General features: G+C 38.0%; 2 protein-coding genes across 2 annotated transcripts; one reads left to right on the top strand and one right to left on the bottom strand.

Moving 5' to 3' along the window:
* Positions 1-34,846: 34,846 nt before the first annotated feature.
* LOC145770963 (uncharacterized) lies at positions 34,847-42,908 on the top strand. Its single transcript, XM_082582704.1, has 2 exons — positions 34,847-35,529; positions 41,747-42,908. The coding sequence occupies exons 1-2, from the start codon at positions 34,847-34,849 to the stop codon at positions 42,906-42,908; spliced, it is 1,845 nt and encodes a 614-aa protein (XP_082438830.1).
* A 31,150-nt stretch (positions 42,909-74,058) lies between these two features.
* LOC145770962 (rho GTPase-activating protein 15-like) lies at positions 74,059-138,818 on the bottom strand. The gene is made up of 14 exons (XM_082582702.1): positions 138,693-138,818; positions 137,640-137,723; positions 136,835-136,918; positions 136,123-136,185; positions 117,543-117,683; positions 111,290-111,391; positions 108,682-108,780; positions 106,884-106,998; positions 103,853-103,960; positions 99,944-100,042; positions 93,255-93,332; positions 92,751-92,885; positions 83,126-83,231; positions 74,059-74,333 (listed from the first exon to the last, which is right to left on the bottom strand). The coding sequence occupies exons 1-14, from the start codon at positions 138,816-138,818 to the stop codon at positions 74,135-74,137; spliced, it is 1,539 nt and encodes a 512-aa protein (XP_082438828.1). The 3' UTR covers positions 74,059-74,134.
* Between the last annotated feature and the right edge of the window lie 5,361 nt (positions 138,819-144,179).

Here is a 144,179-nt window from a genome sequence, read left to right as displayed (position 1 = left end):
AGGTATTTGAATTTTTGGACCTGTTTAAGAATTGTTCCATTAACTGATAAATTACAAATAGTTTCGACTGCTTTTTTCTTTGTTATGACCATTGTTTCTGTTTTCTTTTTATTTAATTCCATGCCAAATATCTTGCTTTTCGTACACTTCGTACACACAATATCTACAGCAGTGACGATCGGTGAGGGAAAGCAATAAGGAAAGCAGTGCTTACCTGAGCGAAAACTATGCAAAATATAATGACTGAATTCTAGTTTTAACTTCTTATTATTTTTATCACGTCTATTTTAACTTGAAAACTACTGTATTCGTGACTAGAATTACTCGTAACGCTTGTGAGTAGCCTAGTCTAAGTCCTCACCAAACCGCATGTCTTGCCTATAAATGCCAATTAACGCAAACGCGTCTGTCAGAAACAGCCACTGAAGCTCCAGGGAAGCAAGTATCAAAGTTGTTTTCCCAGGTTCAAAAATGTCAAAAAACGCCTTCGTTTTATCCAACCCCACTCGTTTTGCAAAACGTCACCAGCTGCTTAGCCAATCAGATGTGTTATGGTTATGGTATGGTAAAGTTGCTTACCCAGTGATGTCAATGCGTACATTTGCTAGAGCGGCTAGACTAACTTGTCAGAATGGTCTCTCGTCACGGTACATAGCACAGCATCATAATGCCAAAAAGCTTGTTGCTGTTTTTTGATGTCTCCTCGCCATGTACTTTAGCCTACTAGCTTTCATAATCATGCCTTTGCCCTTTTTATAGCATTGATATAACGTTACTTTGCCAATGAACGTTCAGGTGCGGATACAATGTTTAGTTCGTATCAGCTTCTGTACGCAGGAGGCAAACTTATCCAGCTTTTTGTAAAAATTGCTTGCAGTTGTAATGTTTAGGCCTAAGTGTTAGTTTTTGTAGTGTAGGCCTAACTGAATATCTGAGAATGAACATTAATGACGAATTAATCATTTAGACAACTATTATTCCGTGTCTAACACAGGATTTTGGTCCTGCAACGTTAAAATTAAGATTGTTCATGACTTCTAAACATGAAATGGATGTATGATCACGACATAGACGAAGCACAATTTGACAGATTTTTATTTTTGATTTGGTTTGGAAATGCTCTCAGAGCGCACCAAATTGGAAGTGTTTTTCAAAAATTTTTGGGAGAGGCCCCCCAGACCCCCCGCTGGAAGTGTTGTCTTCGGCTACACGCCTTCGGGCTTCGCCCGACGGTTACGCCCTTCGTGCCTATACTACCTTGCTGCAGCATATTTCCAAGTTGCTTTCCCAACGGTTTAAGCCACCGAACGTCACTGATCTACAGTAAGATGTTTTGCAGTTTTACGTCCGAGTCGGCTATCAAAACGGTGTCGCCAGCATATCGTATGTGGTTAATGTTGTTTCCTCCATTTAACTACAAACAATTTATAGTAACGTAGCGACTGCTGCATGGTTGAGTGGTGAACCCGTTTGCGCTACGTTCGCAAAGGACGTCGGTTCGACACCGCTCCAGAGTTTGCGGCTGTGTCTCGGCAAAGACACTTAATGGCATGCAAAATAAAGATAGCAGCTGACTCGACAACTAGGCTATATATCTCTTCGTTGCTTCATGTGTTGCATTTGTGATCGCAGTGAAAGCTACGTAATACTCTATATGTTGTTGCAATGAGAGCAAAAAAACGTGATTAGGGGCTAGCCTATTAATGAACTTCATGTCAACTTTACTGGGTGGCTTATATGAAACTGGGTAGGCTAAACAAACAAGTAATTATTGAAATGCTTCTGTGGTCGGAAAAAAAATTAAAACGTAGCTTCGATTTCATATCTAAAGTAATCACCAAACTTCTGCGGAAATCGAGTTTTTATTGGATGAGTTTGGGCAAATGCGAAGTGTGTGCCCATACGTCTTCATCGATAGGTAGACCCGTTGGGCAATTGAGCCAAACAGCGGCCAAAACAAGGTAGGCCTATAAGTTTATACTAACAATAAATGTTTGTCAGCAGCTGATTGTAGCAAGAATTGACAGCAATAGACACCGGTGTTTTGCGGTCTGTAACTCGTGCGAGCTTTACATATGTCATTTCTACGTTCTATAATAAGCACTGAAAAAAATGGAGACCTCATAATTGTATCGGAGCCCCAACTGACGAATTTAGGCTACGGCCCTGATTGAATGGAAGTCCAGCTTATTAGCCTACTTCAGTTGGTTCATATTCAGTGCAAGTAGGCCATAAGTGATAGGCTGCATTGCTTTCACAAGTAAAGAAGCAAAAAAGGCTACAAACTGAATCCCAGTTAGCCAATTTATTGTAGCAAATAAGACAGTAATTCTCACTTATTATTATAAAAACATAGTAGCTAAAGCAGAAAAAAGTTTCAAGTCTATCAGAATTGCAGACCAACAGCGTTTTGGTTAGCCATTAATAACCAACAGTTCCTTCAAGCGCAGTAACTTCATAGCTTCTGCGCAGTTACTAGAGCCCATTAAATTGGCTTATTATTGTATCACTTGGCTTGTTTTTCATATAAAAGTAACTTCAATAAAATTTAACAGTCAGATCCTTGTTTTTTAACGTTGATTCCATGTTTTTACGAAGATTCCACTAACTACTCAACAAGTTATTAAGTATTCACAAGCAATTTGGTGCTTGCCAATGAAGCAGCCAGCGTGATTGTTTTTAATGTTACGCTTCATTGCACAGAGGAAGAGCTGCAGGAAAGGTCTATAGATAACAGCTCGATAAGATCGAATTGCATAGTTTAAAAACAATACATACGGCTTTTGTATTGTTTTTTTTTTTTTCTTTTTTTTTTTGATGATGCAATTAATTAGGCTTACCATATTTTTGTGACTTCAGAACGGGACGCTTCCAAAGACCAAGACCACTTAGCTGTGATTTTTTAACTTTACATTTTCCGATATTATTAGGCTACATAGGCCTATATTTAAAGCCATCCCGGCTGTCTTGATTGACCGTATTGTCATCGAGAGTTCATGCGCATGTTCTCTGTCTAAATATCGGTTTCAGTTCGAAAAATAGAAAGGAATTGACGTTAACGATACAAAATTCAAATTTAGATTTTTTTCTGTAAAGCAAAAGGAAAAAAGAATAATAAAATAGCCTGCGGTTTTCAAGTCGATAAGTAGGCTAACTATCAATTGCACTGAATTTACCCAACACTGCGTACAAGTATTTGCGAATTTACTTAATTCGCCCAATCATACTTTTTTGTAGATAACACCTTCTTCAAAAAAACATTATTCAATTTTACATTCTCGTAAAAGTCAGAGCAGGACCAATCAGTATTGATTTTACATGTGATAACGGCTTTCACGTTCTGCTCCATCAGCATCCTGCTTCTGCTTTTAGACCACATGCTCGACAGTCTACAATCTACATGATGGAAAAAATTCTTTCAACGGGTGCGGATGTTCCGGGTAAACAAAATATGAACTCTACCAGCTTTTGAAAGTTTGAAACGCGTATGCATTTTTTTTAAATTCTTTAAACATCTCGACCCACTTTTGTTCCAAAGATGCATTTTGCCAGCTCTCTTCCTTACAACGTTCAGACATGTGCCGTTTCGCTAATACTTGTTCATCGAAAAGAGAGTCGCTGTTGATTATCTGCTTCCCAAACATCATGTTGATCTTTTCCGCATACTCACACACTTGCACCCAGGATATTTCTTTGTTTAGGTCGATCCAAAGATGAGGAAGCACATCTTTATAACGACCATCATAAAGATCCAGATACGATAAGCATTTATCGTAAAAATATCTTGCTTCTTTGTAAAACAATTTTACGTTTACTTCGTCTGCTTCTTCTAGCTTGCATAAGAGAGTCAATGCTGCAGATGGGATGAAGTTGTTTTCTTTCTTTTCAACTAAGTTTAGCTTTAGCTTTGACAGAACATATGCCACATCTACGGCACTAGCGTTTTCCTTTTCTAACTTGAGAATAGTTGAAGTATTTCAACTGCCCATGAACAAATTTCAAATAGAGCTCTTTTGTTGGTTCTTCGAAGCATTTTTTGATGAGAGTAGGACAACCTTCTTGGGAGTTAAAGTAACTTTTCAATCCCTCAAACATTTCAAGTATTCTTTGCAAAGCTGGTAGCAAAGAGAGAAATCTTGTATTGCCATGTTGCAAGATACGCTGATACTCAATATCTTCAAAGTCGCAAAAATTTTTCAGCTCAGTAACTCGAACGGTGCAAATATGAAAAAAATTATAGATTTTCACTACAAGACTTTCGACACATACAAAGGGAGAGTATCCACAGCATGTTGGAGGCAGTTGTGAACAATATGAGCTGCACATCCGATCCCTGTCAGATCTCTTTCGATTTTTTTCTTTCACTTTGAAGAAAACATTATTTTGCCCTTTTGCCTTTGCATTATTTTGCCCATTATTTGCCAAAAATCACGCATTCACCTTCAGCAAGTAGGCTACCGGTAGCCTACGCTAAACAGCAACAACAGTAACAAGAACATGCTAATTGGTAATGTTCGCGTATTATGCTTGCTGGCTGAACGCACAAGCGGGACGTTTGGCTGACCGGTCGGGACGCCGGGACAAGACGTTAAAAAGCGGGACTGTCCCGCCTAAAACGGGACGTATGGTAAGCCTACAATTAATTGTATCAAGCTGTTATCAAGCGTCTGATGAAGCATCTGTTTACAATATTCTAGAATTATCTCTCTCCCATGCTATTTTAGAATTTGATGTGAGAAAATGGTTGTGGATATAATAATTTCTAAATAGAATTCAAGAGGCTTTTAATCAAATTCCATTTGACTTCTAAAGACTAAAGTGCTCTTAAAAGCTTTTAAATCCACAACAGCAATAAAACATATTTAATTATTTAAAAAGGTGTTATTGGTTTGCAGAGGTATCTTTTAGAGATTCATAAATTAGTTATGCTGTTCAAACTTTTTAGGCTATATTTTCAATAAATATATGTCATACTTAGAATTTTTATCTACTAACACTTGTCAAGGAAAAATATATTAGACAAAATTTGGACAAACTGTCTGACTTTAAAAATATCTAGCGTACTGATGTTGGATTCTGTGACTATTCTTCGTTCAAGCTGGTTTATGTTGCAATGACTGCTTTGGCAAATGGAAGCAACTGAGTCCATCTTGAAACTTGACAAGATTGAAAGAGAAAATATCTTTCAATATCTATTATTGTGCTCAACTTTCCGGGCCAATCATTGCACATCTCAGAAATCGTCTTCTGTGGTTACACGGTAAGCAGTAGTTGAAAACGAATTGGACAGTTTTAAGCAAGTTTCGTTAGAATTCACAAAATTCACAGTTTCCCATTTGTTGATAGCGATAAGATATATGGATATCAATTATAACGTTTCTTAATAAAAGTCAGTTTTAAATTTTTTGTGCTAAGGTTCTGACATAAAAAATAAATGCTTGAATCAAATCATTAACATTATGACATGTAAAGTTTTAGTGACACAACATTGGCAAGCTCTTATATAGGATTCTAGATCTTTCCGTGTCTCCAACTCAAAGAAATGTGTTGGCTAATCGAGGAAACAAGACGAGTCTCTGTATTGAGGTTGAGGAATGAAAGGTTTTACAGAGAGATGATCGTGATTTTGAAAACGTGTAGCCTGTTAGAGAATGAGAAGGTTAGTTCAGCTTAGCACATCTGCCAAGAGTTTGAGCGCACCAGCAACATGAAATTGTTTTTTTAACCACTTCAGCACGGGTGACGTACTTGTACGCAAAGAAAAAGTGTTGCTGGAAGACGGCAGACGTATTTACGCATTTTGGTACATGACTAAAAAGACGGATAGCAGATATATACGTCTTTCGAAAATTCAAATGTTTAAATTATTTTTGGAAACACTATGTCTTGTTCTTTAGGGGAAACACCGGAAAATGTTAAACTTAATCCCGTCTGAGTGACGCCGACATCGCTGTCGGTAAAAAATTCCGTCCGCAAGTGGAAGCACGAATGTGTCCAATGCAAATGTTACCTCCTATTTTGAGACATTTCTTCAAAAGTTCAACATCTGAGCCGAAATTCCAAGCTGAATATAACTTTGTGACGGCAATAATAAGCCAGTTTTCATCAATGTAACTTTTTACCATTAAGCGGTAACTTTTTACCATTATTAGAAACGGGTGAATAAAAATCACTATTGACATCAAAAATGAAAAGCACAGTGCGGCTTAGGGTGGCTCATTTTCCTTGATGTTCTTTAAAATTTTTGTCAGTTTGGAATAATGTTCCATTTTGCTCACTGATATTTGCAAACCAAAAATTTTTGTTGGGTTTTGACCTTTGACCCTGGTTCACCTAAGGAGAAATTCTGAATGTTTCCAAAAATTAGTAAATTTTGAAGTAGTTTAGCAGTATCTGAAGAGGGGATTTCTCAAAATTTGACCACGTGATTTTGATGTCACTTCCCTTGTTAACTACCACGTGGAACATCTTCACCCTGCTCCGAGTCTGAGAGTCACTAATGGTGCATGCTTTTAGTGTCATTTTAGTTGATTTTACAGCCTTTTCGCGGTCAGTGAATCTATAATCACAGACCAACAAAAAATTTTGGGCACAAAGGAGAAAGTCATTTTATAGTATTTCAGGGCCCCTGATTCCGAAAATGCACTTAGGTTTTTCGAATTGGCTCTAGTTTTCGAGATATTCGACAATGAAAATATTTTTGAAATCGTCATTCAAAAGATCTCAATTAGCAAATTACTTATTTTCAGCCCTGTTTAACATTATGATGTCATAATTGCACTTGTCTAGTTCAATTGGTTGATATTGTACGAAAGTTCAAAACGCAAGCAAGAGTTGAAATGAAATGTCATTACGTAAAGGAGACATGAATACTCAATGAAAACAGTTGTAAATCAGTAGGCCTACATCACAAGAAAAATAGCCTGAAAGTCATGTGTTTATGAATGCAGCCTTATATTGAAAAGGTAGGCCTACTGAAATGGATACTTGTACAAATGAAATTTTATTCTAAGCCTTTGGTAAGGCCAAGTCTTTGCTGCAAGAAGTTTTTTTTTTCTGGTCTATAGGCTAAAACAGGGGTGACGAACCTTTTTGCGGTCGCGGGCCACTTTGTCAATTACACATGAGTTGCCGGGCCACACAACTTTTTAATCGTAACCTAGGCTATTATGAAATCTTTTAGGAACGACTCAAGATATTATTCATGAAAAGTAACAAACGGCAGATGAAAGCAATAAAATCCACACAGTTGAAATCATCTTACGCAAAATCGAAACGTACAACAGTAAAAAATAAAAACAAATCAACTTGAGCAAAAAAGATAGAGCAACAGTACTTGCACTGATAATGAAGACAGTTTAATTTTCGAAGCGTTTGCTTTCATATGAGTATGATTTCTTCTTTTTTTGACTCTATCCTTTTTGCTCAAGTTCACTAAATGTTTCGACCAGTATGCTTTGAAACAACAAATGAGTTAATGAAATCTCTTTTTCAAACAACGACCAAAAGCACGTGCGAATCATATAGCTGAAGTTATCTAATGCAGCATTGAAGCATAAAATATTAAAAAATAACATTGAAGCATTGAATTTTTTTGCTTAGTGGGATTTTTGGAAAGTTTTTTGCTTGACTAAGCGTTCAATATTAGGTCGAACAGACGATGTGGCAACTCTCAACTGCATACTAAGATTTTCATCTGTCAGCCTCGACCTGTAACGACTTCAAGAACGAATTCAATAAAATAACAAAGGAAAGGTGTACCAGTGAAGGCATAAAATAGCTTTGAGATGTCTTTTGTCTTTAATGCATGAGCGATTGTCAAATTGTTTTGTGGGCCGCACAAAATTCTTTGACGGGCCGCGGCCCGCAGGTTCGTCACCTCTTGGCTAATAAATGGCATATAGGCTAATAAAATATGCCTTTGACAAGTAGGATGCTGTACAAACAACCCAGATATATTTTACTGCATGAGGCAACGCAGAGGAGCAACGCATTCTGCGATAGATACAGCGCTATATAAAAACAAGCATTATTATTACTTTGACATGAAGCTGGGTGATCAAGATAAGTCTTGGATTCTACAATCTACATTTTGTATCCTCAGGCTTACTTCACATCATATTTTGATTGTTACTAGGCCAGTAAACGTTAAATAGCTGTTTGGTTGGGTTGTAATCAACGTGATTGGTTCCAAATAGCATTATACAACTCAGAAATGTGCCTGGGATTACTTCCAATTTTGTCTATGTAGTAAACGAGACGACGTTAAATCTATAGGGGCTCTCAAAATTGCAAAAAAATATTTTTGCTGTATCTCAAAAACTAGAGCCAATTCCAAAAAAAAAACTTAGTGTATTTTCAGAATCAGGGACCTCGAAATACCTTAAAATGACTCTCACATGTCGTGCCTTTAAATGATTTTTTTTTTGTTGGCCTGTGATAATCGATAAACATCATCAAATGATCCAAGAAACTGAATTCAGTAGATTATTACTACGGTGAACGGTACACAAAGAAAATCATGTCTGAAATGTGGTAGAATTCGACATTTTGAGAGTAATACACGTGTCAGTGTTCATGGAGTTGTTAATTAAACCATTTTTCTTGCCACAAGTTTGTGTTACTGCCTCTTATTGTGTCCATTAGGATGCTAGAATGCATTAGAAGATAGCGAGTGAGCAGTTTCAGGGATATGTGAAAACTCGATATTTTGAAAAATTCAAACCAGGTGAACCAGGATCAAACGTTAATATTTTTTTGTGAAATTTGGTGTAGGAAATACATTTACCAAAAGGAGCAATATTACAAACTGACGAAAGATTTAATAGAAAAAAATTTTTTTTCGAGATTTTGAGCCAGCCTAGACTGCGGCTGCCTTTAACGGTTTGGCTAACCAGTAGCTTCTACAAATCCGATCAAATCCTAGTGAAGCAATCTCACAGCTGCAGATTTTTGCTAGCAGGCAGCATGTTTGCATGAGCAATACCATCATTTGATGATAGCTGTACGTCTCTACATCAACATTAGACATGCCTCTGTTACTGGTATCAAGTTGATGCAAGTTTGAGAATTGGAAAAATTCTCGTCTAGCTAAATTCTCGTCTAGCTAAATTCTCGTCTAGTTAAATTCTCGTCTAGCTAAACAACACGAGCTGATTACTGGATCCAGAGAGTGCCGATTTCACCTTGATTAGATTTACTTCGTTGCCCTGAAGGGATAAATTCAATTCATTAAATTTGGAAAACATGTCTGACAAGTAGGCGATATCATTTCTTACAACCAGGATGTCATTCGCAGGGCCATGTTCACAACTCTGTAGAAATTCCAGGACAGCTTCAAACAGCGAATGAAATCGTGCAAGGCAATTTCCTTTGGAAAGCCATCGTCGTACTTCGGTGTGGAGTATAGTAAGCGCTCAAAAGATCGGATTTGCGTACTCGCAGTGCTTCAAAGTAAGTCATGCGTTACGACCTCAACAAACTTGTAAGGCACTGCGAAGCGACGTTGCCAACATAATTGCCGCAATATCTGCCACAAAGCTCTTATAGTCACCGTCTTTTTTGTATTTCTTTGAAGCGAAACATGGCAAAAAATGCTTTGCAATCCTCTTCTTGTAACTGTCCCGATTTACTCTCAGCGCCCCCAATCGCCCACTTTATAGCCATCGCCCCTTCATGGTCCTAAACACCTCCAGGGGAGCGCTGGTGCCCACTTTAGGAACCACTGAACTAGATCATCTTCAGTTAAGCTTGTTCAATAGAACAGCGGTTCTCAACCAGGGATTCGCGCAGCATTTTCAGAGGGTGCGTGACAGTTTCCGAGATTGCAGCATGATTGATAAATTTGGACTTTTAAAAATTGGTTGTGCTTTATTTGTGTATCGCTGTGGTTCTCAATTTGTGCTTCGTTGGAAATTTTAAAGGGTGTCGCACAAGGTTCGGTTTCGTTGCTAAATAAATTTGATATAAAAGTGTCTTTATATAGTGTCTTTATATATGGGTAAAGGTAAAAGTGAGTCCCATACATGAATCCAAGCATCGGGGGATGAGAAGGTAAGGTTCTCATTATATTAAGCCTTCGGCACTAATGAGAGTAGGGTGGCTAGTTCCTTTCTCTAGGCCGCCTTTCCTTCAGCAACTACGCCCACCCAATTTATTACACCTTGGGTAGATGTGAGCGGTGTTTTTCAACAACCAGCTTAAGTCGGGAGTCGAACCAGGATTGCAAAGCGAGCGCCTTATCTACTGCACCATCCCACCGCGCAGCGGGCATATAAGGGTATATATGCTTTGCTTAAGGTATGCTAAGTATATATACCCTTATGCTAAGGTATGCTATATGCTAAGCCAGTGATTCTCAAACAGTGTGCCGCGGCACACTAGTGTGCCGCCACAGATTCTCAAGTGTGCCGCGAATCTTTTTGAAATTTTGGAAAAGAACTATGTGAATATTTAAAATAAGCCATTCAGACAAGCATGCGACTTAAAAGCGCTTTAACTCCTTCAATAGATGATAAATAAGCACATGTGACGATGAAACCAATTATGGCATTGCCGATACAGCAGGGTAATTGCCACGTCACTATTGGGCTGCTATATTAGCTATTGCTATTGCTAACATTACTTCCCACCATTTGGAAGCAATGAATCAAGCAATCTTTCTGCAGAAGAAGAACAGCTCATTGATTTACGAAACAACCCATTTTTTTAAACGCTGTTTCCACAAAAAAGCTTGGATGCGTTTTGGCTGTCTGCTTCCAAATTCTATTTCGTGATCCGTGCAAAAGCAATCAAAATTATATTGCCATTTGCATCTTCATGGCTATGAAAACATGGCTTTTCTGTTTTGACTGAAATTAAAAGCTGTAAACGAGAGAGACTGCTTGAAATTGACGATGAAATTCGGGTATATGTTTGTCAACAATGCAACCTCGTTTCAGTCAAAGCTTATATTGGTATAAACAAGCACATCCATCGCATTGACACGTGAAAATAATTTTTTAGCAACTTTTCTTCTTTTGTAAGTGTGCCAAATGCGTTTTACATTTATTCTAGTGTGCCACAAGCTGAAAAAGTTTGAGAACCACTGTGCTAAGCATATACGGGTATATATGCTTAATTTACAGTAACTGTTTGGAAACAGCAGATTGTTAATCAACGCTCAATTTAAAAATACCATAGAAATATTGAAGTGCCATAGAAAATAATAATTATAGAAATATTGAGTGCCTCGCTCTCGAGTTCAGCAAAATCTTCTCAGTATGTCGTTAGCCTACTTGTTTCAAAAATAAATTTGTTTGTATTTTCAACACTATTTTTCAGTATGATGTCATAACTGCATTTGTCTAGTTCATGTGGTTGAGATTGTAGGAAGGATCAAAACACAAAGTGAGGATTAAAACGAACTGTGATTAACGAAAGGAAAGTGTAAAACCTCAATAAAAATGATTGCTTAAAATTGATACTTTTACTAATGAAATTTTATTCTAAGCCTTTGGTTATGCCTATCTTTCCAATAAGGCATTTTTTTAGTTACAGGCGTTTCCAACCAGGAACACCGCGGCACCCTGGAGTGCCAATTACAAAGGTGCCGAGAGGCATTTTTAATAATAATTTTCAATTTGTCTTCAAATGGGTGGCTAGGATCACTGTTATTGATAAAATTCTCATGTACGATTGTTTTTCTTCCATCATTTAAGACAGGGGTTCCCAACCTTTTTACACCGTGGCCCCCTTTGAAAGTTTTGAAAAATCAATGGCCCCCTATTTTTTTCAACCCTTTGAAAAAATTAAGAAACGTCATTTTAATTAAAGAACTTGTTTATACAGTAACCGGTAAAGATGTGGCACGAAACAGCTTAATGCTTAATCCGTTTTCGGGATTTTGCTCCATTTCAGTACCACAAACTTGTTGTTTCTGGTAGAACACAAGGGTCGACTTGCCTTCGCTGAGCAAACCCAACATCGGGAGCTCCCACTCTCGCATGTGAGGCATGTAAGTCAGGAGGACTAGTCACCATCCCCCGCACTGGTGACCCTCAACGTTCAGAACACCGCAGGGCACTCTACCTTTCCGTGTTTCGGGCAAACCCAGCCCTCAGACACTGGTGGCAGGGAACAGCTTAATCCGCTTTCGGGATTTTGCTCTATCGGTACCATAAACCTAAGTTGCTTCTGGTGGAAGACAAGGGTCGGAGTGCCTTCGCTGAGCAAACCCAACATCGGGAGCTACCACTCTCGCACGTAAGGCAACATCGACTAACGGGTGTGAGAACTAGCGACCCTCCCCCAGTCCCCCGCAAAGACCATTTCATGAAGATTTGGGCAAAATGTACTAGTATTTTTATTAAATTTTAATTTATTTCTTTTGTTATATAGTGTTGGAGTGGACTTAGAGATGATAAATTAAAAAAATTATTATATTTCAAACTTTTCCATGGCCCCCTTGAAAAAGGTTCATGGCCCACTAAGGCGCCATGGCCCCCAGGTTTTGGAACCACTGATTTAAGGGCACGTTTCGGTTATACCTTATAAAATGTTTCGTTGTCACAAATTCTAAGCGTGGAACTCTTTTATTGTTGTGGCTTTGAGATGTCACAGTCAATGTCTGTTACAAGTTGTGCTGCATGTCGATTGCATTTCAGTAGATGAATGTTACGCATGGAAAGGTTTGTACCCATTTTGTCTGCAAAGAACAGTGGTATTAATTAAGTTTCACACTGACTCCGAAATAAACAAACTTCACTTTTTTTTTCAAAATGTGGTTTCATAGTGACATTTAATCTACAAGTAAAATTGAAGTGTTGTCAATAATAATGTTAAGATTTGTTTACTATTGCTTTCCAACTGCTAGGGTCTTTTAGTAACAGGGTTCATTCCACGGTTGACGACTGGGACAAATTCGTTACAGTTGTCCTGCCACTCCCCAAAAACAAATAATTTGACTGTGCCTAATAAAAATCAATTTCTACATAGAAATAGACATAGAAAATTGCAACTGCGACTATTTTTGCAAGCAAATTATAACGTCGGCAATCGGCATTAAGCGGATGCTCAACACCAATTTTTTTCTCTCTTGCAAAACAGCGTACCTTAAGAATGGGTACTAAAAGAAACTGCCTCACGTAACTAAAACTACACTTGTTAAAAATCAGAAGGTCAGAATATTGTAGCCCAAACACTCGAAAGAATATTCGTTGTGGTGTTATTCTAGAACATTTGACAACCACTAACTTTGGTGTTATCCTCGTACTATTATTTCAATTTGTGCTCAGCATAGCTGTAGGAAATGGTGGTGCAGAGTGGGGGGAGTCGCCCTCCCGCTACGAAAAAAACAGCAACATTAATTTCCAGTTATTTGGGCAAATTATTGTGTTTTTAAAAGTATATTTGCAAAGACAAAATCTGGGAACATTTATGGCAAACAGCTATGGCAATCAGCTACGTGAAACTTTGTTTGCATTGACCCTTAATTGTTGTTTAAAACAAAAAAGTATTTGACAAAAGTGTTTTTACATTGAGTGAAACCGATGTAAGGGGCGTCCGTACAATTTCAACCAACTTAAATTTTTAACTACATACAAGAACCCACCCTACTACGCATTATGTTATAACTGCAAACGACACTCAGTAATGAAAAAGCACAAACTCAACAAGTGATACAAAGAATGATTGCAAGTATAACACGGCGAAAAACACATCACATGAGGCGTATAATACCGTGACCCGACAGTTTATCGAAAGACAATTTATCGAACGACAGTTTATCGAAAGACAGTTTATCGAACGACAATTCATCGAAACGACAGTTTATCGAAACGACAGTTCATCGAAACGACAGTTCATCGAACGACAATTCATCGAAGGAGCTAGAGGCTAGGAGTTAGGGGCTAGAGGTTAAGGGTTAGAATTAGGGGTTAGTGGTTGGGAGTTGGAGCTTAAGGGTTAGGGGTAGGGGTTAAGGGTAGGGGTTAAGGGTAGGGGTTAAGGGTAGGGGTTAAGGGTAGGGTTAGGGATTGGGGGTTAAGGGGTAGGGTTAGTGGTTAGGAGTTATAGTGGTTATAGGAGTTAGGGGTTGGGGGTTAAGGGTTAGGGTTAGGGGTAGGGGTAGGGGTAGGAGTAGGGGTTAGGGGTTAGGGGTTAGTGGTTAGTGGTTAGGGGTTGGGGGTTAGGGGTTAGGGTTAGGTTTTAGGTTAGGGGTTAGGTTTTCGATTAACTGTCGTTCCAGGCCCCTAGCCAGCAGGGAGCCAGGGAGGCCTCGCCCCCCCCTAAAAACAAATTCGCCCCCCCCTGGCAAAATCCAAACATTCAAGAGCAACAGCTACATTTATAATGATTTTGCCCATTTAAATTTTTTCGGCCCCCCTTAAAAAAAAGTTGGCCCCCCTTGCTCTGTGGTCTGGCTACGGCCCTGTGTCGTTCGATAAATTGTCGTTCGATAAACTGTCGTTCGATAAACTGTCGTTTCGATAAACTGTCGTTTCGATAAACTGTCGTTCGATGAATTGTCGTTCGATAAACTGTCGTTTCGATAAACTGTAGTTCGATAAACTGTCGTTCGATAAACTGTCGTTCGATAAACTGTCGTAGTACTGTATTGCTAATTTGCATTCATCAAATGCTGGCATTTGCACAACAATCTAACCTCTTAGTGTAATTTATTAAGTTAAGAATCGATTTCGCTATAGTAATAGCATCTTCAGCTAGCACATGTAAAAAAAGAAGAAAATTTGAAAAATACGTAAAACGAACAAATAAAGCAAACTCCGATGTTATCAACACGCATAAAAATTATATTTTAAATAGATGGTTACATAATATTAAAATCAAAACCTGCAAGCCTAAATCTTAACTGGTGTTCTCCCACGATTTCCAACAATATTCTGGTACAAAATTCAAGAAATACATTAACCTGATCATCCGTCTAGTAAATTACAACAGTTTAAGAAGGCGAATACAAAGAAAAACGCAATTTAGTTTCAGTCCATTGCCGTAAGTTTATATCGATAAAGCGTCAATAAAGAATAAGTGTAAATGGGCATCCATCTAGTAAATTACAACAGTTCAACAAGACGAATACAAAGAAAAACGCAATTTAATTTCAGTCCATTGCCATAAGCTTACATAGACAAAGCGTCAAAAAAGAATACGTTTAAATGGGCATAGTTGAAGAATCTACACCACAGGGGTCGGAGGTTGCTGATGACATGGGATTTAAGTGGTTGGTCGAATCAGTTTCTATATGTTTATGGTGGCTTTGATTGTATGTAACCATTTATCTTCAGCGATGTCTAAATAATGTTTGCTGGGTTGTTCGGCGAAAGTAACGACAAAGCAGTCTGCCAGAGTTGGTACTGTATAATACAAGGATGTGACATCAATCAGAACACGCCCAAAAAGAAAAACTAGCCACAAGAAAATAATTGCCTGTCTAAAGACGGGTTATTAGTCTATTACACTTGATTCTTAGGACTTCCATATCAGCTCAGTGGCCACGTGGTTATCGTCTTCGGCTGTGATGCTGGCAGATCTGAGATCAATTCCATGTCGGGTCAAACTGAAAACTTTAAAAGCGGTACCGCTTGTATTCTTTCTTGCAAACGCAGTAAAATAAATCCGGTTATAAGGTGATGATATCGTAAACCTGATATAAAAAAATGTACCCTGTCGCTAAAAAACTTCAGAAGCTGTAGAGCGACAATAACATTACATTAGGGCTTCCATGATCTTTGTCAGGTATTCCGATTTGCTTCGAGAGATGACTTTAAATTAGTCGATTGAAACATTTTAAGTGCACGTTACACAAGAGCACTCTTGATAGTTAAATTTGTGTTTAGGTGCTTCCCAGCCTTCGTCAACATATGTCTGGTTGCCATACCACACTGTATGTTATACAACCACGCAAACAACTAAACTTATATTGTAGCCTACTTATATTGGTAACATTCGAAGAAAGAGAAAATACAGTAGGCGACATCAGTTGTAAATAATGGTACACTTTGAACGTTTATATACGTCATGAACGTCACACAAAAATAAAATTATTTTTTTATAAGCTAAGCTAGATTTTTGCAAACCTTCTTAAATATTTTCTTAAAAACTGACATACATTGGTATGCCAAACAGATATTTGTTGACAAGAGCCGGGGAGTACTTAAACTCAAACTTAACAACCAAAAGTGCAATTAAAGAGCACAAAACTTTTGTCTATGCTGGACTAGTTGAATCATTTTCACGAAAACCATGTTGAGCTAGAGTTATAATACTATATTTGTCAACAAAATTCATCATCCGTTTATATAACATTTTTTTGAAAAAGTTGCCAATAAATAAATTGGTCGCAAATCTGTAAATTGTAAACGTGAATTAACTTTTGATACAAATATTATTAGATGCTTTTTAAGTACACCAGGAAAGATTTATTGCGATGCACATTTATTTAGTAGCATACTTCTGTAAAACGAGGGCATATAACTACCTTAGCCATTTTGTTAAATTTGCAAGGTATTTCAAAAATGCCTAAAGCTTTATTTGCTCTGAGGTTCATTATAACAGCAGATACTTGTGATTAATGAAGAATATTTGCTGTTGAACTTGAGTGATTCAAAATTTGCGTTGAAATTTGAAATTTTAGCAGCCATTAAAACAGCAACGTTTGTGAAGTAATTACTTAATAAATTCAACAGAATCTTTTTTATATCTTGTATCATTTATAGTCATAGTTGAAGGGAGTTTTTTATTATGAAATATAAAAAAAACATGAAAAAGGCTACAAGTTGTTCAGTAAAACTTGCAAAAAACACTTCTTCAAAAATCAAGAGCTATAGAAGCGACATCCACTACCAGACTTTATGTCCAATATCATTACTATTTTTATTTTTTTGCATTTCTTGCTTCTGCATTTGTACTTTTTTCTGTTCTTCTTTCTTCTTCCTCTTTATTGTATCAATTTGCTATTTAAAAACGCAATACCTGCTTTCATATAACTGATTGAATAAGAGATTGCAGACTCGACGACCTCCTATATGCCTTTTTAGGGCTACGGTCTTTCGCACTTTCTCATGGGATGCATACTTTACGTTTTTGTTTTATGTACGTTTTGTTTTGCATCCGAACAAAAATGAATGACCATCATTCCATTATTTGTTTATTTTTTCCTTTATCATCTCATAAATGATCTTTCATGTTTTCTTGGAATCACTTTTTGGTTCTTGAAACCTTTTTTATAGTGTCGATTTTTCCATGATTGCTTCAAAATGATTCAGCTTATTGCAATATGTTTTGTATTTCCTCTTTGCTGATTTATTTTTGTTTTTATCCAATACCGGTATCTAAATAGTCTGTTTTTAATTTTAACAGATTCATAAATGCCTTTTGTTATCCATGGTTTGTTCGAGGGCTTAATTTCAGTTCTCGGCATGTTTCTAAGTGGCGCAGGTTTATCTAGTGTTTCTTGGAATCGCATAATCAAGGAGTGCCTCAAATTGTCTGCATCACCAAAATCAGTATTTGTTTCATTCAAATTAGATTCTAGATCGCAGAATGTACGGTAGGTGTTAGTTATGTACGCCTGAAAAAAAAGACTTTATTAATTTTTATTAATGTGCTTAGTGCTCTTTTGAAGAAAAGATTCAACAAGATGTGCAAAAATCTTGCTTAACTAATGAAAAATATTTTTTTGTGTGACATTCATGACGTATATAAATCGTCTAAAGTGCACCATTATTTACAACTGAGGTCGCCTACTTTATTTGCTCTTTCTTCGAATGTTACTTATAAGTTTATAGGCAAATCGAAATATGATACAAAGATAATGGAAACCTTAAGAATCAAGCGTAACAATTCGTCTTTAGACTGGCAATTATTTGTCTGTGATTCGTTCTTCTTTTGTGTATGTTCTGAATGGTGTCACAAAACAGAAAATTTTGGACAGCAAACATCTTTAATGGACAAAATTAAATTACGAACAGCTCATGATTGAGAACAATGGTGCATTGTTTCCAACCCTCAATATGAGGAAGAAGCTTATAGTGATGATGATGAGATACACAGAGTCATCAATAAATTAACGTTATAACTTGTATTTAACAAATGGTAGACAATTTTTTAGTAATAAACATATAATATCATATAATATCAGGAAACAAAAATTCAGGAAGCGTTGTTAATCAAACGCTACAATCCAAATCTAAACAAACAATTATTTGCCAGTGGCGCCTCCATTCTCCTCAATATTTATTAGCCTAGTTGTATCACGTACTCCGTGGTGCAAATTCGTTTGTAACTTAATCATGCAGTTGCCTTTTCTTAATGTAATTTTCGTCTGTCTGTATGTTTTCCACTCCAGTGCTTTTAATCGTGCGTGTTTCTCGATGCTTTTAGTTAGTTACGGTAGTCACTGTCAAGAAGTGAAATTGATTGTAGTTTATAATTATTTACAGATTCCTGATGAGGACTTAAGTTAAGTCGAAAACGTTTGATATGTTGAACTATTTGTAAATATGTAATATACTGTTGTAATGCTCAACCCTGTGTTATTGTTGTGTCTTGCCTGTCTTTGGTATAAAAAAGCAAACTCTCTCCCGAAACTAAATAAATAAATATTTAGGAAAAACAAGCTTTACTCAATGTGTCCGCCATTTGCGTCGATAACAAGACGAAGACGCTTCAAAAATGACCTGTAAAAGTTGCGTATAACTCTTTGAGGAATTTTGTCTCATTTTTTATGCAGATTAGCCTTTAGCGCTTCCAAACTTTGGTGGTGTTTGGTCGAAACCTTGTTCTCCAGGCAAAACCAGATGCCAAAGTCTAGGAGGTTCAGGTCTGGGGATGAAGGAGGCCATTCTTCCTTGGAAATGAAGAGCGGCACATTGGCTGAAAGCCAGTTGTGCATTCTCTTAGCTCCATGTGAAGGGGCAAAATCTTGTTGGAATGACCAATTACGTTTTATGAAGAATTTCTTTGCCCAAGGCAACAATGAATCCTCAAAAATATCATTTCGGTAGTTTTTTTGATTCAATTTCATTCCTTGGTCCGCAAAAATCAATGGACTTCTTCCTGATTCGTTGACTGCGGCCCACACCATCACTGATGCCGCCTCTTGTCTCCAAGTGACTACCCGGGGTTCCATGTCACAATCTCTTGAACAAACACGATCATTCTGATTGTTAAAATCATGCTTGACATCAAATTTCTTCTCATCGCTGAACACAAGGTTTGGCAGAGTGTTTCCTTCTTCAATGCGTGAGAGCAGAATTTTGGCTCTGGAGAGACGTTTTCCAATGGTATTGGCGTTTAGCAGCTGTTTCTTCATGTGTTTGCATGGATTCATCTTCAAGTTCTTCTTGTTTGTCGTATTCAGGCTTACACCTGGTGTTTGAAGATTTAAATTAAGTGGACTCTCAAGGAAGCCAATCTTCGGAAGGCAAGGAAGTGAATCTTCGTCTCCACCTTCAGGCATGCCTTTAAGTGTCCTGCCAAAGACACAGCCGCATGCTCTTGAGCGGTGTCGAACCCTTTCGATTGCAGTTCCAGGGATCCCACCACTCGGCTATGCAGTAAGGTGGGCCGTTTTTGACTTTTTTTCGAAATTCAAAAACACCTAGTCATAAAAAGTCGCACATGCATGAAAAAATTACGTGTGCAAAATTTCATCAGTTTGGGGGTGCATCTTCTGCCCCCGCAGGGGGTCAAACTTTTAATTTTTTGAAAAAAAAGAGGAAATTTCACTTTCCGTTTTGACATAATTTTTTTTATAATTTTTCTACTGGCTAGTTATAAATTGTAAGTGAGATGTACCCAGAACTTTCCTATGTAAAGGCATGTTCGAAGCTTAAGGTTTACTGCCCCCGCATCGACGACCAAACTGCTGAATTTTCACCAATTTGAAATGCTATTTTGTCATTGCTCAAAAAACAAACTTGTCGCAAAAGGGCGAGATGGTGTTAACGCTGTACGCTCATTTATGTTCTGTCCACTAACTTTGTAGGATGATACGAACTGACAAACTATAAGAAGTAGTCTTGCTTAAATTAAAAGCAATAGTAGCCTACGTTTGATCAGTTGCAGCTATAAAACGCAACCTATAATTTACTTCAGAATAAAAGCAATATGATCTGCAGGTTCCGTAAATGGAATGTACTGTACAGTTCCACGTGAATTGTTATGATCTTGTTTACACAAATTTGTCATTTACAAACCATTAAACGTTCACTTGATAGGCTACTACAGAACCACATACAAGAGTAGGCTAAACTTTGTTTGACAGCAATGTAACGATAAAAAAGAAGTTGTGTTAACAAAAAAAAAAACGAAATTGTGTCAAAAATACAACAAACAACAAGGTCTGTTAGCCAGTTCCCCAGATTATTGCTCAAATTTAGTTCTGGCTGAAGTCTAATGAATTATAAAATCTTGTTTCGACTGGAACCTAGAAATTTTTTTTTCCTTGATTGTAATATTGCTTTAATGTAGGCTACACATCTCTTTCAATGCTGTCCACCACATGTGATGAGCATCTGTTGTGTGTGGCAGAGAAAACGTAGACAACAACTGTTGTGAAGGCATCTTTGTTTTGATGCGCTCTTTTATCACATTGCTGTCAACACCACGCATCGCTGGGGGTTCCGTAACTGGAATATTTTGCCAGTCTATCATCTCAAAGTAACGTTCGGAACTGAACTGCAATATTGACAGGGTGAATTTTTGCTGACGAGTGCTGTGAGATGATAACATTCTTGAATTGAAAATTCTTCTCCATCCTAGTTCCCTTACATACTCTTTGGTATAACATATGATTGCAATCAAAATGTTTTCAGGATGGGCATAAAACGCATTCCTCTATATTACTTTATTGAGGATATTGCGAGCTTTATTCGAAAGCTTCTGAGCAGAGTGTAGAATTTTAAAGAAATGTTTTTGGCCATTTGTGAAATAGCTTTCCTTTATAATGGCAAACCATACTGGAATATAAACATTCATAATATAATCCACACGTTCCACCAATACAGCTGACGCGTTAGATGCAACATATAAACGTAGAATTCTATTGGCTGTGTTCAACCATCTTTAGTGGTTTACCATACCGGTACCTGGACTCCTATATGCGAACTGAATTGATATATCTTCACTTTTCACTGTTCTGTGCATGTGTAGAAGATATTTTTGGTCAGTGCTGAGGTTATTTTCATCAATTTCAATCTCTGGTGCCGGAACTGCTTTATATTTTACAACATCTAGTTGTGTGACAGTGGCTAGCTGCTTTATAATGGGCCCAGTGAAGCTATCAGGTCTGCTAGCATTGCCATATCTTTTATAAGATGCCTAAGAGGAAATTCATTACTATGGAGTAGGCATATTAACCAATGAAGTTGGAAATGATCTTCCAGGAGCTTTATCACGACGCCTTTTTGACCTGTGTTTATTGCGGTTCCATCGCATCCAATTGCCATTACATTATCGTAGCTAATTTTATTGGATCCAAGATATTCAAGAATCCCGGTAGTTATTGACACACTAGATCCGTTAATTGGCTGCAGTAAAATGACCAATGAAATGAGAACTTGGCTCCTCGAGTAAAGTAATGTGCTCTTCAACTGCGAAACGTTTTCGAAGTTACCCACCAATTTCATTTTGTTTGATGGTTTAATCTTTTCGGCCATCAAAATATATGCTATCCAAATTTATGCACATGATAGGCCTACTTTCTTTTCTCGCTCTTCTCATTTTGCTTTTATCTATGACTGATTGACAACTCCCGCATCTTGTAGAAATGATGAAGCGATAAGTGCTGCAGACCTATCTGAAATACCAGTACGATCGCATGATTCAGCAAATACTACTAAACTGGAAGTAACCTTGCTTTTTCTGGGGTTTTCCGAGGCAAAACTGGGTTGATAATCAAAATCTTCGCAGAGTTCTTCATTGGATGACAAAGTTTCTGAGCTTGAATAAGAAGTTGAAGGTGTTTTAACCATGGCGCTACTTGTGCCTGCTCCTGGGTCTTCAAGTAAAGAACGGAATTGTTCTGATCTTGCGAGTCTCCTCGGAAAACGTTTAAAATTAGATTGTGGCCGATTTATCATGTTTATCAATCACCATTATGCGAGTTGTTTTTTGATCAAGAAGGAACTGTTGTTCTGTAACAGGGACACGATTTCCCTGCGGGCAAGTAGCCTACATTGCAGAAAATTGGAACACTTAGGCTACAACAACCGATTTCAAATGTTTTTGCTTTGCAGATTCTTTCATTTGGTCCAAATTTTGCTAAAATTTAGGCACACCTCTAGAATTTGACTTCAAAAGGTTATTCATTTTTTTTGTAAATCTTTATTATAAATATGTACTGATGTTCGTGCCTTATTCGTATCGTTCTGCAAAGTTAGTGGACAGAACATAAATGAGCGTACAGCGTTAACACCATCTCGCCCTTTTGCGACAAGTTTGTTTATTGAGCAATGACAAAATAGCATCTCAAATTGGTAAAAATTCAACATTTTGGTCGTCGATGCGGGGGCAGTAAACTATAAGCTTCAAACATGCCTTTACATAGGAAAGTTCTGGGTACATCCCACTTACAATTTATAACTAGCCAGTAGAAAAGTTATAAAAAAAATTATGTTAAAACGGAAAGTGAAATTTCCTCTTTTTTTCAAAAAATTGAAAGTTTGACCCCCCTGCGGGGGCAGAAGATGCACCCCCAAACTGATGAAATTTTGCACACGTAATTCTTTCATGCATGTGCCACTTTGTATGACTAGCCGTTTTTGAATTTCGAAAAAAAGTCAAAAACGGCCCACCCTACTATGTAGCCGACTGCTATGCTTCTTGAGAACTGTGAACATGGTTCCATAGGCCAAGTGCGCCTCCTTTGCCAGTTTTTGAATTCCTTTGCTCTTGTCCCATTAATTATATTGATGACCCTGTAAAATAATTTCTGATGAGGACACAAGTACGTGCCGAAAACGTTCGAGTTTATTTTTTAGTTATGTTGTATTTTTTGTGTGTAATAATATGTTAAGCCTGGTATTGAAGTTACTTTGTTTTGTAAGATAAAGTTAAGGCTAAAAAGTTCGTCGTGGCAGGACGTAAAGAGAGCCACTAAATCACCACGAGATTGATACTTTTGCGCGAAAAACATGTTCGAACAGAAGCCTGTAAGGCGGCCATTGCATGGACGTTCCCATTTCTTCTTTTATTGCCCACTTCTTGTTTTAAGTGGTGATTTGCTTGAAACAATAGCTAAGGCGGGTATGGCCGAGAGTATGTTTAACAACTGCAGTGTTGTTTCTGAGCAAGGTTAAGCTTTTTTCTCTAATCCATCTCTTGTAATTAAAGATTTAGCTATCAAAAATGGTAGCTAAAATTTTGTCTTCTTGTCTTGATAAACATGGCATTTTGGCTCCGAGTTCAGGATTCCGTTCCACCGAAATAAGGATAAAATTCTAGGCAGTTCCTTTACTTAAGAACATAACTTTGTACTATGTAATAATATGAAAGGGATTCATATATTGATGGGTGTCACTCAGTACCAACCTAATGAGTTACGCTTGTTCATTAGTAGCTTTGATTTGCTTTGTATTTGTCTATGAGCCTCAGTAAACCAATTTATCTGTATAGAGTTTGTAGCCGACACATACTGTAGTAGGTCCGATACCATTGAAGCCGACAAGCACATAAACGCACATTCTATAATCTTCCTCTTGTATCCTCAGGTTTATTCAAATCGTATTTTTAGTGTTGCGAGGCCAGTAAACAATATGATTAAATAGCTGTTTGTTTGGTTGTATTCAACTTGATTGGTTCCAAATAGCCGTTGATATGACTCAGAAATATGCATGGGATTACTTCCAGTTGCAGGCTATCTATGTAATTAACGACACGATATTAAGTCCATCGATCTGGATAGTCGTAAGTGCAAAAACAATAATTTTTCTATATCTAAAAAAACTTTTTTAACAAGAGTCCAACTTTCAGCACCGTAGGTCGACCCTTTTAAATGTTGCTTGAAATATTTGTATTTTCATGCTTTTGTTATTTCGGATTTTCATATCAACTTGAATTTATTTGTTACTTCCAAAGCTTTTGGGTTTTGAGACTTCAAATCATTTCATATCAAATCAATCCAAGAGCTTATCGTATATCAAGTTTCGACTTGTTTTGATGTAAGTCATTATTATTCTTGGATGCAACCGGTAATCTCAAGTTGCACCAACAAAAATGAAGAAATTATGAAAAATAATGACCAAAATATCATAGTTCTCTTAGTAACAGGTTGATTTTTCCATTTTGATTTTTTTCTAAAAATACAATGCAGATGTCAGCGACGAACATAAAGAACGATTCCACCAGGACATCAAAACGTTAGAAGAACGTTACCAGGTTAATGTCGATTCTACTATAATGGCAGACTTTTGCTGATCTCTTTGCAGAGATACTAACGAAGACGGATCCGGATCTCAAAATGCAATAGCCGAATCGGATCAAGATCATAAAAAACTTAGTTCCGTACACATCTGATTGATACGTACTCTTCTGTCTTTTCCTTTTAAAATTGCGTCACAATAAAGTAAACGTCATGTTTTATCGTCTATGTTTTCTTGTTGCCAATTCCTGGCTGAGATGTTTGAATGTTTGGTATTGGCAAAACTCGCTCTTGTGTAATTTTGTGTAAAATTAGGCATTTGTTTTTTAGACTGAAAGCATCATTCTTAAGCATAAAGAGACTGAAATGTCGGGATGGACGACAAATGGCTCCTCGTGCCCCATCCTGTGAGTACCATCTGCCTTCAACCAGATGAGAAACGAAATTTGAGAACGAAATTGAGAACGAACAACAAAGAGCCTCCACCCGGACGGCACAGCTGCAAGGGGCAATTGATAAGTTCAGACGCCCCACCATTCTGCAGCTCGACATAGAAAGCTACACAATAAGCAAGACCAAAGTTGTGGAGCAGCTTGCCCATACCAACCGGGCACTCGTCATCCTCCTCCAGGAGACCCACTGCACTTCTGCAGATAGGCTGGCTATTCCCAATTACACGCTAGCCGGGTCTACCTTAAGCAGGAAGCACGGCATTGCCACGTTTGTGCATGAGAGCCTGAAGTGGACGTTTGTCGACCAATCTCCTACTGATGCCGAGATTGAGTGGGTGTGCATATGTATCTCAGACTACAACATCGTCAACATCTACAAGCCCCCACCCTCGCGAATGTTGCCATCATCCCTTCCAACGTTCCCCTCCCCCAGTCTCTACGCTGGCGACTTCAACTGCCAGCACATCGACTGGGGCTACAACAACACAAGCAGCGGTGGAGAATTGCTGGCTGACTGGGCCTCTACAAACCATCTTGCCCTCCTATTCAACCCAAAGGAACCAGCCAGTTTCCACTCCGGCCGCTGGGAAACAGGGACAAACTCTGATTTGGCCTTCGCGAGTGTCGACAGTTCTCTTCCAGACAGACGTGTGCTTGAGAAGTTCCAGCGGTCCCAACACCGGCCGTCCCTCATCATCGCCCCAAAACTTGTGGCTCCTGTCCCGAGTTCACCGGTGAAGCGATGGAACTTCAAAAAAGCCGATTGGAATCAATACAGCCTCCTGACCAATGAGTCTGCTGCAAAGTTACCATCACCTGAAACATGCAACGCAGACGAGGCATACCAGGACTTCTGCAATGCCATAATAACTGCGGCAAAAGCCACAATACCACGTGGCCATCGAACCAGTTATACACCATGCTGGGACTCTGAGTGTGAAGCTCTCTATCGCTCCTACTTAAGCGCCACAAGTGGCGCTGCTTCTAACACCGCCGCCACCAGACTATTTGAGCGGCTGGACACAAAGAAGCTTGAGCGATGGAACGAAGCTGTCCAAACCATCGACTTTTCACACTCAAGCCGCAAAGCATGGAGCATCGTCAACAACCTCACTGGGCGCTCAGCAAACTCCGCTCGTCAGTGCCCCGTTTCTGCTAATGCCATCGCTTCCCAGCTAGTGCAAAACGGGGTCTACAAGACAACGGACCGCAAGGCATCCCGTCTTGTTGCCAAGGAAGTATCTGCCCTCTGGCGAGTGGAAACACCACTAGAGGAAGCAATCTCTGGAGACTTCACCCCAGAGGAATTCGCCACCGCCCTCCGCCTAGTGAAACCACACAAGTCTCCAGGGCCCGATAAGATCTGCCCTGGGCTTGTGCTCCATGCTGGCCATGCCCTAAAGTCCTGGTTACGTAGATTCCTCTCTTCCTGCCTGCACCACCTCACAATACCAAAAATCTGGAGAAGAGCTTTAGTAGTTACGATCGCTAAGCCTCACAAGCCACCAGAGGACCCAAGGAGTTATCGTCCAATATCCCTACTCTGTGTTACTTTCAAGATCCTCGAAAGACTGATCTATGCCCGCGTCAACCCAATCATGGACCCGCTCCTTCCAAAAGAGCAAGCTGGGTTTCGGCGGGGAAAATCCACCGTACATCAGGTCACACTCTTAACCCAAGACATCGAGGATTGCTTTGAGGCAAAAAAGAAGGCCGGCGCTGTTTTTCTAAATCTTACAGCTGCCTATGACACCGTATGGCATCGCGGCCTTACTTACAAGCTGCTTCGCCTGCTTCCTGACCGACATATGGTTCATATGATTATGGAACTTGTCAGGAATCGAAGCTTTACCTTCACCACAGGTAGCTCACGGCGAAGCAGACTGAGGCGCCTGAAAAACGGCGTCCCACAGGGATCGGTCCTGGCTCCACTTCTTTTCAACATCTACACCCACGACCTGCCAACCACGGTCTCCGCAAAATATACTTATGCGGACGACCTGGCAATTATCCACTCCGCAAAGTCGTGGGAAAATTTAGAAGACACCTTGAGCCAGGACATGAAAACTCTCTCAGCCTATCTCCAGAACTGTCGACTGAAACTCAGCGAAACCAAAACTGTGGCAGCAGCTTTCCACCTCCATAATCGGTAAGCTGATCGTTAGCTACACGTTCAGAACAACGAAAAATCTCTGTCCTTCTGCCCCGAACCAAGATATCTTGGGGTGACACTGGAGTGGACAGATCGCTCACATACCGCCACCATTTGGTGTCACTGCGCAAGAAACTCACATCTCGCGCTGCGCTACTCAAGCGCCTGGCAGGCTCTAGCTGGGCGGCGAGGGCTGACACTTTGCGTATAGCAGCCTTAGCGCTTATCTACTCTTCAGCAGAGTACTGTGCATCTGTTTGGTGCCGCAGTTCTCACTGCCATAACATCGACACTGCCATAAACAGCGCCCTGCGCACAGTGACCGGATGCCTGCGTCCCACACCATTGGACAATCTCCCCATTCTCGCTGGCATCCAACCCGCTGAGCTTCATCGCGAAGAAGCCACTCTGTCCCGCAGTCGACGGGCACTGGAGCCTAACCATCTTCTCCACCACAAGAAATCTGCTCTCCCAAACGAGCACCCCCGTCGACTGAAATCAAGACACCCATTCGTGCCAGCCGCTCAACTTCTTATCAACGAATTTGATGTACAAGACATCTCTGCGGCTGCTTGGGCGGAACATAAATGGAGTTCTGAATGGAAGTCAACCGCCACCAGACTCTATTCGTTCATCCCCGACGCCGACACACGCCCCATCGGTCTAACACTACCAAGACAGGCATGGGTGCGCTTTAACCGCCTCCGTACGGGCGTCGGGATTTTCCGCTCAACCATGCACCAATAGGGAATGGCCTCTTCCTCCTCTTGTGAATGTGGTGCCGAGGAACAGACCGCAGACCACATCATCAATGACTGCTCCATCTTCAAGCCACCTAACGGAGTGGAAGGTCTGCGTGTCATGGATGATGAAACCAAAAACTGGCTGTTCTCTAGTAGCCTTCCAGTGTAGTCCGGGAACATAGTGAATCTGGGGTGGTAAAAGAATAGACCCTCGGTTCCAGACGCTCACACGACGACGACGAGACTGAAAGCAGCATTCTCAATATCGTGACGTCACACGCGTGCCAAAGGAGGGTTGTAACCCCCCCCCCTCCCCCCTTGGCTACGCCACTGCATGAATTCAATACAAAAACAACACTTTTTTAAATAGTAAAAGAATCAAAATTGTGTTAGAGTAATTCAACTCACATGTAACTTTGCTAGAATAATAACTAAACTGCTTGCTTTTAGTCCAGTCAAAATACGGTTTGACCCTGAACAAATTCCAAGAAAACGTTTTATGATTTTTTTACTACTACCATATGTGGGGAACAACATACTAAAAGTTTACTAAAAATTAATTACCACAAAGGTTCTAACTATGATGTCATAAGGCGATGACAGCCATCGCACTAAAAATAACCAATATTTCCTTATTTCAAAGCTGTAGCTGTAGGTTACAGAAGAGTTTGCATTTTTTATACTATATATTTTGATTTAACAATTTTTATACAAAGTTTTATACTAACTACGTGGACAGGCGAAGTCATGACGTCATCAATGACGTCATGGCATACATGTACATTTCTGAAATTATAGAATACACAGTGTATTTTAATCAGGGAGTCAAACCGTTTGATTTTTCCGGTTCGGGTCCGGTTTTGGTTCAAAGATTGTTTCAAAATTTGGTTCAGTTCCGGTTCAGGTTCGAAGAAACCTAAAACCGGTTTTATAAGTTCCGGTTCGGGTCCGATAAAATTAGGCCTAGGCCTACTATTGCCCAACTACTAACTAGCCCAATTGGGCGTGAAAACCGCAAGGTTGGCAACACTGATCTCAACACTGCTTTGCTCAATTAACTTGCCTTTGTTGTTTGTTGCGCAAGTTACAATCAAACTATATTTTCTATGATGTCACAGAACCGAAGTTGTTTACTTCAAAAAATTCCTCTCCAAAGCATCGATGATAGTGGATCGTGTGTTACGGAATAGGCTATAATTCATCCGTACAATGTGGCCTCCAAGATAACAACATGCTACGTACAACTTCACTTACCACAATGCGAACAATGACGTAATGCTGGAGTGAACCGCTTTTTTCAACCGGTTCGGGTTCGGTTAGGGTTTAAGCTAACTCAAATTTTCGGTTCAGTTCCGGTTAAGGTTCAGACAAAATCGCACCAAAACCGGTTTACAAAAATCCGGTTCGGGTTCGGTTCGACTTCCTGATTTTAATAGTCACTATTTTCATCATCAGACACTGCTTCCTCACTCATATTGTCACAATGCCCTTCTTGACATGGTCCGCATACCCGTAAACAGATAAGTCCGTGTCTTTTGCAAGTGCACCGAACTGTACTACAACCACGAGAACAATTGCAGTGAATTATTTTCAGAAGTGTTTCTGGCGCAGGTGAAATATCCATCATCACTGGAACTAGACTGTTGTTCTGCAATTCCCATCCCCATTCAGTAGTGTCCATGGCATCATCATTGTCCATCCAAAGCATTACTTGGAGGTAACTCCGAAGGGCATGACACTTGGTTGCAGAGAAGGTTGGTGGCAGTCGTTCAGGTGTAGCAAAGCTTTTGGCTGAACCAACTTTTTGGCAGAGACTAGAATACCTCATTGCAGACAGATTGTCTCCAGGTTTGCCCCCGAACAATGCCACCATCGCTTTACACCCAGCGTCTTCAATCTCAGCTATGTTTTTCTTAGGTGTGGAAAACATCGTAGCACAGCTATTTAAGACAGAGTCTCCGTTCAAAACTTTGTGTAGAGCGAGTTTTTTTCCGATTCCAAAAACCACGGAAGTGGTATCGCATCCCGTGAATGCATGCAGGAACAAAAGACTGCTGCAGACATCGTTTCCAAGCAACTTCTTCATAACCTTAATGTCGGATACTGTTGCAGGACTCCCTTTATCCGAGTAGAAATAAAGCTTGTCGCCATCGCTGGTTGACGCGTGATGAAGTAACAACACTAATAGATCTGTATCTTCGCCAAGGAGACTAGTACTTTTGTTGGATGACATTGACACTGCTGCCTTAACAATCTCCACATCTGCATCCCCCTCTGATTGTATTACGTGACAACCTCTGTCCTTCATGCGTTGTGAAATGAGATTGATAAGAGACTGTTTGTTCTCCACATTCGAAAGGAAATCCTTCTTTTTTCCGACAAATTTCGTTCCTTCAGCAATGTTCACTTTGTTACTTGTTCGATTTTTGCGCCATCTCTGATGGGTAATGTCCTTAGTGTTTGGTCCTCCAATGTAACCATCAAATAATATCGTAGCCTTGCTATATTGCTTTACAGTGAAAGATGCATAGTCGTCAGCGATTAAATAATATGTATTTTCTTCTGACCACTTCAGTCGATGGAGAAGAGAACCTCCGTCAAGAACATTATGTTCGACTTCTGGTACATCCTTGAGTATACTGCGTCATCTGAACTCTGTTCTTTTATAGCAGCCATCAGTTGTGCTTTGTTTGGTTTGCGTAAAAGATGTTTTGCCTCAAAGAGGGATGGTGGGTATGGTGAAAGTTCATAGGCCATCACCTCATCAAGGAAAAGATGAGCAGTTTGAAACACCACAAGAAACCTTTGGCACAAAAGAGCGGGGTCTATTGTTTATATAGCAACGTCAATTGCCACACTAGATGCCAGGGTGTTGGCTTTCATTGACCGCTTGTGGTTAACTGAAAGCAATGATTCACCCTCCATTGTTGCCACTATTTCTCTGCCAATGGTAAACAGGTTATGGACATTCACATCCTTATTTGCATTGACCCCGGTGATAATATTGCGAAGAGACACTTCATCAGAAAAAGGTGAAAAGGTCTCGAGTTTATCTGCAATTTTCTCCAGGTCTTCACGATCTCTTCTCGTCCTTGACGCTCTTGCCTCCTTGTGTTATTCACTAGCGACAAAGCTCTGGCGAGTGAAACCCTGCATTGTATCACTGTAGGAAGAGGACACTGGCACAAACAGAGTCCACAAGGCTCTCTGATGTTCGGACATTCCACTTCCTCTGGTGAGTCCTCCTGCAGTTTTTAGGGAGCGCATCAGAGCTTGCTCGATGACTAGGTCGCAACCCAAGCCTGCCCAGTACTGATCAGTACGCCTTACAACATGCAAGCCATTCATAAATCTATGGAGCACTGATGGCATATCATCTTCCAAAGTGGTCATTGACTGGAGGTAAAGGTAGGCGGACTTCACATAGTTCCCATGCCCAGCAGCTGCAAAATTGGGCAAACATTCGGCTACAGCATGAAGGTGCATCAGCCAGGATCCTGTACGATCGGCCTCGATAAGCTCCCTTGCAATTCCTACCATCTGTTGGTAATTCAGCCATACTTTACTGGTGCGAGAGTGAGCGGATAATCCATTTCGTTTGGTGGACAAGTGGACAATTTCACTAAGGCAGGTAGAAGTGATGACCGAATTCAAGTCACTGTCCCCTGTCAGTGTCCGAGCATACAACTGCTTAAGTTCTTGCAACAGGTCTGCAAAACCGGGATGGTCGCAAAGTACTTTGTCTGCAACTTGCTTTGTAAGACACTGATCAAGGAGGAGATGGCCACGAACTGCACGCTGAACTGCCTTTCCAGTCATGATGTGTTGCACAGCATTGTCACCGTAAATTGTTCCCAGGATCTCTTTGATTCCACTCCCATCCAACAACGTTCCTATGGCACCCATAAGATTCATCAATGTGTGGAAGCTCCCGAGCATCAGGACATCATCTTGAACCGGGCTGTCTTCAGGCACCTTGTGTTTCATTTTTGACGCTTTCCAGTAGAGTGGCTGATCGAATGTAACAACTGCAGCGGAGCGGTGTTTATCAGCAAGTTTACACAGATACTCTAGAGTGGAGAAGATGCATGACTTGTCTCCGGAATGCATGTCAATGATGGGCAGGAAGATTACCGAAGACGACCCCGGATGATCACAGTCTTTATGTAGCATGTGCATCATTCCATTCCAGCTCGGTGCAGGCTGTCTGAAGCGGAAAGACATCTCCCACAATACATCAACCCGATGGTCAATGGCGTCGAGAAATGGCAAGGGCTTGAATGTTATGTTTCGGCGAGTGTGTTTTGCGAAACGGCATTCCCTTACATCAACTCTGCTTTGTTCAACTATCTCCAAGTCCGCAGTCTTCCGTCTGAGAACAGTGCGACTGACCTTCCTTCCTGGAGTAACAGTAGCTACCATCCCCATGCCGTGGAAAGTCCCCTTCCCATCTAACGTGATGATATTATGATCGACGTTGTCCCAGTGAACAGCAGTGCCGTATCCAGTCTGTCTATGGTACCACCGAGTACATCCTGGCCAACAGAAGCGGCAGCGTTTTCCTCGAATCGCTGAACTTCCGAATACGATGAACAATATCCCATGGCTGAGAGACTGTCTACAAGAAATCGAGACCTGAAATGATGATGTAGCTGGATTGCTAACCCAAGCTGCAATGGAGCTACTACAGCCCTGGGACGTACTGCCTGAACAATTGATTGTCCAATGCTTACGACCTTTCTGTGAATGTCCTTTCCAACGAAGAGGTTTTCAAGCAAGCAACGCAAACTCAGGGGAGATCATCTAAGGCAGACTCACATTCAAGCGAAGAAGTCTTCGGATATTCATTGGTTGAAGATGGGATCTTAGACTTGATATCGCTCTTGATGAGTTTCGCCGCAGTCTCGATGATGGCTTTCTGCTGGGCTTCTTCATCCTTTTCCTTAATACTGAAATAGTGCCTCAGGATTTGTTCTTGTCTTTTTACGGAACGTTACAATGTTAGGCAACCCTTCACACTCTGCTATGAATAGCGAATCGCCATACTTCTCCTCCAGCTTATACTTCAGCCATTTATTACTATAGGTAGCACTGTCTCCTTCTACAAGATACTCCGTCATTTTCTTTGCAAGATCTTTGACAGTCAGTTGCTCTTCATCGTCATCCTTGAGAAAGGCACATTCTCAAGAACGCTTGCTCTTGGTCCATGTTCATCGGCCTCCCTACCTTCCGCGGTTTCTTTGTAGTAGATCCACCACCATGACGCATAGGAATTCCGTAATTTGTCCGAAAGTTAATGTCACATGAACGATGGTACAGACAGTCTGCAGCATGTAAGTCCTTCTCAAAGTACGCGATTCTCCCTTGAATGGTGATTGCCCAGTCATCATTACGCTGTTTGCAATGTGACAAGATGGACCTTACAAATCCATCCGTTTTAACAAAGCTATAGTCATCGAAATTAGCACTAGACCTTGTCTTCACCACTTCATGTCCACAGAAGAAACACTGCATCGTGCTATCATAGGATCCAGTAAAAACCGTGTACCTCTCTTGGCAGGTGAACGATGAACTGAAGTAGCTTTCTTATCCAAGTCTATTTGCTTCTTGTTTATGTACTTCATACGACATCTCTTGTGCACCACTGCTCCAGCAGCTACCACAGTGCTAACGCCCCTCTCAATACTGGCTTTATTGATCCCTTCAGCTCTTTTCGCACCAATCACCACTCTTTCTCCGTCATCTTCTACTTCATGGCTGCATAAGGGGCAAGTTTCTTGACTTTCCATCATTATTATATAAGTTTTCCTATATACATTTAAGTTATATACATTCTCAGCTCTGTAAGAAAAAAAAAATCAATTGGTAGAACCGACAGAAACATTACTGCAATCTATTTATTACAGTCATCAATGAAATCATACACAGAAAACTATACAAAATATGATAGACACTGAAAGGCGAGTCGCCCTTAACATTTTATAGCTTTGGTGGCCATATTCTTTGACGTCACACTTGGACCCTTTGTGGTAGCCCTATTTTGGTAAACTTTTAGTATGTTTTTCCCTACATGTTATACTACCAAAAAAACACAATAAAACGCTTTCTTGGAATTCTCATCGACGTGCCATCACGGCTTATGATGATATTCAAGTTAAAACATGACTGCTTTTTCTCAACGCAGTTAATTCCGTTTCATTTTAAACGTCTCATTTTAATTTTTTCAATACCGGTTATCTCCGCCATCAAATCTTTAATTTTATACATTGATTTAACTATTTCACATCGAAGAAATGAGATTATGATGTATTGCTGTATCGATTTGATGTGCACTGTATCTTTTGAACAATGACATAGCACTTTACGCTATGTTTCCGTTTGGCTGCAGTAAGATTGAGATTGATTGTCTTGTGCACACGAATATCAGCAGAACTAAAAATAAAGCTTGTTTTCTGCAGGCTTGAAAGTTATAGCTGGTTTGCTACCAAGAGCATTAACCAAAAGCTTGAAGAATATTGCAAATAAACATTTCCTTAATTCTATTAGATTCTATTTGAATTCAAGCTGAAGATGCTATTACTATAGCGAAATCGATTCTTAAAGAAATTACACTAAGAGGTTAGATTATTGTGCAAATGCCAGCATTTGATGAATGCAAAATAGAGTGCCATCTTAAAAGTAATATTCAAAATTAATATTAAGTATTATAGTATATTTCTCTATTATATCGCTATCGCTAGTATACTCACAAATCATCGTTTTGCGCTTACGTCAGTTGAAATCAACGTATGCTTTTGTGTGACCAGTGCAATCAATACTGTACCTGATGTTCTTCGGCTTAGGTTGCAAATATCAATGTTGTTGTCATGTTAAGCAGACGTTTTACAGGTTTATGCTCGAATAGCCTCAGGGTAGAAGCTTTTTGATCGTTTTCAATAGTTTAATTAAATGCAGTTGGCTCATGACTAAAATATAATTTTATTGTTTTGTAGACAAGTAATGTAAAGTTCTTATAAGATATTTTAAATGGAAATGACAAAATCTGCAAGAGAAAAGGTTGCTAAGTTAACCGCTTGAAGTTTTGATGAAAAAACTAATTGATTGCAAAAGAGGAGTTAGAATTAGGAACCGTTCAATAATGTTTAAGTGTATTCAAATTTGCTTATTGTTATCACTGTTGCAAGCATATGGATGTTCCCAAACTGTTCTACTGAAAAATCTTACCAGCAACCTGACAAGTGACGTCATACCACAAAGGCGCTGTGTATACGCTCCAGGTTTGGTGCCAGGAACTCAGGAAGATGTTTCAAAGTGTTGCGCAAAGTATTTTCGATATCATGCAACGTATTGGTACAACAATAACCGTTATTTAACTTCTCTTCTCAAAACACTCAAACAATGGAATTGCACTCAGTTTGAGAAACAGTGCAAAAAACGAAGCTTTTCGTTTACTGTGTTTGATGAGCTGATTTATGACAAATATTGTGATGCCGTGAAGCTAATTGCCAAGTGTGGAAAAGAAATTTTCCCCCGTGCTAGTTATTTAAGTCTAGAACGTGATTTGATGAACAATTCGAACACCCACAAATATGCTTTGAAAAGGTGGAAAAACGCAGTTATTTCAGCTAACTTCACCGTTCTTGATCAAATCAATGCACCGTGTGTGCAAGTTGCTATGTATGACAATGCACAAGGTGGTTATGGCAGCTATCATGAGATCACGGATATTGCAATCCCGTTCTGCGGTTTTGTGCACTGCGGTTACGCTGCAAATATCGTGACCAGTGAGCATATTTCCACTTGGAGCTGTATGCCTATCAAGTAAGTAGTAATGTGAATTTGGTAAAACTTTTAAAACATAGCTTATAAAAACAAAAAACACCGTATAAAATATTTTACTTCTCGATTACTTTGTTACATTTTTTGCTCATATAATAATATACAATTAAATTTACCTCTGAAAGTAATTTAGTCTTCCGTATAAAACATTTGTTGTGTGACATTAAAGTTTGCACATACATTGGTAACATTTTTCACATGCACCTGTTACGGTTAAATGGTGAACCTAGTCACAAACAACAACACAGCCTACCCTGAGAATAAAGTCAACTGTTAGAGTGACTTGCTTTTGTATGTTTGTGGTATAACCCGGTGAGGTCTCTCAAACCTCTGTTTTTATTAAAATTATTGAACAAAATATTCTTGACCGATTAAGGGTTAGTCATTTACAACAAACCAACAATTTATGATATTCCATTGATAAACAAAAACTTTATTTTTACTTAAAGTTTACCATTTTTCTTATTCAAATAGAACCTCATATAAATTGATGGCATTAATAAATTACCACACTCTTTTCAATGTTAAGAATATCCTACCATCAAAATATGTCAAACTGCCAATGTATTGTATCTTTGATCTGACTTAAAGTATTTTGAATTTTAAGCACCCTTTAGGTTAGGCTAATAGTTCTATAATTGTGTCACAGCTTTCATGAAGTAACCCAATAGTAAATCTTGCAGTAGCGGATTTAGTGGGGTTCCCAGGCACTCAGTCATTTCAACTTGATGCAAAAGTTTCGTTTTCAGTACCAGTTTGAAAGTAAGGACCTATAAAACAATTTTGGTCCGAGTGTCAAGCTGTCAGATGAAAAAAAACAAAATGGCCGCCAAAATCCAAGATGGCGGCCAATTTCCAGATTTTTTCACATTATGCTTGGTAACTTTTGTACTATTGAACCCAAAATGGTGATTGTGTTCTCTAAACTTAGGTTTGTATGTATGAGTAATTCGATAAAAATAAAATAAACATGATTGGAGCACAGAGTGGTGATTTTGGTGTCTATGTCAATGTTACGTTCATTGTTCGCGCCCTTATTACATCATTGTTTTTTAGTTTCGAAATCGGAAGTCGATGTCTAAGTAACTTCGAGTCATAGCAAGGAAAACAAATTATTTCCTTTGTTTCTAGCATTTAAAGAGAATGTCCCCACTGATTGATAATCCCTGCAGATAATTTGTGCCATAAACAGAGTTTTTTAGGCAACTGACCTCAACTGACTGGTTTGTTTTGATGCTAAACCAACTACATAATGCCCATTGCACTGTTGTTTGTGAACGCCGCTTCGTTTGGTCGTTTATTTAAGCGTTAGCAAAATCTTACATTTTGTCGACTCTGTTTCTTGACGTTGAACCAACGTCTGTTCTTTGCTCTAGACCAGAGGTCACCAAACTTTTTTCTCCGAGGGCCGGATTGCTGCGAGATTAACAGCTGCGGGCCGGATACAAATTGCGAAAAGATATACAGCTATTTAAAATCTCCATTGACTTGAATTGAGCACAATAAATAACAAAGTCAGCGGTGGAATAGCAAAGTTGTGATGAAAGTCGAAAGGTTGCTGAAAAAGTTATTCCCTGCTGTGATACACTACAGGGCATCGAGCTCTTGAAAAAACATTACATCTCCAAATTTGGCCTAGGCTGTCCCCATTTGTGGTGGCCTAACGTTAAACAGCAGCGTCAGTCCATTACAAAAAGTTTGGTAACTTTCTTCCTTAACAGTTGTAGTGCAGCTGTTTTTGCAGCACGTGGCGGGCCGGATGAAATCAGTTTGCGGGCCGGTTCCGGCCCGCGGGCCGTAGTTTGGTGACCTCTGCTCTAGACCACCACAATTACGCAAGGTGGATTCCAATCTTTATCCGAGACCTGAAAGGTCTTCCACTTAGCATCCAGGAAGAATTTAATATGGGACACTGGACAATAAATCAAAGCAATCACCGTTTCTCATCCTTACCTATCGATCAAGCACACGAGCAAGCCAACAAAAGGGTGAAAGGAGTTGGTGACATTATTGGTCTCACTGAGAATCGTGACATGTTGGAACGCTGGATATTGACTGGCCCAGAAATCAGCCGTGTCGTTGAGGAGTTCAGTGGTGTAAATGCTCACGACGACGATGATGAAGAAGAACTCCCTCATCATGAAGAAGGATGTACATCTTAGCACCGATTTCTGCGCCATGTTAAAGACCTGACGGAGGTGTTGCTGAGCAGTGAAAATCCTTTTGAGGAGTTCAGTGGAGACATGGTTACATTAGATGACAAGATGTGTGAGTCGGCGGTTGCTGCTGTATCTGTCCATAAAGTCGAGTCTTTGGGACAAGAGCAGTACAATAACTTCAGACAGAGACTCCAATGACACACCTTTTACAGCGCCGATCAAGCGCAACAAGTTAGTGTTCTTCCATGAGAAGAAAATACAAAAAAGTCAGCAATTAGGCTGAAAAGGAAGTACTTCAAACGTCACCCAGAGCTTTTTGGGCAAGCTTTTCTTGTATTAGACAGCCGTGGGGGGAACTTTGCAAGTAGCGCAATTTCTGTCGACGAGGAGTTACTTGCGCCAGATGTTTATGACTTCATTATTATTGACGGTGGAGTACTGACACACTCACTTCCTGGTACAACTGTCCAAGGCAAGACTTTTGATTCATACTTCGACAAGGTATTTTGCCCAAGAGTTCGCCATGACTTGAACTGATCGACAAGAGTAGACATTGTCTGGGACCAGTCCAGTATCGTGCACTGACGATCAAAGAAGGCACAAGGGAAAAACGAGGAACAGGCATCCGACAGCGCGTATCTGGTACTGCTAAAATCCCAGGAAATTGGCAGAAGTTTCTAGCGAATGTTGAACAAGAAGGAACTGTTCACATTCCTGTCGAAGATAACAGAAGAGTTCCCAAATGACAAGAATGTCTACATCACTGCAGGTGATCAAGTCCACCATGTTGGGAACGGTCCACCAATGAATCAATGCAACCATGAGGAAGCTGACACGCGTGTTTTAGAACATCTCCTCCACGCACTCCGATCTTTGTCAATTGGGATGGTGTATACTGGAGATACAGATGTTGTCGTAATCCTTCTGAGTAACTTTCATCGCATAAAGGCCCTGAACCCGACAGCAGAAATTTGGATCTCATTCAAAGCGGGAAAGAGAACCAAAGTGATCTCCCTGAATACTATTGCCATAAACCTAGGCACTACAATATGCAAAGCCATGGCCCTTTTCCATGCATTCACTGGATCAGACAGTACTTCTTCCTTTAGGTTCAAGGGTAAGCGATCCTGCTGCACGTTGATGCACGAAGTTCCGTCCCTCTTGGAGCAATTTGCAACTATTGCCGACACTCCATTCTAAACATCCCCAAGGTTGAAGGAGGTGGCAAAGAATTTTGTCTGTAGACTGTACTCAAATGAATCAAATGAGGACAATGATGTTGACCTCGTCCGAATGAAGTTGTTCTCACAGACAACTAGGGAGGTGGAGAGAATTCCCCCAACTAGTGATGCTTTGGATCAACATCTTAAAGAAGTGTCTTCCAAGCAAGCATCTGGGCAACAGCCTACATGTCCATGATGCCTGTCATGAACCCAAATGACCATGGGTGGAAGGAAGAGGACGGCAGCTGCTTCCCATTTGGACCATGCTGCCCCTCGCCAAGGATGTGTTCCATCTAGATGTGAAGTGCTCTTGCACAATTACCTGCTCTCGGTGCAAATGCGTAAAGACTAAGTTAAAACGCACACGCCAGTGCAAGTGCACATGCAAGAAATACCTGGACTACACAACAATTTTCAATATTGACAATTGACATGTATATAAAATCTACAATTATTTCAATATGGGCCTTCGTTAATTTGTCAGCCATTTTCTTATTGAATGTATTGCTTCGAAGAGTTTTTTCGAGCAATTTTGCAAGCCTTTTGTTATAATTGAGTTTGCTTTATGACCCTAAACCAGGGGTCGGCAACTTTTTGAACGCAGCCTGCCAGTTTTCGAATTATATGGCTATGTGCTAATGTTAATGACTTATTCGCGTGCCAAACATCTTTTTGGTGCGGACAGTTTTGCCCTAACTGCCCTAAACTATACGAGCTGAATCTGTAGCCTATTGATGTAGAAATTTGGCATTCTTGCGTGCCTTCGACTAACTGTGTGGTCAACTCTGCATTGCTTCGCTATTTCGCAGTCATTCGTACTTCTAACGCAGAACTAACAAGATTGTTACACATTTATTTGGAACTTTACTCAATATAAGAAAACATATTGCTCTAATCGTGCTTATTTTACTTTAACTGAATTACTCATACATACAAACCTAGGTTTCGAGACCAAAATCACCATTCTAGGTTCAATAGTATAAAAGTTACGAGGCATAATGTGAAAAAATCTGGAAATTGGCCGCCATCTTGGATTTTGGCGGCCATTTTGTTTTTTTTCATCTGACAGCTTGACACTCGAACCAAAATTGTTCCATAGGCCCTTACCTTCAAGTTGGTACTAAAAACAAAACTTTTGCATCAAGTTGAAATGAAATTGAAAAAATGCACAGGCATGGAACCCCACTAATTACGAAAAAGTTTTGGAAGCACTATTACTCTGAGCACTATTAAAAGCTATTCTGAAACTTTTTATCTAAAATCTATGTGTATATCTAAAATGTAAAATCTATATCCAAAATCTAAAAACTTCTGTCACAACTTTTGGTCTTTTAAGACAGCAGCTCTTTGATTAATGCTTAATTTTTACATGGAAACGTTAATCAGCATTCTGTTAGCATTCACAGTTTTGTTATGATTGTAATGACAACAAAATATTCATTGTTAAAGAAAAAGGGAGAAATTCTTTGTAAAGATCGTAAAAATTATATTTATGTTCAATAAAATTTAACAAAAAGTAATAAATCAGCATATAAACCACCGATTTTTGATCTTGTGTGCAGTTGCAGGCTATATAGCTACTTCACAAAATAACTTGGTCAATGCATTAATCGTCATAATAAGTGCATCGCGAGTTCAGTAAATTCTTCTGTGTTGCTTCGAAACTTATGAAGCATTTGTTTCTGTTAAGAGACGCGATATGTTAAAATTTTAGATAAATTTTGTAAAGGCTGGCAATGGTTTCGAGGACACCAAAAGGGGTAGGCAAAAAGGTGAGACCCACTGAATAGCCTAAGTAATTAACAGAGCACTAGACAAATAAGTTACTTAAGAAGCCGCCTTTGCGGGGACGAAGGCTTTATCAATAAATTATAGAAGTTTCCAAACCTGACTGATTTTGTTTACTTGTTCAATTAAGTTATTTTGAACAGTTTCAAAATTACAATGTTATGAAACTGCAAACATTAAACGAAGGAAATTAACCTTGAATTTGACGAAAATTAAACCATTTCCAATCTCCGTCACTACTGTAGTCCTACCATATTCTTATCACCCAAAAAGGCACAGGTTTCGTAAGCAAGTAAAGTGCAAGTGAATTTTTACGCTTAATGAACTTTTTACATATTGTATAGTTATATGCAGAAAAAATTACAGTTAAAAACAAAACAAGTTTCTTTGTCAGACTCACCCAGGATCCCTGGATTCAGCTTATAAGTATTCGAAAACCTTTTCGCAGTTTTGCAATGTTTGAAAATTCAGTCCGTTTTTCATGAGTCATCACTTTAGATAAAGCTAATGTACGCTATTAGGTTTAAGGCGCTTTTATACAAACTTGCACAAGCTTTGGTACAGACCGAACAGTTTAGCATCATTTTATTGTATTGGTCATGCTCACATTTTTCTCGACCAGATATTGCACACACATTCGTTATTTCAATTTGTTATTTTAAACCCATTTAAGGGTTGCTTCTTTGAACCTCCACATTTTTCTTTGTCCATGGTAGGCTACTGCACTGTATCTTAAAAGTTTTGCTTTGTCAGAAATATATTTCTCCCCAACATTTATTATTGCATCGCTGCTGTTAATTTGTATTTAACTTTATCAAGTAAGCCTACCGTACAAAGCATCTTACCTTGTAGGCCTATTGTTCCACAATGTAGAAATTGATTCTGCTAATAATAATGTTAAAAGACTTAATTTGCTCATTTTTTCTTTTGGTTAAGCTAATTTTCATTTACAACAGCTGAAATGGCTTGCTGCTCTGAACCAATAAGCTGCTATTGTACCAACCTAAAAATCTTCTTTTTGGTTTGCAGATGTCGAGTCAACAATATAATTGCAATGGTGGTAATAGGAATTCTTGCTGTTTTTGTCATTGTTGCAAATCTCACAGTGCTTTATGTTCTTGCATATTACCGTGATCTCAGAAACAGCCAAGCTTATTACAAAACATCGTTAGCTGTAGCTGATTTGCTAGTAGGCCTGATTGTTTTCCCCACATTTATCGTCAGTCAAAGTAAGAAGTTATTAACCCGGCATTCCCTAGGTGAAGTCGAATCAATCCCAGGCTATTTAGCAAATCAATCAGTATATGGGCTGTTTATCAATTCAACAGTTGATATTAAAGTACAAGGTACGCGTTTTCACAATATTATTTCTTCATCTTATTTGGCATTTGTTGGGTTTTTCACTACGGTGTCTTTAGTCGTTTCAATTTATACTCTAATGGCAGCAAGCTTTGATAGGCTTTGGGTTGTGTATCGGCCACTTTCATTTGACAAGGAGAAAGCTAAAAAAAATGCTAAGTATTGTTCGGTTTTATTATGGTGCTTGGCTGTTTTATTTGCATCTTTGCCATATTTTGTACCTGGTATGCATTATGGTCTTATAACGTCTGTCTTCGTGTCCTTCACTGGATCTGAAGCCATGATCTTGTATATCATTGCATTCTTAATTCCTTTAGTTACGGTGTGGTTCACAACTGTTGCTACTTACGCCATGTCAAGAAGCCAAGCTCGAAATCGAAGAAACCTAACCCAACAAAGCGAAAGTGCTAAGTTGAGACATCTTGAAATGAGGCTTGTGAAAACACTCTTTATCATGATACTGGCGTTTACATTGAGTGTTTTGCCAATTGTTTTAGTGATTGTAGTTTCACTCATCCATCCGAATGTGTATCCAGATAAGATCAACTACCTTAACTCTGACGCGCTAACAATATTGAAATCCATTGAGTACGTTTCTGTCGTCATTTTGATGAGCAACAGTTTGTGGAACTGTATAGTGTACAACTTGCGAAACAAGGAATTTAACGTTGCTAGCAGGCAGTCGTACAGAAAACTATTTCGGTCTGTGGGCCTTGGAATTTTAGTAAGTAAACAAAACAATATCAAAAAGTCGCAACAAAGTCGGACTACAGTGGTTTCTGGAAACACCAACAACTCAAGAACCCGTTCAACCAATACAACCAGCACGTAGTTTAATGACCAACGACCAACGGACTCTCAATGAACGTTCCTTGAAGAGCAGCATCTTGTGCGGAGAAAGAAAACGTCTATAACATTTGAAGTACAAAAGTTTACGTTATTGGTTTCAAAAACTAATTATGTTGTTTATTGAAGTGTTTTAGAATTTTTCTCAATAGTAGCTTATGTCAACATATTCACATTGAAATCATGTATAACGAACGATTTACGTGAATTTGGAATCGATGTAAATTTGAACGTTGCTTTACGAAATAACGCGACATCTGCATTACTGCGCCACGTTTGCTTCAACGCAGTATACATATCACTAAACTAAGCCGCTTATTGAATTGACTGAGGTGTGATTCGGATGTTCATTATAAACATTAGACAACGTTCGTTTGAATGTAAAACTTTGTGACATTGGCATGGGCGCCGATCGCTCTCTAAAATTGGTGCTGGGGACATTTACTAGAAAAGATAGGAAGGAGCGACGAGCGAAGTGAGATAGAAAGATCGGGGGTCTGTTCTGACAAACAAACAAATACAGTAGGTAGGCCTACTAGTCTAATGCGATATACTGTATATATATTTTTTAATTTTCAGTGTTAGCAGTGGACAGCAGACGTCCAAACACTCGGCAACGAGTCTCCGCCAAATTAAAAACGAAGTCTTTAGAATGGTCATGGAGGTTGATCAGATTCAAAACTTTGTTGTGCACATCGCAGATCATTGCATGATTTAGCCGTTTCTGTGTCATGGTAGGCTAGATCAGTGTTTCTCAACCTTTTGTGGTTTATGACCCCTTTTAGGTGTTTAATACAGCCTGCGACCCCTTTCCTGCTATGTTTTCTATAGATATATAAATTAGAACAAAAATAAATTTCAATAACATTTATTTCAAAGAACTGGCGAATGTCTCAACTTTTAATGCGACGGTTGACTCTGCAACTGCTTGGCCAACTTCGAAATTAGTGGTTGAGTGCTTGTATCGCCTATCTTATATCCTCTTCAACTTTCCTTCGATTTCTTGCCTTCGTTTTGACATGTACAAGAGCTGAAAACCCACTTTCGCAGAGGCGTGTTGTGGCAGATGGAAATAATAATCGAAAAGCTAGTTCATATAGTTGTGGGAATGATTTACGCATAGCACACCAGAACTGAGAGTGGCATTTCATGAAAAACCTCACATGCGGAAGAATCATTTTGAAGATCATAAAATTGGTCTTGTAATTCATCTGGAATATCAGCAACATCCAAAGCAGTAGAGAACGGATTTCGTACAAATGCGGAATCTCTTTCTTTGAGCTCAGAGAAATATCGTTCTACTTAAACAAACGATGATAAATTGACCTACAACAAAGTTACGCATTCTCTTTCGTAACAGTGCAACCAATTAGTAACTTGCTACGACATTACTGTACAGTTTATTAAAGTGATTGCTGCAAAGATTTTTTATTTTTCCGGAAATTTTTGCAATTTCGAAATTTTTTTATGAATATCTTTGCGACCCCCTTGAAATGATTCCCAGGTTGAGAAACGCTGCCCTAGATCATAACCAAGTTTTGACACGTAGCAAAGTTGAAGATAACCGTTCAGCTGAACACAAGCTGGCTGGTGAAATGAGCAAAAGTCGCACAAAAAGTTTCACTTGCGGAAACGTTTGCCGAACAGCGGATGGCATCTTCTTGAATGTCATTCGAAAATCTTCCACCAACTTTCCATTGTAGGCTGCTACTTTCGATAAAAGCATAGTTCTTGTGCAAGAGACTCTGTGTCAGAGAACTCAGGATAATGGTCTACCACATGTGATTGTAGCTTTCCACTAAAGAATGATTTTTGTAGAATTTAGTAGTGCTCAAAATCGGTCGACTTGAGATAGTCAGTAAGATTGTGCAGCTCGCTGTCAATGACTGCAAAATACTCTGACCGATATTTCGTCTCTGGTGTTTGAAGTTGAGGAGGTTGACCATGGCCATATATGTCCATGCTGCAGACGATTTGAAATCTTTTTGTGACGTGACAGTTTCAATGACTCAAGGTTGCCATCCTCCATTAGCCTCTCAGCATTTACAAAGACACGATGAAATTCTTCTTCACTGCCTATAGATGGCGGAGTTCAGCACTATAAAGTTCAGCACCTTCAAGCATACCAGCCACAGCCACCGTGCAACCTTGAAAGGCTTTGTTAAAACGTTTCAGACACTGAATGACAGACAATGCCGCTAATAACCCAAGCACACTCGAACCACAAGAAAAAGATTTCATAAGCCAATTAGCAGTTGTTGCTACATTTGAATCAAATTGACTTACGGCTGCTTCCAAGGCTTCCAATACTGACTTATTATATCGAGAACTGCTTTTACAGCAGCTGCACGTGTGAGCCATCTTGTTGGACAAATTGGTTTCAGTTTTGATGCAGTCTGAGGCAAAGACTCTTCAGAATAAATATTCAGGTACACATGCTTGAATTTCCCAGAAACCTATGATAGCTTTCCAAGTTTTTTTGTGGAACAAAGCATCTCGAAAAAACGGAGAGGCTACAACAGCTTTTGATACAATTAGATTAGTAATATGTGCCACCACAATTTAAAGTAATTGCAACACTCCTGCACTGTCTGGCCCTGGCCTGGCGTGCATAATCAAAACAAATACAATTTGCGAGTTGAACCAAGGTTTCCCCGCATAATAGGCTATAACATTTCCATTACGATCGGGGCTTCCTCGCGACATTCGGTTAATATTTTCCCTTTTACGTTATAAAAATAATGTAAAAAGAAGATGGGGACATGTAAAAAGATGGTGGGGACATGTAAAAAGAAGGTAGGGACATGTAAAAAGATGGTGGGGACATGTCCCCGCTGTCCTATAGGAATCGGCGACCATGGACGTTGGTACAAACGTGGTATTGCCCTTTATGGACTACTCGTGATTTTGGCGACACTTCAAACTTAGCCTACATTCATGTAATGATGGCTAGAACACGGTAGGCCTACAGTATTAGTAAGGAGGGGGTAATCGGCTTATTTTTCTAATCCATCTTTAGCCCTGGTTTTTGAATAGGCTACAAAAGGGCATTCTAAGACCTCTGGAAAGTTTTTTTTTTTAATTTCTGTCCAAAACCTCCCTCCTACATTGGAAATTACTTTGTGCATTTAATGTCCTAGTATTTTATGGACGTCAGTTTTTGTTTGTGGCATTTAAAGTTCAAATATCATTTGCTACTGTCAGTGGCTCCGAGAGGGGGGGAAATTGGGCCAATTTCCACCCTAGCAAAACATTGTAAAGGAAAAACGAGTAGTTTTTTGTTTTTGCACTTTTGAGGGGGGCCCATTTTTGGTACTAAAGTAAAAATGTACCAACTAAATAATCAACAAATTCTTAAATGAAGTGCGTAGTTCCAAGTATTTCTCAATCATTGTAAATGTCATTTTCGATGCTTTTCATCAAGAACAAATCATTTGCGTGTTAAGGTAGGCGATGTTGAACAGCTTCAAGACGTAAAATCCGAAGCTGAAATGATTTCTGTATTACTGAACGGTTTCGATTGTATTGATAGTGTCAACTTGAAAACTGGTGCTGTTTTAGCTAAGCGGGAACTATTTTTGCTTGACTACTGAACCTTAACTTCAAAATCTGCGTTGGCCAGGCATAGGATGTTGTATCCAACATAAGTTATCTGGGAAAGTTAAAGGTATCAGTCCAAGCACGATTAAAGAAAGTAAATCCTGTATATTTTTTGTTTATGGATCATCATCAGTCATCATCTCCGCGTACAGCAGACTGCGCATCAACATGAGTTATTTGCTTCCAAGAGTGGCGATTTTGAGCCAGCTCGCCCAGTGTCGCCAAGTTGAGTCTGGTCCATGATTGGATGTTGTCTTGCCATCGTTTTGATTGTCTGCCACGTTTTCTTTTTCCTTCTACTTTGCCTTCTGTGCAAACTTTGCTGATTCCGAATTGTGATCTTTTAGTGTGGCTGAACAGTTTTAAAACTTTTGATTTTATTAACTTTTTGCTGCAATTGGATGTAATGTTGTCGTAGTTAAAAGATCTTCTGTTTTCGTGTGGTCAAGTAGCCTTTTGTTGGTCATGCTTCTCATAATGTGATTTTGGAAGGTAGTGAGTTTTTTCTTTATTTGAGTTTTTTGTTTATGGATTAGGGTGATTCAAACGCCCCTTAAAATTTCAAAAACTGCGTGGGACTGCCACAAATTTTTTTATGGTGGAGGCTTGACCTGATATGTATTTTGCCATCAAAATTTTCAAGATTGATTAACTTTTCACACTTGCCCTTTTCGTTTTATCGTTTTCCAAAAATTGTGAAAAACAGTGAAAATACTGTCAATGTTTAAAGTAATATAAAATGAATTTTCTTTCAACCAAAGACTTGTTTTGCACTTTTAATTTCTCAGGAAAAATTTGCTTTACTAGAAACAATTATGTATATGTGCTCTAAATTTTTCAAAAAATTTGAATGAAAACCATAACTTTTTCATTTTTTTGTGATTTAAAAAAATAAAATTGAACCATAAATATCATGTTTAATGGAACATAATATTTTCAACTATCAACACTATGCATTTTTGAACACGAGGTGAGGAGAGGATTAGGTACGTAGTACCTACTCACAGTATATACACTATACAGACATAGTTCAGCCAAATCATACAGTGGTTTTAAATGCACAGTGCACAACACAATAAATGGTGGTTTATGAAGTTTCCATTCTATTCATGCATTTAATGTCCATGTTCTTTCTGATATTTGTTACCAATTGTCGATTTTCTTCAACTACTTGAAGAGAATTTTGGAAATTTTCTTCTTCCCGACAGGATGAAATAAAATCTGTTGCCAACTTCACCCCTTGTTCAGCGGCGTCATTAACAACCATGATATTGTTAGCTCGTTTCTGACAATCTTGGAATGATCTATGTTCCGGTCATTTGTCAGGATCCTCAGATAGAAAGGAAGTGTCTTGTACACCCAGAGCTTGGAAGAAAATCCATGAACCTTCACCAATAAGACAGGATACATCCGATACTGAGCTTGTGAGGGTATCTATCGAGGGGAACAGGGGCTTCCCATATCCCAGACCATGAGGTCTTACATTTTGTTGGTCATTTTTGACCAGAGACAACTTCTTGGTTACAATGACCTTTTCTTCTACTGTTATTTCTTGACTAAATAAAATGATTGGTGCAAATTCTGTTGTTAAGCTCCATAAGTGGCGTTTCAATGCATTCATCGCGGGCGTTGATGCCTTCGAATCAACTGAATCGTACATCTGAATGTCTTTGAAGAATTTCAAATCATTTATTGGAGCATCGATGGCACTTGGATACTTAAACCAATACTTTGCATAGACAAGCACTCCAAAATTTACAAATCGTTGTAACTTAATCATTCTTTTACTGGTAATTATTTTTTTGTTCAATTTGAGCACCTGGTCTTTTAATAAAACCATCTTAATTGCATATATCAGTTTTGCCATCCACCTAGCCTTGTGAATGGCACCTGGTCGTGGAAAGGTAAAGTTAACACTGTTTTCTCTTTCACTCAGATACAATTTGGTCAGTTGGATTAATTCATTGTAATCGTCACGAAGTAAATACTTCTTATCCAATGTTTCAAGATCGATGACTGTTGTTTCTTTTAATGTGTTAGCTGCATCATGAATGCAGATGTAGTCATCAATATTCATGGTGAATATTGGCACGGATTTGGATTCAATGAAATGCCAGGAATCTCGAAATTGGACACAAAGTAAACTATTCAGTAACAATAAGTGACTGTGAGACAGATAAAACTGTATTGTATGTTACTTGCATACAGTATTCTGACTTTTTGAAGCAATCTACCTTTACTGCAATTACATTCCACACTAACCCATATAGTGAATGATATTATGGGATTAAAATATTATACACCTGAGTAAAATGATATTAAAACCTGTTTATCACATAATAGAATTTGAGCAAAAGTGAGCATCAGGTCATTTTCAAATGTATTTTACCAAAAATTTACACAGGTTAAACATTTTCAATTGAGTGTTTGTATTTGATAACATTTTTCTGGATAACATAAAGCAAAATCCAGGCTTTTATCTTCACCAAGATTTTATTTCTGAGGCTAGAAACAAGGGGCGTTGAACGTTTTTTGCTTAAAAATATGAAAAAAAGTGAAAATAAGGGCAATTTCAAACACATTTTGCAAAAATATAAATAAGTCAAATATGTGCAATTTATTGTTTATATTTAAAATAACTTTTCTAGACAACATAAAGCCAAATCCAGACTTTTTTCTTCAACAAAATTGTATTTATAAACTTGTAAACTAGGCGAGATAATTGTTTTTTTTGCATTATGGAGCTCTTACTTCAATCGAAAAGAGCAAATGTGAAAATTTAATATTACTCAATAATTTTGATACCAATATTCATTTTAGAGTTAACCTCCATTGTAAAAAAATTTGTGACTATATTTAAAAGGGTCGGGGCGTTTGAATCACCCTATTATGGATGTTGTTGCATCTAGTTGGATTGGAATTCATAATGTTGCCTACAGACAGCGTTGTTCAAATGTCTGATCATTTTTGGAGTAATTGCTTATCTGTAAGCTTGTGGCATCTTTAAAGTTATAGCCCAGTCAGAGGAAAAATTTTAAAAAATCTGAAGAAAGCTGTCCTATCATCTTGCAAAGAACGTTGACTTCGAGAGGGTAATCAAGGCGTGGTGCAGTCAAACCCACAGCTCTACATTACCCTTTTGCAATTGAAGCTCTAAAGACGTTACTTAAATGCATCAAGTTGGAACCAACAAGAGCTTGATCGGAGCTGAGTCAAAGCTAAAGTAGCCTACAACGAGCAGTTTTAAATTTGTGACTGCTTTGCATTGTGTATTACGGGCCTAAACAAGATTCACTGATGAATTTAATGAAATTAAATGAAGATGTAATCTAAGTAAGAGAAAGCTGAGAAGAGTAGGCTACTACTCGCAAGCTAAAGTTGCAGTGGCAATTATAAACTTAAAAGTAAATGATTTTCTTTTCCTGAGGACAGAACGCTTTTATAACTCCACTTAACTAACTGAATCATTCGAAGGAAATGTATTCTACCGACTACCGTACATTGCAAAGGATTCGATAGTTGTTGGAATTGACAAATGTATCAACAAACTCAAACATATCGTCGATGAGTTTGAAATTCCATGAAAATTTCATCGTATGTCCGTTGTGCAGTTGCGGGCATGTGGGACAAATTTAAACCATTTGTAGGCTACTTTTGACAGAAAGCCACAGCAAACTTCAGCTGCAAACTAGAACGAACCACCCCATAATCTCTACACAAGGAATCATTGATTGCAACTTTCGAAAGGTTTTTCCAAATAGTTTTGTTATGATTTTTTTTGTGTTCCGGTAGCTACCTCCAACGGTTGTGCTTTGATAACGTGGTTTTAGCAATTACTGAAATTTGTAAATTGTTTGCGCTCCAGTAGGCCTATGACTCAAAACCGATTGAAAAGCCTAACTATGGCCTACATGTTGTGCATCAATTCAGACGTCGCAAAATTTTATCATTTGATGCTGTGATCCGTAACTTTGCATTGCAAAAAGTCCAGAAAGGGTTGATATACATTAGGGATGTCCAAAGCCTGGCCCGCGGGCCAACTGTGGCCCACAAGACGTTTTGTATGGCCGCGCCTGTTGTTGTACAATGTGTTATTTTTTGCCTGCAGACACACTAAAATCATATAAATTCAACTTGCAGTTTTCAGAAAAATTATTGTGGCTGTTGGCTCGCGAACACTTATTAACAAATCTGGCTCGCGTGGGAAAAAGTTCAGACACTCCTGAATTAAATGCTTGGTTGAACTTTTTCGTTGGTGTAGTTTCATGGTGTATGGTGTAGTTTATGGTGTATGGTGTAGTGTACGGTGTATGGTGTGGTTTCCATATCAAAAAAGCGATTTGTTATATCTACTGATGTGTAGGCTACATTGAAAATGAATGTGGACTGTGGAGCTATGCCGAAATAAACTTGATTGATTGATTGGTTGCCTGTAGGCCTATTGTGTGTTTACAAAGCTTTCTAGATAAAATAGTTAGCCTCAATGGCATTTTTGCTGCAAGTGTAATCCAGTGATTATTATGATTTCTACATTGAACGAAGTTCTTTTCATCCTGAGGAAAGTAGGCTACTTTCAGCTTAACACGAACATGCAAAGCAATATTTGCTAAAAAATATTATGGGGCCCATTTTTTGTATTGTTTCCCGACCAGTGCTGACTTCTCTCGGAGGCCCTGGCTACTGTACCAAAACACATTACATACCGTATGTTGAAAGGTTGCCACAATCATGTTTCTGCTTTTGATTTCATCGTGAAACACAATAGTTGTCATTTCACTTTGTGCGCATGCACAAAAGCGTGAAATTAATGCAAGCAGTTTGTATGAAGGTGGTTGTATTTGAGCGACCGTAAATTGATTAAAACCTATCTTCAAACACTAGGCTACTTCTCAAAAAACAAAGTCGCTATAACCTTGTTTTGTTATGGTAACTGATTTACACAAACTTAAAAGAAATAAAACGTCTTGATAAAACGTCTTTGGCTTCTTTGGCTGATAAAACGTCTTTGGCTTTTGTCTGCTAAAATTTACTTTACATTTTTGATTCAAGCCCTCATTTTGAGATTCTCTGCTCAATCCTTTCCATCTACCTGTCTATTTTGTCTGCTGGTTTCAGTTTAGGCCTAAGCACGTAGATTGGCTTGCCTTTGGTACGGTTTTGCTGCAGCAACCAATTGAAAGCCTCAAGCTGGCAACTGCTGCTCAAGATGGTGTTCAACAGCAAGTTGTTGTATTGCGTGGTTGTCGAAGCGAGATGGTTGTGGAGAAAGCTTTATCAAAAGGACAGTAACCAATACGCTAATCCTGAAGTAAATTTTCAGAAGGTCAGCTCAGTTCAGTTCAGTTTGTTTTATTTCTGACCATCACAACAAAAAACAATATATGCAAAACATAGCAGAGGTCTAGAAAAAGTAGAAGCGACCACCGCGGACGATGTAACGTGCATGATACCTACTAAAGTAGGACAATCAGTTTAAAATATGACACGCTTGCAACACCTTAGGTATTTTCTTAAATTCCCTTGCAACGCACGGTATTTTTAGGTTTGGTGGCCGTGCTTAATTTACTTTCGTGTACGTAACTTTAAATTTGCATCGCATGCACGTTTTAAACTTTTGTAGTTTTGCCACCTTTTCCTTTTGTTGGTTTTGTTCCCGTTCATTATTTGTAACTTTATCATTGCTGTTGTTTTCCGACAAAGAAAAATAAATTGAATTGAATTGAATTGCACTCCAGGCAAGAAAAGACAACATTAATGAGTGAACTGTTTTTTCTTGAAACCTACCGTGTTTTCCCGATTACTTTTTGACCCACAAGAAAAATAACATGGAGAGCTTTAACACCCCGGTTTTTGGTTTTTACAGGGGTGGAAGCCTAGCCAGCTTGACCCTATAACCTAACTATAGCTCAGCCAGCCATGAATATTGACTACCGGTACCTTGACCTTATATCCATAGATGCACAATGAACTTGTTTTATAATAACAAGTAGGCGATTGCCATCACTATCTGTTCTAGCAATAGCAACATAGCAACCACCGCTAATTTACATACATTAGGCCTACTCCTGGACATGGCCTGCAGGCTACAACGGATCTTGTCATTAAACTTCTCAAAATGTCTAAAAAGTAATTTTACGATAATACAACATATAACATGATTAAACTGTTGTAGCTTTAAAAAAAAATTTACATAAATATTTTCATGGAAAATTCGACGTTGTTGTAACTTACAAAAAATTATTTGGGGCCCAAAACTAGGCTATTTCTATCGTGGGAGAAATGAAGGAGCTATGCCTATTATGTACATGTTACCGTTAGGGACTGTGATCTGGAGTAGATTTTACATGTAGCGTAGGCCTATTCGCACAAAAGTAATATAGGCTAAGCCTACAAAAATATTCTTCCATTAGGCTATAGGACAAAGCAAAAAGCCTGTAAAACTTTCGAAATGGATTTTAAGTGGATATCGTTAGGCTATATTTATTTTATTTGGTAATTTAGCCAGCTCAATACAAAATGTGAGACCGAAACTTCGTGAATCAACTTTTCAATTTTTTAAATTTACCCTTCAGTAGTTTAAAATAACATTTTTACAGGATCCCTCAGTGGTGTGCATTTTGCGTCTCCATGACGTCATTTTTTTTGGAAGACGTATTAGTTGTGGCTTATGCGGCATCCGCTGGTGGTGCCCTTTAATAATTTTGAGGTTTTTTTTTTATGCGACAGCATTCAGGTTATAATATTCTATACCCTTTCAAGTATTACCGATTTATTATTTTTGCCGGTTTTTCAGTTTTTTTCTGATGATCCTATTGAAGTCATTGGCGTATGAGCAGATCTTTCCACGCTAGATTGGAGGGAAGGAAATCATAAGGCACTCATCAGTCTCGTCGTCCAGGGCCCTCAGACCATGCGCACCGTGTAGAGGTAGAGGCCGGTGGGTTAGGCAGTGGTGGATGACATGGTCTGCGATCTGTTCAGTGGCACCACACTTGCATTCTAATGAAGGAGCCAGGCCCCACTTGTGCAAGCCTTGCGAAGGACGTCCCCGGTGGGCGGGGATCGTCGTCAGATATGGAATCGCGGTGCGTGGAGGTGTGGTTTTGCCACTCCGTGTTTCACATGTGATTTGTCCAGTGTTCCGCACTTAAACCAAGTTCTTCTGCGTTGTTAAGTAGTTTTTGTGCGCAGGCACAAACGAGCATCTTGATTTCAGCCGCTGCTTTATAGGTGGTGGTCGCTTGAATGTTGCATGAGGGGATAGTCGGGGCCAATAGCGCGGCGAGCGAGAGAAATCGTGGCTCCTTTACGGTGTAGCTCAGAGGAGTTGGATGCCTGCTAGGATGGGTAGGTAGTCCGTCGGAGTGGTAATCAGGCATCCAGTCACCGTACGCAGTGCGTCGTTGATGGCCGTATCAATGTGGTGGGTGTGAGAACTACGACACCAGACTGGTGCGCAGTACTCAGCGGTGGAATAAACAAGGGCTTTCACACTTATATAAATTAAGATATCATTCTCGGGTCATCCCCACTACCGATGTGCTCGGGATGTTGCTGTAGTAACCGTAGCTAGATATGAGTGGATGCTCTGGACTATTCGACGTACGCTACAGATACATGGGCGCTGTCTGGCTCTAAAACTACTGTCGGCAACAGTCACCTCACACGACGGGCCGTCCGATGTGTTGTGGGCCGACCTTTTTGCGTTTGCAGAAAGCTAAACCTGTCTCCCTGGCCCGCTCCACCGCTTTAAATTTTGTGGATGAGTCGCATAAAATTTTCGATCCACACTTTCCTTTCACAGGTAGGCTACTGTAGGCTACCTAACCTTCCCAGCCTGGCCCCCGCGATTTTAGCTGGTCGACTTCCCTTCCACCACCCCAACATTACGCCTCTCCCTGCCGCCGCGGTGTGTGGCATGCCGGTTGTTTAGTCTCGAACCTGGCTATGTTTACTGTGTTCTTCACGCCATCAATCATTTTGTACTCGTGCGGTGATAATCAAAATAAAACAGTTCATTACCGTAAGATTCTTGGTGTTTTGCAAGTGTCTCCTGAAGGTTAGATCAAAACTTTTGGTCTACGTCCCTCCGTAATACTGAAAGTGAACATTATGAAATAAAAAAAGTTTACAATTACAAAAGTGAATTACAAAAGTAAACATTATACTGAAGATTTTGATTTATCAAAGTCTTTTTCAAAATATTTTATATGACATTCCATATCATTTCATACAGCGAAATGAATTTCTTCTCAAAAATTGTTATATCTTTTTTGCAGAACAAGTAGGCTAAATTTTGTTGTCAAAAATAAAATTTTACAACATTAAAGCATGGCTGCCTAAAGGTACGACCTGATTTGTCACATTTTGCAGAATTTTTCAGTTTTCGCTAACTTTTAGCGAATGTTATAATTTTTTTTTAAAATTATATTTTTACGCTTTCTTTACTGTTTTCCCTAGATGACACAATACGTTTTAACATCCTCAGATGTTGAAAAAAAAGAAAATTTAATTTCGAAGATTTTAGTCAGACTGTTAATTTTTTAATAACAGTCTGATTCAGCGTTTTTCAACTTACTTTTTTCTCATTTGCTACTGCTTTCCCGAGGCAACAAAAAGCTTTTATATCATTAGGAGACAGCAAAAAAAAAAAAAATCTCAGAAAATATCAGTCAAACACTAGCAGTAGCTGCAATCCAAATCTGCAAAATGTGACAAATCAGGCCGCATCTCCAGTTGGCCATGATTAAAGCAATACTGAAAGTGAACACTACTGAAAACAACAAACTTTTTAAAAATATTTTTCAAAGTCTTTTATAGCCAATGACATTTCACACTGAAAAAAAATTGTTGTCAAATTTTTTAAAACCTAAAGAACTTTTTGTTGTCAAAAAAAAAAAGTTTTGTAACACCAAAACAATACTGAATTTTTTTTTTCAAAATAAATTTTAAAACTTTTCACGTCATTTCATACAACAAAAAAAGTTATTGTCAAAAATTTTTTGAAATTTGTTTTTTTTCAAGCAAAATGATTATTTTTTTTCTCAAAAATAAAGTTTTACAATATCAAAACAATACTGCATGTAAACATTATGAAAAATAAAAATTTAAAAAAATCTTTTAAATTTATTTCAAAATTTGTTTTAAGATTTCATAGTGAAAAAAAATTCTTGTCAAAAATTTTACGTTTTCTCATGAAGCAAAAGTAATTTTATTTTTGTTGTCTAATAAAAAAAAAAAATTTTTTGTTGTGAAAAAAAAGGTTAAAAATTTTTTTTTAATTTTTTTAATCTTAAATAAAGCTTTGCTAACACCAATTTACTCGACATAGTCATTAAGCAAAGTGAGAACCTTGGACTTAATTTGAATGCAACAAAAACCTTCTGCATGATCATCTCATCAAAAGAAATAACTCCAGTATGCACTATCAAAATACAAAATACAACAGTCTCACAAGTAAATAGTTTCAACTATCTGGGCTCTATGGTCACTTCGAATGGTCGATGCTGGAGCGACGTAAAATCAAGAATTGCACAATCCAAACAAGCTTTCATCAAAATGGACAAAATACTGAAATCTAATTCAATCTCTCTAAACACTAGAATAAGAATTTTACATGTGTACATTTGGTCAGTTCTGCTATATGGCTGTGAATCCTGGACTGTATGCCCGAAGATAGAGAAGAAGATCAACAATGCTGAAATTTGGTTCATTCGTAGAATGATGGGAATTAACTGGATGGATAAAATCACTAACGAAGAAGTGTGGAGACGCTCTGGGTGCACCCCTGGCGTCCTCATCACAACTATCAAAAAAAGGCAAATGTTCAGTTCAGTTGTTCAGTTGTTTTTTTTATTTCTGACCATCATATCAAAACAATACACGTCAACATAGCAAAGGTCAAGAAAAAGGTAGAAGCGACAAAACGCGAACGTTAAAACGTGCTTGTGATCGAAGTAAGTTATTGAGTTGAAAAAAATTTGGCACGGTCGCAACACCTTCAGAAAAATTTAAGATATAAAGGGAAAATAAAAAAAAAAAAAAAATGTTACAAAACAAATAAACATATATAGGCTATAACTTTATTAGCCTACATAATTTTAGCTGATATATTGAAGATTTGTATGGACAGTTGCTATGAAGATCGGCCATGGTGCGTTATCAAGAGTGCAAATGACATTTATCGGGCACGTCTACGGCAAACGCGGAATTGAACACTCGGTAATGATGGGGCGATTTCCTGGTCAGAGACACCAGGGGCGTCCACGTTTGGAAATCTTCAAAAATCTTTCAACATGGACAAACCAAAATTTTAAAAACCTAATTAGAAGTATGGACAATCGATCGTTGTGGAGACTCACGGTAGCCGACGCCTTATTCAGGCATTGCCGATGATGATGATGATGAACACCAAAATATATAAAGCTTTGCTACACAAAAACAATGCTGAAAGTCAACATTTGTGAAAATCCCAAAAGTTTTAAGAATATTTTTCGAAATCTTTTTTGGAACATATTGCATAAGCTATTTCATACAATTTTTTTTTTTTGTCAAAACTTTAATAATCTTTTTCATAAAGCAAACGCTACTGCAAAACAATACTGAGAGTAAACATAACCGAATTTTTTTTCCAAGACATTTCATAAGTCATAGCATACAGTGTTCAACATTTTCTTGAAAAAGTCTTACTAAATCTTTTTCATAAGATGACAAAGTTTTACAGCACCAAAACAATACCGTACTGATAGTGAACAATATTGAATAAAAAAAAATTAAAATCTTTTTCAAAACATTTCACTTCATTCTAAACCTTTGCATAGCGTAAGTCATTTCTCACAATACCTAAAGGACTGGAGACTAAAATTAAGCGCAGGTAAAACCACCATCACATCTTTCCACCTCAACAACAAGGAAGCTGGCCGTCAGTTACTAGTCAATCTAGATGGAACCCTTATCCGACATGACCCCTGCCTTATGCCAGGGAGTGACCTTGGATCGGCAACTATAAAAAACATTGTAACTCAGTTCGTGCCAAAGCATCAGCAAGAAACAACCTTCTCAGATGTCTACTGTCTAGTTGGGACGACTTTGGAATCCAAAACCTCAACACTGCGCACTGGTACCCTAGCGCTTGTGTACAGTGCTGTCGCATACATACAGGAAAAGCAGATATCACCCTTAACGACACCATGCGCATAAGCAGTGACGTAAGTGACGTGACGTAACAGTCAGTGACGTACATTCAAATAAAAGACGTCACTTTTTCCTACCAAATTAACGCAATTTCATTAAAAAATGACGCAACAGCTCAGGAAAGGTCTATGAAAGGAAAGGCAATGACGTTTTATAGTTGGCAAAATGTCTAACGCAATTATGTATTATGTAACCACCCACAAAATGCAAAATTTTCAGCAAAATGGAAATTTAAAAAAGCTGTGAGGAAGCTGAGGGAATAGTTTAAATGACTCCATTTTTCTTCTTAGGTTAATTAGATATATCTAAACAACATTGCATATACCCAAGCTAAAAATATTTTTGGGAAAAATTGCGTTTTTGGCCCCATTTTTCGCTTTTTTAGCCCCATGAGGAGGCTGAAGACAATTTGTTACGAATCTCAAATTTTGTCATGAGTTTTTTCTCACTCATTGGCACCATTTTCCCACTACCCCGAAAGAATTAAAAAAATAAGTTCAAAAACGAGCCACTCTACTCACCAGCTTGTGTTTGTGGTGAACGTCAAACAGCACAGCACAACATATCATAAATCACTGTCCATTGTTTCGACCTGCAGAACATGTGGATTTTATAGACCCTGAAGACATTGCACTGGTTGCAACAATTGGGAGATGTTGCCTGAATTGCTGCCTCATATAAGCAAGAAGAAGTCATTTCTCTTAGTCAGAAATTTTCTAAGTTTTTTCATAGAGCAAATTACAATTTTATTCCACCTAAACACCAATGAAAATAATAGTTATTAAATAAAAAAGTTCCTGAAATCTTTCAGCTTTTTCTAAGAAATTTTATGTTATTTTTTACATTGAAAAATATTCTTTCATAAAATTTCTGTTTTTTAATAAAGAAAAAGACATTTTTGTTGTCAAAAACATAGTTTCACAACAATAAAACAATCATAAAAGTAAAACTCACTGAAAAAAAGTCTTTCAAATTCATTTTTAAAATACTTTTTAAGACATTTCATAAATCATTTTAAAAGCAAAAAAAATTTTTTTTTCATAATTTCTTTATATTTCTTTCATATAACAGTTTTTGTTGTCAAAAAGAAAGCTTTACAACACTAAAATGTTACTAAAAGTAAAATCTATGGATTAAAAATTATTTTCAAGCTTCAATTTCAAAATATTTTCAAGGCATTTCATAATTCATACAGCAAAAATTGTTTTGTTTTTTAGTTTTCTATTTTTTATCATAGAGTAAAATAATTTTTTGTTGTAAAAAATACAGTTTTACCCTACAACACCAAAATAATACTGAAGAGGAAAATTATTGAATAAAAAAATGTTTTTAAAATCCACTTTAAAACTTCTTCCAATACATTTCATGAGTCGTCAGTTTAGTTGTTCGCGCACGTTTTTGCAGAAACAGCAGGAAGGGAAGCCTATGCTCTAACGGTAGCCTATTTAACGAAGATTTTAATACATGCAACCTTAAGCTCGATGAAAAAGAAACTCTGATTGAAATAAGCTATGTTGTAAAATAATCTACTTTGCAAGCCAGATACATGATTGATTGATTGAATCTTTATCCTCGGACTGGGAAAGCTTCTTGCAGAGCTTAATCCTGGCAGTTTCGCATACTTGTAATGTAGAGGCTTTGAATCACTGACGCAGGCCCGGTCACCGAGATTGACAGAGTCAAGTTTCCGATTGTTGAAGTCTTGTTGCAGGGGAATTATTCCATCCATTGGATGCCGCTGAATGGAGAGCAAAAACATTATTGTCAATAAATCTTTTTCACCTCTAGCTTTAATTGAAACAAAGCAAAGAAATCGGCTGGATGCCAAAACAGAGCAATATGTTTCAAAAATTTCTTTGATGTCTGGTTTTCCTCATACTGGCAACTAAAATGCAGCTAAATTCCCACTAACATTGATATTCTTCAAATGTAAATGGATTGACGTATTGTTGTTTGAGTCAATTCGACTCACGTTTTGTTGCAATTTTTTACCCAAATGCAAAGCCTGTGCGAAAATCTATCCAACAATCTTTCATCGCCAGTCAGCGAACATTCTTTTTTTACATTTTGCCGGTCCCCCGGTGTTAAAAATTTGGGAACAATTTTTCTAATTGGGATACCGGTGTAAAACTAGTAGCCTATAATAAACTGGCTGAACGTTGGAAATTAGTAATCGTAGAGTAAAAATCTTGACCTAACTAAAACTGACTGAATATAACACACAATAACCTATTTTTTCAATCACGAAGAGTAGACGAACTAAACGAAAAGATTTTTCTTAATTTTATTTATACCAGCTTGTTTATGCTTAATATTGTTGAGTAAACAGCATTGCACAAAATCTCGTTGTGATCTACTCGATTGATTTGCTTTTCAAAGTCATGACGTAGGCCTATAGCTTGTGTTCTGTCGGGCGACTGCGCTATGCTGAAGATAGCCTACCCAAACATGTAATTGTAGAAACAAGTTGCTCACACATGGCTTGTCGTCTTGATGGTGTTATAGGCTACAGATGGAGATGGCTATTTCGTTGGTCAATGAGGTTTATCTGAGGCTTGAATTTTCCCTTGGCAGATTGATGTGGTAGCTCTATGCCGTCAACCTAATATTCTTTACTGCACTGTTTTGGCTTGTGATCAAATAGGGTAGTTCGGGCAAAACAAGTCGTCGGGTAAAACCGGTCAGTTTGATTTTAATCAAGCATAACCTTTTTTTGGAAATAATACACTCGAAAAAAATGCTTTACCGCACTTAGTGGTTCTTTTGTGATGCGACAACAGCAACTGCTGTGCAGTTTTTGCTTGCTATCTTTGTCTAGGCTGCGAAACGTAAGTTGGTGTAAAATTTTACCTTCATATTTTGGACTAACTTTTTTTGTGGTTTAGAGTTAGACTAAACAGAGCATTACACTATGAAAATTGTTAATTAAACCAAGACTTTTTAGTTTAAACGAAATTACAATTATTGTAATTTGTCTCAAAACTACTCATCTTGTAGTTCTTCCTTGGAAATTAGTTTTATTGGGTATTTGTTTTTGTTCAGTCATGGCTATTTTGGTTGGGGCAACACCAGTCAGTCATGAAGTGCTGTGCCAAACTTTTGCCTCAATTGGTGAAAATGCTAAATTCTTTAACCAAACTGTCATGTAGGCTTACCTGGTTCATAAGGTAATATTTGCCTATTACATCAAAAATCAGCTATCCTAGTGTGAGCGAAGCATTTAGTTTGGAGGGGTCTGCCAAGGGGGCACGATTTTTTTGATTTTTGGCCATGTTTGAGGCCCTATCACTGCAAATTTTTTACAGGTGATAGTACTTCTGCCAAATATTGAAAAAACAATATCGTTTACATTGTCATTCTAAAAGGTCAAAGGTCATAGACATTCAAATTTGGCCGTTTCCAGCTCTCAGCTAAGATTTTTCAAAATTTTAATACCTTACCAAGACCTCATTTTTGATTGGTTTTCGCTGAAATTTGGCAGAAATGTTGTTTATAAGATTGTTTAGGAACTGAGAAAATATCAGTACTAAATATTAAAGGATTTGGGAGTTATTTAATGTGAAACTTGTGTCGAAATGAAAAAAAAGCAAAAAGGTGGGGTCCTTTTAATATCTTGGTTACCCATGACCCCAGTGAAAATTTGCACTGAAATTTTGTCCACTTATTCACTAAGATATGATAAGTCTACCACGCAAAATTAATTTATGTTTCTCAATGTTTTCTTATAGAAAGTGTGCGTCAAAGTTTAGACAAAAACGCAAAAAATCACAAATGAAAGATTTGAAAAAAATGTAACAATATTGAACTAGGCCAGGGGTGGGCACAGTTGTTCAAAGAAAGAGCCGCTTGCGGATAAACCATAAACACCAGCGAGCCGCAAAATCAGATGACACAAAAAAACATAACAGCAATAAAAACACAATGATTGCTTATCCATATCAGTTTTGTACTTGACTCGCTAATCTCTGAAAATTTGAACGATAAGTTGTTAATGCTGTGCGAATTAATTCTTACAAGTGTTCATTTGTCAATGTTGCACGATGTTTTGATTTTACTGTACAAAGTTCATTACAGAGAATAAAGATTCACAACCATAAGTTGTTAGAAAAACAGAAATGAGTCGTGCAGTGGTCTTTTTGAGTTCTGGATATTTATTCTCAGGAACCTGCAGATTTTTTCAAAAACTGATATTAATTAATTTAATTTGTCGCAGACATTTGTTGCCTGTCGGCGTATTTTGTAACCATTGGGTTGTATGCTAACTAGAGATTGAAAAAATCGATGGCAAATCATTCCCAATATTGGTGTGTTACTACGGTGTGTTACTGTCTACTAATATTCCCAATATTGGTGTGTTACTGTCTACTACGAATTGAGTTCCTTTTATCCGTTTGATAACTTGAGGAAGTTAGGTAAAAGTACGGTACCGTTTATTCATAAAGCACAGCTTGTGAATGAACCTCAAAACTTCAGACTGCTAAGTGCTAAGCAGCGCCAGCACAGCACGTAAAAATAAATCATACCTAGCATAATTCTTGGTCTCAAAATTTCGTATAATCATGCTTATAGGCTTAATAATACTTTAATGCTAATTTTTTCCTAGAACAGACTGAGTGCTCTGGTCAGGCCAAGTTGAAGTCATACAAATACAACAGATTAGATTTATAAATTCTTACAAAAATGAATAAGTAAGTTCTGGTGCTACTTCTAAGCTTCAACTAATCGGTGCTTAGTGACTTTACTAAACTTCCAATTGTTGCTGACTGAGCGCAAAATGAGCCAGGAGAGGCACAATGTTGCTTTTGCAACGTCACAATTCCATTGTTTAACAATGGCTATAGTAAAAGAGAGACTTCTTTTTGATTTTTGTGTTGTATTGCCTATTGGGCGCAAATTAAATTTTGAAGAAAGTGTTTGTCACAAACTTTAATTTTTAGCAACCGATTTTTGCGCCCCTATCAATGTGGTGCCCACGACTCGAGCCATGCCTGCCATAACCACTGGTACGCCACTGCTTGGTTGACAGCGCGAGATAACATATTTAAAATAATCTCAATTTTTTTTTGTAATATTACGATTCAATACAAGAGCCACAAAATATATGTTGAAGAGCCGCATGCGGCTCGCGAGCCGCAGTTTTTTCCACCGTTGAACTAGGCTATACTAGAAAACATTTGAAGTGTATTTTTGATTGTGTTTCTACTAATTGTTCACAAAAGCAATTGTTCTAACATTTGGCAACTGTAATGTACCATGTGAACCTCATTGTTAGTGAACAAAATGGTAAATTTTGTCATAATCTTCCTTGCTCAGTTTGTTTTGTCGTCCAGAAGAACCATGGATACTCGGCACAGCAATTGAACAAATAATGTCATAAAATGAAATCCAGCATGTTTGCTGATGTCTGTTCTGAACGAATGTGCTGCAGTGGTATACTTTGTATGTGAAACTGCACTTTGTATGTGTAAATATACTCTTTCTCTCATCAAAAAAACACTGACCTGTTTTACCCTTACTTAGGGGCAAAACCAGTCATTTGACTCGGTCGTAAAAATGATGTTGTATTAACATAACTTAAAAATAAATTTCACTTTTTTTGCTATTTTGTTTAAGAAAGCCTTAGTATAACTATTTAACATTAAAAGTTGAGACATTTTTAGCTTTATGTGAAGATATACACAATAATACTAAAATGTGACTAGTCTTGCCCCGCACTACCCTACGTGTTGTAAAACGCAGATATGCGATACAAAATAACAACAATTATTAGAGAAGTGTAAATTGTATGGGTAAACAAATTAATTATTACTAAATTATTCATTTAGTAAACTTTTCGAGAATTTTTATTGCCTGATTACAACTTTGTCCTTCATTTTTCACAAGCACATTGGGTTTTAAAGTGCAGCCCACAGTTTGCAGTGATTGATGAATACTGCCTCCACCAAATGTGTTGTAGCTTTCTCATTTCTGCGCGGATTTGAGAAATTTTACCATCGTTGGAAAGCACGATACTGCATCTATCCGATTTAATTAGTTGCAAGTTTAAAGTAGGCATTATATTGATCTAGCGCTAACTTAAAATTTACTATTTTGTACCAATTCTCAGCAATTCAATTTTTACAATAAAAATATCAAACCAACACAAATTAAAAGAGTATGTCTTGGTTTATTCATATGTTAACTTTCACATTTATATCTAATCAACAAAACGAGCAATCGATGTTCAAACGTAACCGCTCGACGAAGCTTTTTTCCAATGCATTTTTCAAGGCGATTCGATCGTGGTTCAGTATAAGCCGCCCACAGTTTGCTGTGATCGATGAATAGGGCCTACTGCCTCCACCAAATATGCTGTAGCTTTCTCATTTCTGCTCGGATTTTAACAATTTTACTATCGTTGGATGGCATTATGCTTCATCTACCCGAATGGATTAATTGCCAATCTAAAGTAGGCATTATATTTATGTGGCGTTAACTTAAACTTTACTATTTTGTACCAATTCTCCGCAATTCATTTTTTACAATAAAAATACCAAACCAACACAAATTAAAAGAGTATGTCTTGGTTTATTCATATGTTAACTTTCACATTTATATCTAATCCACAAAACGAGCAATCGTTGTTCAAACGCAACCGCTCGACAAAGCTTTTTTCCAATGCATTTTTCAAGGCGATTCGATCGTGGTTCAGTATAAGCCGCCCACAGTTTGCAGTGATTGGTGAATACTGCCTCCACCAAATGTGTTGTAGCTTTCTCATTTCTGCGCGGTTTTGAGAAATTTTTACCATCGTTGGAAAGCACGATACTGCATCTATCCGATTTAATTGGTTGCAAGTTTAAGTATGCATTATATTGATCTAGCGCTAACTTAAACTTTATTATATTGCACCAATTCTTAGCAATTCATTTTTTACAATAAAAATACCAAACCAACATAAATTAAAAGACTATGTCTTGGTTTTTTCATATGTTAACTTTCACATTTATATCTAATCCACAAAACGAGCAATCGTTGTTCAAACGTAACCGCTCGACGAAGCTTTTTTCCAATGCATTTTTCAAGGCGATTCGATCGTGGTTCAGTATGAGCCGCCCACAGTTTGCTGTGATCGATGAATAGGGGAAGGGAAGGTAATTTGATACGGAAGGTAATTTGATACACCCCCCCTACAGAAGTGTACAAATAATATTAGTCAAAAATATTGTTATTAGGTGGAAGATCTGTAAAAATAATGCCTACAAAAATTGCACCATGCAGCAAACTCGTGTTTTCATGGCATAAAATTGCAAAAATGTGTTTTTTGAGTATTTTCGTAAAATTTTTAACTCATGATTATTTTCGTCTGGAAAATTAAAGAAAAGTTTCTGAAAGATGAAACCAAACTCATTTGACAGTTCATTGATAAAGCTTCAAGGGCATGTCACGTTTTTTCTGCAATGTGCATGCGAGCATACAAAAATCAGAATTTGATAACTTTTTTTGAAAAAGGTAATTTGATACATGTGGAGAAGGTAAATTGATACAGTATATTAAATTCTTTTTTGTGACTGTAGTAAATGTTGTCATTGATCTAGTTGATTTTAATAAGTTATTCTTTATTAACAAGACCTGCTACTTTGAGAAACAACTATTATATAGGCTTTCGTAGGCCTACACGCTGTCTGCTGTCAAAAAATGAGAAAAGCGCAATGCTCTCCCCTTGAATAAGAACTCTAGCCAATGATCCTTCCCATGTCTATTTCGCTGTGCAGAAGCTTCGCCGCACACATGGGCCTCAACAGTCGTCCTTGCACCCAAGTACGCCAACCACATATTAAATTTTCATTTATTGCTTTGCTGTCAAAGGGGATTCCTGTATTAGCTTTACTGTATCAAATTACCTTCCGGGTGTATCAATTTACCTTCCGTGGAAGGTAAATTGATACATTTGAGTGACGTTTTTAAAATTTCAATTAAAAAAAAAGTAACAAAAATAGAAAAGTGAAAATGTTTTTAAAAAGTGTGTAAGGGATCAGACTTTCATTTCAGCTTAAAATCAATAGTTTGTGTCACGTAATTTTCAGTTAACAGGCAAAAATGTTAAAAGTGTATCAAATTACCTTCCCTTCCTACTGCCTCCACCAAATATGCTGTAGCTTTCTCATTTCTGTTCGGATTTTAATAATTTTACCATCGTTGGAAAGCACGATACTGCATCTATCCGAATTAATTGGTTGCATGTCCAAGGTATACAGTACATTTATCTAACGCTAATTTAAACTTTACTATTATATTAACATCAATTACTCCAAAAGTGATATGACATTTGGACAACACCATGAACTCCAAACAGACTTAAGCAATGATATCCATAAGCAGACAATAGGCAAAAAGTGTTTACTAATTTCCTTTAACTGTGTCTTGCTTGAACATTTTTAATTATTCCAGACATGTTGGATCAATGTGCTTGGCCTGCGCAGTTTTTGAAGTCAAGATTCAGTTGGTCAAGCAAAAATAGTAGGCTACACATTTAGCCAAACGCAGCAGCACCACTTTTCAAGATTAAACAATAGAAACCCTTTAATGATGCAAAAATCAGTAGTCTTAACAGCATCAAATTTTACGTCTTGAAGCAGTTTAACATCGCCTATCTTAATACGAGAAGTAGAATGGGTTGACTTTGGTCCAGTTATGAGACACCGTTTAGTTTAATTTTGCAATGGTTCTGGGAGTCTTAGATATATTGGCAAAACTCGCTCTTTTAATGCAGTTTCGTTTAAAATAAGACAAACTTTGTTTTAGAGACATAGAAACTGAAAGCATTATTTTCAATCTCGTGACGTCACACGCGTGCCAAAGGAAGGGTTGTAACCCCCACCCCCCCCCCCCCCCCCTTGGCTACGTCACTGTGTTGTACATTGCAGGTAGGTCATCTATGCCAGTGTTTCTCAGCCGGGAATCCGCGGACCCCAAGGGGTCTTAGAGCGATTTCAGAGGGTGCGTGAAAGGTTCCGAGTTTGCAGCATGATTGATAAATTAGGAAATTTAAAAGTAGGATGTGCTTTATTTGTGTATTACCGTGATTCTCAAACTGTAGCCTACCTCGCGACGTTCTGGTGCGTCGTTTGAAATTTCAAACGACATCGTAAGAAGGTTTGGTTTCCTGACTATTCAAAATTCAATATATTCAATATTCAATATTCAATATTCAATATTAATAATTCAATATTCAATAATTCAATATTCAATATTATTCAAGGCACTATTCACTACAAATATTTAAAAATCAATAGCCTTTCCGCTTTTACTTCGATTCCGCGTTTTTGCACCCTTCTTAAAAGTAGTTGCGTTTTTTTGCATGACGTCACACATTTTAATGACGTCACTGACCAAGGCGGCCGATGCTTAACCAGCACCGAATTCCGATCTAATTTAAAGCTGTTGAAAACAAAAACTTGTATTTTAGAAATTTATTTTAGTCCTGGGCAAAGATCAAAACCCTAATCTTATTCCTAACTCCATCCCTTACCTTTCCTAACTTTAGTCCTAACTCTGGCAACACCTGATTGATTGATTGAATCTTTATCCTCGGACTGGGAAAGCTTCTTGGAGAGCTTAATCCGGGCAGTTTCGCATACTTGTAATGTAGAGGCTTTGAATCACTGACGCAGGCCCGGTCACCGAGATTGACAGAGTCAAGTTTCCGATTGTTGAAGTCTTGTTGCAGGGGAATTATTCCATCCATTGGATGCCGCTGAATGGAGAGCAAAAACATTATTGTCAATAAATCTTTTTCACCTCTAGCTTTAATTGAAACAAAGCAAAGAAATCGGCTGGATGCCAAAACAGAGCAATATGTTTCAAAAATTTCTTTGATGTCTGGTTTTCCTCATACTGGCAACTAAAATGCAGCTAAATTCCCACTAACATTGATATTCTTCAAATGTAAATGGATTGACGTATTGTTGTTTGAGTCAATTCGACTCACGTTTTGTTGCAATTTTTTACCCAAATGCAAAGCCTGTGCGAAAATCTATCCAACAATCTTTCATCGCCAGTCAGCGAACATTCTTTTTTTACATTTTGCCGGTCCTCCGGTGTTAAAAATTTGGGAACAATTTTTCTAATTGGGATACCGGTGTAAAACTAGTAGCCTATAATAAACTGGCTGAACGTTGGAAATTAGTAATCGTAGAGTAAAAATCTTGACCTAACTAAAACTGACTGAATATAACACACAATAACCTATTTTTTCAATCACGAAGAGTAGACGAACTAAACGAAAAGATTTTTCTTAATTTTATTTATACCAGCTTGTTTATGCTTAATATTGTTGAGTAAACAGCATTGCACAAAATCTCGTTGTGATCTACTCGATTGATTTGCTTTTCAAAGTCATGACGTAGGCCTATAGCTTGTGTTCTGTCGGGCGACTGCGCTATGCTGAAGATAGCCTACCCAAACATGTAATTGTAGAAACAAGTTGCTCACACATGGCTTGTCGTCTTGATGGTGTTATAGGCTACAGATGGAGATGGCTATTTCGTTGGTCAATGAGGTTTATCTGAGGCTTGAATTTTCCCTTGGCAGATTGATGTGGTAGCTCTATGCCGTCAACCTAATATTCTTTACTGCACTGTTTTGGCTTGTGATCAAATAGGGTAGTTCGGGCAAAACAAGTCGTCGGGTAAAACCGGTCAGTTTGATTTTAATCAAGCATAACCTTTTTTTGGAAATAATACACTCGAAAAAAATGCTTTACCGCACTTAGTGGTTCTTTTGTGATGCGACAACAGCAACTGCTGTGCAGTTTTTGCTTGCTATCTTTGTCTAGGCTGCGAAACGTAAGTTGGTGTAAAATTTTACCTTCATATTTTGGACTAACTTTTTTTGTGGTTTAGAGTTAGACTAAACAGAGCATTACACTATGAAAATTGTTAATTAAACCAAGACTTTTTAGTTTAAACGAAATTACAATTATTGTAATTTGTCTCAAAACTACTCATCTTGTAGTTCTTCCTTGGAAATTAGTTTTATTGGGTATTTGTTTTTGTTCAGTCATGGCTATTTTGGTTGGGGCAACACAAGTCAGTCATGAAGTGCTGTGCCAAACTTTTGCCTCAATTGGTGAAAATGCTAAATTCTTTAACCAAACTGTCATGTAGGCTTACCTGGTTCATAAGGTAATATTTGCCTATTACATCAAAAATCAGCTATCCTAGTGTGAGCGAAGCATTTAGTTTGGAGGGGTCTGCCAAGGGGGCACGATTTTTTTGATTTTTGGCCATGTTTGAGGCCCTATCACTGCAAATTTTTTACAGGTGATAGTACTTCTGCCAAATATTGAAAAAACAATATCGTTTACATTGTCATTCTAAAAGGTCAAAGGTCATAGACATTCAAATTTGGCCGTTTCCAGCTCTCAGCTAAGATTTTTCAAAATTTTAATACCTTACCAAGACCTCATTTTTGATTGGTTTTCGCTGAAATTTGGCAGAAATGTTGTTTATAAGATTGTTTAGGAACTGAGAAAATATCAGTACTAAATATTAAAGGATTTGGGAGTTATTTAATGTGAAACTTGTGTCGAAATGAAAAAAAAGCAAAAAGGTGGGGTCCTTTTAATATCTTGGTTACCCATGACCCCAGTGAAAATTTGCACTGAAATTTTGTCCACTTATTCACTAAGATATGATAAGTCTACCACGCAAAATTAATTTATGTTTCTCAATGTTTTCTTATAGAAAGTGTGCGTCAAAGTTTAGACAAAAACGCAAAAAATCACAAATGAAAGATTTGAAAAAAATGTAACAATATTGAACTAGGCCAGGGGTGGGCACAGTTGTTCAAAGAAAGAGCCGCTTGCGGATAAACCATAAACACCAGCGAGCCGCAAAATCAGATGACACAAAAAAACATAACAGCAATAAAAACACAATGATTGCTTATCCATATCAGTTTTGTACTTGACTCGCTAATCTCTGAAAATTTGAACGATAAGTTGTTAATGCTGTGCGAATTAATTCTTACAAGTGTTCATTTGTCAATGTTGCACGATGTTTTGATTTTACTGTACAAAGTTCATTACAGAGAATAAAGATTCACAACCATAAGTTGTTAGAAAAACAGAAATGAGTCGTGCAGTGGTCTTTTTGAGTTCTGGATATTTATTCTCAGGAACCTGCAGATTTTTTCAAAAACTGATATTAATTAATTTAATTTGTCGCAGACATTTGTTGCCTGTCGGCGTATTTTGTAACCATTGGGTTGTATGCTAACTAGAGATTGAAAAAATCGATGGCAAATCATTCCCAATATTGGTGTGTTACTACGGTGTGTTACTGTCTACTAATATTCCCAATATTGGTGTGTTACTGTCTACTACGAATTGAGTTCCTTTTATCCGTTTGATAACTTGAGGAAGTTAGGTAAAAGTACGGTACCGTTTATTCATAAAGCACAGCTTGTGAATGAACCTCAAAACTTCAGACTGCTAAGTGCTAAGCAGCGCCAGCACAGCACGTAAAAATAAATCATACCTAGCATAATTCTTGGTCTCAAAATTTCGTATAATCATGCTTATAGGCTTAATAATACTTTAATGCTAATTTTTTCCTAGAACAGACTGAGTGCTCTGGTCAGGCCAAGTTGAAGTCATACAAATACAACAGATTAGATTTATAAATTCTTACAAAAATGAATAAGTAAGTTCTGGTGCTACTTCTAAGCTTCAACTAATCGGTGCTTAGTGACTTTACTAAACTTCCAATTGTTGCTGACTGAGCGCAAAATGAGCCAGGAGAGGCACAATGTTGCTTTTGCAACGTCACAATTCCATTGTTTAACAATGGCTATAGTAAAAGAGAGACTTCTTTTTGATTTTTGTGTTGTATTGCCTATTGGGCGCAAATTAAATTTTGAAGAAAGTGTTTGTCACAAACTTTAATTTTTAGCAACCGATTTTTGCGCCCCTATCAATGTGGTGCCCACGACTCGAGCCATGCCTGCCATAACCACTGGTACGCCACTGCTTGGTTGACAGCGCGAGATAACATATTTAAAATAATCTCAATTTTTTTTTGTAATATTACGATTCAATACAAGAGCCACAAAATATATGTTGAAGAGCCGCATGCGGCTCGCGAGCCGCAGTTTTTTCCACCGTTGAACTAGGCTATACTAGAAAACATTTGAAGTGTATTTTTGATTGTGTTTCTACTAATTGTTCACAAAAGCAATTGTTCTAACATTTGGCAACTGTAATGTACCATGTGAACCTCATTGTTAGTGAACAAAATGGTAAATTTTGTCATAATCTTCCTTGCTCAGTTTGTTTTGTCGTCCAGAAGAACCATGGATACTCGGCACAGCAATTGAACAAATAATGTCATAAAATGAAATCCAGCATGTTTGCTGATGTCTGTTCTGAACGAATGTGCTGCAGTGGTATACTTTGTATGTGAAACTGCACTTTGTATGTGTAAATATACTCTTTCTCTCATCAAAAAAACACTGACCTGTTTTACCCTTACTTAGGGGCAAAACCAGTCATTTGACTCGGTCGTAAAAATGATGTTGTATTAACATAACTTAAAAATAAATTTCACTTTTTTTGCTATTTTGTTTAAGAAAGCCTTAGTATAACTATTTAACATTAAAAGTTGAGACATTTTTAGCTTTATGTGAAGATATACACAATAATACTAAAATGTGACTAGTCTTGCCCCGCACTACCCTACGTGTTGTAAAACGCAGATATGCGATACAAAATAACAACAATTATTAGAGAAGTGTAAATTGTATGGGTAAACAAATTAATTATTACTAAATTATTCATTTAGTAAACTTTTCGAGAATTTTTATTGCCTGATTACAACTTTGTCCTTCATTTTTCACAAGCACATTGGGTTTTAAAGATATTTACACTTTGGCATTGTACGTACAACAGTAAGAATAACCTTGAATAGAACTTGATGGTGGAATATACTTGAAAAAAACAGAATTGAACTTGATATGGTATCTCATATATGTCATCTGTGAAAGCAGTGAGATACGTAAGTAGGCCTACATGTTAAAATTTATATTATTGTTTTTTCGAAAAAACTAAACACGTTTGAGTGTAAAAGTCACAGAACGATAAGTAGAATGTTGCATACATTCAAATTTTTCCTGAAAACCAAACATTATGGAAGAAGATTTACAGGAAATATTTACTTGTCAATACAGATTCATGCCAGATAGAGGTACTGGAAATGCAATTGCTGTAATTTTATCTTTAATAGATTAAAACGCTTGTGATAATGTACGAAATTGTCGGCTTTCTTCATCACTAAACTGAGTTGGAATCAATGCTAAACTTTTGTACAATAAACAATCTATATCACAAGCAACAAGCCGCTATCATGTTTCCCGATGGAATTTCTGGAATGAAAATATTAAGAGGTGTTTTACAAGGCCTGTCATGAGCTCAGATCTCTTGAATTTGTAGGTTACTATAAACTCATCCTGAAACAACTTGATGGAAAAATGAAGCAGTTTTTCAGCAGGAGGGCGAAAAGCGACCGTGAGATTTATGAAAGTGCGCCAGCTGAAATTCTTGGATCACATCATAAGGAAAGGCAATCTCGAAGATATATGTTCAAGTTGTAAAATACCCGAAAAAGAAGATCACAAAGATTTATATTTCTACATAGTTTTCCATCATACATCAAACACCCTATAAAACTATGGCAAGGCACACGAGATCGATCCAACATTTGTTTTTTGGCGATCTAACAATAACATCCTTGTAGCCTATATCGAAGGCTGTATCAGCTGTACCTACAGAAAGAAAGAAAGAAACTAAAAGTTTGCTTCCTATTGCTTTTTTTCATAATACCCCATAAACTTTCGTTTTATAGTTGCACGATACGTATTGCGTAATGTGGCAAAAAAATTAACTATGAAGTTTGAATTGCGCAAGCCTTTATACAGTAGGTCAAACCTTAATAAATAAAATTGTAAATGAAACCTTATAGACTAGAAAGAAGTAAAAACTCTTTTAAACTATCGTTTAAAATACCCTTTGGGTCGCATATGCCAATATGCCATCTCTGATTAAAATTTACTGATGACCAGTGTTATGGCATACGCAATATTGCTTGGTTTGTATTGACGTCTGAACGTGCGAAGACAGCTACAATAGACACGTTACGTCGCAGGTGTCGTCATCCTTTTTGCATGCGACACACTTTGGCACTGCGGAAAACTGTGGCGGGCCGTGCCAACAAAAGTTTAGATAGGTTGACTGTTAACCGGAAAACGCATTTTGTACCCAGTATCCAGCGCTACATGCTGTTAATATTTATCTTAGAATGCAGCAGAAACAAATTTATCAAAAACGCTACAGCCAGGCCAAAGTCCTTTAACAATACTTCTTAACAGTGCCAAATAAACGATGGCACTTGTTTTGCGCACTTATAGCGAGGCGAGCAATTTCATTAGAATATTTATGGCTAATCAAGAGTAGTCTATTTGCTTCACAAATGGACATTTTTTTAAACACACGGGCCCCGTGCATTTATTTAATTTTAGAATTTAACGAAAACACACAATAGCTGGAGAAAGTGATAATTGGAATAAAAATGCCTTTTCTTAACAAGACAAACTACTTAAAGCCTAAAGATTTATTTGTATGACTTATTAAAACACTCAATGAATCATCCTACTATCTGAATGCTGTTGGCCTTATCAATAAACTTTTCTTAGATTTTTTTGTGTTCTTTTTGTGTCATTTTCCCTGAAATCTTGTTCACAGAAGTTTAATCGATCCCGATTGTTTTCGTCCATGCTTTTCAACCGCCAGTAGCAAACTTCCACTTTGTAGCCTACACGTTTTAAACAACGCATTCAGATTGTGTGGCTGGATATCGCGTTTAAGTAACTTTAAGAGACGCCCACTTGAAACTGAAATTTGATTCGTATTTTTGGTTATAGGCCTACTGGTATGTGGATGTCTTCCGAGGAGAGCACATCACAGCGTGAGGGCCGCCTGTTGGTGACCCCTGGGTTACGGCATAACAAAACGACTAGATAATATTGCTGAAGATATTTTTGTGAAACCTCAACCAACAAGCTTCTTCAAAATCATCTGCCCACCAAGTTGCATCAAGAACTAATTTTGTTCAAACTGAATCTACTGCTGTGCGACGAGGTCATTGCACAACTGTTTGATGCAACGTCACGTACGTTAACTGGCTACACATCTACGATCAAACAAATGAAATCATTGAATCAATCACTTGACTGCATAGTTTACAACAAGGCAGGCCAAAAGATTAACCAATTCCAATAGTGCAGTTTCAATTCGTTGGCATCGACTCTTTTATACAATTCACACAATTAGTTGCAGTAGTAGCCTACTTGGTTTCACATATTTGGTTTAGCCTATTGATTTAGTTAGTTTTCAAAAACATCATGATACTTTGTCAGCATTATGTCAATGATTTGGTTTTGATAAACCATAAAAACGGTCATTTGTCCGTCACTGCATATATCCAGTCTGGATTTGTCTGGTGGCTTTAGTAGCAACGTCGGCCCGAATACAATGGCTATATTCTGAACTTCCATACGATTGTTTGAGCTATGCTCCACAACTCTGTCAAAAATAAATGTTTATATTATATAACAGACGGCACCAATCAGAAGCAAAGTAAACCTACGCATGATGTTAAGAAGAGCAAATTGTAGGAAAGTAAACGACTAGTAAAATAATGCAACCTCAGCCACTCGTTTCATCCCTACGAAGGTTGTGGTTCAGCTGCAAATTTTAATTTTTTTTAGTCTTAGCTACTAAAGTGTCAACAAATTAACGTGTCTAACACTCGATGACTGGTCATTTTCGCTGCTCTCGGTCTTGTGGAATTTAGTGTTTTTATAGTTCTATTTTTTTCGTTTAAATTGTTATGTTTAGTTTTTGTCTCTCCCTTTCAGACAGAGTGGACAATATAAGTATTGAGTTTCGAATGAGAAACACTTTTTACCGCATCGGAAAATTTAAAATTTTTAATTTGTTTTGCACATTTCGTGGCCAAATAATGTTTTTCGTTTTTTTTTCTGCGATGCACGCTTTGCATTTCACAGGATTATTAAAATGAAAGTTAGACTTTTGCAAAAGTTAATGTTTTGTTTAAAATTGAAATTAGGTAAAAGTATATTTTTTATGACATCAGCAAGTTTTAGTAATTTATTTCTTTACGACTTTTAAGTACCGACAGTCTTTGTGATACTTGAAAGAGTTTCTTTCGTGCTTGCAATTTTTACTCATGATTTTACTGCACAATGCAAAACAACAAGCACAAAATTTTGTTTTTGATGAATTTCACGTATTAAAAGAATATCGAACAGCTGCCCGAGGTTCACCAACCTTTCTCATGTATGCTGTACAGTGTACAGTACATATGCGTGTATAAATTACAAGGTATACTTCATTTTAGTGTTCGCTGCGTGTCCGAGTGGTGAGAGCGACTGCGTGACTCTCAAAAAGCGTTGGTTCAGCACCATTCAAGCACAAGGCTATGTCTCGCTAAGACCAAACTTTTTCATGGTATGCCAAAAATTGATAACAGTTGACTTTAGTACTTTGCTGATTTCAGGAATATTGAATGTAGAAAAGCGCTCTTAAACCTTTCTGTCATCGCGCAACTCTGGATTTACTTTCGAGTTCGTCACGGAACTCTCACCAACAAACGCTTAGAACTCATTAATTATTTGTAAGACACTTTTCGTTTAGACATTGTTTTTAATTTATTTTCATAAAGGCTCAACAGCAGTTTTAATCTCTTCGACCGTAGGAGGCCTACAACTATTTAGGGGCCCACTGTAGTTTCAGTTTGTTTAATATTTTTTGGTTATTTGAAGTGAAAAAATATAAATACTGCTACAGAAGCTCGATATTCAATATGTCAAATCACGCAAGGGCGTATTTACTACTTCTAAAGCCCTCGGTTGTGATGGATTGGTCGTGTGGCGAGTACGTATGAGACAACGCTCTGCTACATAAATACATTTCTATAGGGCATATGAACCCTGGCTACAAGTTACAAGCATAATGGTGCGACTTTGCTCGTTATTATACCTAGTCGGGGTTTTGATGGAAAACTAAGTTACTCTTCACTCAAGCCTACCGTTCGCTTGATATAGGCTACGGTATATTTTTTACTGATGTTTACATTGTTTAGTGTAGTTATTATTTGTTCGAAAAACAAATAGTCATATTCGGAAACTTGAATAATTTAAGGATAAAGCTTTCGCCGACGCAAACCTGGACTAACAACAAATAAATGCCGAACACGCGCATTAAAAAAAACAATATATTTTTCTGGTCAATAAAATATTTTGTGTGAAAAGCATTGTCAGTTTAAGCAGCTTCACTCAAGGAAGCCAGGACATATTTTTTTGTTCAGCAGACTTTACTAGAAATAGCACCTAAATGAACGGGCGCCACAGTGCTCCGCACCCAAATATCCAGACGCCACAGTGTGCGCGCCTATTTGATGGGCGCCTAACTGTCTGCGCCTAAAAGACTTGCTCCCTGAAATCCTGACCTAACACAACATTTTTCAACAGTCCTGGTAGTATGGACATTAACACGCCTTTGTATGTTCTTCCTACATGTGATGTAGCGCGTGTCGTCACGCACCACATCTCTCTTGCCAACAGCGCAGTGTGCGTTTGCCGATTGGCTGGCTTGGCTTCTCTTGGTTTCTTTCGTGTTGGTTCATTCTCTAGTTTTCACCAGCTCAGTGGCCGAGTGGTTTCGCCTTCGTCTCTGGTGCTGGTAGATCTGAGATCGATTCCAGGTCGGGTCAAACCGAAGACTTTAAAAACGGTACCGATTGTGTTCCATCCTGCATAGCGCAGTGAGAATGAGTCGGGTAATAATGTGATAACATCGTAAACCTGATATAAATTGAAAATGAGCCCTGTCGCTAAAAGACCTTAGCTGTTGTAGAGCGACAATAAATAAAACCATAACATTATTATTATTATTATTCTCTAGTTTTCAGTTAACAGTGTAGCAGTGCAATCGGCAGTGTAGAGTCTTGTATTAGTTTGTCATTTAATACTTTCTGTTAACATTCTTTAAAGCTAGTTTTCAATTGCAGGATAATCACGTTTTAAGTTTATTAAAGCCTACTTTACTCAAATGAGTTTGAATTAGGGATCTTAGAGCGACACATTACTGCAAAGTGCCCTTTTTTGGAGCATTTAAAACACGTAGGCTAACATCTTTTTTTTTTTTTTTAACATCTTTGGCTGGGCAGTTTCGGCGTGCATGCTTCTTGTTTCCGAAGGAAAGGCACTTCATGACGGCTGCATGACTGTTGCAATGTCGCTACCAGGGCTCATCTCACAGTCCTTAGTTGTACACTTTTGCATCCATTTTATCGTTATCGCTTAACTGAAAAATGAGTTATCGCGCCCATCACTGCCAGTGGTCCACCTGGACCACATTGAGAATCACTGCTATAAACCATTCCTGTCTGAGGCAATCAATAAATGAACAAGTAATTTTGTTCTTTTTTGTTTTGTCTTTAATGTTGTTTGGTGGTTGAACAATTCTTGTAACATGTATTGTTTAAACGTGTACTGACGTATGGCAGGCGTCGAAAAATTTATCTTAGTGTTGCCTAATAATTTTCACTGATGAGATACTTTACTTCTATGCTTCAACGAATATAAGTTCGAACATGGCTACCTTGAGATACGACCTGATTTGTTACATTCTGCAGAATATTCCATAGTTTTGGTAACTGTCAAAACAAAATTTTATAAGAAAAAAGTGCATTTTAACTGTTTTTAACATTTTAACATTCTTGACTGTTTTTCCCAGGTAAAAAAATGGATATTAACATCATCAGGCGTTGAAAAACAAAAGCATTTTAAATTTAAAAGTTTCGCTCAGACTGTTAACCACAGCCTGATTGGACGTTTTTTAACTTGCTTTTTCTCTATTTCTACTGCTTTCTCAAGGCAATAAAAGGCTTTTAGCCTATCTTTACGAATCAGCAACCCCTCCCGCAAAAAAAAAAACATAGAAAATTTCAGTGAAACATCAGTAGTAGCTGTAATCAAAATCTGCAAAATGTCCAAGTACCAAGGTTCGAGCTTTCATAGTGATACAATAAATCCACCCTTAAGTGCGCTGAATTGCGTTTTGGCTGCTTTTGTGCCGCTGTTTTTTTTTGCTTGGGATACTACCACATGTCTATCATTTTTTTGGGGGGGGTTTTAATATACACAATCTTGTAGAGTGCAAATGACTAATAATTATTACAAATGTTAGCCGGTCAGTGAGATTTCATTATGTCCGTTCACACAATCAGGTTGTGTAGACAAAGTGAAACAAAACTTGAAACCAGATAATACTGTAGAATAAAACAAAAATAAGCAAAGAAATGGTACTGAATAATCGTGATGCCATTAATTTTAGTGTTGTAGTGAAAAACAATTGTGGTGTCCGTAGCTGTCGTGCTGTTGGATGCCGTAGTATCGACCTGACAACTATAGACAACATCAATACATTGTTACACCAATCAAATTATTTACTTTTGAAAGTTAAAGCAAAACATTGACAATTTTATTCTGATGAATAAAAGGTTAATGTTCCTTTTTTATGGTTCTCTTGAAGCTTTGTTTCAACGCTTTTAGAATAACAATAAACTTTTCATTTTAAGCCTACTGGGCTGCTGCTCAAGGCAAATGTTTGTAAACAGATTATCCCTATGGCCTATTTTTCAAATCCAAGCACATAATTTTGTTATGTGTTGGGATCGCTTAAATTTCAGAAGGCAATAAGAGCAAACATTTTACGTGTATAACGTGTATAACGTTCACCGTTCAAGAGCTTCTTTAATAACAACTACCTTTGTAAACTTGGCTTGCAGCTTTTTAAAAGCTACTGCAGGGATTTCTAGAAGTACCTGCTTCGAAACTATCTTCTCAGAGAAATAACAAATGAAGCACAACCATGGCGGCACAACCAATTCAGTTATAAAATTACATTTGTCATAGCACACGTCTAGGGAACTGTGTTTCGAAAGCTAGTGCAATTCAATATTGCCACAGCGAACTCGCAGCATCAGGCTAACACAGATTGTTAAAATCTACATTCTACACCAGGGGTGACGAACCTTTTTGCTGTCGCGGGCCACTTAGTCAATTACACATGAGTTATCGGGCCACACAACTTTTTAATCGTCAAAATTCCATGACGTCATAGATTGGAATCGACCAAAATTGGTGAATAGTGTTTTCACACCTTTACCTTATAGCTTTCCTATTTTCTAACTTTAAACCCTGAAAGTTAGTGTTTAGGGCAGTGGTTGCCAACCTTTTTTATCCGGTGAACCCTTTTAGTCGATATTCAAATCTAAATCCCCTCCCCCTATAAATTTAGTTTGTTAAAAACTCGTTTACATTAATATTTTAATCTAAGTTTTGGAAGATATACTAAACTTTCACTAGTAATAAACTTTTTAGCTGGTAGGCCTAATATTCCTTTTCAAACTAAAATTAATTTAATTAAAAAAGAACGTAGCTGAAAGGCATTTTATTCATAGAATAGGCATTCACAATCCAAAGAGTCAATGCATTTAACAGTCTGTGTGAATCTTGTGATTTTTTTGTTTCGATAACTCATGAATGTCGTGGAAGAGTACTGGAAAGAGTAGCCTACAACGATTATCATTCTCCACGTCTAATTTGTTTTTTTGTTTTGTTTTCATTTGCAAGAGTTGAAAAACCTGATTCGCATTATTAAGTGGAAGCAAACGGAAAGATACTTCGAGTAGCTTTCTCTGCCACTTTGGGATAGGAATTACACATCAATGGCCAAAATTCAGTGATTGATATCTTTCTGAATAAGTCTCTTGCGCAAGAATCCGTTTTGAGTTCTAAAAATTCATCCTGCAATTTATCGGGAAGTTTTTTCATCAACAATGTGAATGAATTTTGTATTAAATCAAGCTCATCGTCATAAATTTTAGGAAAATATCGAATGAATTCCAGTTCTAATTTTAATGCTGTGAGATGTTGCAAAATCAATTCTTTTTCCAACTCTGGAAGAACTTATTCTTTGCCATCTACAACCAGCACCAATGATAATTTTTTAAACGTGGGAACATGTTCAATTGTTCATTCTAACTTTTTTCTTTCAATTATTATCAAGCTTGCTGGTGAAAGCTTCCAAAGCATCTTTAAGTGCTGAACGGTACTGGTATCTATTCTGGAAGGGCCACCCAAACCAGGCTGGTCGATATGTAGAGGCCAGACAAAACGTACTCCCCTCGCGACCAAGACAGCAGAGCCTTCTAGTACCTTCAAACAATCTCCTAATGACGATGACATAAATCAATCACTCTCTTCCAACCTTCCTTGAGCCATCATGGAAGCAGTAGCCTACAGTTTGTAAATTCCCATGGTAGGCTATCAATATGTCAATGGCTCATGGATACAGATAACCCATGTTGATGAGCAATCTGCTTCAAACAGAGATGGCAATTGAATATATACCGTATATTGGTGTTTTTCCTTTGCATTTTCAGATTTAGTTTATTCAATGGACCAAACATATCAACCAAATAAGCAAAGAATCTAATCCATCTGTCATCATTCAGCAATGAAACAAATTCCAATTTTATTTAAAAGTCAAAAAATAATTTAAGCTTGTCTATGAGCTCAAACACTGGCTTGGTTACGTTTCCTCTTAAAAGCCATCTAGTATTTGCATGAAACAGAAGTAGGCCTACTTGATGGATTGCATCCATGTCAGATTGTCAGTGCACAGTTGGTTAAATAATCGAAAGTTAATCTAATAATAATTTTTTCCATAACGCTCAAATCTAGGCCAACTTACTAGGCTTAAAAGGTTTACAATCCTAAAACCATATTCCCCATGAAAATTGCAAAATTCCCCCCTAGTGGGGAATTTTCCCCCGGTTGGGAGCCATTGGACTTTAGGGCAAGAAAATAGCAAAGGAAAAGTGTACCAGTGTAGACATAAAACAGCTTTGAGATATCTTTTGTCTTTAATGCATGAGCGATTGTCAAATCGTTTTGTGGGCCGCACAAAATTCTTTGACGAGCCGCAGGTTCGTCACCTCTGTTCTACACTGTGAAGAAAGCAACGATCACGCTGCTAAAAGCGAAACTCAATCAATTGCATAAGTTATAAATGTCTTAACTAATTATTGATCATGCATTAATTTCGGAAACTTTTACTAACCCTCTGAAAACGCTTTGCAGACCCCTTGGAGTCCACGAACCCCCGGTTGAGAACCGCTGGTAAATCAATTATTCAATTTGAACAAATATTAGATTTACAAATAAAACTTTTGTACAACCTCATCAGTTTATTTACGGATAACATTGCTAGACGAGTCAAGCTGAGTGTAATGTTGATTACATTTGTGACTTCTTCTTTAGTTGTTATTTCTGCAGGGATAATTGGTATAAATGTTTGCAAACCATTGCTTTGATTAGTCTTTATTTTGTGTCCAGGCTGACAGCTAATTAACAGTGACGATCGGTGAGGGAAAGCAAGGAAAGCAGTGCTTACTTGAGCGAAAACTATGCAAAATATAATGACTGAATTCTAGGTTTAACTTCTTATTATTTTTATCACGTCTATTTTAACTTGAAAACTACTGTATTCGTGACTAGAATTATTCGTAACGCTTGTGAGTAGTCTAAGTCCTCACCAAACGGCATGTCTTGCCTATAAATGCCAATTAACGCAAACGCTCCTGTCAGAAATAACCACTAAGGCTCCAGGGAAGCAACTATCAAAGTTGCTTTTCCCAGGTTCAAAAATGTTAAAAAACGCCTTCGTTTTATCCAATCCTCACTCGTTTTGCAAAACGTCACCAGCTGCTTAGCCAATCAGATGTGTTATGGTTAGAGTTGCTTTCCCAGTGACGTCAATGCGTACATTCGCTAGACTAACTCGTCAGAATGGTCTCTCGTCACGGTACATAGTCGGCAGCAATGGCCGAGTGGTTAGCGCGTTGCACTCGCAGTCGAGAGCCTGCATGTTCGACTCCAGCCACCCGCACTTGCTGTTGTTTCTCTGGGCAAGAAACTTTACGATAATTGCCTCTACCCAGTGATCGATTTCGAGTAATGGGTAGTACCAAATTTAAGTCATAAGTAGAGTAGACAACCGGAAAAGACATTGCAGTCGGCTGCAGCGTGGGTCAGGTGTACGTCGGAAGGCGTACACCGATGCATAGCGCTCAAGTCCGCTTTCCCGCAATGCAGGATAAAGATAAACAAACAAACAAACAAACAAACAAACATAGCACAGCATCATAATGCCAAAAAGTTTGTTGCTGTTTTTTGATGTCTCCTCGCCATGTACTTTAGCCTACTAGCTTTCATAGTCATGCCTTTGCCCTTTTTACAGAGTTGATATAACGTTACTTCGCCAATGAACGTTCAGGTGCGGATGCAATATTTAGTTCGTTAAGCTTCTATACGCAGGAGGCAAACTTATCCAGCTTTTTGTACAAATTGGGTGCGGTTGTAATGCTTAGGCCTAAGTGTTAGTGTTTGTAGTGTAGGCCTAACTAAATATCTGAGAATGAACATTAATGACGAATTAAATATTTAGACAACTATTATTCCATGTCTAACACTGGATTTTGGTCCTGCAACGTTAAAATTAAGATTGTTCATGACTTCTAAACATTAAATGGATGTATGATCACGACATAGGCGAAGCACAATTTGACAGATTTTTATTTTTGATTTGTTTTGGAAATGCTCCCAGAGCGCACCAAGTTGGAAGTGTTTTTCAAAAATTTCTGGGGGGGCCCCCAGACCCCCCGCTGAATGTGTTGCCTTCGGCAACACGCATTCGGGCTTCGCCCGACGGTTACGCCCTTCGTGCCTACTACCTTGCTGCAGCATATTTCCAAGTTGCTTTCCTAACGATTTAAGCCACCGAACGTCACTGCTAATTAATGAGTTGACAATGCAGTAAATCACTTTAGATTAAATTGCAAAGTTTTTGCAAGTTTTGCTCGAGACTTGTCTGGAAAGCATTGACTGATTCTTGATCTGCGTAAGTCGTAATTAAAGATAGCTTTTGTTTGGAATTGTACCGAAAATATTTTCTCACTTTTTGCATCACACCCTATTCTTAGACCAAATCTGCCACTTAACTGAGCTATAGGGGTATATGAGCATTTTAATCAGAAAATGGTCAAAAGTAAAAGCCAGCTTACCATGTGCAAAATGGAGATTTCCTAAAGAGCAAAAGAATTTCTTGGTATTCATAATTTATAACGGTTACAAAACAAACCCCGGAACAAACCATTAAAAATGAGTTATAAAACACAAAAAACATATTCATCCAAGCAAGCCAGCTAGACAACGTTTACTCACCTGGAGAAATGTTGCATGAGATATTTTAGAGTGTCTTTGTTCGTCCTGGGCATAGTCTGTACCAAATATCGCATTTTCGCTACTTTTTTGTCATCGTCCAAAATTTCTATCAATTAAAACAAGATTTCAATATTAATATTGCCTGTAGGCCTACGTATAATTTTTGTCGCTCTGTATATGCAAAATTGCCAGGATTATGCTCTCTGTCACCGTTCTGTCTATATTTATCAAGTAAAGAGTTGAAATGATTGATGACACAGCAGTTTACTGGAAGATCAAATAACAAGCAATTAATTAAATAATCGAATAATTTTACTTTTGAGACTGTATACTGAAATCCTTAAAGGACTCACATATGGTTCAACATTTCCAACCGATAAACAATTAGTCAATGCACATCAAACTCTAAACAACAAACAACTTCTTTGTCGATTTCATATAAATGTGTAACTGCTGATAATAACGATAATTGGTAAAAATTATCCATGAAGATATCTGCCTGGAAAATATTCTCCTTGACAATATCCCGCCGGTAAAAAGTCCCTGGAAAGAAAAATGTCAACCCGAAAATTATCTTCCTGATGATGGCAAGTCCAAAACTTTGACTGTTCGAAGCGTTTTATTTTTACTTGACCAAAATCTTTATGAATATTATATATGGATAGACTATGCAAAGCAGCCTGGCAACAATGACATCTTCGTTGTAAGACCGGTAAGACTTCGCACATCTCTATCATCATCATCATTATGTTCCTTCCTCGTATTGATGGTTGGATACAATGCGCCATGTACCAATGTACCATGAGCTGTTCGTAGGCTACTGCATTTTCATAACTTAATTTTGTCCATTTAGTGATGTTTATTGTCCAAATCATTCTTGGTCTGCCTTCTTGTACCGTTTATCTTCCCTTCAAATAATGATCTTTGTAACGAGTTTTGCCTTATTTGTTGAGGGTGACTGCTTGACAAGAAGACTTTCCATGTCACTTTGCAGCCACCCATTGCAGTATCCACAGATTCTACGTGATCGTTTGTACTATTTAACCTTGCTTAATGTGTGTATCTATACTCGCAACAAAATAAACGCCAATCAATCAATTATTGTGTGTCCAAAATACTTCAATTTTTTCTTTTGACTATTTGTAAGAGAATTTTGCTTGAATTGAATTTAGGATAATCTTCTTTTTCTTCTTTCGTTTGAGACTAGATCAAATTTCAGGCCAGGTGGTGGAGAGCCAGGTGAGTGTAGCTTCCTCCAGCGTTGCTATACCATGCGTTCCATTTGGTGCCTTGTAGATGGGACATTCGAGAACGACATGGTCAGCAGTTTGTTCCTCCGCGCCGCATTCGCAGGCCGATGAGGGAGCCAGACCCACTTGTGCATGTTAGAATGGAAGCGACCGACTCCGGTTCGGATTCTGTTGAGCTTGACCCAAGTCGGCCGAGGCAGGTCCATACCAGGGGGCGCACCACCGGGTGGGGTATAAAACCATGTAGTTTAGTAATTTAGATAATACTTCATCGTTAGTGATCGTTTGTTTCCAGAGCTCGAAGGCATCGATCCGTTTCTCCATTTTTCGTGACATTGTCCAAGTTTCCACCGATTCACAACTCGACCGATTTAAAAAAGAAAAGCGTTAGCGGTAAGGAAAGGAAATGTGGTTTATGAAAACGAGAGATTTATAAGTGGTTGCTGTGCTGGGTAAAAATAAATTATTGTGGTAACAATTTTTTGATTTTAACTAAAATGTAAGGTTAATATAGTATGTCGTTGATCGAATCATTGTAGTAGAATGTCCTACAGTATTCATTACTACACGCCACTCTACATTATCGATAATACACATCCAATATCACCAACATATTAAATAGACTGAATATTCACACAAAATCATTAAATCAATAACAGCATTAGACCGGTTCAAAATCAAAAGTTTTCAAATTTTTTAGCCTCTTGCATTGTTTCTCAAGGTTTGACCATGAGAAATCTCATGGTCTCAAATCTCACGAGATATCTCATGGTCAAAACCATCAAAAACCATGAGAAATTTAAAAATGACAACCATTTTTCTCAGATAATGAAATACCCTGCCTCAAGAGGCCTAAACATTTCCATTTTGCCGAAATCCCTCAATTTTGACCTGTTAGCCATGATTCTGATGGTGGAAGTCTATATTTCAATTGAAAACACTTTCATCCAAAGCCTTACTGATAGCTCACAAGTGAAAATCAACTTTAGATATTTGAGATCATTTTGAGAATTGTGGTTGGATAAAGAAGATTGAGTAACAGCACTTAGCGCCACTAGTGGTGAAAATGAATTTTGCTTCAGGCAACCTAGGCTATACACACTTTTGAAATTTATGAAAGAGTCTAGTCTGAGAGAAATAGAGAGATCAATGTGACGTCTTAAAAGTCATCATAGCGTTGTCCTAAATTTTTAAACTTGCGCTATAATGATCTATTAAAAGGCAAGAGATTAAAACATGATTCTGTAAAACTGGACAGTAAAATTAGTACGCTACATTGCGTTATTGCTACATCCTATTCGTCAAACTGCAAGAGTTAAAACAATTGAACTGCGGAAATAAGAAAAAACACTCAGTCTGAAAGAAAAGCCGTTGCTGTAAATGTAATATCGACACTACCGTTTTTCAAAACAGACTAAATTTCCTGCAAAAAACAAAGCTCAGAAAATAAATAACAGCTGAACATTACCAAAATACAAATACAAAAAACAATGGTATACAGTGCTATTGCTTCAAATTTTGTAACTTGGTGCATGGCAACATGATTAAAGACGAGGCCGCTGAATTTTTCGTGAGTAAGGGTAGAGATTTGACTAATAATCTTCGAATGACTATGTTACAGAATGTAAGCCATCAACTAGTTCAGAAATAATTGTATTGGTATTCCCAAAAGTATTTATTGCCAATGGAAATCTTTGCATAGCTGATCATCTTTCAATGTCAAACAATTAAACTACTCGTCGTCGTCGTCGTGTGAGCCTCTGGGGGCTATCCTTTTACCACCCCAGATTCATGACGTTCCCGGACTACACCGGAAAGCTACAAGAGAGCAGACAGTCTTTCGTTTCATCATCCATGAAGCGGAGACCTTCCACTTTGTTAGGTGGCTTGAAGATGGTACAGTCATTGATGATGTGGTCTGCGGTCTGTTCCTCGGCACCACATTCACAGGAGGAAAAGTATTCCCCATTGGTGCATGGTTGAGAGGAAAACCCGGACGCCCGTACGGTTGAAGCGCATCCATGCCTGTCTTTGTAGTGTCAGGCCGATGGGGCGTGTGTCGGCGTCGGGCATTAACGAATTGAATCTGATGGTACTTGTTTTCCATTCATAATGCCATTTATGGTCCGCCCAAGTAGCCACAGAGATGTTTTGTTCATCAGCTTCGTTGATCAGAAGTTGAGCGGATGGCACGAATGGGTGTCTTGATTTCAGTCGACGGTGATGCTCATTTAGGAGAGCAGATTTCTTGTGGTGGAGAAGATGGTTAGGCTCCAGTGCCCCTCGATTGAGAGACAGAGTGGCTTCTTCGCGACGCTAAGCAGGTTGGATGCCAGCGAGAATTGGAGATTGTCCAATGGTGTGGGAAGCAGGCATCCGGTCACTGTGCGTAGGGTGCTGTTTATGCCAGTGTCGACGTTATGGCAGTGAGTACTGCGGCACTAGTCACGTGCACAGTAGCCTACTCTGCTGAAGAGTAGACAAGGGCCAATGCTGCTATAGGCAAGGTGTCACCTCTCGCCCTCCAGTTGGAGCCTGCCAATCGCTTGAGTAGCGCAGCGCGGATGTGAGTTTCTTGCGCAGTGACACCGAATGGTGGCAGTATGTGAGCGATCTGTCTAGTGTTAGGCCACCCCAAGATACCTTGGCTCGGGGAAGAAGGATAAAGATTTTCCATTGTTCTGAACATTTAGCTCACGACCAGCTTACCGATTGTGGAGATGGAAAGCTGATGCCATAAAAACCACTGTCATAGCCGCAAGCCTTGATGAATTTTTAAATCTCAGTATCGATCACAGAGCGAAAATCAGTTTAAGGTGCCACCAATTTCGAGAGCAAATGCCAAAGTATTGTGTTCTTCATTGGATGGCAAACTCTTGCAAACTATTTTGAAATCGCAGCCAGGTCAGGCTTTAGAAACTTTGACAATATCAGTGTTTGGGGCACCAGAATATTGAGGAAAACTCCTGGGTGTGCCAAATCTCAGACTCTTCTGGTGCATCCAAAACAAAAGCATTACGTTAGAGTTGCCCAGCGTATAGGACCTAAGGAAAATTTAGTTGCATTGGTAGGTGATACTTATGCTAGCAACAGCAGAGTTCATGAGAGTGCTGCTAAATATTTGGAAGAAACCTGGTTAGAAATTTGTTGTAGTTAGTTTGAATCAACCGAGAACTGGAGGTAACCATAGGTGCAGTGTGGGATATTATTTTCGGTAAAGTAAAAAGTCTTAAAAATCCATCGTGTAAAGAATTTGCAGGCAAATCAGAAACTAACAAAGAATGCCCACAGTTAATGAAAGTTGAATCTGACAAAGTTTATAGCTCATGATTGAGCGAAAAAAGAAAAGAAACACTGTTTCTTCTGCTTGAAATTTTGCTGAAGCCCTCATCCCCAAGAGCAGACAGGGATGTGGAAGAAATAACTATGATTCTGGGGGTTAAAAATTCACCATGCTGTGTTCTTTAAAAGATGGAGATGAAGATGGAGACAATTTAGATCGATTTTCGAAGTTCTAGCTTGCTGAAACGCTACACAACATTAGGCTATACAAACTTTCAAACACTACATTATTCAATTCTTTTTTTATTGGAAAATAATTTTTTCAAATACTGCAGATATGTTAGTTTAAATTTTAAACCAAACTTTTTATACGAATCCAACTTTGCGTTGGCGCGCTTAATATGTCAAACCAGTGACCAAAACAAGATTAAATTTATAAACATGTTCATGGGGTAAGCTCTTAGTGTAGGCATATTTGTAATTTCGTGTTGTTTTTTTTTTTGTTAAAAGCAAAAATTCACTTGTTTTTGAAAGAAAACATGATAAGGTAAAAAACAAATTAGGGTGGCATCTTTTTTGAACATTTTTGGGGCACAAAATCCAAGATGGCGTCCAAAATGAGGCACAACAATAATTATGTAATATTTTCGCAAGTTGGGCTACAATTACAAATAAAATATCTGAATATGTTTTCTGAGACAGGAAATCTAATGGAATCATCGAATTTAGGTTACATATATGACATCCATGTGCCAAATTTTAAAATGTTATTTAAAATACCCCCCCGCGCACCCGAAACGTATGCTAAGCTACCTACGTAGTTTTGTAATTTTACACCAAGGACTGTGTTAACTTAAATGCATGCGTTTTTCACAAAGAATAAGCAACTAGAAAGCCAATGAACTGATCTAAATACAATGAAACTTGAATTAATGTTCGATCCTTTGAGTGGTATTGCACGCGAAAATTGTAAGAACTCTTAGGCCTGCTGATTAAATGGCAGTTATCGTTAACAACCGACATCTACGGAATTTATAATATTTATTGAATGTCAAAGATCAATTGAATGTCAAATTTTCAGTCTTCATTTATCACTGGTTGGATAGTTTTGTTTTTACAGCTGAGACCACAGCCACAGACTTCTGTGGGTTTTTTTTCGCTGAGACTATTCGGTCATTTGTCCGAAATGACTTGAAAAAATTCAGTCGTTTTTTATTTATTTCGGTCATTATTTCTGATGAAAATATTTCCTTTCAAATAGCTGATACAAATACAAACCAAAATTTGCACTTCCAGACTAGCTACAGCATTAAGTTTCGCTGAGAAACGTTGTCGTGTTTTATCTGAGAAGAGAATTGACTATATAGTTTTTCGGACATTTTGACCGAATTGACTAAGCTATATTTTTTTCGGACATTTTGGTAAAAAATCGGTCAATGACCGAAAAAAAAAAAAACAGCTTCTGTAGGCTACATGGAATATTGTTCTTGTGGCAGCTGCACTTTCCTTCGCATCCACGTTTACAACCGCACATTATGCGTTGCAATGTTGTTTAAATCCATTAGGAGCTAATGGATTTAAACAACAATCTGGCGTGAAGTGACTTGAACATGCATCAAACGTCCAACCAAATGCAGTTGGTGCTGGAAGGCAAGGATGGGCTTTGCTAGCTTTTCTCCAAATCATGCATGCATAATAATACTGGCAAATGTACAAATCCAGTGAACCAGAAGTTGGTGGGAGGTTTTCTCCTTCGGCTACACGATTGGAGAAGAGGAACCAATGGAGGTCATTCACTTTCGTGTAGATTTTGGATCGATACAAAATACAGACAAAGCGTTCCAACTGCGAGCATACATCAGCAGGAAGATCAGTGTCATTCCTTGAAGACCTTGAAGGCCATAAATGCCTTGAAGCATAAGTCTTTGGTTCTGCCAGCAAATCTCTCAGTCATATCGGAACCAGTCAGAGCATGAAAATCTAAAAGTGCAGAAGCACGCTTTGGTCCCAAGTTGTTGTATATGTTTCGCACACAAATGTACCTCTTCAATCTGCCCTTTCCCGTAAGGAAAGTTGTAGACCCGGGTAAGTGTGGATACATGTAGATGAGCAACAACAAGATGTCTGAGTCTGGGGAACTGACAACCAGTTCTGTTTCATTGGGAACAGTTAGAGCGTGCAGAACAATCAAAGTGTCTGCCTCTTCTTGGCTGTGAGTCAGGAGCGAGTCTGGAATATTAACATTGTTCTTGGTTTGTGTTTCCGATGTCACCAGTAGTTTTTTCAGTCTGTTGTTGGAGCTCTTGCTAAGATGTACAACCTTTTCAGCTAAATACTCGGTCAGTTCTCCTTTGGTGCGGATATCTGAGAGAAAGTCCTTCAGGGAAATATTCTGGATTAAAGTGTTGTCTTTCACGTGGTAATATGTTGACTTTCCCTTGGTCCTCTTTGTCCGCATCTGTTGCTTGAGTGATGTTTCGATGTACCGGTCAAACACCAACCTGATCTCGTCATACTGTTAGTGTGCCCATGTTACAAGTTATCTGAAGATAGGCTTCGGCAAAGTCTTGGCATGTTTTCATTTGTTCCGTTTTGGTAACTGCGTTCACCATAGCCATACCATCAATGATGATCACTCGGTGAGTTGTCAGTTCATCTGGTGGGTCTACAGTGGTATATTTAACTGCTGTGTCGGTCATCTTTAAGGGTAGGCCTACTTGGAATGAATGGTTATGGGACAGCTGAGTAACAGTTACCTCATCCCTGTCAACTTGTACCCGTTGTCTGTTACTACCGGTATCCAGCTTCTCAAGATGACGGAGTATTGATGCCTTATCATATGCCAGCAGGAGAGATCCATCTGAATCAAACAGTGATCGAGGCGCCACATCAAACTCATACGTTCCGATGCATTCCTTGAGGTCCAGCTCAGGTCGACTTCTTGATATTTTAATGAACCGCTGCAACAGTCTTCGCTCTTTTTTAATTTTGATTACCTTGTCTCCCATGCTGATTTTTGCAATTGCATTGGCACTTTTGAATGTATACAGTTTCTTTCTGGTCACTTTGTCCCACACGGAAAGTTTTCCTTCTACAAAACGTTCAGTGACGAAACTTTCGAAAATCTGTTGCCCAATTTCATCACGCTGAAGGATGTCGTTGGTAGCAGTTTCATTCATAACTGCTTTGGTGAGCAAATTGTAAATTTCATCTTCGTCAGAGAATTCAAATGGGTTTCCATGCTCGTGAAATACTACGCTGAGTTTGATAGCATTTTGCGTTCTTCGGGAGAGTTTTCCTCCTGTAAGCTCATGGTGCTGCGTTCTCTTTGCCTTGCTACCAGCCTACCAGAGTAGTACTTTTTCTCAAAGTCATGCTGCAAATTTGAGAGTTCGGGTGCGATGAGAAAGTATTTGTCCAGTGACTTTTGATTCTGTGTAATTCCAACTATGCCTCCAATAACCTTTGTCTTCACGATTTTCTTGTTCCATCCCGTGGTCTGCACCTATTGATGTGAATCCAGCAACACCTTTGGTTACGCCAGAAACTATTTCCACATAAAAAAGCAACAACTATGGGTTCTTCAATCTATCAAAAATCTTTAACAGGCTGTTTCGCCCTTTACTCCAGTATCACTTCTTTGTTATTTTTATCTAGCAGCCTGAGTAAACCTGTAAAAACTGTTATACAAGCTTGGGTTCTCTTTGGTAGCCTAATGCAAAGAAATTGATTCTCACATGAGTCAGTTCAATCATATATTGCTAAAAATCGATTTCGATCAGCTAAAAGCTAAAAGCTCGAAACCTTTTTTCATGACAAATGTGCCCACACTATCTCCAAATTTCTAGGTCAGCTACTGCATTGTCGTTGCCGCTACTCGGCGTATTAACCCTTTTTTCTAGAAAATCTAAAAATTGTTACTCTTTGCTGAAATTTTAAATGTGATTCTTTTCCTCCATTAAAAAAAAGAGTATGCAGCCTTAACCTAACGTTTGCTCGCGCTATTTTAAAACAGGCTTGAATCGTCCCTTAAGGAATGACCTTCCTAACCTTCTAAATTAAATTTCTAAAACCTTCTAAAAATAAATTTTAAAGTCCCTTAAAGAGACTTTCTAATTTAGGAAGGTTGTATTATATAAGTCTCTCTATCCTTTTCTAAGACTTCTTTCAACGCACAACTGTTTGAAGCTTATTTGATTTTTTTTTAAAGGATTAAAAATAGTTCTTTAGAAAAACCAAACGATAACACCAAAAGATCTCAGCCTTCCGTACGGCATTAACAAAAAACTGAAGTGATTGAAATAAAACAGTGAAACGATACTGGCTATACCTTTGAGAAGGCGCCTTTCCGCAGGTAAAGCGCTAACGAATTAGGTGACGCGTGCGCCGAAAGAATTAAGCAAATGAGCCTCGGGAACAAGGCTTATCATTTGAAAAACATTTTAACGTCATCACTAGGTGCTCACACTGTCACACGGCCCTGCAAGGTTGAACTTTTATAAATGCAATTTCTTAGTTTACTTTCAGTGTAGGCTAATATTACAAGTGATCACGCAACTGATTAATTGTAAAGGAACAGAAAGGCAACTTAAAGGAGTCGTACAGCAACAGGATCCAGACCGGATCCGGATCTTACTGTTTTGCAACAGATCCAGATCGGATTGTGATCTTGTTTTTAAATAGAAGTCGGATCCGAATCGAACCAGGATCCTACATTTGCATGACTGTTTTTAAATTTTAAACACAAAAACGTAAATTTTGAATAGCTTTTACAAATCTGAAGAAAGTTTTGAATTACGGAGTTTTATTTGTGCTACCGGTACTGCAATGTAGCATACGTGACCATTATTTTGCAAAGCAAATGTCACGCCTTAGACGTCTGCAAACATTTTTTAGCAAAAGATATGAATATGTTAACATGTCATGTAGTGAAATATTTTTTAATGAATTTTTTGAACTTGGATCTGTTTCGGATCAGAAGTTGGGAAATCTAGAAATTTTCGGAGCTGGATCGGATCTGGATCTCTCAAAAGCCTGGTTCGAATAGGATCCTAAAATTTTTTGATAAGTGCACCTCTAGGGACTGTACTTACTACAGGCGTTTATAAATTCATTAAAGAACTGAAAAGGAAACACAGGCTCTGGAAGTTCTCGAAGAAACATTTTAAGAGCGCTTGTTATGAGATGAATGTCCTCCCACTGTGAATCACTTAAATTTACCACTTGATCTGAAAAAGCAAAAAAAAAAATTTGTGTCAATTCACAAAAAGGAAATATGGGCTTCATCGCAGTATCGTTTCTGAGAGACCTGATGATAAGGATAGGCTACATATCGGCTTGGTACACGTTTTGAAAAGGCAAACAATTTCATTTACTAAAACACATTACACAATACAAAGTGGACTTAGAAGTTTCGAATAAAGCAGGAGACTACATTTATACATCTGTATCTTTTATTAAAATGGCGTACTTGAAAAATCAACATCATGCAGAAATAATATAACCCGACATAATTCCACTGCTGTGAAATATCAAGTTTTTTTTAAATCACAAGTAACTAGCCAACTTAACTTACTTCCTTTTATCCAATAACATACCTCTGTCGATGAAGTATCTTAGCTTCTGTACATGAGATACATTCCCGCTCACTCTGTATATCCCGTCGATGTCTAAACCTAAAGACAAAACCAGCCGAGGTATGTTGTTATGGTTTGTTTCAGTCTTCTTTTGCTGTAGTGTAGCCTATGTTAGAGCTCACATGCATCTTTCAACAACTCACGAAAACCGCGTTTATACGACTTGAACTGAAAAGATATCACAAAGTGATTAATGGTTCCGTCATCCAAGACATGCAGCGGTTCCACATTATTATTTGTAGGACGGCGCGTAGAGTAATGGTGCAGTCATTGGTGATGAGTGTGAGATGGGTGTGATCTTGATTTTGAACATCACTTTTGTTTTGTTGATCTTGATCTAAGATCAATTTTTTGTGTGATCTTAATCGTAAAAATCAATAAACTCAAGATCACTTTTTAACTTAAGTGGACTTATAGGCGAGTAAGAATTGACATAAAAATAGCCGGACCCGGACATTTTTGATAACAACCATTTTTCTTCATAACAAGATGGGTAACCTGTTTGACACCCCAAATCTAAAATTCGGCAAAATTCGAAAATGGGGAAAGGCCTTTTTGACTGGGGAAGTTATTGATCGGTGCGCCATCTAGCGGAAGAAAAACATGTATTTTCTGTCGTGCTAATTCCAGAATTTCAAGTGAAACAAGGATGATTAACATCATGTCTAGAATTACCCTTCAGCAAAATTTGCTATTTTACGTTGATTCAACGTCTGGCGACGTTGAATTGACGCAAAATAACATGTTTTGTTTGCTGAATGCCTCATGTAATAGAAATTAGTCTCCGATGATAGTAAGATAAGGTTCTCATTGTACTAAGCCTTCGGCACTAAGGATAGTAGTGTGGCCAGTTCCTTTCTCTCGGCCGCCTTTCCTGCAGCAATTATGCCCACCCAATTTATTACACCCTAGGTAGAGGTGAGCAGTGTTTTCAACAACCAGCTTCTTCTTCTTCTTCGTTTGAACCTTCTTCGCCAGTCCAGGGGTCGAGGGGCTCTGCCTTTTACCACCCATGGGCAGTGGCGGCGACGCGGTTTAGATGTTTGGGCAGGTGTCAAGCAGCCATTGGATTGATTCGTCATCCAGTTCACGCAGACCACGCACACCATTTGGCGCATGGTAGATGGCGCAGTTACAGATGGTGTGGTCTGCGGTTTGTTCCTCCTTGCCACACTCACAAATCGCGCATGGAGCCAGCTGAAGACGGGAGTCGAACCAGGTTTGCATAATTGGAAAGCCAACGCCTTACCCGTTGTGCCATCCCACAGTGTATGATTGTAAAATTCTACAAAACACTAATTAACTAAGATTGATTTCGGAAAATGTAATTTCGTCTGTTGCAACGTATCTGACGAACATGAAAATTACGGGTACATAAAATTTAGCAATGATTTAACCTGCACAAAAATACTTATCTGAAGAAATAGGTCGTTACATAAGTAGCCATTCTTTCGTCGATGCAATGTCGCCAGACTTTTATTGTCAATTGGCATTTTTATACATCAGGTCACAAGATCGAGTCACAAGTACTCGATCAGGTCTCAAGATCGAGTACATCAGGTCACAAGATCTTAGATGTAGGCTATTATCCTCCCTTGGTCTTTGTGCAAGTTATGGTCAAGTAATAGCGTTTAAACGATCAGCTACGGTAAGCCAAGCGAATGGTGATAATATGGATGAAGTAATGGACTCTACAAGTCATCCCGGCTCTTTCTGTCAGTGGGTAACAGATAACTTCGATTTTAACGAAGATACTTTGACAGGTCATGAGCTCATGATACAACGCATGTGATGGGTAATATAAATTGTCAAACACCAATAATGGCAACTCGACCACTAGTTATTGAAAAACGACACGTCAGTGCAACTGAACTACACTGAAACCAGGCAATTTTGGCAATTTAGTCAAGTCGTATACTGCTTCAAAGACAGGTAGGCTACTTGGAAAGACGTACGAATCAAGCAGCTGAATGCCTCTCCCGTGGTATTTAAGCACCATGAATTGCTTGACACTCTATGGCTGTGTTCAAACATATTCAATATTCTAAAGCAGTACATAGCAAGGGTTCATGGTTAATGTAGTTAAAGGTGAGTTTCAGGTTTCGTCAGTATCATTTATTCCAATGATAGCGCTTAATCCCGCAACAGATGAAGCTGTTTAAAGTACAACGATATTCATTCAAGATCAAGCGAGAAAAATGAGCATATGTTGTGCACCGCTTACGTTTGACCAACCCCTCTACTTCAGAGGATTCAAAATTAAACAGGATAATTTTGATATTTTTAAAAATGTTCACTTACAACTGGGTGGTTTTCATCAACTGATGTCCTTTCTCGAAGCACGGTGCAAACTGATGGAAAGAAGTGGTTTAGATGATTTATGGAAAACTGTGTATGCATCGACATCTTTGCCAAAAATGATGGAGCAGATTTGTAGGCTACAACGTTTCAACAGGGCATTATAGCTGATACTCGTGTAAATGCGTATAACGCTTTAATTATTATTGGTAACGATATTATTCACAAAATATGTGGAAAGAAACTGAAAGAGATTTCGCTAAAAAGATCTGACCAAGCAAGTACCTTTGCCGTGATGCAAAAAACCTAAAAATGTGGAGATGAAGAGATACTCATGTCATCCACCGAAATGTTTCACAACGATTACTGTCTATAGCCTGTTTGCAGGGGTCACTGGAACCGGACAAATTTTCGTATGAACTTGCCAATGTTCAACCATCCCTTATTTCAGATGACGGAACAGAAGTATGCGGAAATCTCAGACATCTGCATTGTCCAAATACATAATCTTGCAAAATGAGGATATGTTGTGCACTATCGATTATCTTGTATTTCGTCTGTATTTGGTGGCTGTGCTCTCATTCACCGACTTCCCTGGCCAAAAGTTGGGAATATAAAAAAATTGCTTGAAATCTTCATTCAATATCTTCTACGCGAGGAAAATACCAATATCAGAGTTGTTTTTGACAATTGTGATATTAAAACAATGAATGGAGCAGAGCAAAAGCGCATAAAGCTGACCACATCTTGTCCGACGTAGCAATTCGCTTAGACACACCCATCTCGGCAAATAAACCCGCGTTTTTATCAAATAAACGTAACAAGCAAAAATTCATAAACTTACTCTAGTCTAGGATAATCTTAGTAGTAATGGAATTACTGTGGACAAGGCCGAAGGATTGATTGATTGAATCTTTATCCTCGAACTGGGAAAGCTTCTTGCAGAGCTTAATCCTGGCAGTTTCGCATACTTGTAGAGGCTTTGAATCACTGACGCAGGCCCGGTCACCGAGCTTGACAGAGTGAAGTTTCCGATTGTTGAAGTCTTGTTGCCGGAGAGCTATTTCATCCATCAAATGCCGCTGAATGGAGAGCAGTCCTTAACGTGCGTTGCTCAAGTGCACACCCCGAGAGTCGAACAATCGCCGCTTGATCTTGAAGCTTCTTCGTTCCAGAAGTGATGCGCTAACCAATTGAGCTATCGGGGCGACTGAAAGGAGAAAGAGACGCTGATGTTGCTATCGTCCGTAAGGTTCTGAAAGAACATGAAACCTATGGTCAAGTAGGCTAACTGTGATGGCTGACGACACTGATATACTCATCCTTTTGCTTTATCACGCACCATGCGGAAACAGCATTTATATGAAAACGTCTAACGCAAAAATTTCCATCCGTCGAGCTCAGCTTGCTCTCGGAGAAAATATGTGCCGATCTTTCCTATTTTGCCACTCGTTCTCTGGATGCGATACAACATCCTGCTTTTACGAAACGGGAAAAGTAAAAGTTTTTAAAATCTTGAAAGGCCTGGACAAAGTGCAATGTAAATGTGCTGCCTTCGGAAACAAGGAAGCTTTAAAAGAAAAGACATTTCCAGGAGTGGAAAAGACATTTCCAGGAGTGGAAAAAATTCTAAATTCTGTACAAGCAAGTGTTTTCCATGAATACTTTGAATTTATTGCGTTACCATTATGCTGTATCCCTAAAATACAGTATATATCAGTTGAAAGAATGCCTCCAACAAGTAGAGCATGCTACTTTCACAGCCTTCGTGTGCATGATCAAGTGTCAACATGGCGTCATTTAAAAACTGTGCTGAATCCTATATTTTCTATGGATACAAGGAAACAGCTTCTGGTCTGGTCCCAATAATGACAGATAATGAATGTGCACCCAAAATGTTTCTGAAAGAAATTAGGTGCAACTGCAGGAGCGCTAAACGTTCATGCACATCTTGTGGTTGCTCCAAGCATGCTTCAAGAAAGGCTTTAAATGCAGTATTCACTGTGTTTGTGAAGCTCAGTGTGAAAATTCATCACTTTTAAAGCGTTAGATAGGCTACTCAAGAGCAGTGAGTGTAAAAGTATATTTATTTTAATAAAAATAGTTGCATCTCTAGAACGGGACCTCAAATTGTTACTGTGGTGGTTTTTGCAAGTAAAATATTTTTTTTGCAACGAATGATTTGTAAATGAAAGTGAACGCATATCTTAAATATACGCTGCCTTTACTGTTGAAGCAATGCAATAGTACTGAATAAACGACATTAAATTGTCTCCAGATAAAAATTAATTGCTCAAATCGCTGATGTTTATCTTTCTATTATACGTTGATTCTACATCTGCCAACGTTGTATCCCCATTTGTTTCAGTTGCTAATGTTGTTGAAGTGTCATATAGCCTACATTGAATTACACTTTAACGTAGGCAAGTATAATTGCGTGGAAATAATTAGACTGTAATAAATGGCCAAATACGTCACAAACATGGGCATCGGCAGAAAAAATGCGGGGTGGGGGAGAAGCGAGGGTTGGGTGGGCACAATTTTTGAAGCCAAATTCATCTTGTAAGCTGCAACATAGGTAAGAAAAGTTCTAAATTTGAAGTAACATGTGAGTGGTGAGGTGCGAAAATTGTGAAAAAAATTACTATTAACGTATGATGTAAGTGGTTGTTGCGCCTACGACGCAAAAATATTTAGAGAAATCAAAAAACCGAAGTAGAGTTGGTTGAAAACCTTATGAGAAAGTGTTTGCGTGGATGGCGAATCCAATTTTGAAAATTGCACTCTTGCGAGCAAATTACATGTAAAATCATAATCCTGGGGGAGGGGGTTAAGTGCCCCTTCCCTGCCGACACCCATGATCACAACCTTTTAAAAAAAAATTTAATATACTTATCGTTTTGTGAGTGTTAATTACGTGTATATGCTTCCTAAATTGCATTTTACTTAGAGCAAATATTTACAACCGCTAGATGGCGTGCTATGAAAATTTAAAACGCGGTTTTGAGGCAGTTCCCCAAGTCCGATTTTTGCCGAATTTTGGAATCGTCGGTTTGACTACCAGACAAGCCTCTTGCAACCAAAAAATGGTTGTTATCAAAAATGTCCGGGTCCAATGTCACTTCTTACTCGCCTATTATCAGATACATGTATTTTTTAGAACTCGTACTAAGTAGTTAGTGGCAACTACTAACATCAAGCCACTATTAATAAGATATGTGTCTAACAAAAGTCGCTTTGAAGTCTCAACTTAGTTTAGACAGAGTTGCCATTTCAAAAACGAAAAATCCTTTTTTCTTAGCCTCTGTGTGTAGAAGTAAACCTACGTATTCACTATATGTTGCAGTAGCCTATGGGATAAAAATGACTCAAATTTATTAACATTTCTGTTATTTTAATTCTATTATAAAAAATGTTTGCTTTTTGGACCCAATGTTAGATGTTTCAACACTTTAGTGATAATTTAATGTAGTGATGCTAAAAGAACCGAACTTTGGTCGATTTTGGTCATGCAAAGTATCTTACTGTTTTAAATCAATCAGACCAAGAATCGTTTAATATCTCAGTATCAACAAATACATTAATGCGTTAAAATACATTTTTTTGTAATACTGTAAAAATATTAGTGAAATAGCAGTTAAATCCCTGCTACAAGTAAACGTAAACTTTGTCCTGAGCTATCATGATATGCACGAAGCATTTTCTCCAAACAAAGACTTGCTGAAATAAATTGTTTTTGGCAAAAAATATGGCATATGATACATCATGGCTCGTATAAATGCAAAGATTTGTTCAAAAATGTTTGTTAAACTTCGTATAAAAAATTAATTTTCTGTTGTCCTTATTTTGGGGACCATGTCGATGGTAACCGTGTTTATAACATAGTAGGCAAAAATAAACAAAGCCCTATAACATCAACAACGTTGCATGAAAATTCAACTCAATTGGAGCAAAAAAAATGTTGCCGTGACGGATGTTCTGGTGAAAAAGCAGCTGATAAAACTTGTTTAAAAATTTGACTATTTTGCCCAACCTTCCCCAAAGTAAGCTTATTAAACAAAAATATATAGTAAGAAGTATTTTCTGACTAATTTTTACATTTGGAAAAAATAATTCACAATTTTATTGATCAAACAAATTGCACGTTTTTGAGTATTTACCTCCGGCCAAGATTTGAATTTTAAACAAGCAAGATAAAGCAAGAGAGCCTGTGTCCGCCCTAAAGCACTCAATTGGATTTGTGTCTTTCTGAAATGTACCAATGAAGTAAATACTGTATATTTAAAAAAAAACAGAGTTAGTCATGTAAGATAAATAATTATTTTAGAACTGAAACCACAGTTTTATAATACCTCGCTTCTCCACTTCTTCCACGCACAGCTTGACAAAGTTTGGGACACTGCTATGATCCTTACTACACAAGTGATCTAAACTGGAACCAAACACCGTTTCTGCAAGAAGAATTAATTTCATTTAAAACGTTGCAAAGAGTTCGGTTTTATGGTCCAGCAGGAAAGATTATTGCGTTATGCCAGCATATTTATAACGGTATGTTGGCCACCAAATCAAAACTTCATGCTTTTCAATTCACCAAAGCCATCAACATCATCAAAACTTCATCAAAGCCATCAACATCCCTGCCTCAGTTGTCCTATTAGGTCAAGACGATTTCGCCGCCAATGTGCGGGTTCAACTATGGCAGGAGGGACTGGCAGCCGGACTGATATTGGCCAATATGGAGCTTTCACCCGTAGAAGGCCTTCCTCCGAAAAGCTTGAGCCGTGGAAGTATTGGCGATGCATCAACCGCTTAAGAACTGGCATTGGCAGGTGTAAAACTTTAATAAGACACCTGGGGGTATTCCATGGGGAGCACAAATTGCAGGAGCAAACAATGCAACATCTACGCGAATGCCCTGAACTAAAAGAAAGGTGCTCTGCACAAGATTTGGCCTAATTCAACGATAGAGTAAGAACTTGCGTGATGCTCTGGGCTACGGCCGTGTGACACACGATGAAGAAGATAAAAGCCTCACGTTTTTCTGTGTTAACCATAAAAGCCGCATCATACACATGACCATTGACCACATATGATTATCAACCAGTCTTTTTCTCATTCATACACGTACCTTTGGTCACCTAGATTTCTTGTAATTATAAATGCTCACCTAGTCATTTGTAAAAATAAAAAATTAGTATGCGTATTATAATATTTAGTAGGATTTTTGGCAATCTTTGTCATAAACAACCCTCTTCAAATCTGGCTTGCATTTTATTGTTGCCAATCGAAGCAATTCGTTCAGATGGGTGTATTTATGCTTTAATGTCATGTGTTTTAAGGTGTGTTGTTTTAAAGTCACATGTTGCCCTGTACATTAACAGTAACTTCCACGCCCGTTTGACATATGGAGTATTTTTCTATTGACACATCTTGTTTTGTAATTCAATGGTCCTTTTCTTAAAACAGGTTTCAGTAGGTCCTCTTCACAATGATCAGTTATGTCCAACTCCAGCATAGCTTTAAAGCTTTATCTGAGACACGGAGGGCTTTCAAACAAGCCGTCACAGAATTAAATGAGTCGACGAACAACAAAATTTGTGACCCTTTCTGTTGTGAACCAGGGAAATTCAGGACCAATTTGTCAAGGTGAAACATCGTGTCGGCCAAAAAGGCCAAATCTATAATTTACTCAGAATCCGAGAGTTCGGGTTAGTTCATGTTCCTCTCTTCCATGAACAGTTTCAAGACATCTAAAACCTGAAAGACGTGTCAGAGTACCTGTTTTTTGACAGCCATTTTACAGTATAGTGGCAAGTCACCTGGAAGTTCTTGATCTAGCTGAGTTCCTTTGATTGCCGTTGAGAAAGCTAATGAATGCAAACGTAGTTGACAATCTCAATCACAGGCTTCTTGACGTTTCCCAAATTCAATATTTTAGACACAAGTTGCTTTCTGTAAATTTTTAGAAAATGATGACGTAGCCAAAGTCGACTTAGGTGAGTTATACTAAGCGTAAGAGCAAAAATCTGTGTGTGGTAGACTGTGCGAAAGAAACTCATCATTGATATAGTTCAACTGACAGGAAGGCACAACCCAATCTTCATAGTTGCAAGAGAACTTGACATGAGGTGACACGAAAAACGTCATGGTCATCTTGCTGCATCTCATACTTCACCTAATCGTCTTGACCATGCCTTGCCATTGGGTTCTGAGGACTAAGACGAGAAAAAGGTTAAAGTCCTGCGCAGCTCTCATTTAAAACAAACTCACTCGCAAATCATGTTTGTAGATCAACTTTGGACTAACAATTAGCACTAAAAAACAGAGGCAATGTACCAACCACCCCGAGAAAAATCATATGACGAATCATTCATCATTGTAAACAATCAGAAACTTCATGCCTGCCAAAGCTTAAAGTATCTCGGGAGGCTCGGGTTCCAAATAGCGACTGTCAGAACAGCGACTGTCAATAGAGCGACCACACGACAGCGATTCATTTAAAACAGCGACTGTCAATAGAGCGACTACACGACAGCGATTCATCAAAAACAGCGACTGCCACAACAGCGACCTCACTTCTTTTATTAAATCCAAGGCTTACGCGCACACGCACTCTTTCACTCCCTCCACACATACCTTCCATCCCCCACACCTCTCTACACACGTATGCACGCACAAATAGGCAAACACTGCGTAGTGAAAGATTGAAACCAAAAGGGACTTTAAAACAACATTTTATTTGGACTATCCATAGAAGTCACATGATTTAAAAAGAAATAGGCTAGTCAAGCCAAACAACAGAAAGTCGTCAAGCCTTGCAATAAAATTCAGGGTCTAGAAAAAGATTGAAACCAAAAGGGACTTTAAAACAACCAAAAGTCTTGCAATAAAAATCAAGCCACGTTTATTTCTAAATTGTGAGCAAGGGCTCGAAGGAACTGCCGCAGATCATACTGGCCATACTGGCATATGTTAAGTCGCTATCATAACAGTCGCTGTTTTAATGCAGTCGGCATTTATACAATCGCTGTTTGGAATGTCGCTCACTTCATTACGTCGCTATTATGAAGTCGCCATTATGACAGTCGCTGTTTTGACAGTCGCTATCCGGCCTGGATGCCATCTCGGGAGTACTCTTATAATACAGCCACCATTGACTTGGAAATCAACAACAGAAATGCCAAAGCATCTATCGCCTTCAGTAGATTGAAGTCTAACGTTTGGAACGTGTGGGAGAGGCAGGGAATCAAGCAGTCTACAAAGCTCAAAGTAGCCTATATAAAGTTGTTATTTTGACAACCCTTCTTCATGAGTGTGAGACCTTGACTCTTTACAGCAGACACGAAATTCAAATTAATCACTTCCACCTTTCCTGCCTCCAAAAACTACTCAAGATTCGACGGCAGGACAAAATTCCAGACTCCGAAGTTTTAGTAGAGCAAACATCACTATGAAGAAGGCACAAATTAGATGGGCAGGTCAAGTCAACCGGATGCCAACCATCAAGAAAACGTTTCAAAGACACCTTGAAAGCCTTCATAAAAATTTTTTGTATGGACGTTGATTCTTGGAAAGACTTAGCCGCAGAACAACCAACATGACGCAGTCTCATTTCTGAAGGTGCAGAATCAGCCGAGAAACAACGTGCATTATCTGCAGTCAAAAAATGGGAACAACGCAAGATCCTAGTGTTGAACCAAAACTTCAGCCAACCATCCTTCCCGTGTCCATCTTGCAGTAGAAGCTTCACCGCACAGATAGGCTTCATCAGTCATCTACGCACCCATGCACACCAATCACATACTATTAAAGCTTGATTTACTCTCGTTGGCCATCTTTAGAAAAGAAAGGACGAACATCATCAAGAGCGAAAAAAGAGCAGCATGGGAGCAGCGGGTTGTCAGGCCTGCCATAGACGATATTGTATTGGAGTGCCTATACATTCAAGCTCAACGAGGATATGACAGCCTACCAATGCAACAATCTCCTCAAAGATCGGCTAAACAAGAACGTTGGATTTGTAATTAAATACATGTTTTGGACCATATGAAACAACAAAGAGCCACACGCTTTCTACATTTATACGAAACTTTTCAATAACAAAAAAAATCGTACGGCCACATTTGACCTGCTGGATAGTGTTTGCAAACCCTTATGGTTTATAATTTTCAAGATATGTTTCTCGTTGAATACTAGCCTACGAGAAACACACCTTGAAAATTTAATGTCAAAAACAGAGTATTCAAAAACAAATAACCTACCTTTTATTATTCCCTTTTCTTGCAAACTTTCAATAGTTGGTCGCCGGAGCATAAACTTTTTTAATTTACTGCGAACATCAGAACTCTTTGCATCTGAACCGTGACGCGCTGTAAAACATTTTATTTAAAGGAGGCACTCTACAAAAGGTACCGTTTCTAGAAAGCTCGGGGGGCACTGGGCAATCTTGGCCGAGTACGTTTATTCTATGAAACATTACGTTGGTTTATTGTAAAAAGTAATGGGGAGAGTGGTAATTTTTATTTCCATTTCAGCCATGATTTTAGGCTGAAACAGTACATCCCTTTGTTTACCGTCGGGACTTTGAAGTCCAGCCGCACAAAAACGATCCCTTTCATCCCCGTAAGATTTGAGAAATATTTTTTCTGTTTAGTACACCAAACGTTGTGAGTACTAACTCTAGATGTTTTCAAACAAAACAATTCATGCTAGGCTGGGTGGCAATGTGCTTCAAAGTTTCAGTTTTGAAAAATGTTAGAAGTTGCAGTTTGACCAACTAGTACAGTGGTTCCCAACCTTTTTGACCTTGCGGCACCCTATCAAACAGATAAATAATTTGCGGCACCCTGGCAAAACTGGATCAATTTTATAAGGTGTCTGTATTTCTAATAACTGCATAAAATAACACAGAATGAGTTGTGCAGTATCTTCAACAAATTGAACATGTTTGATCAGTTGTGATCTCCCATATGAACTGCCTCCATTTTGTTCTGTATTTTGTTCTGTCTTTGTTTATTAGTGCATGCTTTTTATTCCCGTAATTTGCTTGATATTGTCAAAATATTTTATTTTTTAACGTCCTTTTGCCTTGCACCATTCCAGTCAACCATGAATTTTCCAATGAGTTGCTTCTTGCTAGGTATGTGTCCGAAATATTTCATATTCCTGAGGTTAATGTTGTTAATCAGACTCCATTTATCGTCATTTTGTTGGGAAACAAATTCATTTGTTTTTCTTTCCATCCAGCTAATGCGTAATAGTCTTCTATGACACCACATTTCAAAACTTTTTAACTTTTTAATGTCACATTTTTTGCTTGTCCAAATTTCACATTCATATGTGGCAATTAGGAAAACGAGAGTTCGCAGCAATCTTAATTTTGTTGTTTTACCAATTGAATTCTGTTTCCACACCGTTGTAAGTGATGTCACAGCTGTTTTTGCCATATCAATTTGCCTTCTAATTGTGCAGTAGGCTATAGGGCGCGTAAATAATTGTATTTATTCAAAAGTCAGTGTGAAATTTGGGCTTGACTTCTTGCACAAAGTCCCTTAATATCTGGGGGCACATTCGATAAAGCCACCGCATTTCTTCCTGGACTATAAGCACTCTTAAAGCAGTCGTTCTCGTTTTTTAGTTTTTATGTTCGATAATAGGGAAAATCCACTCTCACATAGGTATGACGTGGAAACCTGCAGCAAAAGCACAATAGCTTTCTTTTCAACGCAAGGATATTCATTTTGAATTTTTATCCAGAACTCGTCGAGAGGCATCTGTTTGTGCATAAGCTTAAAATTTCTATCGTTACGAATGTCATTTAATTCTTCTTTTTTAAGATTCAAAACAATATGAGAGTCCAGAAAAATGGATTTCTCGATTTCTTTGTAAAAATAAATCGTGAAACCTGGCAATAATGATGCGTTTCAAACGTTTTTATGGAAAGAACAGCAACGAGTCAACATCTCTTTTACGCTGTTTTTCCTGAGCGAGAAAGCAAAGGTTTACCGCGAAGGGAATGACTGCGAAACACGAAACTTAATACGCACTGAAACTCGGTTTGAAATAAATAAATTCCGCACTTGACGGGTTAAAGTTAAGATAAAGAATGGGCCGCAGTATTGCAATAACTCAATATCTCGCGGCACCCTTGAGCATTGCAAATGGCACCTCAGGGTGCCGCGGCACCCTGGTTGGGATCCACTGAACTAGTAGAAATATTTAGTGATGTTTTTTGGTACAAAAACGACAATGTTGGCCTTGAGTTTTTTACACCTTATGATATAGTTACTGTTAACAAATGACTAAAGAAAATAGGTAAAGCTTGTTCAGCTCGTCCTTTACAGGTAAAAACTGCAGCAAGACTCAGAAGTCCCGTCAGTGATTTGCTGACATTTTTAGGTCAATTGTCCAAACTTTCGGTATGCTGGTGGTATATGATAAATTGTTTTGAAGCAAAGTTTTATATCGACCATTTTAGTCACATACTTGTAAATCATTGGAGCCCACACAGTGCTAGCGTTTCACAGTGAAGTTGATTTATGTTTGTGTGTTTATGGTGTTGCACAGAAGCTGAATAAGGATGTGTTATTTTCAACAAATTTTGTAAAATTTCGGTTTTAAAATCATTAAAAACATCAACTAAATGATGCAATGGTTACATTGGAAAACTTTCCAGATAAAAAAACACTATGTTCAAAAAACATTATGCAGATTTAAACGTAATGTACTCAGTTGCGCCTCTATACGGCTGCATTGATACTGTCTGCTTTGTAAAGCGCTGAGGAGCAACGCATACTGCGATGGATACAGCGCTATATAAAAACTAACATTATTATTATTATTAAATAAGATATTATAAAACAAGTTTGGCATTTGGCCACACTGCGACAAATGATATCTGAAAATCAAATGGATGATCAACCAGGTAAACACGGAAACACAAAATGTAACTCTTGAAACGAAACACATTTCTTCAGCCATGCAGCACAGCGTCAACACACTTAGGCAATTGTGTGGAACAAACAATGTATAACTAACTAAACGCAATTAGACATGTATGAGAAGAAATTTAGACTTTGCAACCAGCGATTCATGAACTACACTAACTCACTTTTGCAACTGAATGCCATCGAGTAAAAATTAGACAAACCTCTTACATTTCTTTGTTCGAATGTTTTGTACATTTAGAACTATGGGTTAGATTTTTCTTACCCTGTGCTACACCGTTATAAAAAATAATTATACGTAAACCAAGATCAAAAGAATTAAAATTACAAAATTAGTTTGGATTACCTGGTTTTATTTGTATTTTTTTATCTTTTTTCTTTGTGGAAAAAAGCTCATCTTCGTTATGGTTGTGTTTTGTCTTAAGCGAGGAGATATCACTAGCAATTGAATTAACATGGTCCTGCAAAGTAATAAAAAGTGATCATCTACTTGTCAAATATACAAAGTTCTTCCTTTCGGACAAGTAATTTTCGGACTTCGTGCAAGTATTACCAATGCGTCTATGTCTAACGGCCAAAAACAACACACTGACAAACATACACTACTGTAATAAAGACACAACTTCTCCAATGGAAGCTTACAAGTCACGGTACACTGGATTAGAGCAATTGTTTCCAAGTTTTCTTAGGTTTAAATTTTAAAAATTAAAAGTTTTGAATCTTACCATCCAGCTGCGTGCTGACAAGTGTATATTTTCAAGTCATCCGATGACACTTTTTATGGTGGCGACGTTAATTTTAACATTCACAAAAATGAGAAAACTATTATTTGCTATGAATATGATTTTGAAATCTGTGCGTCATCCTTAGCCCATTAATAACAATCGAAGTTCAGCTTTAAATTAATATCGATGTATCGTTTTCAATGCACTCGTTGCACTAAATATTTTTTTAAATCGAATAGGCTACGGAATCATATATTTAATTACAAACCGACGGTGTCAAACCGAAGTCCTTTCGAGGGTCACGCATAGGGCATATGCCTACGTTCTCCACACTCTGCTACACAGGAGACAAGTAAAAGCCTGGTTACTGTTAACTCAGGCTGACGATGCGCTTAGCGGACTGTTTTTCACTGGGCGGTATCAAGTCTTGTTTCGTTGGAAACGCTTTCTGCTGTTTATTGTCGCCACATGGGCGGGTGTTGATAACGTCTGCCTGACGTTCGAAAGAACGTGGTTTCGACATCGCTCCAGAGCACGTGACTGTGTCTCGGTAAATAAGAGGAGCAGCTGACTTGAAGACTATATGTCACTTCGCTGCTTCCTGTCGTCTGTTGTATTGCGTCTGTGATCGCAGTGTACTGTATGTCGTCGCAATGGACGCACAATAAAACATGATTCTTCTTCTATTAGGACCACTAATTAATTAATTTATTTTTAATCTGACAAACTTTATTTGGTTGTGATAAGATTTCTTTTGTGGAGTGAGTTGTATGTTGAAAAACTTGAAAAAGAAAATCGTGTTTTTTATTTTGTCTTAAATTGATTTTATATTGTTTGATTTGAAATCCGTATATGGTTGTGCGTTCCACAGCTGATTTAGAATGCTAAAAGCCGTGTGCGACGTTTAGGGATTGCTTCTTCTTCTTCGTGTGAACCTCTGGGTTCCTTAGGGTCTATCCTTTTACCACTCCAGATTCACGATGTTCCCGACTGCACTGGAAGGCTACTAGAGATCAGCCACTCTTTGGATTCATCATCAATGACCATGTGGATTGCAATACCAACTTACAATGTATTGCTCATACAGCTGACAAAATTAGGTATACTCGATAATTTTATAGACCTGGTCATTAGTACAATACCTTTATAAACCACGGTTTTGTTTCCTATCATATGCTTACTTTTTGTTTCTGTGTGAAAGAAAGGTATGTTGCGTGTCAACGTAGCATCATGCAAAATATGAATTTTTTTTCTTCTTTTTGAAAATTTTGGGCATGTAACATTGATCGGAGGTGGGAATCAACATCTATTGGGAGATTAACATATTGTTACACATTGAAAACGTAGAATTTGAGAAATTTCGACATTTATTAGAAAAAGAAAAAGCAAAAATTGTTATAAAAAAAGAAATTAACTTACTGCTTTTTGAATAGTTTCTTTCATAGCGGAAAACCATTCTTGAATTTCTGATGGATTTTCATGTTGCAGTAACAAATACAAGCCTGGGGCAGTACGCAACTGAATAAACATAATATTTAAAGTTTACTATGTATTAATTAGTTATAGTTTCATACTGCACGTGTAACCATGTAAGTTATTAGATCATTTCGCAATATTTTCTTTGCTTATGTGTTTGTAGTATTTACTTTATTCTGTCTAGGTCAGTGCTCTTCAACAGGGATAGAGTTCCACGGAACATGAAGTGGGGTTCTGTGAGTTTAAAGGGTTCATCGTCTTATTTAAATAATTGACTTCTTGCTTCAGTAGGCCTATATGGATGCGTCATTCTGAGTTTTTAGAACACCGTGCCGCATTCGCACTTCATGTAGGCCAGTTAGCTAAAAAGAGGTTGAGTGCAGTCAATATCCGAAAAAAAAACATTGATAGTTATTGCGTCAGTTGTTCATTGTTACGCTGCAAGAATGTTATTGCTTTAATCTAAATTTTTGTTAGTGGGGGTTCTGTGACAAACGCGAAACTGAATCAGGAGTTCCGCCATGAAAAAAAGTTGAAGAGCACTGGTCTAGGTTGTGCACACGTTGAATTTAGGGACAGGGCCGTGTGAGCACTATCTCGCCCCTACGTAAGTCCACCAGTGGGCGGCTATTTTCTTAGCAATAGTGCCTAAAATGTTTTTCAAACCATAGATTGTGAATTTGGATTAAAAACATCAGAAAACATCATCAAGGGCTACATTGTAGAGTTTAAAAAAATAGACCCACTTTTGTGACAAACACCCAAAAATCTTTTCTGCTAAGCCAGTGGTTCTTTAAGCGAGAGGCGCGCCCTCCTTGAGGGGCTTGAAGATTTTCCGAGGGGGGGCGCAAAGATGCTAGGGTGGTGCACTAGTATGCTACTGCACTGTGCAGGTCGTGGATAGAAATGTTGGTAGCCTAACAACTTGACTTGTATCACGATTATTGACAGGCCAGGTGACCTAGTTTAGCTTTAGTTCCCACCGCTTATTCTTGCGGTTGTTGCTTAATTTATTGTTCGGTAACATTATTTTGTTTGAAAGTAAATTTTCTCCACTTACAAGTGTAAAAACACAAGCTCAGACCAAACTTAACCATCGATTCAATGGTAATTTCATTTCGCAAACTGGGGATTGTGTTTTATTTGTTATTTCGATAAAATGTTGGCTCACGAGAGATGAGATTGTTTGAACTGTGAACTTAGAAATTGGAAATAGGAAAGTGTTGTGCGTAAACCAACTTTAATTTTCTTATGGTATTTTAGTTTCTTAAAATTTTCTCGTAAAGTTTGGCAAGTATTGTAAACGTTTTCTGACAATCAATTTTTTTTTTATTCAAGTTTTAACCTTGTTTTAGTGACTTTTTTGTGTTTTGTGCTCCAATATTCCGCCTTTTCGCCTAACTCACACTTTGTATTTGACTATATTCATCCAATTAAAATTTGGACTTCTGTAGAAGCTATTGCAAGGGTTTAAAATTGAATTTCAGTTTCAAATCATTTTTTTTTTCATGGCTGCATGATTTTAATCCCGCTTCATTGACGATGGTTTGCCTAGTTTTGCATAATTTTTCAAGGAAATTTCGAATATCCGTCCACAATGTCCCTGGCTTACCATACAGTAGGTAGGTCTACAACTGGCACATTTTACTTCATACTTTTAAGACGTAGTTCATACTATAAACACTGAAATAGGTTATTTAAATTATAACGATTTGGGTGAGTAACGTGTTTTACTTCGGAATTTTGTATTATTTTTTTAGTTTTTAAAATTGCACAAATATTCACATGTTTTATATCTAGGTTGCTGCTGAAAGCATGCGATCGCTATGCTGCTGGTCAGGTCAATATAGTGTGATAAAGAGACCAAAGTGAACGAGAAAAGTTTGTAAAAACAAAGAAAAATTGCATGTTTTTCATCAAAATTGATTGGAACACGTGACCAAGTGCTTTCCTAGATCTGACACTATTTGTACGATCAGTTTGAACAACACCATTTCTAGAAATAAGATTGCAATAATACACCCTCCCAGGAGAATATTAGAAGGGGCATAAAATTATACCTACCTAATGAAAATGCCAAACGACAAAGCGAAAAGTGATTTCAACTTTTCGGCTGAGGGGCACGAAAGTTGCCTTAGACTGGCGGTTAAGAACCACTGATCTAGAGTTAGACAGATTGCTCAAATGCGCAAAAAATGTTTATTTTGTCCAAACATTACTAAAACGTTTGTGAATCTGGAATGGTAAAAGAATAGACCCTCGGCCCGAGAAGCTGACACGACGACGATGACTAAAGCGTTTGGTTGGCTCTGGCTGAAGTGGAAGGGACTGACAGACTGGGGAGAGTAGACCTAGCCCTTTGTATGATGCACAAAAAAGTACTGTGCTCCAGCTTGGTGCTCCAGTGATCTTTGTCACAACAAACCATGACAAGATACCTGCCTCAGAGGACTGGAAACGTTCATTTGTTTCAGCTGTTTGCTGATAAGAAGGTTTTTAAACTGTTCAAAGATTTTTTTTTATTTTGCATATCTGTTAACATGAAACCTACTTTGATCATTTTCTTTTTGCTGCTTTTGTAATCAGTCCAGTCAACTTTTGCGCCACGCAGATCACAATTGCTATCAGGTTTTCCATATGGTAGTTTTTTTGTCTGCAACATATTTATAGATAATAATAATAAAACTACAATTTATTTCATTTCAAGTTCAGATTGTGCAGAGCTGAAACAAGCAAAACAAATAGTATGTATCTAGCATGCAAGAATGGAAGATAAAAAGATTGTAAACTCTTCAAGCGCGATGCGTAGACATAGCCTACCTTTCTTTAGAATGCGAGTCGTGTCTTGCTCTCGTAAAAAAACAATCTTTTTTGCTTTATGAACAAATAATCTGTCCAAAATTTAAATGCTGGGTCAAAATTTGCACTTTTGCTACTCAATATCTGATTTAACATAATCAAGACATCGATAAGTTAACCTGTATCAATCGAATAGACTGCCGGTTTAGCAATTAGATTTTGAAAAACATTTACTCATCATAATGGATGTAATGAAACAAACGAGTGACAGATATAAATGAATGAATGAAATAAACAAACTGATAAAAAAAACTAAGACAAGCAACAAAGGGGTTTTACTGTTAACATGGTAACTCATGGAATAGCATTTACCAGGATTCATTATCTGAACAGTCCACATTTTTATCACTGATTACGCTTGATGTTGGGTGATTAATTGATACAACTAGCTGAGCATGCGCCACATTTCTGACTTGCAGAACCAAATCAAACTATAGTGAACTAATTCATAGTAAGTTATTTAGCAGCTATAATTTTACCCTATTCTTTGCTTTTCTTTTTTATGATTAATGAAAACAGTTGTAAATTGAAAAAAAATGTATGAAACGATTAGAAATAGTGTAAAAAACACAAAATACGAATAAAAAACGTTTTTTAACATCCCTAACCTCTCTGCAAGGATAAGGGTAGGCATTCATTTTGTTTTATTTTATTTCACTGCTTTTGTGTCTTTTAACTGCAGTATGGCACAAGTAACGCACGTAATGAGAGAGCGTTAAAGACTTCCCGTCTTGACATATCCATTGATTTATAAACCGTATTGTGATCTTTCGCGACCTATGTGGTGGTGATAATGATTGTTAAATAACGTTTTTTTTCTTGTTGTTTTTTTTGCTATTTTGTTTTTTCGTGTTGTTTGTTTTTTATGCTACTGCTGTATTTCCAATTGTTTCATCGCTTTCACATCTTTGATCACTTTTCTGTTTTTGCTGCGTACCAACCCAAAGTCAATTTCAGTTTTATTTCCATCTGCACCGAAAGTTACTTTTCTTCCTTCCTCTTTCTGAAACCAGGTTAGCAACACACAGATCCTTTTTGTCACAGAACTCAAGTAGTCGCCTTCCATCGCGATTCCTTTCTCCAACTCCAAACCCTCCATATAAACACCTTTAAACCCATCAATTTGTTTGCCAACGTGCCCATTAAAGTCCTCAAGACCCAATACAATTTCCTGATCACTTCTTGTGCTCCATTTATGGGCTATTTCGTCTTTAATCCTTCTTTTTCTGCATCAGATCTTCCACTTTGTGGTGCATAAGCGCAGATTACTCTTATCACTCCGTGCTCGACCACCATCACTATTGCCATTATTCTGTCACTTTGTCTACAAACCTCAACAACATTTTCACATAGCTCTTCTTTCACCAAGTCCCAACTCCTCCGATTCCAATATCATTTCCGACCACCACAGTGTGTATCTCCTTCCTTTGACATCCAAAAACCTGGTTTCCTTTGTTCCTCCACCGGACTTCATGTAAACAACAAACATCAACCTTCCCCATTCTCAGCTCTTCACTCACCTCACTACCTCTACAACGCAAGCTTCCTACATTTAGACTTCCCAGTCGTACTCCTGAATTTTTAACAGCAATGTCAAACAACCCGGAGATTTTTCTCGCCCCTGCTTATTTAAGGGCTGCAGGTTACTGGGGGCCATTTCTTTTTTAACACTTACCATTACAATTTTTTGGTGCATGTTTTCTACAGGGAGCATGTCCTTGCTTACCCCAACCTCCATTTAAAGACCGGAGTGGTCTTGATGACCGGATGCCTTTGCACCACAACTAACGAGTTCGGCCAACCCGGGTTTGAATTTTTTAGGTTTTCCTTTTGAATTTTTTAGGTTTTCCTTTTGAATTTTTTAGGTTTTCCTTCTTGAAAGATGTTGCCATTGTAGCCGTTGTAGCATGTAGCTATCCTCTGCCTACGCCGCCAACCTGCCTGGCACGGGCATCAATGTCAGAAGCGAGGGCCAGAACTACCAGCGGGACGTGTGCCGACCTGGGGTAAGGTGCTGCCTCTCCTCCTGACATCGAGAATGTAGTTTAATATCATACCCAGGACATAAATTGAATGATATTGGTGAAAGTATGCATCCCTGCCGAACTCCTTTGAATATTGGGAAATATTTTGTGAGACTGTTAACCTACCACTTTGAACTGCTGCTGTTTGCTTAAGATACCGTGCATGCTTTTTATAAGACTTCTTTCTAAGAACGGGACGTTAAATTTTTCGAGCAATTGTAGTAATTTGGTATGTTTTATCCTGTCAAATGCTTTGCTGTAATCTATGTATGCAATGTACGTAAGTGTATTTTCCTTTTTCTATTCTCCGTTCGCCAATTGTTCATAGGAGGAAGATTGCATTTCTTGTTCTGGATCCTTTTCTATATCCTACTTGATTTTCATCATTTTATCGTTGTATTATTGGAGTTATTCATTTTTTTGATAATGTGTAGCAGAATTTTGCTGGCGCGTGATATCAGACTTATAATAGTCCTGTTTTCTTCACATCTCATTGTTTTTGTTTTATATTTTAGGTGTTAGGATGATACTTGATTGATTGAATCTTTATCCTCGGACTGGGAAAGCTTGCAGACATGAATTCTAGCAGTTTCGCATACTTGTAGAAGCTTTGTATCACTGATGCAGGCCCGGTCACGGAGATTGACAGAGTGAAGTTTCAGATTGTTGAAGTCTTGTTGCCGGGGAATTATTCCATCCATTAGATGCCGCTGAATGGAGAGCAATCCTTAACCTGAGTTGCTCAAGCGCACAACCCGAGAGTCGAACCAGCGCCACTTGATCTTAAAGATTTTTCGTTCCAGAAGTCACGCGCTAACCAACTGAGCTTTCAGTGAAGTCATCTAGAACTTCACCACTGTTGTATATATGGTTTGTTAGCTTTGTCATTTTCTGCAATCCCTTTTCTCCCAGTTGTTTCAGAAGTTCCGCAAAAATTTCATCTACCCCACTTGATTTTTCATTTGGGAGGCTTGCTATCATCATCATCATCACCATCAGCCGGTCATGCCACTGCTGGCAGATGGCCTCCACATATGTTTCCACACCATTCTGTCTTTTGCTGTTCTCATCCAGGTGATGCCAATCTTTTCTTCTATGTCATCTCGCCACCTTTTTTTTATCTCTCTCTAGTTCTTCTTGCATATCTTGGTGTCCATTCTGTGGTTATCTTGGCTCATCTTTTGTCTGTCATTTTTGCTACATGTCCGGCCCATTGCCACTTTAGGTTTGTTGCTGTTTCTATGACATCTTTGATACAAGTTTTGTTTCTGATGACTTCATTTCTAATCTTGTCTTTTCTATTTATGTTTAATATTATTTTTTCCACGTTCCTTTGCGCTGCTGCCAGTATTCTTGTTTGTTGTTTTGTGAGTGACCATGTTTCTGCTCCATATGTTAATGTTGGCAATATTACTGTGTCCATGATATTTCGTTTTAGGCTAATTGGAAAGTTCTTGCTCTTTAAAAAAGTGTTATATTGACCAAATCTGATGTTATTCTTTGGGTGATCTCAGTTTCGATGTCGTTTCCTGGTGTTATCGTTTTCCCTAGACATTTGTATTGATCAACCTCCTCTATCTTTTCTCCATCTATCAAAATACCCGTTCCTGGTTGTTTCCCTGCTATCTCGTTACACATTATTTTTGTCTTTTTCTTGTCCACCTTCATTCCATCTCGTTTCCCTTCTCGATTCAGTTCCTCAAGCAATTGTTGTAGAGTACATTCTGACTGCGCAAAAAGGGTGATGTCATCTGCAAATCTGAGATTGCTTAGCAGTTGTCCATTAATGACAAGTCTAGTCTCAGATTTCAGCCTCTTGAATATCCCTTCAACTGCAGTTGTAAACATAAGAGGTAAAAGAGTGTCATCTTGGCGCACCCCTTTCTGAATCTTTATTTTATCATTTAATTTCGCTGTTCTGATTTGTGCAGTGCCATTTGTGTATGTATTTTTGATAATATTTACTATTTTATCTGATATACCATGAATTTGAATTGCATTAAAAAAAGAGGAGTACTTGATGGAATCAAATGCCTTCTCATAATCAATACATGCCATAAATATGGGTAGTTGGTATTCATTCATCTTCTCTAAGATCTGCTTAACTGCATGGCATGCAGGTGATCAATGCAAGAGAATCCTTGTCTGTAAGCTGCTTGTTCAGCGGTTGGTTTTTATTTAGACTACTGCTTATTCTGCTCTTAATGATTTTCATAAATAGTTTGTAAATATGAGTGAGTAGGCTAATGGAGTGATAGTTTGCAAGGTCTTTCTTGTTTCCTTTTTTAAAGAGAAGAGTAATTTTAGCATTTTTCCATTGTTCTGGCACTTTTTCGGTTTCGATCACGTTGTTAAATAAGTCACAAAACTTTTCGAGTAGAATATCCCTCCCTGCTTTGACCATTTCTATTACTATGTGGTCTTTTCCGGGTGCTTTTCCATTTTTCATCTGTTTGACTGCTTTTTCAACTTCGCTTTTTCAGAATTGGAGGAATTTGTTCGATTGGATTTTTAGTGACAATGTTTTGTGTTTGATCATTATATAATGTTTGATAAAAATCAGCGCATCTTTCAATTACATTTTCTCTGTTTGATGTTTCTGAGCCATCTTCATTTTTCAGTGCCGGAATCAATGCTCTGTTTCCACCTTTTGCAGTGTTGCATTTTTTCAATCCCTTGCCTGTCTCAATTGCATTTTTCACCTGTAGGGTGTTGAATTTTCTTAGATCTTGTCTAATACTTTTTCGTATATTCTTGCATAATTCTCGATATTCACTATTGCCTTTAGACGTTTCTCTCATCATTTCCCTGCGTTTCTTCAGCATCTTTTTAGTCTCTGGTTTGAGTTTATCTTCTCTTCAGCTCTTGACTGTTTCGTCAACTTTCTTTGTGATTTTTTGAATAATATTGTTCAATTGCTTGGCTTGCTATGACATCTCTAATTTCATCTTCTATTATTTTTCTACCTTCAGATTTTGCTGGTGACATTTCTACTGTATATCGTTTCGTTTATTCTCATATAGTTCTGACACATATTCTTGCCATTTGTTGATAATTTCTTCTTGAGTTTGGACTACTTGTCCATCTTTATCCATATGCCCCATCTTTGCGACTGAAGGTTGACCTTTTATTTCTTGTAGTGTACAGTTTTGTTTGGTGTACGTTTGGTGTACAGTTTTGGCGATCTCATGTCATCCAGATGCTGCAACTCTTTACACTTTTTTTTCAGTAATCTTATTTTGCTTTTCTACACATTTGTCAGATCTTCTTGTTTAGTTTTTTGTACAGAAGTGTGTTTTTTACAAGCAATGGTCCTTTCAGATTTCGCCTTTTTTCATTTTATTCAGTATTTCGTCCGTCCTCCACTGTTGCTTTTTCTCTAACAATTTCATCCCGCACATGTTTTCAGCAACTGCTTTTATACAATTTTTCATCTTATTCCAGTCCGTTTCTAAACAATTCCTTGCAAGTTTATTATCCAGTTCTTTTCTCAATTTTTCCCGTTTCCTGTAGCCAGTATTTACAATGCCCTACTGATATGAGATAGAGTTTTAACATGTTTTCAAACCTCATAAAACTCGTCTGCGTACGCCACTGACACTATGAGTATGCAACGCATTTGATAAAAATTCCCGTTATTGTGAACAATTTAATATTTTCAGAGACAATGGTTTGTCGGATAAAATTAAAAAAAATTCTAACCGAAGTATCTCCAACTAAACTGACACAATAATAAGGCGTTAAAGTTTTTTTCTGAAGAAGAAACCTGCGTAAATTAATAAAGTATAATAAAAGATGAAGAAAAGTGGTGATTGACAAACATCAAAAAACAACATGATTTACAATCAAACTAGGCTGAGAAGTAAAAATAGTTGTCTGTAGCTTAATAAAACTTTTATTTTGATATCTTGTTCCACTGACCGCAGCAGCTTGTTTTTGATCTTTGAAAAATAGCATGTTGTTGGCTAATAGAACAGTCCATTGCTGAGTCCAATATTTCTTTTGCTTTTTTCCGGTTTCGACTAGTTTCATCCAATTCAACCAACCTTGTTTTTCAATTATCTGAAATTCAACGCATTTCGGAAAGCTTAATGAATGCATTAAAAATCAGATCAACAGGTTACAATTTGTAAATTTTCTTATAAAAATAACTTCAGAAAAAAGTTTAAATAGTTTAAAAAGTTGCCTTGTTTCAAATTTTAACCTTTCTCAGCTTACGCAGTGGCATAAGCCGGATTTTCACAAGGGGACATTCGAATTTTTTTTTGAATCGAAACGAATTGAAAGAACGCCCATTTGCTTTTATAATAACTAGTAAGTCATAGCCTATTTGCAAAAATAGTCAACAATATTCAGCTTGCAGTAACGATAATTTTTTAGTTTACAGCAACCAGTAGTAATTAGTTTAGCAACTACTCATTCGTGTAAATTTTGTGTTAAAAACAAAAAAATGTGACAGAACACTCTTGACGTCGCATATAGGCTATTGTTTACGTAGAAGACGTAGTTAGCTTATTCAATTCAATAAACCACGCGTATTGATGATACGTTCAGTGGCGTATGCAAGCTATTGTCTTTCTGGGGAAGGGGAGCGTTCGATATAACTTGACACTTTTTTATCAAGAGTAGGCTAATGCTAAACTCTTACGACCTTTGCATTGGCTTGAATTATTAGATATGTGAATATGAAACGAATGGTAGTAAGCTAGCCCTAAAAGGATAAGTAAAAATTGTAATAGTTCGATTAACAACAGGCAATGTCTAGATTAAAGCGTAAATCGAACCTCTCTGTGAAAGTTTAACTATCGGATGCAGTTTATTACGAGATTTAAAACAAAATATATTGCACTTTGAACACACAGTACGTAACGAAAATAAAGACCTAATCTTCAGGGCCGTGTGAGCACCATCTCGCCCCCATCCTCCCACTCCAAAATTCACTAATGGGCCTCTAATTTTTAGTAAAGGTGCCTAAAATGTTTTTCAAACCATAGGTTGGGAATTCAGATCAAAAGCATCAGATTGACTCCACAATCTGTTAGGACTTCGTCTTTGACTACATAAGTAAAAGATTTTCATCATCAGCATCATTTTCAGACTGTGGAAGCCCATTGCTAAGGGAAGGCCTTCCCCCTTTCTTACCAGTCTAATCGACCGTGTATTTATTTATATTAGTTTGTTGTTTCACATTTCACAAAACCTAAAAACTAGAGGAAAGAAAGACGGAGTGTTTGTCTTGAAAAAGTATATAGCCTAAGATTCTGAGTTGAATGCAAAACAGACCACTTTTAACAAAGTAGATGCAAAAAAAATTGGCGACGTGCAGTTTCCTTCTGCATGCAAGTCCCCGGACTCCCTCATAAAAAGACTTTGAATTAAAAAAAATCGTCTCGAATAATGGTCATTACATCTGTGTCATCACAAAGCACATTCACCAGCACAAGACTGTCATTACTTTCGAAGAGCTGAAAAATGTGATGCACCATTCCTGTGCCCGCTTCACTGTGATCGCACTCATGTAAACAGCAGTTCTATTTTGTTACAAGATTGTTACTTTCCACAGTAAATTTATAGCACCTTATTTCCTTTAGTCACAATTAATTAGCCTACTACTTCAAAATAGGCATTTGACTGCTACTCATAAAACAAGAAAGCAAGAAAAGTATCTCTGCTGAACTGTGATGAGGTTAGTAGCCTAACTTTGAAAGTTTTCGGGCCTTTAGGGCCTTGAAAGTCAGGCTTTTTTTGGCTAAGACCAGTGATGCGGATGACAGTGTCGAACTGTCGGTGTTCCCTGGAATTTCATGAACCGCATCTTTGATTGTTCTTCAAGTATAATCGTCACATACAAAGTTCACTTTGCCAGTGGCTTTAAAAATCATATTTAAGAGAGCTCTGGCAATTCCATCATAAGTAAATAGAAGGTTTGCATTCATTCTGACCAAGATCATGCCATCAAAACTACTCACGTCGCTTCTCGTATTCACTGATTCATTAAGTGCCGTCACAAGTGGCTCTGTAGCAATCCAGTATCATGCCAAACATGTTTTCCTTCCCAATAAGTGAAACATTTTATTTGGGAAGCATATTTTGAAAGCATATATTTCTTGTGTATTAAGGAGGATGCCACTGCCTGAAATCGTACCGTATCTTTATTCTCATAATATAGTCGCCTCAAGCAGTAGTAGTTGCTGAACCCTTTTCTGCAATTATTCCCCCTGGAGAAGATTTTTCCTTTTCAGGCCCGCACAGCAAACAATGTTGGCTGATCGGTGGCCAACCGTCGCGAACGTCGCGGTCGGCTTTTCGTCGCAAAACAACCATTTGCCAACTAACAATATTTCTTTCACTGAACAAAGAATCACTAAAAAGGGTACAACATGTTATAATTTGGTGATATAGACCACATGAAACATTTTTTTTACCAAATATATATTGTGTAAAACTTGGTTGTTGACACAACGTTAAGGCGATGATGGGCCAACGTCGCATTTGTCGTTGTGGGCATTCGGTTGAAAGCCAACCTCCAGCCACCAATTGTTTATTTTTATATTCCCGGTGAAATAATCTTACATAATGAAGAGTACTCATTACAATTCTGTGAATTGAAGCTTTTATAAATTTTTATTTCAACAAACTTCATTATAATACATAGGTTGTTAACACAACGTTGAACCAACGAAGAGCCAACGTCGCGTACGTCACCGTGGGCTTTCGGTTGTCAGTCAACCTTTTGAGAATAAACCTTAATGTTGGTGTTTCTGGCAAACGAATTAAGAATTATGGCAAGTATGTATTATAATTCTGTGAAATGAAGAATTGTTAAAGCTTTATTTCTACAAAAATTCAATATGAATAATAGTTGTTGACACGACGTTGTGCCAATGGTGGGCCCCACAGCGCGTTCGTCGCCGTGGGCATTCGATTGTGAACCAACCTTTCTGCAATAAATATCATTTTTCGTATTCATAACAAAATAATTCTAAGTGTTGGCCAGTATGTGTTACAATTTGACGAAATCAAAGTGAACGAAGGTTTATTCAAGCAAAAACGCTACATAAAAAATAGTTTGTTGACGCGACGTTGTGCCAATGGTGGGTCCCACAGCGCGTTCGTCGCCGTGGGCATTCGGTTGTGAACCAACCTTTCTGCAATAAATATCATTTTTCGTATTCATAACAAAATAATTCTAAGTATTGGCCAGTATGTGTTACAATTTGACGAAATTGAAGTGAACGAAGGTTTATTCTAACAAAAACGCTATATAAAAAACAGTTAGTTGACGCGACGTTGTGCCAATGGTGGGCCCCACAGCGCGTTCGTCGCCCTGGGCATTCGGTTGTTAGCCAACTTTTTGCCAACAAATCTTAATGCTTATGCAATTAAATCAAATAGTTTTCAATTAGAGAAAACACAAGTCTCACGGAACAAAATGTTACACTCACTCATACAAATAGGTATTAAAATGTTGCATGAACAAAGGCTGCATACATTTGATCAAAGAAATTCATCTTCTTTTGATAAACTTTTTTACAGCTTTTCAATAGTTTATAAGTCTGTTAATCGGTTGCATATCAAAAATTTTGGAAATGAAATATAAGCCGTCGCCAAAAATTCATACAAACATAATATATTGTTGAAAATATAACAAAGAAAACTTAATATGCAAATAAAAAAACATTTCAGCCTTTTCGAATGTCCTCGCAGGACAATTCTTTTTTTTTGAGAAAAGAGGACAAATCCTCCTATATGAGGACGTATGATAACCCTATGTTATATACTGATGCGGGGGAGGGTCGCTACTCCTCACACCCGTTTCGACGTTGCCTTACATGCGAGAGTGAGAGCTCCTGATGTTGGGTTGCTCAGCGAAGGCAAGTCGACCCTTGTGTTCTATCAGAAACAACTTAGGCTTGTGGTACGTAACGAAGTAAAGCAAAATCCCGAAAACGGATTTAGCTGCTTCGTGCCACACTGACATGACGTGGCTTTTGACATGATTTTTGCTTTACAGTAATTGTAGGATATTTAGTCACTTACTGGCACAGAATTGCAGTAGGTCCATTAAAACCTGCTTTAGAGCTTTTTTTATGAAGGGTTAAGGCTGCAATTTTTTTTTTTCAGTTTTGCCAATATTTCACACATTCACCCTTTCAGTGCCACGCTTTTTTTTGATGAAATTTTCAGTATTTAACTTGAGCAAAGGCTTTGATTTTGAACTGCTGTATTCACTAGCGTACGCAGGGGGGGGCCATTGGGCCATGCCCCCCCCCTTAAGATGTTGTGTGACGTCACGATATTGAGAATGATGCTTTCAGTCTCTTTATGCTTGGGAATGATGCTTTCAGTCTAAAAAAAACTTGCCTAATTTCATGGCCACCTGGAGATCCGGCCTGATTTGTCACATTTTGCAGATTTTGATTACAGCTACTGCTAGTGCTTGACTGACATTTTTTGAGATGTTTTTACTTTTTGCGGTTTCCTAATGACAAAAAACTTTTTTGTTGCCTTGAGGAAGCAGTAGCAAATGAGAAAAAGCAAGTTGAAAAACGCAAAATCAGACTGTTATTGAAAATTAACAGTCTGACTAAAATTTACAAAATCAAATTTTCTTTGTTTTTCAACATGTGAGGATGTTAAAACCTATTGTGTCATATGGGGAAAAGAATAAAGGAAGCGTAAAAATCTAATTTTTAGAAAAATTTATTTAAACGTTCGCCCAAAGTTAGAACAACCTGGAAATTTCTGCAAAATGTGACAAATCAGGCCGTATCTTTAGGTGGCCATGCTAATTTTAAACAAAACTGAATTAAAAGAGCGAGTTTTGCCAATACCAAACATTCAAACATCTCAGCCAGGAATTAGCAACAAGAAAACGTAGACTTAGCTTTATTTCCGAAAAATGTCGAAGAAAACATGATCTTATCCTTTTGCTATGCCACCTGACACCACCATTTTACAGGAATATTCATACCCACATTTTTGTTGAAAATGCTCTCAGAATGCACCAAATTCAAAGTAATTTTTCAAAATTTTCTGGGGGAGGCCCCCCAGACCCCCCGCCGCTGGGTGTCGTCTTAGGCGAAAACGCCGTCGGGCTTCGCCCGCCGGTCATCAAGCCCACCCTTCAAAATTTCCTGGCTACGCAACCGTTAATGCCCCCCCCCCCTTGAGAAAATCCTGCGTACGCCACTGGCTGTATTTTGAGCACCGTAACTGCTACAAAAAAAATCAAAACATGAAAGTTGTTGCATTTTCAACAGTCTTTTACAATATGTTTACAAATTTTGTGTATTTTCTTTTTAAAATGCCTTAAATTACTAAAATTTCTGACAAACTACACTAATTCTGCGTTTTTTTGACTTTTTTTCGCTTCCGTTTAGATATCTGAAAAAAATTTTCAAACTGCGATAAACTTCACCGGTAGATGTCAGGCAAGTACTACGCTTGTCGCACAAAGGTTGTCACGGAGATATTGACGCGTTTTGCGAAGAAAGAAACAAAAAGTGACAGTTTTTTGTAAATAATTGATAATTGCAGAAAAAATTTCAATACAAACTTAGTAATTTCTTTCAACTTTTAGACAATACAAGTCTTCCTCTTTCTAAAACAGTCAGACTCATGCAGTTTGGCAAACAAAAAGACCAGATTTATCTATTTATCAAATGACCAGTGCGGTCCAGGGGTGACAGCGTGTATACGCGCGGTCGGCACTGGTAGTGTTCAGAGAGTCTTTGCATAAGCAAGTCCACATTTGCAACAGAACTATACTCATTTTGCCTTAATTTTGTCTTGTTTGAGGATAAGGATTTTCATTAGCCGACTTCAGCCGTATTTAACGTTTGACTAGAATTAACTACAACAAAATAAAATAATTTACTTTGGACCAAAAAATGGTTTCATCATGGTTTTATCAATAACCCCAAATATCCCCATAAAGTAGCCTACAAATGATCATATGAATGTTTGTGGCGGGCGAAAACGATTTCTCAACCATTCAGACTTACGAGTGTTCAATACAAAGTAGCCTACTTCCTTTAGCCAAAAAACTTGTTGTTCTCATCTCGTTTGCTTCGAATTTGCGAAGTATTTCGTTTCGACCTAAAAGTTTCTTTTGAGAAGCAAAGTCCAATTTTTTTTACGTTGATCCAATGTTTGAAGATGTTGAATCAATGTAAGATGACTGATTTTGTTCGCCAGTGATTTAACCCAAATAGAATTGTGGTTTAATTAAATCCAAAGTTTGATTGAATTGAATTAAGTGTACCGGGACAACAGAGCAGAAATTGATTTTCATTGATTCAACGTTCACAGATGTTGATACAAAAGTAAGTTATCTTTGCTGGCTGGCCATGAACAGTTTTTTTGTTAATTAGGTCATGCATTGGTGTTAATTAGGTCATTCTCTTCTTTTTTCATTTTTTCCCATGCTGCCTTGCTATGAAATCTATTCACAGTAGGGTTGCCAGATTGGGCGCTTTTACGCCCAATTGGGCTACTTTGATTTCTCCAGGCGCCAAAAATTTGTGTTGGATGCGCTTTTTTGGCTGGCGCCCAATTGGGCTACTTTTATTTAAAATATAATATAACATTTTATGTAAAAATTGTATCATGTTTAATATTTTTACCTAATTTGTAGTTATTTCATTGAGGAACAGCGTTTTTGGAGGTCTTGGTCAGGCAGGGTTACCAATTTGGTATAAAGATGCCAATTTTCAAAAATATGCATGTTTAGGCTTTAATATCTGACAATCCTGGCAACTTAAGTGATCCAGGTTTTCATGAAAATGCAGTGGACATCAGTTCAGTTTGTTTTTATTTTTAACCATCACAACGAAAAACAATATATGTCAAACATAGCAAGGGTCTAGAAAAATGTAGAAGCGACAAAACACGGATGCTATAACGGGCATGTGCCAAAGCAGGACAATCAGTTATGGCATGGTCGCAACACCTTAATGAAGTTTTTACAAATGTCGAAAGATGAGAAAAAAAAGGCTGGTGAATTTTTTTTAACAATTTATATGAGTAAAAAAAAGACAAAAAAGATAGTTTCTACGTTGATCAACCTTGGTGGGTTATCAGAACTGTTCATGGTCTTGAGGGGAACACTCTTGATGCGTTACCTCATCACGAAAAGCAATTAAGCCATTTTTTGTGTTACTTGGTGTGGTACCGGTACTTGCTTGTAATTATTTTAACAAACAGTTGAGTGAATGCATGGTTGCCAATCTGTCTGAAAGGTGTGAAGAACTGGAAAAACACTTATAATTTGGGACTGATGATCAAGCGCTCTGGAAGAATTTTGTATAATAGCCTATCTCTTTGCTTGGGCTCCAAATTGGGCTCCATTTTAGAACCCCCAAAAAAATTGGGCTACTTTTGGGCTACTTTTTGCATAAGCTTGGGCTCTTTTTTATATTAACCTCTGGCAACCCTAATTCACAGTGAGTTGTGACTTGTGACGTCTAACGGCTTGCACTTTAGTAAAAAACAGGAAAAATGAAATTGCGGGAGATTTGAAATCTACAAGCTCCAGCCCAGGGTTGTCAGATTGGAATAATTGATTCCAGATCTGGAATCAAAACGAACTGTCTAGTAGGGAAAAAAAATGTCTGGAATCTGGAATAATTTTTAGAAGCAAATTGGGATTGTTTAGACAAGTCTAGATTGTTTCGGTAATTGTCTTTTTTTCATTGCATTTAGTAGCTGCAACGCGTGCGCGTGACTTTCTGCCCTAGTTCCGTCTCTTTGATTGAAACTGTGTTGCTGAATTGCACGCTCTCTGGCACGAAAGCCTGTCTGTGAGAAGTGTGACGCAACCTAGTTAGCTGACAGGACTTTCCGCTCACTTAACACTGGGTTGTATTTCCATGTATGTTAAGTTTACTTTTAATCTGTTATGTTTTTAGGTTGTTACAGAATGCAGTACCGTAGTTATTGTTAAGTACCGGTACGATATTTATTGATTTTCATATTTTGTTGCATCGAAGCAGTTAGATAAGAAGTTCAAAAATCCAAGCGTATGTGAAGTTTATTGTAGGAAGAATATGGCTCTACGCAGTGGCATATCCTGGTGGGTTGAGCAAGGGATTGAAGGGAAGCAATAAAACTCGTGGGGGTAAGAACGTTCCGAAGGCACGCGTATTCTAGGGGGTCCGAGGGCATGCCCCCTGGAAAAATTTTGCAAAATTACACTCAAATAATGGATTATATGTAGTGCTTTCTGGAAACACTTTTAGGGTAGGCTAATATTTGTATGTACGTACGGTATGAGATTTTTTAGCAGATATACAGCGATTAACTTATTAAAGGTAGCTCTTACACAAACGGGCAAAAACTGGGCAAGGCTTCTCAGCAGGAGGCAACCCTACGTACATTTTTCAAGAATTCTAATGATATAAAGAAAAAACAGTTGCTCTTTCGCTTGCTGTGTTCATTTGTCAGCATAGCCTACATCGTTTACACTGCCAATCATTTGACAAACTTTTTCAACAAGCACGCAGGCACAGACATAAAATTGGGGTGAACAAAGGCTACAAAACTTGATAAAAAATGTGCTGGCGTCATCTTATCTTTTGGATATTTTCATTTCAACATGAAGATTCTCACCACTACTTATTGTAAGTTATATCATATTTACAATATACACTGCATATTTAATGGTATTTTGTGTTAGACTTGAAATGAAATGTCTAGAATTAATTTAGAATAATTTAGAATCAAACTGGCATGCAATCTGGAAGGGAAGGCTACAACTAATCTGACAACCCTGCTCCAGCCTCCAATAACATCATTAGAGTCGCCTGGAAAAGCATTGGTGAGTGCGTATAGGTAGGCTACTGCATAGGCTATCGCTGTTTTTATTGTTGTTAGCATTTTTGATAAAGCATGAGATGATTCAATTAGTCCGATGTAGTACTATAATTAATTATAATCCAATACATAATTATTCATAAATTTAGACTTTAGGACACACCTGGGTGTGCAGTGTAGTGACTTTTGCTTTAGTTTCGATAATACTACAGTAGCCTACATAGCTTATCTACTGTTTTTTCAATGAAGTCAACTTTTTGTAGCAAGCTTGCGCGGTGCGTTTTTTGTAAGGATTCTAAATGTAAGGAACAGGTTTCAGCTTAATAGATCAATGGAAAGTCTTATTTTAAGTCGAACCATAGGCATGCGAAGCCGAGCAACGTGATCAAGTTTAACATATTCAAGTTTATTACATTTACATAAACATAAAACTACGCAACAAATTAAGTATCGAATGTTTTCGACATCACAAGATGTCCTCTTCAGGAATAATATACATACAACTTAATTACATCTGAAAAAAATACAATGGTTAACTAAATCTATAAACAGGAACAGACAAAAACTGCACAGTACTTCTGACTAGCTCAAAATATTATTCCTGAAGAGGACATTTTGTGATGTCGAAAACGTTCGATACTTAATTTGTTGCGTAGTTTTATGTTTATGTAAATGTAATAAACTTGAAGATGTTAAACTTGATCACGTTGCTCGGCTTCGTATGCCTATGGTTCAACAAGACAAACTCTCTACCGAAGCTCTATTATTTTAAGTCAGTAAAGTCAGTTTATTTAAAATGGACACTGTTAAGCAAAGTGTTTCCGCTACTTCGATAAAAAAAGCTCACCTTCAATAATTTGTTTTGTTTTATGTCGCCAGTTTTGTGGCTCAGACTGCTGTGTTGTATCGCAATTTTGCAATTTTGGTACGATGTAGGCTAATTTATTAAAAGCAATTAGTTTTAACATAAAATCTAAAAAAACACTAAATTATTTGGTCAAGTTTTTGTTAGGTCATTAAGATCATTTTTACATTTTAAAGTAAATTGTTTTGAATTTTCAGGTCGATGAAAACTTGCTCTATTTGTGAGGAATAGGCTGATGATGATGGATGATGATGATGACGGATGATGATGAGGCTACATCAGATTTCGATAATCCTTTTTCACTCCAAGCACAAGCATGATCGGCTTAAGCGTTTACCCCTTTACCTTATGTTTCTTTTTCAACAAACTCTCAGTTTTTAATGAATAATAACTATAGACAAAGCTTCTGTAGTTAATTTAATGCAAGGTTGCATGAAAAAGGTGTTTATTACAGTGACAAAAAATTATAATTTTGTATTTGTAATAGAAGTAATTCGCAAAAACTTTGAAGAAATGATTTCAAAGTTTATTTGTAGTAGGATAATTCTCATTTTCTTTTCCAGACTGATTATAATCAATGTATCTCTGAGTTTATCCATGGGAGATACTTTCAGAGCTTTTTCAGTGTGATTAGTTCATTGCTTTATGGGAAAAAGTTGCTTGTTAGAGTTAGTTACGTGGCTTCAGCAACCAACCTTTTCCACTAGACATATTGGTTTGGACCTGTTTTTTTTTTTCGCTGACACTTTTCGGTCATTTGTCCGAAATGACTTGAAAAAATTCGGTCATTTTTTATTTATTTCGGTCATTTTTTCTGATGAAAATATTTCCTTTCAAGTAGCTGATACAAACCAAAATTTGCACTTCCTGACTAGCTACAACATAGGCGCCAACTTTTTATGCTGTATTGATACATAAAACAATAGATGAACTAGCGATCGGCAGCAGGACAACATTTTTTGAAAGCAAACCGCAACAGCTTCGCGATAAATAATCACTAGAACGAGTAGGATGCTACAATTCCACACCAGACAAAATCTGTCATTTTTATATTGATTTAACGTCTGCAGACGTTGAATCAATGTAAAAATGACTGATTTTGCTGCCTGCGACATAGCAAAAATCTACCATTTTGTGTCGATTCAATGTCATCAGATGTTGAATGCACCCAAAAACAACATAATTTGCTACGTAGACGGAGCGTGCGTTTGGCTTTATGCACTTGCAAACAGACTCGATGTTGCTTTTGAAAGTCGAAACCTCTGCAGTGAATTGTCGCGGCAGTGAATCGCTCGCTGTGAAAATGAACTTGAAGTCTCGGCACGACGTAACCACCAACCAACGTAACAAGGGCTGGTTCAAACCGCATTGCGCACACGCGACATAATCAACGCAGTAACGGACTCGCGCAAACTGCATGGCGCACACACGACCGTTGCCATAAAAACCCGATCAAAGGCGGGGAATATGCGCATCTTTTGTTTCATCTGCAACGCGAAACCAGGTCAGTCATAAAGTTGAAAGCAGGTCAGTCATAAGTTGCGATATTGTAGTCAAAAGGGAGCTATGTCAAGTCGAAAACTTAATCAAACGTCTGTCCGTAACTATTTTTCAAGGGCTGTTTACGGATGTCAGTAACTTTTAAATTTATTCAAGGTGACGTGCTGTTGAATTGATGTAAACGTGAATGATTTTACTTTCAACAGGTACATTTTCAAGCATATAATCAAGTTAGTATTTGCATTCCATTTTCAAGACATTGTCATTCCCTTTACAGTACACCTTTTACTTTTTAGTAAACCTTTTCGTCTCTTGTTTCATGGTAATAAATCTAATTCGTTGCTAAACTTTATGTTGTGCTTAGCTTAAAGAGTCGCAGTCCATCAACCGCTGGCCTACGCAAACGCATGGCATGTGTTTGCTTAACCGAAGTGGTCAAGTTTTGTTTATAATAATTAACGGTAGGTCGAACGTAGCGATAACTCCGAGTGTGGCAATAAAAGCAATCCTAGTGTGACGACATAATTACGTCATCCATCTGCGTGACATTTTGCTGAATTTACGTTGCTGCTGATGAAACACGCTTTCGCACCCACGGCCAAAAAAATAGTTAGGCGCCTAATGAGCTACAACATTAAGTTTCGCTGAGAAACGTTGTCGTGTTTTAACTGAGAAAACTTTCTTCAACGTTCATCAGCGAAACTCAGCCTTGCAACACCCGATTTGACTATATATTTTTCGGACATTTTGACCGAATTGACTATATTTTTTTCGGACATTTTGCTAAAAAATCGGTCAATGACCGATAAATGACCTAAAAAAAGAACCAGGTTTGGACCAGCTATTGGCAATTTATCCCAATGACATTATTATTTTTTGAAGAACCCATAACTTGTCCACAGCAACAAATTCAAATATCCATGCCGCTATTTCAGACTGGCTGAAATAAGCAAGAGATAGGGGTGGTGGGCGTTTGAGAAGAGGATGACAGGAAATTTGATTTTAATTTGCCTCATGCCCTTTTCTGGACCGCTGTTATATTTAGCATGTTCTTTGTTTTTGCTGTGATGGTTAGAAATAAAAACAAACTTAACTGCCATCTGTCCTACTTTTTGCTTGTATGGATGCCTTTTCTAGCAATGTTGTACTGAGTGGAATGCTAGTATGATAGGTGATAAAGTTTACTGCGAATTGAGGCCTCGATCCCACGTCTTCGTGGTCATCATTATCAGCACAGAATAACTCGAAAAAAGTAAGTTAACTACACGCCTCCATGTGGTCAAAGTTAAGAAACTTTTTCGGTTTGGTGAGGTCGTAATGTCTAACCCTTGTCAGAACAAACGTGAGCGTTTGGTCGTAGATTAGCAAATGGATGGCCAACGCTAGGCCCACGAGTAACCAAATCGTTTTTGCCACAGAGGGGATGATTGTAAATTGCGTCATTGATTCCACGTCAACCCAACAAAAGCGTTTGGTCGTAGGTTGGCCAACAGTGCACCAACGTTGGTTCCACGATTAAACAACTCTTTTTTGCCACAGTGAGGATAGTTGTAAATTGCGTCGTGGATTCCACGTCGAACCAACGAAAGCGTTTGGTCGCAGGTGGCAAATGGTCGGGAAAGGGTTGGCCAATAGTGCATCAACGTTAGGCCTACCATATTTTCATCGCCTAAAAAGAGGACACGTTTTGCCAGCAAGTAGAATTTTACGCTTGAAGAATCGTTTACATCATTTTTATTTAGATCATTACAGTAGCTATAGGCCTACGCAGCAAAAGTTATCAAAAAAATAACAAGAAAACAGATTGACTGAACGTTTACCTTATTTTTTTCTCATTTTTATTGCTTCCGACAACCAATGATTTTATATTATTAAGAGTCAGCAAAAAATAAAAAAAATGCTTAATTTTTAGACAGTTTCAGTCAGACAGCCATGATCACAAAAATGTGACAAATCAGGCACGATCTCCAGGTAGCCAAGCCTTAACTTTTTTCAACAAGGCATGGTCAGCCTTAATGAAATTGTTAAATTACTTGCAAGAAATATGATTAACCCTTTATGCCCTAACTTTTTTATTTATATGAAAAAAAAAATTGTTGGTTTAATTTCCCTTTAGAATGCAATATTAAACACCTATTAACACAATTTTGAAACGTTTTGCTAATTATGGTAAATAAATTTAGAAAAAGTTTCAAAATTGTGTTGATATGTGTTTAATATTGCATTCTGAAGGGAAATAAACCAACAATTTTTTTTTCAAATATATAAATAAAAAAGTCAGGGCATAAGGAGTTAATACAACAAATGGTTTTATATTATTAAGAGTTAGCAAGAAGTAACAGTAGCCTACGCTGCACATAACCGTTAAGGAAGATGCTAAAAACGGGGTGAACTAAAAATCTGTCCCTTTCCTTGCAAAGCTGTTGGCCCATCCATGCCACGATTCCTTTTGCTGGAGGTTGGGTGTTATACACATTGTACTTATAGACATTTGTTTCAAGTAACAAAGGAACCAAACTGAGTTGGTAATCAACGATGTGTACAAGCGTTGTATTGTATCAATATAAAACGTATGTAGGTAAAAGTGTGAGCAAAACTGAGCATGGCCTTTAAAATGTCGTTTAATATCTTACAGTGAACCAGGCAATGAACGTTCAACAACAGTTCCATAAAATGCGCCAATTTCTTGTAGAATTTATAAATCAGCATGTTACATTGGTAGACAAAAATGCAGAGATGTACGTATACGCCGCAAATTCTACGCCACATACTTGCGGCGTAGACTTTTTGTTTACGCTAACGCTTACGGCCACATTTTTTTGGATAGTTTGCGCTTGAGGCTACGCCGTAAAGTTTTCGCGGTTATTTAGCGCATAGCGTCAACGCATACTTTTTAATGTATTTTTTTTCGCTACAACACGCCAACATCTTCCAGCGCTGCAGATAAAAGAATGTTTTCAATGGGCAAAGACATATTGGAACCAAAACACAGCAAAATGTCAGATGAACACTTTCAGATGCTTGTGTATCTTCGTGGAAATTCAAAATAAAACTTGTTTGTTTGAAGTGGTTTATACTGTGTGAACGTTTGGCACCTAGCAAACGAAATTAGTTTACACTAGTGTATGCGCTGACGCTGACAACTTTTTTACAAGTTACGTTGACGCATACAGCGTATGGTTTTTCGAACGTTTGCGTTTACGCTGACGGCGTTAATATTTTTTTGTATGCGCGTACATCACTGCAAAAATGTTTAGAAAACAAATAGCTGGTTCGTCCCTCTAAGTTATTTACAGAGACTCAAATTTAGAGAGCTTGTAACATAAGTTTCCCTATCCTTTCTAAGACTTCTTTTAACACACAATTTTTGAAGTTGATTTGATTTTCTTATTGAAGGATTAAAAATAGTCTTTCACAAATACCAAGCAGTAACACCAAAAGATTTTAGCCATCCGGACGGCAAATAACAGAAAACTGGAATGATTGAAAGTAAAGTGAACAGTGCTGGCTCTACCTTTGAGAAGGCGCCTTCCCGCAGGTAAAGCGCTAACAAATCAGATGACGCGTGCGTAGAAACAATAAACAAATGAGCCTCTGGAACAATAGCCTACAAGCCGTCGCTGAAACGTCATCAAGCAATATAATCCCGTTAAAAATATAAGCAAGAAATCCCAAACTGTCAAAAAAGAGGACATTTGAGCATTTTTTAGTGTCCTCGGAGGACAGTTTATTTTTCTTGAAAAAAGAGGACAAATCCTCTTAAAAGAGGACGTATGGTAGCCCTAATCAACGTTGGGTCTACAATTAGCCAAGCCTTTTTTCGCCACAGTCAGGATAGTTGTAAATTGCGTCGTGGATTCCACGTCAAACTGACGGAAGCGTTTGGTCGTCAGGTTGGTCGCAGGTGGCAAAGGGTTGGCCAACAGTGCATCAACGTTGGGTCTACGATTAGCCAAGCCTTTTTTCGCCACAGTGAGGATAGTTGTAAATTGCGTCGTGGATCCCACGTCGAACCAACGAAAGTATTTGGTCGTCAGGTTGGTCGCAGGTGGCAAATGGTCGGGAAAGGGTTGGCCAACAGTGCGCCACCGAGGGATCGACGTTTAGCCAACCGATTTTTGTGACTGATGATTCGCCCAAGTTGGCCCGCTGGCCAAATATCTTTCGCGCCAACGTCGGAAACCAACGGAGGGCCCACGGACGTTTCCAATGGTCTAACGTTAGGCCAACGACACGTTGTTGTGCGGGGGGTCTGTAGGGTAATTTCTGTTTCATACTTCTCACACAAAGTGTAGCCCAGAGATGTGTCTAAAATGGTTAAAACGTTTAATGATATTTTTGGAGTCGGGCAATGCTTTCAAAGTCATCCCTAACACTGGATTCACTGCAGGTTTGATTCTCCAATTTGTAGCTTGGTAAACATCGTCTTCAGCAGATGACAATGCATAAATTTCACAGCGCTCGGTCGTAGTATCTTTGCCACCATACTTTATATTTGTAGAATTGCAGAAGGTCTTCAGGTGGTTGCATTTCACCACCATTCTACAGATCTGCTGTTGTAGGTGGCTTTAATTGTTTTACTTTAACTTACTGCTTTGCTTTAACAGTCTTGTAACGTTTCAAGTGTACAAGCTGCCTGTCGCGCAGTGCGTTCAGAACTGCTTTATAAAATTCCACAGCTTCGATATCATTTTCCCACAAAGCACCGTGGTTTCGTTGATTTAATATAGTTTTTTCAAACGATGATCAACAGTACAAAACCGATTGATGAAGCTTATAAGCTATAAATTGTCGAGTTTTTGTAGAAGTAGGCTAGTCTATTTTTTCTTTAAATTTTCCGAAAAACGTTGCACCACCTAAATATGAATATGGATAAGCCCTTAAACAGAGATGTGGGTCCACTAACCGGTGTTTTGGAAGTAATAAATAGGACCGTGCGTGATGTAAGCAATTGAATATCGAGCTTATGGAGCAATATCGAGCTTGTCCACCCCGATAGCTCAGTTGATTAGGACGTGACTTCGTGAACGAAGAGGTTTCAACAAAAACCGGCGCTAATTCGGCTTTCGTGGTGTGTGCTTGAACAACGCATTCTAAGGACTGCTCCCTATTCAGCGGCACCAAACGGATGAAATAATTCCCCGGCAACAAGACTTCACCAATCGGAAATTTCACTGTTAATCTCGGTAACTGGCCCTGCGTCAAGAGCCTCTACAAGTATGCAAAACTACCAGGAATAACCTTTCAAGGCTTTGTCAATCCGAGGATAAAGATTCAAAACTAACCAACTAATATTGACAACATTTTTTTCATTTTAAATAGCCAAGAAAACATTAAACAAACTGAAATGAGTTGGCCCCTGAACAGCCATTCCTCTCACCTCGCGGGGTACAATGAGTGGTTAATACGGCCTGCTACCCACGACCACTCTTGAACAATAATACACAATCACAACAACGCCAAAAAATCAACATTTTCTAAAGCATGGCCCAATGCCCCTCTCCATTTGCATGCACCACTGAGCCTATGTAGCCTATATTTAAAACGTATGATGACGAAAGAGATCACCAACTTAATCAAATGTCACGAGAACATCTGGATCATTTGAGTAGACCTGAAAATGGTTAGCTTTCTCCTTGGCGAAGATCGACAGAAACACTGGACGCATACAGAGTGGCCTATTTGTGAAACTTTGGAGGCAGGCATGCCAAACATTGTTCACGATTCAAGGCGAGAGAAGATGGTGTTTTCCCCACTTCGCACAAAACTCGGATTGATGAAACAGTTTGTTAAGTCATTGGATAACGACAGTGAATGTTTTCAATATTTCCTAAGTTGTCTTTTGCCAAAACCAAGGAAGTTGTACTCGATGGACCTCAGGTTCGCACGCTAGTAGGTGATGAGGATTTAAAAAATGATTAGCAAAGGCAAGCGGCATAGATATATTTTATTACAGCAGTTACAAAAAAAAATTTTTGCAACAAAAAATCAGACAAGTTGTGGTCATTGCAATGCCATTAGCCTTTTTCGAACTGGGATGTTAAATGAGCATCACAGGAAGTCAACAACAGCTACGAGCAGAAATTTTTGCCTAAACAAGGCCTAATTTGACATTGTTTTCTATCCATATGGAAGTTCAATCGTGCATTGCTGACCTACTTTGACTTGCATATTTTTTAATTTGTTCTAGAGTTGAGCGTTGGCGTCACTCAAAATGATTTTCTATGCCCTTTTTTGTGGTATTTATGCAAAACTGTCATTCATCAACCCGCTATTGTGACTACTTAAGTCTACGTTTTGACCAGTGGCGCAAGCGGCCCTCGACGGCTTGGGTTGTAGGCTTGTAGCTCGCAAATCATATATCGGCTTGCTTAGGCGACTCTACCCACAAAGACTTCACATTAGATTAACACGTCGTTTTGGCATAACTGTGCAGTAAATGCTTCCAGGATATGAAGCTGTGTGTAAAGGGTGGTAGTTAGACTTGGATGTTAACCCTCCTTAGAGGCAAAACATTTCGTAATTATTAGCTTATTTTAAAGTTGGACTATTCATCAAAATTTTCTCTATAGTTTTACTACAACTAACGGTTGCTTTTGGTTGTTTATTGAAACGGTTGCGACACAACAGAGAGTCTTAGGGGACCCCCAAATTACTTATTAAATTGATGAAAAAAGGTTGAATGTCAAAAATCTGTAGCTTTCAGAAAAATCCCAAATGCATATTTGAATTTATCACCCCAAATTTAGTCAAGGGCAAATGTCGATGGCAATGCAACAATAAATTTGCTCCCCAGTGTTATATACTGTCTTTGATGTACCCCCGGGATGTACCTAACCTTTACTACTGTGAATCTTAAAAAAATCAAAATTTAAGAAGTGAAATTTTTCAAAATGAAAATCTGAACCACTGTAGGATAAAAGCACATAAAAATCACTAGCAGACATCTTCATAATATCACAGTATGGTTTTATTTTATACTTCACCCACTTTACTTTTAATAGGCTTACGCTTACAAATCATTGTACTGTGTTTGGTGTACCCGGATGAGATATGTGGACTGGGCCATAGATTTAGTATTTAGGCCTACTTAGTATATAGGAACATTGTTAATTGCTTTGATAGTGTCATCCAAAGTTTATGAAAATAGATTTACTTCCATAAATTAATAAAACATTTTTTATAAGTGTGGGAAATGATCCAACGCCCCCTGCCTCCACGCACGTCACTGCACATATTATTAACGTGAGGTTGCTAAATCAAAATTCAGCCGTAGAAAAGTTAACAGACACAGCAAAAATAACACTGAAATAAACTCACGGGATTGGGCATTGCGGCCGTGGAGAAGTCTTCCTCATGGAACAAATTTGATATTTCATGATTCTGAGAATGGCAGACTTTAACAAAGTTGTTAAACTTTTGTTAATTTTTAAAAAACGTGTTTCTATTTTTGATAAAAACACAAAACAAAAACAGAACAACATTGATAGATTATTATGGATATTTTTATAGTTGGACTAAGAAAATTTCGTCGCAGTTTCGCATCATTGTAGAAGTTTTCAGCTGGACAAACGCCCGACCACTGAGATCAACAGAGTGAATTTTCAGCTGGAAACTGAAGAGTTGTTGTTTGCAAATTATTTCATCAACTTTGAGCCGCTGAATGAAAGAATTCCTTGGAATGCGTTGCTCAAGTATGCACTCAGAGAGTTCAACCATTTTTTCTTGTTCTTGCAGTTTCTTTATTCACACAGTCATTACTTCACCGACAGAACTTTCGGAGCGGACTTGCTCTGAATAAATAACTAGAACGTAAATGACTATTTTTCAAATCATGTTTTTTTGCAAGAAAGCTCTTTTGTAAAGCTGCGATTTATCGCGACGAAAAGACTGCGACTGGTAAACGTGGTAATCCGTTAGGTAAACATTTTATAGTGGTGTATTACGAGTTTAATTTGGAATAGTAATTCTTGGTTGTTATTTTTGGTGAGTACTTTATTGTACAACAGAGTTGTGTAGTATTCAAACAAACCTTTTCCCACTCTTTTTCGGTGTGGTGTAATTCACTTTCATTGCATTGAATCAATTCAGCTCCACTTTCTTCTTGTGGAAGCATCTTGAAAGTAGAACTTAGTTTGGAACTTTTTGTCAGTCATTTATTAGGTAACCCTAGCAGTCGACTTTGTTGTACCACATAGAAAGTTAATCAAAAGTAACATCATCGGATTGATATAAATATGATATGAATATGAATCTAACCTAGAGAACTGTCCACCTGAAGCGATTAACTGTCTGATAACAGCGGTATAAGCCTTGTTAGTCACGCAACAACAGTTCACCAGCCTCATTTTTAGTAATCAAAAATCGATTTCGCCATATTGCTGTAGCATCATCAGTGATAACTTTTACCAACGTTTGGACATTATCAGGTTGACGATGCTATAGCAGTATGGAGAAATCGATTTTGGGTTATTAAAAATGAGACTGGTGAACTCTTGTTGTGTGACTAACAAGGCTTATACTGCTAATATCACACAGTTGATCGCTTCAAGTGGACAGTTCGCTGCGTAAGATTCATACAAATGAAAAAATTTTGTTAGACCATCTCCTGATTGATTTATCCCTTATTGCAGATATCAAAAATATCTCATTTTTGTGTCCGTATAAGTAAGGTTGCGATATCAAAATTATTTTTGTAGCGTGAATTTAAGTTTTTTTGCTTTTTTCTGTGCAACCTTCGGAGCTCAAGGTCGATATCCGAAGTCAATATTTTTTTTGCAATTGTAGGCCTACTTAGTAACTACCAAGTTTAAACAATATTGCAACATATCACATACTTGAGGAAGCTTCCAAGATGTCTCATTTGTAGTTTCATTGTAATAGTAATATTTGCCTGATTGATCATCTAGCAACATGTGCCACTGAAATAAAGATAATGAGAAGAAGAACATAATTTTAAAGAATGATCTATGAACTTCACACTAATTGTGCAATGTCAAATTGGGTTTCTTTGACCCATTTGCAAGTTAGTTGTGTCGGAGCATATTTTTCAAACAGTTTCATAGGCTATTTAGTGACCTTTTTCACCCCAGTAAAAGAATCTCTGAATAAAGCGTTGGCGTTGCAACCAATGGAAACCAAAGCAAAAATGAAAGCCTATTTAAAAAAATACAAGTGGAATGTTAATTGTATAAATTTATACAAACACTTTTTAAGGTTAATTGAGTTTTTGAGGATAGTTTTTACATAATAGATTTCGTAGTTTTGCAAATGGGGAACTTTCCAATAGTTTTACTTTTATAGACTCTCTACCTAAATGCGAACGAATATTGAACAATGATGAAAAACTCATGCAAACATTCAAAAGAAACATTATCACAAAACGCAGAAAAATTTTACTTTGAAGCAAATGCCAAGCAGAGCGAATTCATCAAAATTAGTTACCAGTTTACTAAAAACCTTAACAGCCTGTAACTCGCCTAATTTCAAAAGTTGCTTTGCGTCATGTCGATACCTTTGGGAATCCCATTAACTTCAAAGAAATTGCATAGAACAAATTGAACAACGTTGCTAAAGGCAACGTTTGTATGACTAAACTGAATGAACAGTCCATTGCTGAACTCAAATTACAGTATTTTGACCGTCCGCGTTGTTCTTATTCACCACTTATTCATCCGACGTATTCGTTCTTGGTAGGCCTATTACGATGTTTTTTGATACTTCTAGCAATTTGATGTTAAGCAAACCAACATAAGAAGTAACAAAAAGCTACTGGCAGTTGGACTGTAACCCACAAGGTGCAATTTATTTTCATACTTATTAAAAAACATACTCTTTTGTATGGAAAACAAATTGTGTAGGCCTAGGCCTATGGTAGAACTATTTCTTACCTTCCTTCCAGTGAGCTCATTTATGAACAGTACGTTGCCATCTGATGTAAGCTCCTTGTACCACCCGGATGGTGCGGAATATAAGTCATCTGGTGGTGGTGGAAATGAAAAGGATTGTGTAGTCATTTTCGCAGATTTGACAGAAAACTTAAATTCGATTTTTTCTACGCAATTCCAATACTTGTTGTCTTATAAGAAGGCCTACCTCACTTACAATAGTGTTTTCACTAAAGGCATAACAAAATGTTTTCATTTTTAATATTTTATTTCAGACGTAGGCTAGGCCTAAACGTTTCAGTTAGCGCAAGGCCAACCATGCTTTTCATCTAACTTTAATTCAAAAATTATTTCATCCTGCTTACAATAGTTAATAACAACCGATGTACTAGCAGTGGTGTACGCGTCAATCAAATAAATTGACGGCGTCAGAGTCAGCCCGAATTGCCTAAAAAATTTACGGCGTAAAGTACTGCGTCAGCTCTTCAAAAAATTAACGGCGTCAGCGCCAGCGCTAATTTCTAGCGCTATTTCAGCCAGGGTCTCACAAAACGGAAGTATTTCAACCAAGTTTAGGCTAACAATAGCTATAAATAAAGAGCAGGTGTTATGTTTTGAGACTGTATTGTAATTAGCTGCTTAGCTTATTAGTTATTTACTTTTAGAAACACAATTAGCATTTCAAAACGTTTGTCTGACAATCTGCTGTGTTTGGGACGCATAATGTCCTTTCCAAGTAAAAACATGCGTTCCACAGCAGCGCTGAATGATATTGGTGTGTTGTATTTCAAAAACAAGTCTTGGTTTTTACCCACTATCAACACACCTCCTGGCAGTGTTCGTGTCACTTTACCTCTTTTTCGTGAGCTTTCTTACTCTGAAAATGTGCAGCTACGCCATAAAGTATATGTGGATGGTGTAGGCAATCATTTTCTTTCTAATCTTACATAGAAAAGTTGTTTCTTTGATTGTAAACGTCCAATTCCACTTTGACAGTATTGTAACAAAGTGTTGTTTCCTAAAGTACGTTTGAAATCTTGAATATCTAAAGTCATCTAGATAAAGACAACTGACAATTGTCGCTTTTCATTTTATTTTACATTAGTATCGTCGTGTGAGCCTTTGGGGCCGAGGGTCTATCCTTTTACCACCCCAGATTCACGATGTTCCTGGACTACACAGGAAGGCTACTAGAGAGCAGCCATTTTTTGGTCTCATCATCCATGACACGCAGACCTTCCGCTCCATTAGGTGGCTTGAAGATGGAGCAGTCATTGATGATGTGGTCTGCGGTCTGTACCTCGGCACCACATTCACAGGAGGAGGAAGAGGCCATTCCCCAATGGTGCATGGTTGAGCGGAAAAGCCCAACGCCCGTACGGAGACGGCTGAGGCGCACCCATGCCTGTCTTGGTAGTGTTAGACCAATGAGGCGTGTGTCGGCGTTGGGGATGAACGAATGGAGTCTGGTGGCGGTTGACTTCCATTTAGAACTCCATTTATGGTCCGCCCAAGCAGCCGCAGAGATGTCATGTACATCAGCTTCGTTGATAAGAAGTTGAGCGGCTGGCACGAATGGGTGTCTTGATTTCAGTCGACGGGGGTGCTCGTTTGGGAGAGCAGAGATCTTGTGGTGGAGAAGGTGGTTAGGCTCCAGTGCCCGTCAACCGAGGGACAGAGTGGCTTCTTCGCGACGAAGCTCAGCGGGTTGGATGCCAGCGAGAATGGGGAGATTGTCCAATGGTGTGGGACACAGGCATCCGGTCACTGTGGGCAGGGCGCTGTTTATGGCAGTGTCGGTGTTATGGCAGTGAGCACTGCGGCACCAAACAGATGCACAGTATTCTGCTGAAGAGTAGACAAGGGCTAAGGCTGCTATACGAAAAGTGTCAGCCCTCGCCGCCCAGCTAGAGCCTGCCAGGCGCTTGAGTAGCGCAGCGCGAGATGTGAGTTTCTTGCGCAGTGACATCAAATGGTGGCGGTATGTGAGCGATCTGTCCAGTGTTACCCCAAGATATCTTGGTTCGGGACAGAAGGACAGAGATTTTCCGTTGTTCTGGACGAGTAGCTCACGACCAGCTTCCCGATTATGGAGGTGGAAAGCTGCTGCCACAGTTTTGGTTTCGCTGAGTTTCAGTCGACAGTTCTGGAGATAGGCTGAGAGAGTTTTCATGTTCTGGCTCAAGATGTCTTCTAGATTTTCCCACGACTTTGTGGAGTGGAGAATTGCCAGGTCGTCCGCATAAGCGTATTTTGCGAAGACAGTAGTTGGCAGGTCGTGGGTGTAGATGTTGAAAAGAAGTGGAGCCAGGACCGATCCCTGTGGGACGTCGTATGATGTATGATGTAGTTTATACATTAGTGTGATGTAGGCTTATAGGCAGAGATGGGCAAGAAACACAAAGTGCATGGACCAAACTTGGTCAAAACGAAGTCTTATGTCAGGACATCACAAAAATATCAAATCTAACAATATTTTCGGGTGGAAAGGTGATGTAAGACCCCCCAAAGTGACCCCCCAGAGGGTTAATTTCACCCCATAAAGTACATGTACCAAAATTGGTCAAAACGAAGTTTTATGTCAGGGCATAACAAAAATATCAAATCTAACAATATTTTCGGGTTGAAATGTGATGTAAGATGTCATCATAGTGACCCCCAGAGGGTTTATTTCACCCCATAAAGTACATGGACCAAATGTGGTCAAAACGCAGTCTTATAGGACGCCACAAAATATCAAATTTAACAATACTTTCAGATGGGAAGGTGATAAAAGACCTACCCAAAAGTGAATCTCCTCCTGGTTTAATTTAATTCATCCCTGACCGGAACCAATCTTGGTGTAACGGAAGTGCTATGCCAGGACAATACGAATGGATTAAATCTAACAATATTTTTATATAGGTTTTTGTGAAATACTGTACATTCACAAGCTGTTCCATGATGCATGAAATGAAACTATATATTTTACAAAAAGTTTTTGTATAAATCATATTCAGTCAATCGAAAAAAGGCAACAGGACATGACAATACATGGCTTTGTAACACCAAAAACAGAAAGTACATAAAAAGCATATAGCCAGAAAATTGATCCAAGATCTTGATACGACCACTAACTGTTGACTTAATCGTACAACTAAACTATCCAAATCAAAATGTTTCGAAATGAATCATTTCGGAACGTTAAATCAGGCAGCTGCTACAATAAATAACCCAATAAACCCAATGTAGTAAATTTTTGTCGTTAATGCCATTTGCTTCTTGTCTGCAATCAGTTATTGTAACTGTTCATTCATAAACAGAGATTGTTTGTGTAGCCTCAATGTAAACGGTCGTTTCTTTATTCTTTATTGTCACTGCTGTCTCTTTCACTTTCTTCGTCTTCTTCTTCAGATTCATACAATTCTCCTGTTATATACAGAGAAAAGAAATAAAGACTGTACGAAACATTTGCTATTATGCACTAATAGTCAGATATGTGTATGTCAGATAATTAACTGTCAGATATGCGTAACATACAATAGTAATTTTATTGTCTTTTACAGACGTCTATTTTTCTTCGAATAATGCAACATTGCAACTTACTATTTACTGGAAAAAGTGTTATTTTTTCAACATTTATTAATGATTCAGTGCACCGGGGACTTAGAGAACGCTTTCTAAGTCCCCGCAGTGCACTCAGGCATTTTTCTCAAGATTGCAGAAACTATTGGTTACAGGTTCCTAAAACGAAACTTTACAGCCAGTTATTGGCTAATGTTTACAGTCCAGAAAGTGAATGACGGATAGACCAGGAAAAAGTTTTATATTTATAAAGGGTAACCCAAGCGACATCCAATGCTGTTTACCTTCTTCTTGACATTTCTGGGTGGGATCAGATTCCACGCAGATATCTAAAGATGGAAGTGAAGCTTCACCTTCAAACCACACCACTTTATAACAACATCCTTCTTCTTTCCAGCCATACTCTAGTGGCGATGTTGCTGCTTGTTCACTTCTAGTTGAAGACAACCATCGTCTTGCGATGAGATGAGTGCGCCTTATCTTCTGGAGAAGTAATCGCGAACAGGGTGGTAGAGTAGGCCTACTACTATCTAGCTTCTGTATGCATGATATTCTTTCATTTTCTTTTTTGGATTTGTAGCTGTCTAAAAACATTTGTAAACGAACTTCGTTGACATAATTAATTTTCTTGTTTTTGTACATGTTACACAAAAAGTTCTCTATTGCGATGATAGTGTCTTCACTAATTTCTTTGTCTTGTCCGAGTTGGCTAAAAGCTGCCTGCGCTTTGTGGTTTCCTTGGAGTAATTTCAGCGGCCGCACTTTTCCTTTCCTGCTGAATGACGAGGTGTAATCAGAACTTGTAAAGGCATGATATGCAGGTAAACACTTGCAAATCGTCGCTCCCAGTGCGGTATGCAGCTGGTTGATGCTGATGTAGCGTTGCGTGTTATTGCTTTACAACCCAGCTTCTATCCATATCTTTTAATGAAGGATCAAAAGTTTCATAGCAACCTAGGCAAATTACAATACAGTCGGTGTCAGACGTGCGGATAACCACATTGCTTGGAGCTGGTACATTTACTAAGTGGTAAAGCATCCCACTGTCCGCTTCTTCATGGTCATTACACAGTGTAGCTTCTACATTTTTTCAACTTTACCATCTATTACTTTGTAACAGTAGCACGTATCACCAACATTAGCAATAAGCGTTTTGTGTTGCAACAAATGAGCAAATTTGTCATCTTCCCAGCTGCCAACAAGAAACTTAATTATAGACTCTTTAAAACTGTTGTTTTTGAGAGCTTGAATCCAGTTACTTGGGACGTTTCTGAGCTGGCCCAGTGATATGATATGCTGCCGATAATGAAGCTCTTGAATCTCATTAGCAATCTTTAATCGAAGGAGATAGCCATTTGTCGGCGACAAAATGAATAGTAGGCTATAGCCATCGGATAGTAGAACCCTCTGTAGAAGAAAGCGAGCTATTGCGCCAAAGGAAGCTGGAAAAGCAGTGTTCATCTGCAAATGCAGAAAAAAGGAAGCATCAATAATGGTTGCATTTATTGTTTCCGGAGGGGTTGTTGAAACTAGTGACTCTAAATAATTCATCATTGCAGCTTTAGAAGTCTGTTGCATTGTTCTGTCCACATGACTGAGAGACAATGGAATAGGCGTCAGTGGGTATTTCAGTACTTCTGCCATATCTATTTTTTGTTGAAGCGAGTGGTACAGGATACTTCCGAATAGATCTCGAACCATACAGGCAGCTACCACTTTACCGTCTGCTCTATAAACTTTACGTTTACTAGCTTCTGATGCACATGTTTGCAGATTTTGACGCTGTATTTTTTTTTTCAAACCGGCTTGGATCATTAACACACTCATTAATGAATTTTTGCCTTTTTTCTTGTCTAATCTCAACTACCGTAAGAAGAAACTTTTCGGTATGATCTGATGCTGCTGTACCTGTCTCAATTTAATCGC

This window comes from Aplidium turbinatum, chromosome 5 (genome assembly GCF_918807975.1).
Source record: "Aplidium turbinatum chromosome 5, kaAplTurb1.1, whole genome shotgun sequence".
In the NCBI taxonomy this organism is placed as follows: Eukaryota; Metazoa; Chordata; class Ascidiacea; order Aplousobranchia; family Polyclinidae; genus Aplidium; species Aplidium turbinatum.
The sequence above is the reverse complement of the archived record's forward strand: the minus strand, read 5'-3'. Positions and strand labels throughout refer to the sequence as shown.

Coding starts and splice junctions, on each gene's coding strand:
- LOC145770962 (XM_082582702.1), bottom strand. CDS start 138,818: ATGACTACACAATCCTTTTCATTTCCACCACCACCAGATGACTTATAT. Junction 83,232..92,750: donor TGAATTTATAAACGCCTGTA/GTAAGTACAGTC, acceptor TTTAATTGATAG/AAATTTTGGACGATGACAAA. Junction 74,334..83,125: donor CTCATGCAACATTTCTCCAG/GTGAGTAAACGT, acceptor TATTTTTGACAG/AGTTGTGGAGCATAGCTCAA.
- LOC145770963 (XM_082582704.1), top strand. CDS start 34,847: ATGTTTAAGTGTATTCAAATTTGCTTATTGTTATCACTGTTGCAAGCA. Junction 35,530..41,746: donor TGGAGCTGTATGCCTATCAA/GTAAGTAGTAAT, acceptor TTTGGTTTGCAG/ATGTCGAGTCAACAATATAA.